General features: G+C 41.3%; 2 protein-coding genes across 6 annotated transcripts; one reads left to right on the plus strand and one right to left on the minus strand.

Moving 5' to 3' along the window:
* Positions 1-7,681: 7,681 nt before the first annotated feature.
* Positions 7,682-47,991, plus strand: LOC115362217 (solute carrier family 41 member 1-like). 4 transcript variants are annotated; one of them, XR_003928477.1, is made up of 14 exons: positions 7,682-7,828; positions 9,045-9,397; positions 18,326-18,433; positions 18,931-19,002; positions 19,684-19,828; positions 21,944-22,090; positions 23,175-23,319; positions 24,469-24,548; positions 27,242-27,376; positions 28,237-28,385; positions 29,693-31,744; positions 41,180-41,185; positions 41,382-41,386; positions 47,980-47,991. XR_003928477.1 is itself a non-coding variant. In XM_030056063.1 (11 exons), exons 2-11 carry the CDS (start codon positions 9,080-9,082, stop codon positions 29,864-29,866), a joined length of 1,473 nt encoding a protein of 490 aa, XP_029911923.1. In that variant the 5' UTR covers positions 7,682-7,832; positions 9,045-9,079; the 3' UTR covers positions 29,867-32,577. The 4 variants fall into 4 exon arrangements, 3 of the variants coding, with proteins under 3 accessions (XP_029911923.1, XP_029911922.1, XP_029911924.1); XM_030056063.1 differs by lacking the exons at positions 41,180-41,185; positions 41,382-41,386; positions 47,980-47,991 and having other exon boundaries at positions 7,682-7,832; positions 29,693-32,577; XM_030056062.1 differs by lacking the exons at positions 41,180-41,185; positions 41,382-41,386; positions 47,980-47,991 and having other exon boundaries at positions 29,693-32,577.
* Positions 35,506-54,561, minus strand: LOC115362218 (carbohydrate sulfotransferase 11-like). Of its 2 annotated transcripts, none has more exons than XM_030056067.1 (5): positions 54,505-54,561; positions 54,001-54,176; positions 39,318-39,400; positions 37,826-37,987; positions 35,506-37,205 (listed from the first exon to the last, which is right to left on the minus strand). In XM_030056067.1, exons 1-5 carry the CDS (start codon positions 54,558-54,560, stop codon positions 36,522-36,524), a joined length of 1,161 nt encoding a protein of 386 aa, XP_029911927.1. In that variant the 5' UTR covers position 54,561; the 3' UTR covers positions 35,506-36,521. The 2 variants fall into 2 exon arrangements, with proteins under 2 accessions (XP_029911927.1, XP_029911926.1); XM_030056066.1 differs by having other exon boundaries at positions 37,826-37,990.
* Positions 54,562-144,179: the final 89,618 nt, after the last annotated feature.

Raw genomic sequence — 144,179 nt, forward strand, 5'->3', positions numbered from 1 at the left:
CAAGTCACAAGCTAGTAATTGTTTCAGTGGATAGTCAGTGGTGCATATGAGAAAACATACACAGAATACTGACTTTGCTCCTTGTTCCTATGGGAGCATGCACATTTTGTTGGTCCATTTATCTCTTACGTGATGAGAACTTCCACACCAAATCCTCTGGTGCCTGGTAGATCATTGGCTATGACACTTCAAGCTGGCCCTTTAGCATGTGCTAACACTTAGCATACTCTGGGTTGTTATATTAGCTCACTTGCGTTATCTCAAATGTGACAAACTGAGAAATTAGCTGCTCTCAACCGAAATTGTATCTAATATTAAATGGTATGCTATTAAATCTTGCAGTTTTGTCATGGAGATTGGTCTAACTGATATGAAATATAGCGAAAAAGCACTGTGGGTCAAATGAATGCATGGCTGCTGACGCGAAATAGTTCCAAAATAAACCCAAAGGCGATATTAAAATATTAAACGAAGGGTTTTCTATAAAGAGATAGCATGGAGCTTATTGTTAAAATGGTGTATGCTGTCACTCAACACTCAACCTGCTATCACTCAACTAATTCATGCTAAATAGTTCTTTTTCACAGCATCCATTTTGACATGAAATAGCAGGGTAAACACAGGTGTAGCTCATGACATGAATTCATTAAGTAGGGTTTATGTTGCGTTGACCTCTATGGAATGGAACCTTAATTAATATTGTAACTAATACCACTGTGCACCCGGCTATTCCATATCAAAATAGCTGCTGTGAAAAAGAGCTATTGTTAGCACGGACTCCCGTAGCCAACAATCCACCAGGGACACACACATTGTTTTGGTGTCTGTGTTCTTACAGCTTAACGGGTGAGTTGACCAATGGGCCACCCTACCAAAACCCCTATGTTCCTTTAATATAGCATGCCCGACTATCATTACCTCTGTCTCTGGACAGAGGGATCACAGTTTACTGCACCGACCACCTCAGGTGCCGTTATATGCTAAAGAAATGTGACTTTGGTTAAATGCTACTTCAGACTGCCACTACTCCTCTCTTTCATCTATAGCACTGCCACACAGTGCTGAGCATCTCTGCAATGCAAAGAAGGCCGTTTTTACCGTGCGTGTGTGTATATGTGTGTTCATATGTGTCAGTGTGTGTGTGTCATGTCTGCATAAAGGCGTTAATGAGGTGCTGAAAATGCCAGGGCTCACACAGTCACGCTGAGCTGTAGCCAAAACACACCACAAAACACACATAGGCATACACACACATACAAAAAAAGTCACAAAAGACGGGAAATGTATAGGAAAACATATGGGAAGGCAATCTTAGTCTTTCCTGGTTTTGATTACAGTAAATGTGAGTTTAAAATAAACAGTGTGGGGCCTGTAAACCAGATTTCCATAACCTCCAGGGGCTTTCCACCTCTGAAAGGAGGGCTTAAGAAATCCATAACTATAACACGGATTGGGTTACTATAAACTTAAATAACGCCACTTCTTAAGTCTTTTACAGCCAGATCATCCTAACAGACCACCATGTAGTTGATATACCACCAAGAGTCAGCACACCTGAGTATCAAGAATCTTTTTTCCTACGACAGCCTTGAAATCTTGGAGAACTGCTGGGCATACATGTCAGCTCTAATACTGTGCATTGAACATTTTGACAAAACCTCTTTATTTTCATTGTGGTAGTTACAAATGTACCAGAGCCTAAACTGTGCAAGTGGAACACAGACGATCCACTGAGGTCTGTTTTTACTTCAGTACATCATGTTACAAGTGGGTGAGTGTTTTGCTGAACATTTGCCTATCTTTAAAAGGCATAAAAAAAAACATAATGAAGACATTGACAGTCTCTTTGTGACGTTATTGTCTCTTCCCTTAACCTGTACCGCCACCTAGTGGTGGCATAAGGTGGCATCACTGTCGTTTACAGGTTTTTCTGAATGTATAAACACTGACAATGATTCTTGAGGCTCTATCTATGAAACAGTCACACTTGTAGCCAATGCATTTACCAACTGTGTTAAATTGAATGCACGTTCACTGCTGTAAACTCAGTTTGTCATTTTATAACACACTTCTAGCAAAATTGGAAACACCTTTACATAAATAATGAGTTCATTTACATTTATGAACATTTGGACAGCAATGGAGGCCAGTGTTGGATAGAGAGGAAGAGGAGTGAGAACTAGAGGAGGACAAGGAGAAAGAAGGAGAAAAGGATGAAGAGGTGAAGAAGTAAGATGAAGTCTTCCTTATGGTCACAAAGCCCACAAAGAGGGCAAGATATAGCTTCATTGTTTCAAATGTTTCTGTTTTTTTCTTCTGTGCTTTTTGTGCTTTTGTCTTACAATAGAAAATTTTGAGGAAAAAAAAAACCTTTTTCCCCTTATTTGCACTGGTAGCCTGTTATGTTCAGAACATACATCCATACTTTACCCATTTGGATACCTGTGCGTGTGTGTTTCTTACAGGTATGACAAAAGTTATTGCAAATTGCTGCCCTGCATACAGAAAAAAAGAAAAGCCCTAAGTGTTATTCATTTCATCTGTCAGCGTGTAGTTGGTGTTTCATGTGCTTATTCAAGTGATGGTGTGTGTGTGTGTACTGGACTGACACAAAAAGAGTTTTGCTAGAATTGTTTGCTTTTGCAAGAGATGTATAATGTTTTGCTGGTTTGAAGTGAGGTTTGGTGGTTTCATGTGTAGTTTTGCAAAAATAGCCGATAGTTTCAAAGATAGTGCCTGAGCAATCACAAAGAAAAACTGTAAATGAAACAGAAGTCAAATGATATGGACTGACTGCAGTGCAGCACTGCGTTTATTTCTTCAGTGACAAATGGAGTCTTCCTCTGTGTCCTTGGGCAGACAGCAGCAGCAGAAAACAGTTTGAAATAGCTGATGGAGGAAGTGTTGGATTCTTGTCCTGGTCCCTGTCTGTTTGACCTCTGAAAAGTCAAAGAGCAAAGAGCAAAGTCAGTGGCTGGACTCTTCTTGATGGAGGTAACCATCAGCTGCAGAGTGGGCCTGATCACTCATACAGTCAGAGAGAAGAACTCCTACCTGATGTGGAGTCGGAGGAGAGTTCAAGCTCCTCGTTGTCAGCTGGGCAGAGGGTCAAGTGTCCTGCTCTGCAGCTTCAGCAGGGGGGACTCCATCCCTGTGGTGGATGTTGTGTCCTCCTCCAGGACAGGCTTCTGTCCTGGACGATTACTCCATAATTGGAGTAATCCGCTAGTTCCATGTAAAAAAAGAAGACAAGCTGTTTTAATTTTTGAAAATGAAACTAAGACCTTTTTTTTACTTTACAGTGATCATGCTGTTACTCTGTGATTCCTGTGACCAGGCCACAGGTTGGTAATCAGTACTTCAGATGTTTCTGCCTGCTTTGGGGGCTCAAATATTGCAGACATTCCCCACGCTGTGGTGGCAATGATGCTCTTCAGCACCTTTGAGCTGAAGCTGTTTAGCTCCTGCACCAGAACATCAGGTTGTAATACTGTCTGATTTTCTCCTGGCTGGAGAGAGCCTTTTCGTCCCAGATGGGGACAGCCAGGGGGCTGAGCTGCAGGGATGGCATGACATAGGAGAGGCTTGGTGGATGCAGCCAAAAGCCCTGCAACACTTTGGGGACAACCTCCATCACCACCTCCTGGGGGCTGAGGAGGCAAGAGCCAGGTGGGAGCCTGCTGCTTCTCCACCAGGCTCTTCGTTATTGCTCCTGCAGCCACCCACTGGATGTGAGGCTCTCTGCAGAATACACTCATTCAAAATAAGTTAAAATACATTTCAGTTTGTCACACAGACATCACCTCATGCTGTCACTGTGTAGCTGAAGTGATCAATGTGATAACAGTGACTGTCAGCCCCTGGTGAATTGAGCTCCATCCAGGCTTCAAATTCAATATCCATCATCTTCATGCAGATGTTCACCTGCCATGTCTGAAAAGTAACTGAGATTCATCATTCAGATTTGAGCTTTTTACAGGATAAATTCATCGCAGGATGAATTCATCAGGTCTTTTATTTTTTGGTGTGAGTCTGACACAAAAAGTGTTTCTTACCTGTGAAAGATAATATTTCTTCTCCCAGCAGATCTACATAGTCTGTTTGTACCCTGGGGCATAGAAAAATTCCTTAAAAGGAAATCAGAAATCCTCAATGGGCCTATAGGTGGCCCTGCCTTCTATGCAGTCCATGGACGTTTCACTGCAGGACAATTCAAAACTGCAACAGTAACTAAAACAAATCAAATCTCCAACAAAACGATCACAACTACAGAGCAGATGGAAGAGCAGCCAAACACGGTTGATCCGTTTAGCACAAATGAAGCAATGAAGTTTGCTGTGTGTTTTCACTGGAGACAGAACGGACCTGTTGTTGACTTGCTGGCAGGAGAACTCAACTACTCATGACACACAGATCCTGTTTGGGTCTGTTGCTCGGGCTGAGATCAGCAGAGGAAATGTCAGGCCAACTTGAGCAACGGAGATCAAGTAGGAATCACAGAGTAAAATCTCTTCACACGACAGCATGTTACTGATGTTTAAAGCTGTGTGTTGACTGGGTCAGTGTGTTGGCAGCTCTAACAGCACCTTGTTAACTGTGATACACTGTGTAACACTTGGCAGGGCAGCATAGGCCAAGTACACACACAAGCAACATTTTGAAGCTGAAGTGCCAAATAAATAAATCAAAAAACAGACTAAACAGTAAATACATACATACATACATACATAAAATACCTCTCTGTAATAGTGGTAATTTAGATTACCTGCCCATGTATCAAGCCCCATATTCCTCTGTCTAACACATTACAGTAATGTTATGTAATGTGATACTGCATTAATCCCTGCAGTGAAATAGTTTGACCTTTCCCTAGCAGGTCAAAGGTCAGAGTCAGCTTGCTCTAGGACACCTAAAAATACACTGATATTTGTCCAAGTCATTATTATGGTGTCCAAACCAGTGTCAGCATTCCAAAACTGTTTCAATAGAGTTTTTTTCAAGTGGAGTTGTACATATTGTTATCCAGCTAAGGTCATTTCTTTTCACTTTACCTCACATTACACCTTGAAAAAACACATGTGCCACACTATTTTTAGGTATCCTAATAAAAAAATAAATAAAAATCCACCCACTGTACCGTCCAAGTTGCTACACTAATGACTCACTATAACAGACTTTAAAGAGGGACAACATCAAACTGTGAAAGCCTTTATATTTTACATCCAAGTGACCATTTCCATCCACATGGTCGAAGGTGCAGCGACTTGGAGAAAATACATGTTATTTATCAATTTATCAAAACAAGCTGGCTGATTTTAACATTTTAAGCATTGTGTAGCCAGTTTGATAAAGGCTTTTTAACTCTTTTTGTAAGAAGAGTTGCCTTGTAAGGTTTTTTCGTGACACATTTGATCATGTTGTGACTCAGTATATTTAGTCATGCACCTATAGATGGCTAAGGCATTCTGTGAGACCAGACCGTGTGACGCATTTATACCCGTTAGATACCACAGCATAAATACAGTGATGGTGTCATACTGCAAGCTGAGAACACACTCCTGTAAAAAGACCTGCATACCTTTCCATGTGTTCGCATTTCACATGTGCAGTGTAGTGGAGATAAAGACCAACAAAAGACCCGGCATAACAGCCAGGCCACAAACCCGAAAGACATTCAGGATAATTGGAAATGAAATTCCACTTTTACTACCACCTCCATTTCTTAGTAGCACTACGCTGCAAAAATATTCATCTTGACAAGCCATTTAGTCTAGCAGGGCTTTAAAATCTTGTTTTCCTTACAAGAACAGGGGGAAAAATCCACTAACAGGGTGGGACGCTTTCACTTGTTTCCAAACCAAATCAATCTGTTTGGATAATGTGCTTTCTCTAAGTAACAGTATCTCATGAGTAGTGGAGCAATCCACATTATTTCAAGATAAAATCATTTCAAAATTCCTGAAACAAATGAAACTGCATTGGACATGAGCAGAATTATCCCACTCCACTGGCAGATGTCTTTACTTCCAACAAAATAAAGATTTTAAGACTGATTTTGTACCTTACTGACTTGTTATGGTGGACACATTTTATAGTGCGCTGCTCAGAATATTTGTTTTAGTCAGATAATTAAGATTATGAGATGCATAAATGATAATGAAACCAATCATTCTTTTTTCTTCTGGTGTGTGAAGCTATGCATAGCCGAAAATGGGTTTGAATGAATCTGGATCCCAGAGCAAAAGATTTAAACAGTTTATTTGAGACTTTCCACTGTATGTTTCTGCCATAGGTGGAGCAGGGAGAGAGCTGTAGTCGCTTGCCGCTGTCACCACTTCCAGAGACAGACGGGGAGAGACAGGAGGGGGGATATCCTTATCTGCCAATAGGATGAAATTCAAGACGGTGTCCCTTACTGCGCACACACTGACACACATAGTGCTCATGCACACCGTCACACACACACACACACACAAGTCCAAATACACACGGGCAAACATGCATGGCATTGCACGTGGGCACGGCATACACACAGCCTACACATAGGCATACATGCTGCATACACACAAACGCCAGTGCAGCACACACACATAGCAGGCATTCACACACACACCTATCAATCACACACACGCACAAACTCTGCCGTCTTCATAGATCAGTTATTCCCAGGAGCAGACGTTCAGCTCAGCTGCACACACGCGTGGCTTTTTGCGAAGCCTGGAGACAAAAGGTAAGGATGAGCCTCAATTACAGAAACTAATCCCCAGAGGTATTGTGTTCTTTATATTCTCTACATGGCAGAAGTTACTTAGTGCATGCTGTCTCAGCGCTGGGGCTGCGTCTTCAGCAAGGCCTGCCTCACACTTTTAATTACTTGTCATGTTAACACAACAACAGCCATGGCAATGTAACATCCAGACCAGCAAGCAAAGTAACTGCTTTGTCTAGGTTACAAAATTAAAATGTAGGTAATGGCTTGCTTTTCATGTCAGCTGCAATTTCACTGAAGAATGCTATCAAATGATGTACAGCTCACTTCTCTACAAACAGTGAGTTTATTCCAACAGGATTTACAGTGCACTTTTATATCATTTCTCAGTTTGACTCCTTGGCTTTAGATGAATGGATAGTATGAGCTGGCCATGCATGTTGGATTACGGTCTTGTTTTCAAACAATAATGAACAGTAGTTCATTCCAGTGACCTGACATGAACTAATGATACACAGTGGCTTCGAAACTGGAGTCCAGGGACCACCCGGGCTGGGAAGAAGAGCTGAATGCAACTATTATTTCACAACTTGTCTTCTAGAAAATTCCTCAGCCTTATCAAACGAGCAATCACTGGTTGAATGAAGATTTTTAAAAAGCCCCTCCATCTATCTATCTAACTATCTATCTATCTGGGTACATCTAGGATCATGTTCCCAAATGCTAAATTCATTAATTAAAAATGATGATCATGAAACACTTTTCTCCACTTTAGAGTATGCCTTCCTTTAGTACCCATCCGCAGTTTAGTGGTAAGACTTCAAATTTAACTCGGAGGTGGGCGGAGCTCGACTCTTCACTTTCACTTCACTCTCACTCTTTACTCCAGTTTGCAACCAATCACCGTGCACGCTGTTGTGTAACCAGTGGTTACCGGGGAAGTGTTATTATGGGGTGTACATATGGCAGCCTCCTGTAGCAGCCATGCCTACATGGCAGTGAAGAAAGAGCCGGAGGTGTTTGCATGTTTACGCTGGAATCGGCTCTGCTGCGCAATTAATGGATCTGCGGAGGAGTCCACACGTCTCGCGAGATTACTGGAACACTGTCGACAAAAAAGTGTGTATGTGTGTGTATGTGTTTTCTGTAGCCTGCTTTTAGTGCTAATGGACTGAGTTGACTGATTTTAACCAGCAGCCAGCACATCCTCCCCGTGTTGTGTACAAGTAGAGGCTTAACCTGGTGGGAGTCAGCATCAGTTTACAGATGAACGACAGCGTTTCCACCGACACTGACTCTCATTGACAACAACTGGAGCACATTTAAAGAAAGTATTATAGACATATCACAATAAAACCATACAGTATGACACAGCGGCTAGCTAAACGTCCAAAACAGTACAGGCGTGCCGCTGGAGATAATAGCTGAATGTGAAATTATGATAAGGCTGCTGTCATAATTAAGCTATGAAGCACCACAAACACACTCTAAACCTATACAGAAATATGATAGAGCTTTCTCATTATGGAAGCTAAACTAGGATAATAATAGTTGAAATTGTAGATTCTCCATCTGCAACAGTTATTAATTTACAGGTAAGGGATATATAAGCAATGGATTCTTTGCTAACAAATTATTATTGTCATTATTTTTTATTATTTCTGTGTGTAAATAACGTTACCAAATGCAACTCCATTTCACTTGTTACATTGTATATTTTTGGGCAAAAGTGCCCCAATACAGCAGTTGACTCAACCAGTCAAGGACAGCACAATATGGACAAAATGTCATACCTCGATATTTATGCCAAATATCTCAGTAGTGATACGATATGACCATGGGTTCAGACTTATTTGAAATTTTAAGTGTAGCAACAGTGACAATTAAGAATTCTCCAAACAAACAAACAAACAAACAAACAAACAAAAACAACAGTAACAACAAAAAACATAATAATGGCAAATGGACATGGAAAATACAGGTAGCTGCTTTAAAATAAAAATTAAAAAATGTAAATCAGACATTTTTTTGCAGCCTCTGCTTGGACACAAAGCTTCAACAATATTTTAAGTGTAAAAACAGTGCAAAATTGAGCAGTTTTCTTAAAATACTATAATAATAGCAAGTGAATATAGAAAATGCAGTTACTTCACACAATATTTTTCTATCAAAACAGACCAATCATTGTCTTGGGCTAATCCTAGCCCTAAATTTGATACCGTCCTTGTCATTGCCTTTTGAGATATTAATATCACGCATGCTCATATCTATATAACAGTATAATGTATCGTTCAGCCCTAACCCTCTCTCTCAATTATTCTGAATAATTGTACAGGTTAAGCCACCGCCCGTCTCACTGACACCACCATCATGCCGACTGAGGATCAGCAGTCACAGCAGCCCCGCCAGAGGAAGAAGAACAAAAAGTCCCGGTCCAAGGGGAAGGGGAAGGGACCCGGTGGGAGTCCCAGTGCACACCTGGGAGGCACTTTAAACGGGCAGGATGACCTTCCCTTACCCCCCGTCCTCCAGCCTCCTCCTAAGAAGCCAGTGGAGGAGAGGCCTAAAGTGTCAGTGGCCAAAGTGGAGGAGGAGTCGTCCATAGCCATCTGCCTCCAGGTGCTCTTCCCCTACCTGCTGGCTGGGATGGGCATGGTGATGGCCGGCATGGTGCTGGACAGCGTACAGGTAGGCTTTGTTGCTGGATTACACATGACTGACTTTGTGCAAATGGGTGCAAATTATGCTTAAATATTAAACAGCTGGGCAAGAAAAAGCGATATATTAGAAAAATAATATTGTTGAGGTGTGACTGTAGAGCCATATAGTGATTGTCTAAGTAAAAGTGAATAGTGTAATAAGGTAGATATGTCTCCAAATGTATGTTACTGTGACACGCTGGATAAATCTCATTCAGTCTCATCTTCAAGCGTTGAAATCTTGTTGTTATTCAAACAAGGTAAAACCAGTGGGATGATATTCCACTTGTTTCCAATGATAATCAATTTGTTTCCTGAATCAAGTGTTATTCTGTGCACTGATTTGCCCTGTTCTGCCTTATTTGAACTTATTTTTACTTGCTCCAAGAAAAATTCTCAAAACAAATGAACCGGTATTGGAAAAAGGTGGGATTATCTCAACCAGATTTTTTTTTTACCTTGTTTACAGCAAGATTTCACACGGAAGATGAGACTCCATACCTTTAAGGAATACTCTACAACGGCAAAACAGCCTTTTTCTGACTTACCCAGGCTGAGACAAGATGTTCAGTACCATTTTCACCTCTGTACATCCCAGTGGTTCGGTTCCTTTGGGTAGCATTTCATGTTAGCTTAGTATAAAGACTTGAAGTTTATGGGAGTCATTAGACATTTGAATTTCATTTGTGTAAATATAGAGAATTGGCTATTCAAAGAATCTACGGTACTACTGGGTGATGCTTGATGCTTTCAATATCAAACCACACATTGACTCCACAGGATGTTTTGGAAAGTTGTTCTCTGCTGAAGACCTCCAATATGTCCGCCAGAGGGAGCATAGTGTTACCTGTGTGTGTGCTGGTTGTGTCTTTGTCCTCTGCCTGTTGTCCCTGGCATTTGGTTTGCAGCCAGCTGGGCTCTAAGCAATCAGACACGCTGCTGTCTGCTTCACGATGAGCTGGAGCATGCTACGTCTCTTCCTCTCTCTTGTCTTCCTGTCCCTCGTCCTCTCTTTTCCTCTCCCTCTCTCTCTCTCCCTCTTTGTCATCGGCCTCTTTCTCCTGTCTCTCCCCCTGTTGCTCATCAGTATTTCCTCCATTCTCTCCCGTCTGATATCTCACCCTCCTGCGTCTGATGCTAGTGGATTAGTCATGAGTTTGGCTCAGCAGTGTGCTCCCAAGCACAGGGGACAGAGAAGGACGCAGAGAACATCAGGAGGGAGATAAAGAATAGATGCAAACAGACTTTTTATTGTAGCCTGTGGTTGTTATGTAAGTCATGGCACAATGTGCGATGCGACAAATGGGACAAATCAGCCTTGCCTCACTGCCTGAGTTGTAGTACATTCTGTAATACATTGCGATGAGGCTGCATCCTATATTTTACACTGTACATGTTTAATCCTGCAGCCTATATTCAAGCCAATCTGTTACATCCAATGATTCATGTCCTACATGTGCTGCCCTCTTTTCGAGTTTGCTGTTTACATCTTTACTTGGTAACTCAGTGTAGCCCAGAGGTTTAACCACATTGAAACAGTGCACAATTATGCAAATTATGTTTCTGATGCCTCTAGATCATTATAATACCCAAGGATTTGGCCCAGGAGGTGTAAATTATGTCTGGGTTGGGGAAATTGTAAACAAAGATGGCCATAATTGGCCAGTCAGCGAGGAGCCCAAGGCTGTAGCACTGTGCAAGTTTGGGACAAAGGAATCTCAATGCTGATGAAAGACAGAAAAGGGAGAGCCAAATTCACCCATTCATTAATGTGCAACTTGAATGACATGTAAGGGATAATCCACAACAAGGTGGTCCTCTATTGAAAAATAATGACATGGAGGCAAAGAACTCCCTGATGTGAGGCTGAGGGGAGTTTTTCTGTGGAGGTCATTAATTTTCAGTAGAACGCCCCTTTCTCAGTTCAGCAGTAACCAACAAAATAATTTAATGCATTACTCAGAATCAAGTAAAATAGCTGTGTAATAGTTACAGCTTACAATGATTATACATTACCCAATAAACAACAGTCATGATTTATAAAAAAATGGAAAAAACTCCCATTGTAGCTTTGTCATGCTGTATAAGTGTGAAATGTTTGATTTATTGCACCTGAATTTGATTTTTGACGCTGACAGCACTGTGGAGAAAAAAAAAACTGAAATGAATTAATGAGACCAGTTAATACAGAAATGAATTGGACACCAAAATCCAATGACAGCCTCACCAAAGAAAATGGCACATAAACATCCAAATACCTCAGTAATAATCATAATAATGGAAATTAATTATAGTAAGGACGGCAGTTGGAAGGCAAGTGTGATTTGTGTGCGCTTCTATATTCCAAAACATGATTTTCTCTGCTATATTGATTTATGGGATCGTGCGACATCAGCAGTGCTTTGAAATTAACGTTTTAGTTCAGGCTGGCTTGGTGAAAAGCAGGGTTCAGTCACATGTGTTTGTTTGGTCTTACACCTGGTACAGCAGAACACGGAGGTACCACAGCCTGTGACAGCAGCACTGTTGAGCAAATATAGCAGGTGGATGGGAGATAGGGACGGAAGGAATGGATCATAAACCGAGAGAGAAAATGAGTCACGATAGAGAGAGAGAGGTTAGAAAGAGAGGGGTTGTGAGAGGGAGGCACGCTGCAACACCTAGCCTGAGGGAGAGAAAAGACAAGAAAGAGACAGGCCACACGGACAGGGAAAGAGGAAAGTGAGAGGTAGACACGCAGCAAGAAATAGCATAAGAGAGAGAGAGAGAGAGAGTCTGACTAGCAGACACTATGCCGGTCATTTCCCTCAATGAGTGTGCATGTCAGGCAGTGCAGACAGCCCTCCCTTTTTCCCTGCTACGTCACAGCAGAGCAGAGCATAGCAGGACTCCCCTGATGCTGAAATGAGACAGAGCACACACAGAGACAGAAAGAGGCACTCCAGCCTGCTGGATGCTGGCTGCTGCATCTTGTCAGTGGACCTTTTAGATCCCTTCCTGCCATGATGGAGCCATTTATATTTTCCTCCGTTGTCAGCTTGACAAAAGGCAGCTGTCTGAATGAAGAGGGAAACAAGACTTCAGGCAAAAGGATCCCGCGGCTTCTAACTCACAGGACCTCATGGACTCTTCATCATTTTTCCTGCTCCCATCAGTGATCCGGCTAACACAGAAATCAAAGGCCTTTGGGGCAAAGCTAACCGGTTGGACCTGCAGCATTTGAAGGGGACACCTCAGTTGGCTTAGTATAACTGTGCCTTTTCACTAGATTAGACCAACTGGATTTCAGAGTGGATCAAGAGGACTGCGGACAAGATTCACTTACTCTAATGGACTCTAAACTCCAAACTAGATTAAAGGACTGGACTGCCTCAGTTGGATTCTGGAGTACATCAAACAGACTAGGCTAAATCTAGAGGACTCTAACCTTGAAGTGTGAACTCTTCGTTGTCAAGCTGGCTATCTTAAACTTGTCTGTGTAGCCAGAGGAGATTAAGAGTCTTCTTACCAACCTTTACTTAAAAGGACAGGTCAGTTAAAGGCAGACAGTCATTTCTAATAATGTCTTGACTTCTGAGTAACCCTGTCCATCTCTGGATGTGATGAAGAGAAGGATTAAGCCTCTTTCGTCTTTGCCTTCAGATGTTTCGACATGATATTTTATGCAGCGTTTGTTCTTGCACTCTTTCACTTGAGGGAAAAGCGATGAGGGAGTTAAAAGAGAGGAATTCTCAGAGGTTAGTTGTGTCAGCCAGCAAGTCAGACCCACAGAGAACATCGTGACCTGTGAATAAGAAATGGTGAGAACGATTATGCGCCCTGCTGGTGCTGACAAATGGACGCCTCATCACCACTGACTCACTCACCACGGGGCCAAGGATATCACACTCAACTGCCCTCGAGTGGATTTCTTGAACTTTGATTTGTTCAGAGAGAAAAATGTGAATTAATCCTAAGTGCACTGGAACAAACAAAAATTGAAAATACAATCTCTTATGTCTTTTATTTCATTAGAGAACTCCTGAATAATTAGCAATAGCTGAACATTCAGACTCCTGATTACATTGTTCAGTTTTCTTCAGAGGTCAGGGGGTTAATATAAGTAGATTGTTTTGCTGGTGACTGGACTAGAATGATTCAAGAGAAACCTGTAATTTCAAATGGATTGGCTTCATAAGCCTTTCAGACTGGATCACTCATGCAAAGCCTTTCAGTTCTTCAAGATGGGCTTAAGTGATTGCTGGAAACATTTGCCCTTGTCCATTTTAAACAGAGGACAAGAACATTGATTGGTTTCCTCTTCACTATTCATCCTTCCCACTTCTCAGTCCTTTGATTGTGAGGCCAGGTCAGGCCAAGTTCATTTTGCTATAACAGAAGCAGTTTTTTTCTTTTTCTTTTTTTTTTTTTTTTGAAATCATCATCTGAACAGTTTGTCCTTAAGCTTGGACTGTGCTCATGGTTACCATGGGCTAACCACATTGTTTAACTAATTCACTGCTCAAGAAGTCCCCCCTGTTCAACATGGTGGTGACTCGTCTGGAGCTGGAGCTGCGCTACCAGGGCAGCAAGTTACGCGGGGTGACCTGGAAGTTGATCCGCTCAGAGTATGGCTTCCTACCAGAGAGCTCCTGGCTCATCGCTGCCCAGGTTATAGTGCCGTACCTGGTGTCAGGACTGGGAATGGTCTCTGCCGGCATCGTGATGGACCTCATACAAGTATGAATACCCAGGGAAAATCATTTGTGGGGTTTTGTGTGGTTAGATGTACTCAGGGTTGAATTGTTGGATAGATGGATGGATGGATGGGTAGATGGATGAGTAAATGGATGAATACACGGGCTGACAGGTGAGTACACAGGTAGACGGCCTGATGGTTGAATGGATCAATGGAGTGTGAGGGAAAAGTTGAGATGGATTTAATAGGGAGGGAGATGGAGGAAGTTTGTCTTCACCTGGTGCTGGGGTTCAGAATGGTCCCAGCTGGCATCATTTGGTATCTGCAAGTATTGATTAGGGTAGACCGACTTTGGCCTTTTTTAAAAATTGAATAACAGCCAGTGCACATCGTCTACCTCTGTCATGATTAAGATTCATATTTGATAGGAGCTACACAAAACAGTCTGAAAACCTGTTGAATAAGTTGTATTTTCCTTTTTGTAAATTATCTAAAGGCAGGGATGTATCACATTGTTTTCTACACTATATTATTTAGTCCATAGGGGTGGTTATCTCACAGTTGAGAGCTTGGTCTGGGTTTCAAAATATTGGATGGATGGATGGATGGAAGCAGAGGAGATATGGGATGAATGCACACGTGGATGCAATATGGAGAGAGATGTTTCTCTAAAGGTAGAAAAACACAAAGACAGAACACATCTGGTGCCTGGAGTAAAGATAGATAGATAGATAGATAGAAATAGTGATGCAGATAGATAGTTTTAGTTTTCAGAGCTGAGTCCCTGCTGGCTGCTGTTTTGTCTCCAACAGATGGAGCCTTGTCTAATGTACAACTTTCTGAGCATTCCAAATCAGATTTAGATGTGGGAGAGAGAGAGGGACGACAGCCTCAGAATACAATTTAACAGTTAATATAATAAGGGAGGGAGGGAGAGAGGGAGGGAGAGGGAGAGAGAGAGAGAATGAAAAAAAATGTTCCTGTCCTTGGTAAGTATTACATACAATCAAAGATTTAAAGCGGGCATGAAATGAAAGAGTGGCTAAGAATATGATAGCCTACGTGATGGTGTTGGTGTTGTTTTTGGCTGGATCTATGTTATGACTCCTAGTGCAGCTAAAAGTGTTCTTATTTGGATCACTTGTAATTAATAAGACAAGATACAACATCTAATTCTAATCAGTACCTGTAACAGTGTTGGGATGAGATTAGGCATGGGTTTTATTTTATATTTTCCAGTAATGATAGTGATTTTAGCCTTAACTCAATATTATATCATCATTATAACAACTATTAGTTTGATATTACTTACTATATGTCCATTCTCATTCTATATCTACTGTATGTTAGTCTAAAAAGAGACAACTCTCTATAACAGTGGTAATGATAATAATACTACTGTACACATTAACCACAATAATTGCAGTAGCACTAATCGCATTTATTTACATGGACTTTCTCAACACAGTGTTGTGGAAGACTTTGCTGCTGCTTACACTACAACATCGGTGTATACCATAACTTCATGTGGGTGAGAGACACACAGTACACTTGCAGATATCTTGGGTTCCAGCCCGTCAGATTCAACCACAGCAGCCCTGCAACAGAAGTGGGCCATGTCCCAAGATAGCTTCCTGATATGACAGCCGTCAGCTAGACCAACCAGTCCACATCTTGAGAGTGCTGACTATAAATAGACATGCACACACACGCACGCACACACACACACACACACACACACACACATATCTATGTATCTATTCATATTCTTCATATATTCTTCATTCTGTCTTCCCATTTATCCCCCTATCCTCCTCTTCCCTCCTGCCTCACCTACTTTTGAACACCCCCTGTCAGAAATAATGTTTTTAGTTAAAAAAGAAAAGAGGAATATTGTGTCCATTATAAAGTAATGATGGCACAAAAAATTTCATGTCCAGTACTCAGAAGTACAAAAGAAGCACAAAAGTTAAAAGCCTGTGCTAGTACATGGCTAAAAATACACCATGTCGCTATTGTTTAGTTTGACAAGAGAGCATGTAACATCAAGTTTGTACAAACAGTGCTACACTTCATTATTGGAGTAAGAGTACCTCTGATAGTACGGAAGAAAGCCTGTGAAAACTTTGGCCTCTCCCAGTGGAGTTTATTCAAACAGTGAGATTATTTCAGAGCAGGTCTGCCTCTCAGAACTGTTTGCATACCCAAACCTGCCATCTCTCCATCCCTCCATCTCCTGTTCACTCCGTCAGCCCTCCCTCCCAGCCCTTCCTATCTCTCTGCCTCTGCTTCCCATCCATCTTGGCGGTGGAGCTGTTCTTTTATACATGTGTCTATTTAAAGATCTCATCCGGCATGGGACCGCCAACTGGAGTTGTAGTGAGAAAATATGCTGTGGACTCTGTGAACTGTCTGTTTCTAAACTCTGTGAACCTATGCAGTATGGCGTGGCGTCTCGCAATGCTCAGGGATGTGGAAGAGAGGAAACTAGGCTAATGGGTTAGTGTAGAATATGTGATGTTCTTATTTAACTGCAAAGGTTGTGGAGGTGCTTGTGATGAAAGGCCAAGTGCCATCAATTAACTGTTGCGTTTAATTTTAGAACTGAGATGTATCGGCTTTCAAAATGTCCCACCACTTAGGCAAACCAGTGTTTTGATGCTTTGCAATCCAAGATCCACTGGCCTTTACTAGTGTGAAGAAAGTTATAGCATTACCATGAACACTACTTCAACCGCTGCCACTACTAATGCTACTGTTGCTACAACTACCATATTGTTACTGTTACTGCTACTGCAAATATTACTTCAGTTGCTAAAACTACTACTAGTACTACTACTACTAAAAAATAATAATAAACTTTATTTGTAGAGTACCTTTCATACATGACATGCAACTCAAAGTGCCTTAAAGAAAACAAAGAATAAGATTATGTCAGGCAGTTAAAACAAGGAAGTCCAACTTAAGAAATAAAAACAGGACAAAGTCATGTAGTGCTTTAAAAATCATGAGGAGTATTCTAACATGGCTTCTATAAGACACAGGAAGCCAGCGTAACTCATGGAAAGCAGGTGTCAAATGCTCCCTCATCAGTCCATAATTGGGACGGCTGTGTATAAAACCGCAGATGTGTTTCCAGGCTTGTTTCCATTTCCATTAGCTATAGTACCGTTACTATGGCTACTAATATTGCCATTATTATCATCACTGTCCTACTACTAGTATTACTACGCCACCAGTAGTACTACTATTATACTACTACTGCTGCTGCTACAAACTGTTACTGCGCCTGTGATATAAAATTTGATATAATGCAATTGTAACTTATGCTTTAATTAAGACAATACAACTGTGACTACTATTACTGCTACTATTACCTCCATTACTATTACTACTATTACTACTATTACCAATAGCCCGCTATTACTACTACAGCTACTACTACTACAGCTACTACTATTACTATTATAACTACCACTACTTTTACTGCTACTTATTACCATTACTGCTGTTACTATCAATATTATTACTTCAATTACCGCCATTACCGCTCCTACTACTACTTTTACTGCTACTACTACCATTTCTACTCTTACTATTACTTTTACAATTAGTACTTCTGTCACCACCACTACTACTAGTACTACTATTACTACTACTACTACTGTTACGACTATTACCACTACTATTACTACCACTACTACTATTAATACTACTGCTACTGCTGCTACTACTACTCTGACTATCACAAACACTATTACTATTACTCCAACTACTACTGTTACTGCTACAACTCCCATTACTACTACTGCCATTATGATCAATAATACTCTTCCATTACTACTACGACTACTACTACTACTATTACTGCTACTACTACTATTACTAATGCTGTTGCTATTGCTATTAGTACTAGTAGTAATACTGTTATTACCACAAGCACTACTACTATTACTGATACAACTGACAGTAGTATTAGTATATTTATTTGGAAAAAAAAAAAAAAAAAACCTCTTCTGGTGATGATTGTATTAGTGCAACTGAGGATGAGGATGGACTCTGCAGGCTCCAGTTATTATATGCATTTGTTGACGATGAGTGTTGACGGTGGCGATGATGGTGATTAATGGCCATAATGTAATTGGGTGTATGCACGTCTGTGTTTCTGCATCTGAATGCTCATGTGCTTCTCTGTGAGACCGTCAGTGCAGTGTGTAATTTCCCTCGTGTGTGTTTCAGCACTGGGAAGTGTTCAAGGTGATCACCGAGGTGTTCATCCTGGTGCCAGCGCTGGTCGGACTCAAAGGCAACCTGGAGATGACACTGGCTGCTCGCCTCTCCACTGCTGTAAGTGGGGCTGCATATCATTACCTCCTGTTACTGGCTCTAACATGACATCTTGTTCAAGTCCTGTGTTTGTTGAATGACAGCCCATTTTATTTATCCAACAGAGCACAATGCCTGTGTAATACCTGTACGTGACTCATTTTTCTAAGCAGAGCCGGATCGTACATAATTCATTTTGTTTTTATAAATTCCCATTATAGATGACAAAGTTTTTCAAATTTCTAATGCACATCAACACCTTTTGTTGCCACAAAAATGTGCACAGCAGCAAAACAGCAAAACTACTAATAGATTTTAATGGGGCCTATTTAATTTATTATTCACTCAGCTCTCCAGACTCACCATATCTCTCCTTGTCTGCCTGAGAAATATTTTTGTTAATGTAGAATGTGATATAACACAATGGTAACTTTTGCTTTAGCTAAGACATCTACAACTAAAGAACTTTTTTCCAATCTAGAGTTTATATGTCTAATGTTGTATCTCTGTGTGTTTAGGCCAACACAGGGCAGATGGATGACCCTGATAAACAGTGGACCATGGTCTGCAGCAACCTGGCACTTATACAGGTAACATGTCTTAACTGTATTGTCTATTGCCCCAATTAATTGTTGGGTTGCAAAAAAGCAAAATTTACAGTATGTGCTAGTCTTCATCAAATGCCTCTGAGTGGATTGTCAGTTTCAGTTCAGTAGTTTGGTGCAAGGAATTTCAAACATGAAAAAGCACACGCTGGCAAAGTCGATTTTCTGTATTGCCGCATCCGCGTCATTTCAGATTTATGGTAAACACGAGGTGCTGACGGGGAAAAACTGTTCCCATCAGCCTGCTAATGGTAATTACAAGTGGGATGTGGGCTTTTGTGCAGGCTTCTGATATAACACAAGCACAGCATAATTAATCTTGAGTTCTGACTCTCCTCCACTCCTGTTGTTTGTTGCTGCTGGAGGGGAAATAAAGGCATGTTTGTCTTAACTTCCTGTTTGCTGGGTATCTGCTTGTTTCTGAATTATTATATTCTGAATAGCTCAAGGAGAGAATTGAGTAAAAGTCACCGTCAATTTTTGTTGTGCTGAAAGTGAAAGAATGCTCAATGTAGGAAATGTTGAAACTGCACTTGTATTTATGTGACAGTTTAACATCAGAAAACATTTGGCACACATCCCTCTCCTCTCTTGCTTTTCTCCTGCTCTTCCTCTCTGTTTTAGTTGAATCTCATAGCAACGTGCTCTGTCTCTGTCCACGTGCAGGTTCAGGCAACAGTCGTGGGCTTCCTGGCGGCTGTGGCAGCAGTGTGTTTGGGGGCGGTTTCTAGAGGAGGAGTTGAACTGGACCAGGCAGCCGTCCTGTGTGCCAGCAGTATCATCACTGCCTTCGTAGCTGCTCTCTCCTTAGGTTAGTAACTTGTGGGCTGCTTTTTGCATCCACACTAGAATTAAACTGACTGTCCACGTGTACTCTTGTGCTTGGATTAGTTATACCATTGGAGATAAGGTCACAATGTCCTTCTTCACACTTTGCCTTTGTCTGGAACCCTTTTGTAACTGAATCTTAGATAACGAAAATGGCCAATAAAAGTGGAAATAGTAAATGGGAATTTGCAGTTTGTGCTCCCAAGATACGACTCCACTTATCCATTATTTGGCTCAATATGTCTAAGTTTTCTTATTTTTTTATATCCTGTCATCTTGTTCTTATTTCATAGCAGGGAACAAAAATTGTGCTGCACAGTCAGTAAAACAGGTGCAAGGCTAGCTCTTTCTGGAAACCAGGCATTATTTTTGTGGATGTAACATCAGGTGGAATCAGTGGAACAGACTGTGGAATCAGTCTACCCATTAACATCAGGAAGCTATGATCACTTTGTAACTGCACATAGCAAAAATGCATCAAATCATGTAAATGCCCCCAAGATGCATGAAAGATCTGGCCACCCAAACAGTCTCTGAGTAAATTGGAGACATATTGAGTCAGACTAGCAAATGCAATGTCAATGCAATGTGTAGTCATTACACATGAACCATCAGTGTGAAATGGCCAAACAGAACCAACCACAGAACATTTGTTCAAACAAATACAATCGAAAACCACCAAGTTCAGCTCCCTGACCCAGCAGAGTTTACATTTTGGGCTGTACATATCTCTATGCCCTTCTCCACAGATAATTGCAGCATGGTCCATAATGTATTATCTTCATTAATGCCCTGAAGTGTGGGCTCTTGTCCCAGTGGGAAATAACTCAGTCAGCTGAGTGCTCTGTGGGAGATGACAGTGCCATCAGGGAGAGCCTTTCTTCCCAATTTAGCTCTCCCCACTGCGTGCCATTTTTCATGTTTCTCAGTAAATTTCTTTTCTGCTGCTTATGTTGCCAAGTTTGCAGTGCTCCATGCCGAATTTCTCCTTTCTTTCTTTTTTTCCATCTTAGAGGGAACAAAGGTTTTAGCCAATCTTTGAGGCTGATGGATATTCCCAAAACTGTCTCTGTACAGAAAGAATGAAGATAGAAAGCCATCATCAGCATGCCATGACGAAGAGACAGCAGTTCTTTAAAGAGCCCATCCTGTTGTCACTTTTTGTCAACACTTATCATCTCTCATATCATCACAGATATTGGTACCAGAAGTGTTTACAGAGTTTTACAGAGTTTACAGAGCACATTGGTAACTTAGAAGTCAAAGCTAATGTGAAAAAATGTGGAGTACTTGATAAAATTACAGTTTGATTCTATTTAATCAATTAAATTCAGCATTAATACCAAATTTGTTCCACATTTAGAGCTTCCTCACATGTAAACTAGGAACAGATGGTACGCCAAAAGTAATAACTAATTCTACTTAGGCCACTTTCATCTCACCATAGCATTCAGGAGGTAACAAGTGGACCCCAAAATCCAATAATATAGTAAACCAGTCATTTTAGCAAATTTATGTGAAGGCCAAATTTTCCCAAGGTGGATTTAAACTATGTGTAGCAGCTTTGAAGTTTCACAGAATAGTTTTTTTTAATATGAATTGGAATGAATTTGAGTAAGTTAGCCTTGACTAATAAGCAGCCAAAGCGTAGTTAATACATATTTATCCAACAGATATTTGGGATCAACACCTACAGTCACAACTGTTCAGGAGGTCAAAATTGGACTGTTTTGGTCCTTTAGTGTTTTGTTATGTAACCTTGTGCCTTTATCAGGGTTACATGAAAACATATTCCATTCTACTTTCAGCTCTCATGAAGGCTGCTAAAAGTCACTGGTTGTTCTGGTTTGGAGAGCATAAATCAGCCTCCAGTTGTCGCAGCACTAAATTCTTCTTTTTCTTCCTTTTTCAAATTCAGACACGAGTTCTAACTTCAAGGTTCAGGTTCAGTAGTTAGCTCTACTAACTATTGAACCATAAGAACAATTTTGTCTTTCTTCCCGTTTCCATATTCCCATCGGTTTGGTATATCCTTTCACCGTAACTCCTCACTCTCTTTGTCTGTTTCTCTCTTTCTTCACTCTGCCTCTCCTTGTAGGCTTGGTGATGATCGGAGTGATAATCGGTTCCCGGAAGGTGGGGATCAACCCCGACAACGTGGCCACGCCCATCGCTGCCAGTCTCGGTGACTTGATCACCCTGTCATTGCTGGCCGGGGTCAGCAGCACGCTCTATGAATACATAGGTATGGGAGTAGCATGTTACAGAGAGTCATGTATCAGTATCCAGAGGAGCATCTGCTGGTAGAGCATGTGCACACTCTGAAATTGTCAGCTGCATTTTGTTACGGAACAGTGCAAAGAGACACAAATGCCAGGCAGCGGCTTTCTTAACAAATCCATTGCAAACTGATTGCAAAGTAACACATTGTGGTAAACAAAAGGCTACACACCCATTCAGATCCACTAGTTGTTATTTCCCTGAGGCCTGAAACCTATTCAGTCCGACTCGTTTCGCTGCCATGCGGACGCACTCTCCAGCAAAATCAAAGTCGAAACAAAAGGCTGTTCATTTTGGAATACTAAAACACTGGTTGCGTAAGTGTTCACACTCTTCAATTTATACCACCGATGCCAGCAGTTGTGCTGTTTGGACAAGTCTCTTGTAATTCAACACATGTGCATTTAACCAGTTTCTCCAGATAACAGCCACATTTGAATGGCTGTATTGCACACGTTCCAGTCCTCTGTCTCTATTGTTTTGTTGCAAAGCGAATAGTGTTTCATTCTGTTCATTCTGCACAACATCAAGTCACACCCATAAAATGAGCTCGGGATTACCCTGAGATTTAGCTGAAATGGAAAGAAAACTAAGGCCCAAAAAGTAGCACATGAACTTTATTAATACTTAAGATGTGTCGTATCCCTTGAGATGACGCTCTTGATATAACACTGTTAAATAATAAGGAGCATTTTGAAGGTTACAGGATGTATGGTGGCTTTATTAAAGCTTTTTGAACTTGTCATGCTGATATCCAGAACACAAGGTGGCAGCAACAGTCAGGTTTACATGTCGAATGCCTTCCCGTGTCTCAGACAGATGACCAGGGCCTATGTGTAGGTGTTCGTTTGAGTGTAAGGGATCACGCCTGGGTGCTTGTCAAGAGTGCATGAATTTTGTCCGTGGCACCTCTCCCCTACGATGTGGCCTTCCTAGCTTAGATAGATTTTGTTCACATTACTGGCCATTTTACTCAGTGATGAGCACTGACAAGAGATGATTGACCAGTTAATCCACCTTTTCCTCACTACTTCATCTCTGTCCCGCAGATGTGTGGTATCTGTCACCCCTGGTGTGTGTGGTCTTCCTGGCTCTGATCCCACTGTGGGTGGTGGTGGCCCGGCAGAGCCCTCAAATCAGGGAGGTTCTCCGCTCGGGATGGCAGCCAGTCATTGTAGCCATGTCCATCAGCAGGTACTCACACACACACACACACACACACACACTCACACACAGAGGGCAGATAAATTTATTTTACCACCCACACAGATCACCTATCATCTCACTAAGTTATATTATAAAAATATTGTACAAGTATCATTGAAAATATTGTACGAGGTGCATCACAAGCAGTAAATCTTTTAATACACACATTGATTGCATGGATTGCATAAGGAAGAAAGGAAGTGAGACACTTGTGAAATTTTTTAACTGTTTGATGAAGGCAGGTGATCGGCTAAAGAGCCAGAAAGCTGTAATCATATTTAAATAAAATCAACATTGGTTACAGTATGTCCATACCCCATCTCACATCTAAGGAGGATTTTTTACGTTGTATTTTTAAAGGAAGGGATATTTTAAAGACATAGCGGTGTCATCACTTGAAGGTAACTCACTTTGGCCAATTGCGAGGAAGCCAACAGTGGTTCCTAAGGCGGATTAGAAGATCTTTCTCAGCTACCTGCAGTCAAACATGGTACAATATTAGTGAGATTCTTTGGTTTCAAGAAAGGAGGAAGCTACCGTTCAAATAAGCCAGAACAATGTCTTCATTACAAATGCGTCACAGGACTGTGCAGAATCTGTACATGTTTTTTAATTGATTAATAAGACCTTTGAGATCTCAACCCGGTTTGGCAGTCTTACAGTGTGCAACCAAAGCAAGCTGGCAAAGATACAGCGAGTAAATTACAGACGAAACACAGAGACAGTTGTCTGAGATGTCCGTGCTCCAGAACAGAGTTAAATCCCGGCAAATTCTGGCCGACCCCTCACATCCCCTAAACTGGGAGCTTGTTAGGCACTATAGAGCGCCTACAGCCTTGAGTTATTTTTCTCAAAAAATTCCCTATTCTGCACAGTGTTGCTGATGAATTCTTAGTGTACATTTTTACCCACTCTAATCTCAGCAGTCAGCACTTGAAGCTCAGTCTTGTCTTGTGTTCATTTGATCGATGTTGGATTGGTGCCGATTTTTGCCCTGTATTGTAGTGGAAGTAGTGGAAGTCTTATCTTATTTTGTCTCGTCTCGTCTCGTCTTAAATCTAAAGTCTTCACCTTACGTTTTAAAACCTGACAAAAGTCAAAAGTTGCTCTGATTCTGGCTTTGTGTCTGATTTCCAGTTTTGGAGGCCTTATACTTGACAAGACTGTGAGTGATCCCAACTTTGAGGGCATGGCCGTCTTTACACCAGTCATCAATGGTAAGCTGAATACTATTTTAGGCTGAACAAGGTTAACAAGAAGTAATAAATCCAGCAGGCAAAAGACAGACTGGGTTTTAAATGAACATTTTAGCCATTTAGTGGACGTTCTTTCCCAGAATGACTAACAGTGAATGCAAAGTTAGAGTATGATTCATTTTCTACATCAAGGAAATGGCAAGCAGCTGAAAACGGTGCAGAGGTCTAGCTTGCTTTTCTTTAAAAACACATTAACAGTGTAGTATAGGCCTATACGGTTATTTATTCTAATGCTTACGGTAGCTTTTTCAACTTCATCATTTGCATTGTTTTAGCCTTTCCTCGTGCCAGGAATGTGCTATTGTCAAGCACCATCAGTTTCAATTTGATTGCTGTGCAGCCCCATTCCAAATATTAACCATTACTGTCATTTTTACACTGACACAACTTACAAACCATGCATAAAATTCAATATAAAACATAACGAGCCAAGTTCGATCGGTTCTTCTGGATGAAACAGCCCTGCTTGTGAACTGAAGGCAGATACAGTGGCCTACACAAAGGAAAGCTTTAACCTCTTGAGCTCCACCAGTCCCATCTGTTGGATGCGTCATTACAAACACGTGCTGTGCAGCTTGGTTCGAACCCACAGAGCTCTGTGTATAAACGTGTAGAAAGTGATGCACAGATATCTGGCTATGTACTATTTGATGAAATGCTGCAGCTAGAAAACAATGGCATCTGGAGTTCCAAAATTTTGCTCAATGCAAGTGTGATAGAGCTTCAGTGATGTGTTGCAACCACCAGATACACAATGTGGATGTGACATTGTTGCACAATATGGATTTATGGATTTACTTACTTTAAAGCTACTTAAGTGGAAATCTAAGTGGTTAATTGGCTAACCTCCATAATTTAAATGGGATTACATGACATAATGAATCCATGGCTTTCAAACATAAGACACTCGTTAAATCACTAGAGATTAGAGGCAACTGAGATGATGAGAAACAGAGGGATGGAGAAAGAGAGAGATTTAGAGAGGTCAAACTTTTGGAATATGTGCACTGATTTTGTAAATTGACCCATGTGAGATCCCTCACAGTTAATTTGACTTTTGATTTGTGTGCAGGTCCTTGTCTCCCTGACTAAGTCACAATCAGGAATCAGAGGGAGAAACTATGAGGCCACAGGAGTGTAATTTTTATTTTCACATATCTGCAGAAATGTTTAGTTTCCCATAGAATGATGAAAATGCATCAAGACGTCCTGAAATGGAATAGAAAAAAGGGGCACATCTTTGGAATATGTGGTCTGGCTGCGAGGCGATGCATGCAGAGAGATCAACTGAGCATAAGAGTTGGAGGAAAGCTGATCTAAACCACTAATGGTGCACATCCAGTGTTTTACTGGCACGGCTGACAAGACGTTGAATAACCATGGTGTTCTATAGAGATGTGTCTCTCTCGCTGTCACTGTTCCTCATTTGTCTTTGTCTCAGTGCCTATCTTCCTTCATCGTCACGTTGCCCCTCTCTCTCTCTCTCTCTCTCTCTCTCTCTCTCTCTCTCTCTCTCTCCTCTCCCTCTCTCTCTCTCTGCTAACTGTTAAATTAGGCAATCTGGTTTGAATTTCCCATTTTCCTCACTGGCTTGCATTAACCAGTTTTATGCTTTTACTTAAGTCTTTTCCATTCCTCAAAAGAACATCTGTAGTGGTTTTGGAGGGACGCACTCGGATAGGTGTTTGATTAAGTGAATTAGGCACAAATATCCTTCGTCGGCACCAAAATTAAAGAGGGCTTTTGAAAAATAGTGGGTTTTGGAGAGCAGTTTTGGCTTTTGCAGAGATTTGGCTTTAAGGAGTGAGTGAAAGGCTCAGCTCACACCAGACTACGACAATTAAACCTTTGATACATCCTGTGCCATCTTGAGAGTGCACCACATGTCAGTCAGCACCATACGCCCTGTGCACGTCTCCAGGGGGAACACACTTAATGGGTTTTACACACACCAGAGTCTCATTTCACCAAAGGGCTGTGCAGCGTCTGACTGATTTACTTTCCATACCTTTTCCACACGTTGCTGCTCTTGTGTCTTCCCATGGTCTTGCGAGGAACTTCTGTCTTTTCCTCTCTTTGTCACATTTTCTTTTCAAATGCCGTGACTGCAGCCTGGGTTTAGCTGTGCCTTGGCCAGTGTTGTTTATAACAGCAGCCCCCACTCTCCGTAGATCCTGGGTGGATCGTGGCTGAGCCAGGCTCGTTTCATAACTTGGCCAAAGCTGTGTGCAGGCGACGACATTGGAAGATTAAGCGTTACTGATTCTAAACAGTGTGTTTACTGTCACTCGTGGAAAAGAACATCCTGTTTCAGTTGCTGCTGGTGACGTGAAAGCCATATCTACCTTGCAAATCAAGGCGACTGCGATGACATAGTCAGATAATTGGTTGTCTGCCATTTGTTTGGAGGGTCTCGGACACAACGAAACCCTGATGTTCTTGGGTCAAATCAAGCCACAAGCAGTGGATTCAAGTGGTGTTGGCTGATCATGATCACGGCTCATCTCAGCCAGACTGGACACCGGGCAATCTATTTGTTTCACTCACTCACTTTCTCACTCGTGCTTGCATGTTCGCCTACTCACTTGCTGTCACACTTGGTTGATTGCTCAGTCAATCAGTCAGTCACGTCTTTGTCCTCCACTCCCGTCTAGGTGTGGGTGGTAATCTGGTGGCCATCCAGGCCAGTCGTCTCTCTACCTACCTGCACTGCTGGAGCATCCCGGGCGTGCTGCCATACAAGATGAGGCAGCACTGGCCCAACCCCTGCATCACCTTCTTCTGCTCAGGTAACGCAAACACACTCCTTCCCAGGTAAAAATTTACTCGCTGGATGCATATCAGAAAGTGAACATCTACATCAAACTTAAGGCAAAGCTTTAAACCCATTGTAACTTATATTGAGTGCAACAGTGGAAGAGGCTTAAATTGCTCTAGATATACAACTTTGTAAGTAACTAATGCAACTAATAATAAGAGAGTCTGTACATTTTCTGCAACCAGAGGATCCAAAATTGATCATGACTGCCTCATGTCCGCATTAGTTGATCTAGAAACAGTAGCTGAGCTTTCAAGCAGCCAATCAGCTAGCAGTTAGCTAACTCTCCTCAGACAGGAGCTCAGCAATGTGTGCTGATCTGAATGCACGGAGACTGTTACAGAATCTGTGAACTCTGAAATGTCCAGTAGCTTCACAAGTATGACATTTAAGGCTGGCATCAAGCTTCAGGTGTTGAATGTGTTACCCCTGACGCCATAAGGTCATTTGTTTCCAGCCAAGGGAATCCATTACTGCTGCATTGTGTTGTGATGAAAGTGGCTGCATGCATTGGATTAATCGTACTTATTTATGAAAACACATGCTATCGACAATGAATAGTATGCTGTTACGCTTTAGGCCAACGCTGCCTAACAGTTTTCACGGATGAAACATATTGTCCGTGGATCAGAGGTGCAACAACAATGCCTGTTGGCCCAGTAAGTTTAATGTCAGTATGTTGGAGTCGAGGGGTCCTTGTGGAGAAGTCTGCAGCAATAAACAGTGCTTTATGGATTAAGTTGATCTTGGCACAAAGCTACAGGCAACATGTTCAGGAACATTCTCTGACTCCCAAAGCAAATGGATGCCTCTCCTTTGCACGTCTCCTAGGGGTGAACTCCAAGTCAGCGCGTGTGTTGCTGCTGCTGGTGGTCCCTGGTCACCTGGTCTTCCTCTACGCCATCTCTCTGCTGCAGGGAGGGGAGGCACCCATCACCATAGCCTTCACCATCTGCTACCTGTTTGCCGCTCTGCTTCAGGTAAAGCATGCACCTGGATACACTGAAACACTGTGGGCATTCACTTACATCCACATCACTACAAAGTATGGGAACAGACAGTTTACCATTATACCAGCCTTGCACTTGCTACACAATTCAAATATAAAATGGCAACCGTATCGCATAAACTCTGTGGCCCTTCAGAATCAGTTGACAGGGACGTTAAATGTACACAGGTTGGTCTTGGTTCATTGGTGCAGAAATGTATAAATAACTTTCACATGGCATGCAGCTCTTTGTGGAAACCTCATCAGAACATACCGGACGACTGACCTGTGTACAGTCTCATAAAACGTGGTTGCTGGGACCTGGAGCATAGCTGTGAAACTACCTGGACCAGCTGTTGGTGTTTCAGCAGCTTGGTGAGAACAGGCTGATTCCAGGCCAGAACCAAAAGTACAGCACACTCGTACAACAAAAAGACCTCTGTGACCTCCTCGACACTGAAGCGATCTGGGCTGCGTTTTGAGAAGAATGTCAGAATCTTTACAGATGCTTGAACATGCTGGTGGGACTGTACTGTCTTCTAACATTACACAAACCTTGGAAATATATGCTGCGACCTTTGATTGCAAGCCAACATTTCTGCCTGGCCAGCTAAAGTCCTCCGTAAACATGGCAACCGTGAAATTCGCATCTGATCAACATGGTGTTGGTTCAAATAAGTCTCACATATCATATCTGTTATACATCATTAGAGTCCAGACCCATTTAGACCTTGAATGAGTTCACTTCCTGAAGCTTCATGGAAAAGCTTTTGAACTGACTCACAACACATTACATGGTTACACAAAGAAGCACACATGCAGAACCACTCCACAGTTCTAAGCAGGTGAGCATTTACATGCTTGCATGAATACGGATGTACCAAGTGCTGGGTTTCAGTTTGTCCCAGAAACATCATTTCAACCGGTCCACAAATATTCAAGTGCTTTCCATCAAGTTTTTTATTCTGATTGGGTAGGACAATGAAATTTAAGACATCTCTAAAATCTTTATAGGTTCCTTGGTATCCTTGGATAGTGCGTGGCTTGCTGCAGAAAGTAAAAGACTTCTATGTCTTACCTTCCTTTACAAAGAGAGAGAAAAAGAAGAGGAAAAGAAGAATTCTAGACAAAATGCCATTATTTCTATTTAACATGGGAAGCTCCTTTCCAGTCTACTGAGGTGCTCATCATCTAAGTTCTGTTGTTCTTGCCTCGATCTTTGGTACTCAGCGTTCCTTACTGTTTACATGAAAATGTTTTGAATCACTGCTTTATGAATAATTTACGCTGTCCTTCCAGGTGGGCATTCTTCTGTACGTGGCGGACCTGATTGTCCGTCTGATGTGGAGGAGGAGTCTGGACCCGGACAACTTCTCCATCCCCTACCTGACCGCCCTGGGAGACCTGCTGGGCACCGGCTTCCTGGCCCTCTGCTTCCGCGGCGTCTCCTTGCTCCACAGCCTGGGTCTCTGAAATCTGCCCCCCCCACACACACACACACACCTCTTACCCTGAACTCTCAGCCAGCCACTGTCTTGTTGCACTGATGTTGTTTGATTTACACAGAAATGCTTTGATTGGACAAAAAAAGCATTTGATTGACCCTTGTCACTGAGCTGGCTTGTACCAAGAAGCCCACCCAGGTGACAAAAAATTCAAAGCTGCTCATTGGTGGAGAGAATTGTCCACCTCTGAGCTGATCTTCAGCAGAGGAATCTGTAGCCACCATGATGCAGTGTGACAGCATACAACCCACTGAATTCTGTATAGTTCCCTAGAAATGTTGATCAGCGGCCATTACTGTGAAACATTTTGGATCGTGTGTGTGATATCTGGTTGGACTTTGGGATAGACAACCAGTGGACTTACCGCAGTCCACATATGGAAACATGTGGACGGGCTATACTATGCATTCATGCCGAAGCTTGGGAAATGTTAAACATCAGCTGGAATCTTCTGTCAAAGTCGTGCCCTTTTAGACTAAACTGGGCGGAAGCTTTCCCACAACCCCACTAACTGGTTTCCATTTTACTTGAATTGATCGTTGTGCGGCGCTTTATGTGCTGAGAGTTTGAAAGTCCCATCAGGCCTATTCACATCATGTCTGTCTGTCAGAAACAAGGCTCTTTTTCTTAAAGTTCCTTCACTCAAGCTGGTATCTTTCAAATGGACGGGATCCATATCCATATCCATATCCACACCCATGTGTCAATGAGAGAATACACGTCTCTAGTGTGGGGACACTGTCTCCAAACTGCAACATGTTATGAAATTAGCAAGTGCAACTAATGCTGCCACACCTGTGAGTGATGGGGTTGGGTTTTTTTTCTGCTATTTCACATCATCGTAGCTGTTGCTCCAGGGTCTAAACAGCCGTGTTCCCAAGCACTTTACTGAGTTTGCAGGACCCAGCGGGATCCTAGTGGGAAAGAGCTGTGCAATTAATTGAAAAAATATGGAAAATGTCCATATTGCAGCTGCAACTGGAGCTGATTGTTGCTGTTTCGCTGTCCGGAGAGACTGCAGAGAGCCTTTCAGAAAGACCACCTAACTAGATATTCCAGCGTTGTGCGGTATACTAGTTTTATTCAAACTGAGCAAATGACAAGCAATAACTAGTTTTTTCCTCCGTCCACATTTGTGTCCAAAGGTATCACAATTTGAAGAGTAGTTTCAGTGTTCTACAAAATATTTACCATGTTTTGTTTTTGTGCTGTCAGCCAGTCTGAGAGATGACACAGATATCTTTCTCAAGTGTGGACGATCTTAACTCTTGAAGAATTGACAGTATTTGGAGACAGTGTTTTTATCATTCACCTTGTGTTTACAACGACTGTGTAGCCTGAGGATCCTGGGTAATCGCTCAGTACTTGATACTAACAGTCCCTTTAACAGAGGGGGTCCATGAAGCCTTACTGTTCTCATTATTAAAGTAGAATATTTCAAGATGCTATCAGAACCATAAAACCTCATCATTACAGCAGCGAGTACATGCACACACTATTCTTGATGCTAATTTATTTCACCTTTTTAGCTATTTGATATTTATTTGGTGTGTGTATCTTCAAATCCAAATTATGAATACCCCAGATTCAGTGCATGAATGAGAAAGTGCAAATATTGATATGAAAAAAGAACTGGAAAACAAACCAAGTACTGTATACTGAAGCATACTTGCTGATATATTCACGTTCCAGCTACAGTATGAAAGCCCCGACTTGAAACGACACCCCAGAGGTCACAAAGTGCACGGCACGGCTGGCACTGACAAATGTAGTCGAGTGTATCGCGGACCATGTCAACTCAATCATTTTGTGACTGCTGGCGAGTTGCACAAATTTTTAGGCTTTCGTCATCTCAAAAAGGGCATCCAATATCCAGAATAACAGTGATACATAAATATGTTAATGTGCATGCAAATGCACTCATGAAATGAACTGGAATGGTCTCGCTAGAAGTGGGACAATCCACACGATCACTGAAAAGATAGTGTCACCAAAATAGGAGGCGTCTGAAAATAACCTTGTCAGTAATTGATCTTTATGTGATGTATGTCAGTATTACTAGTGCTTTGCTAAAAGCTCTTCCTTGTCACACTGTCACACAGTAATTTTTACCCTAGAATCTCACGAAATAAAAAAAAAATATAGACTTGGAGATCGGTTTATTTCACTAGAGCTAATGAGATACTTTCCCATGATGCTATGAGAGTTAGGCCGCAGCTAAGCTTGTCTTGTAACAGCACACCAGTGTGTCTTAAATAGTACATGGTAGAAGAGTGCAAAAGCAGAATACCTGGATGTGAATTTGCACCAGTGTTTTAACAATACATCTAAGATTGTCTTGAACGCAAAAACAGCAACAACTTTGTCGTAAACTAGAACGTCCACCTCTGCAGCCGTGTCAGTGTCGACGAACTAGAAGCTTTATTTGAACTGTCCGTTTTTCATGCTTTGTGTAGGTGAAACGTACTTCAGTGTTAACACTGCCACTTTTTAAGTTTAGGGACTCTGTCAACACACGCTTTAAAACTGCCTTTTCTCCAGTACTGCTGTGTCACCTGAGCTTCCACGCCTGTCATGTCTTGTGTGTGTCGAGATGAATTGTGACAAATGTCTGATGAGTGTTCACGTGTTTTCTGTGGCTCTGGATAGTTCTATTTTAATAAAAACCAACAGTATAATATAATGAAATGAAAATGTTTTTTGGCGTCTTTTCTTTACAAGGTCTAACAATATCTTCAGTGCCATTGTTAGGCCAGCACTTGGGATCTTAAAGTGGGGATAATAAAGTGGTTGACGAAGGACCCTAAAACAGAAAAGGACATGGTGCAAACTGTTTGAAATCAATCGACATGTCTAACATGAGCGATGCAGACGTCAGTCATACAGAAGTCTGACATGTTACACATAGACTGAAAAAAATCCACCAAGATTTTTCTGGAGATGTAGGTCTGGAAAAGTTTCAGAATAGAGAATGTGAAGGAACCCTGCTTGAACTCGACTAAGTTTTGTCTGAGTGAGGGAAAAACAGAGGACACCACACACCGTGTTGCTGTTCAGGAACTGTATTTGGTGAAAGTCAATTCAGGAATAAAAAAAAAAAACAAAAACAAAAAAAACAGCCATCCAACCTTTACATCAGCAAGTGCACATCGGTTACATTCACAGTTTCGTGGTACAAGGAAGCTTGTGCATGAGTAATTCTCACTGATTGCGCTGTGTTCGCTGTCTCATAATGAATCACTGTACCCAGAGACACTTATGACTTATGAGAATAACTATATAGAAACAGATGGAGTGTCTCATCGTTCCTGATCGACATATGTTAGATCCCTTAAAGGAACAAGCTACTCTTTTGTGTTACTTGGTTATTTTCCAGAGAACAAAAGGATGAGAAAATGGAATGGTACAGTTAGTGCAGTATGTCATCGACCCAACAGGGAGAAAAAAGATGGAAGCACGTGATTGGGTTTTGGCAGGTCACAGCTTCTTGTACAATATGGCTTAAATAACATACTGAGACACTGGGAAACATTAAACACAAAAAACCCTGTAATCCATGGTCGCAAACACAGCCAGTTTGAAAAATAAACTGTGGCACAAGGTGGCAGGCTTGATTAAAGGAGAAAGTCACTTATAAAGACACAGCTTTTTACACACTACTCATACTCACATACAAATATTGCACTTTCAAAGCATGCCTAAAGGGATAAATGTGATCTTTTTTTCCCCAAATGGCCCTGCCTGGGAGTAGCCTGGGTTATGTTCAGCGAGTCTATATTTCAAAAGAAAGCTAAGAAACAACTTGCAACTAGAACATGTTGAGTTTTAAAAAAAAAAAAATGGTAATGTGGGTTGCATTTCTGGGCCCACTGGTGGCGCATTTTTCTCACTCTCATGGATAATTAACCAAATGTAGAGGATGTGATTTTGACATGTAATGATATATTACATCCAGATCCAAAGCAGCTAGAATATCAACAGTGTGAGTCCCTCTGAATCAAAGAGCAATGGCTTCTTTGAAGACATGCCACTTTGCCCCAGTATTCCACACTCATACAGGGAGGAATGAATCAGTCTCTTCAGTGAGAGCAGCCTCAACAGACCACAATGCAATGCAGCTACAAGATGTGATTTCTGAGTAATGGGCGCAGCTCTTGTTTTGTCTAGACAAACTATTTCTATGCTATATCTATCACTATTCTCATGGCTTTCTGCACCTACGCATACTGAAGGCAGCAAGTTTGCACCTATTCTGCGAGGGTTGTCAAAGGTATTCTGGGAAATGTAGGAAATCACTCACTGCAGTAAAAGCATATAAAGGTAGGTTGAGGGAAGGTTGATGCACCAGTGAAGGGAAATACCAACTCTTCATCACAAAATGTGACATGAATGATCAGTTGATGGTGCAGAATTGTGGTTGAGTAGCAGTGGGTGGTGCTTCCCTTTATAACAAGTCATTCAGCCACATATTCATAATCCTAACGTCATACTGTTCTTTCAAAATGTACAATATTCTTCCATTGCAGTGAGATAATTCCACTTGACCCTACTGCAGTGTCAGCAGGTTAGCAGGCAGAAGAAGGCGAATCATTCCACTAATATCAAGATAAAAAATTTGAACAAAAAAAGTGAAATTATCTCACATTTAAAGAGATGGTAAACTAATAAATTAACTAGTGGGATTTAATTAACAATTAATTAACAAGTGGGATATTTTCACTTTGCTGGACAGCTGGTCTTATCAGGGTCCAGACAATATTGTTACTCTACAAGTGGAACTAACACCCACCCAGCCCTGCTGGAATAGATCACTGTAGAAAATTACAGTTAGTAAGTAGTTCCTACTTTTGGGAATTCTAAAATCTTTGTCAATAATGAAGATACCACTCAAGAATAATACTAAATAAGAAAATCCACATTTTAGCTGGGTTTACCATCCCTTTCAAGAAAAAAAAAAAAAAATCTGACTTCAATGGGGCGACAATGATTCATTATGTTTATTAATGGTGCAGTGTGCACCATTAATAAACTTCTCTATCCTAAACTCCATACTATTACCATAAATTCCCACCATAAATTCCATGACTTTTGCTGAACAAGGCCCTGCAGTGGCGATGACTGTGGGTGGTTTAACCCCTCATGTGCCTGTGTTCACCCTAACAAGGGAAGCTCTGACCAGGCACAGTGCTGGGCCTGACCCAGCTCTGACCACAGCTATGTGGTTGTTTGTCCAGCCAACCTGCCCAGAGCTAAATACAGACAGCGATAGAGGGGGGATCCAAGCTATTACTGGAATCAGGGAATAACTGGGAGTTTCACTGAAAACTATACATGTAAGGCAGTGTGAACATGTGTCTTCACAAGTTACAAGCGCAGGTGATACTATTTGAGTTGCAATTTGATCAAGCATGTAAAGAGTGTGATATTGCTGCATTCAAGTTTTAGAATTCTGCAGAAGGCTTCAATTTGGCATCAGTTTATGTGCAAAAGCTTAGACAGCATTTGACTTTCCATGCAAGCAAGTATTCCCTCCAAAAGAGAGGAAAATCTTCAACCACTCTTCCATATAAAGTTCATTCATATTCACAAAATCATGAGTCCACAATCTCATAATAAATACTTTAACCTTGACATACATAAATAATGGTCTTACAAAGATATTGTAGGTGCCTAGAGATCATTTGCTGCTTGCTCAGTTTCACAGTCAGCCCATTAACATGTATTCTCGTGCAAGAGAAGAACCTGCTTCTTGTAAGTGTAACTTCTCCTTTATGGCTCATTGGCTTTATGGGGGAAGAAGTCATCACAAAATGTTTGCTGTAGCAGGCACTGAGGGACTTCTAGCAAGGCACATTGCACAAACTCAACCACAATACACACACAGGCCTAACAGAATAGAATTAAAGGGAATTTACCCTGGTTGACTAACATTTGCTCGGAAAGAAATGATGGACAAATTGGCCAAAAAATAAATACTGAATTTGAATCCCTGACATAAATGCACCTTGTGCACACAAAGTGAATGCATGACCTTTAACCAAATTTTGAGGACAACCTGTCATCACTGGAGACATGCATGACATTTGTTCTGCTATGTATGAAAAAAAAATGATCTCACAAATGGGCATTGCAAAGATTTTTCTTGTTCTTTTCACATTGAGAGTAAATCAATTAAGTGATGGTTATTAATGGTTAATTAATTGATGGTTATTATTATTGTCTCCAGCCGTTTTGAGCGATTCCAGTTTTCATTTGACAAAGTTACACATGCACCTTCTTCTGCATATTAGGCAGTGCAGCATGACCTGCCTGTCTTTCCCTCCAACGAAGCAATATGCCACCACTGAGGAAGATCCACGCATTGAATCCTGTAACCCAAGTCATACTGCACAGTTTTCGATGGAAAATCATAGCAAAAGGACAGTGCTCATGATGCAGAGGCCATTCTGGGTGGGGATGGAAACTCTAAAAGCCCACAAGCCCAGGGTGACCAGAAAAGTGCAAAATTAACTTCACTAGCCAAAAACTTAAATGGGCTGTGGATGGAGAAGATATCAAGCCTGCTATTAAATACCCTCAATAAGTTTCATCCCTGGCACGGAAGTCAACCTTTCCCTTCCCCGTCATCGAGTCCTGAGGTAATGTGGTGTGGTGTAATTGAAGAAGAGGAAGTCCATCTTGTACATGTTGAAAAGTTTTTTCTGGTAGAAGGGACTGATGTTCTTAAAGAAGCGTGCTGCCATGTCCTCATCGGTCCGGGTGCTCTTACCCGAGGTTGGAAATTGAACTGTCCCGTCCACTCCGGCTAATCTGAGCACAGCCTGGGCGTCTGGCTCTAGGGTCTCATATTTCCCCACCACATCGTAGTGGATCAGACATGGGTGGCAGAGGGAGTGCACCCGCTCCCAGTGCTCATTGAGAGGTTCCTCTCGTTGAGTCCGAGGGTCAACCAGGTACTGCACAAACTCCTGGAAGGAAACATCGTTGCCTTTCTCCAGCGCCTCAGGGCTCGGGTTGAGCCGGTGTCGGCGGATGATCTTGGTCCCGTAGCGCTTGTGGAAAGCGGTGTTGTAGCTCCGTGTGAACTTGTTCCGGTACGCAGACACAAGGCGCTCGAAGGGCTCCCGCACGAAGATGAATTTGAGGTAGCTGCGGAGGCGCTGGTTGATCTCGGAGACGGAGAACTCGGAGAGCGTGCGGAGGTTACCTGGCACGTGGGCCTCATTGGCAGGGATGGCAAGGGGATCGGTGTAGCGGCCATCGCTAGTTAGCACCATCAAGATACGTTTCCAGTTGGTGCAAGCCACCTGGAAGTGATAAGGAAGTTAAAAGGATGAAGAATTTGTGTTAATTACCAAGTAGATGCATGTTTATAGATACAGAAAATGTAAAAAATATCCTATGGACACAAATACATCCAAACACAACGTTTCTGCAGTATTTTTTGTATATCGGTGTACCTGTATAACCTGCAACAAAATGTCCATCTAATTTTTAGAAAAAAATAATGCATATGTGGATGTAAGAAAAAAATTAAATTAGAACTTTAACATTCCAGATACAGTGAGCAGGCAATGGTTACAAAGAGGCACAAATGAAGGTCCAATGTGGTTTACTCTTTGGAGAGAGAATGAAATAATTTCATAAATGAAATTATTTCATTCTCTCTCCAATACAATTTCATTTATTACAACTATGTCCTTGAGAATTAAAGCACTGTGGATCACTTCATTTGTTTGAAGAGTTTCTCCTTCAAACAATAAAGTTCTTAAAATAATTTCATTTGCATAGTAGTGACATCTCATCCCATGTTTTATGTTAGATAGGACAGAATTTTAAGACTCAGGACAAGATAAAATGACATCTTATGCAGACATTTTTGTGGTATATAACCTCAGCTACACACATGTACGTCATGTTTACCAACCTTAGGGACGTAGCAGTAGATAAGGCTGTGTTTATCGTCCACAATAAGGTGTTTGAGATCCTCGTTGGAAAGCACCCTACGCTTCCTGGTGTGGCTAAGACACGTCTGCTCCAAAAGCTCCCTACGGTCCTGGAGAGACCTCTGCGCTGGCAACAGCTCCAACTGCTGGCAGACATCATGCCATCACCAGGTAAAGTGTGAAGGAATGGAGGAGGGAGAAGAAACAGAAATATTTACTATAAAATGTTGGATGCGAGTTTTGTGGTCAGAACCACTGTGAGTCTAGGGTGAGATGATCGTAAACCCAGGTGCTTCCAAAATTATGCACATGCCTGGTCTTTGTTGAGGAGTAGCTAATGAACACTATCAAGTACAAGTTTTGTGAAAACTACTATAGGGCTAAATCTTTCCAGCATGAGTCCAAATCATATTTACATATATGCAAAATGTGTCATTATAATGATGAAGTGGAAGCAAAGGCAGAGAGAATACTTTAGTATTTTAAAATGAATGGCTTTCATTAGTGGTGCATTGGTGTGTCACAAAAACAAAAAGAGATAAATATTATTGTTAAAGACAACAGACAAAGAGGAAAAGCTTCAGTAGGAGTTGACAAAAGGCTTCAATTTTAACATTGGCATCAGCTGAAAATCTCCTTTTATGATGCCTATCGGCTCTTCTTGCCACATCCTCCTCCTCGGTTTCTATCTATTGGCTCTGGGACTGTGTACTTGTTTATTGAAGCTGACAAAGTTGGCAATCTATACTTTCACTATCCTCCAGGTTGTCGCAGGAGTTTAGTCCAAAAGGCCTGGGACTTGCATGTTAAATCACAGAAATAGCCTTGACTTAATTCTAGAAATCGCACCCAATCAGCCTCACAGAAAAGTAAACAATATATGATGGTCAGATTTTGGGTTATTGTGACCTTCAGAGATAATACCCTGCAGCACAACCTCAAATGAGATGCCAAGAAAGTGTCCCGAAACAATATTTTCTGAGAAAATAAACGTGGGGGTGACGTTAAATTAAATTTGGTGAGTTTTTTTCCTTCCAATGTCAATAATCACTCCAGGAGAAATGTCATGTTTGTGGGTAACATCTGGAAAGAGTACCACCTCAATAAATGGCTGAATCTCAAAACTGGATGAAATGTACCACAGAGTGGGACGAAGCCAACCAAATCTTCACTGCAGTTTTAAAATGGAAAAAGTAAATCCAAAAAAACAGTTTTGAGGAGTGTAGTCTTTAACTAGACATCAGGTCTTAGATATACGATTGTCACTTTTCACAGTAAAACATTTTGGTGGAGCTCTCAGAACGAACAGGTTAAAGCCGGAGGACAAAATACTGATCAGGCTGATCAGAGGTGTAAAACATACTCCTCCTTTCATAAAGGACTGAACGGTTTTCTTCCATTATTCAGGAGTTACTCCGTCATTACAAGGGATGGGAAAAATATGGATTTAGTTATGGTGAGGTGTTTCCTCACCTGGTCTCCATTGTACAGGGCCTGCAGTGGACTTCTCCGACTCTTCCCTGGTCGGCTGCCTCTCTTCACCCCAGCCTCCACAGCTACAGACACAGAGAGAGGGATAGAAAACATATGATAACAGTTACATGCCACATTTTTCTTGATTGTCTGTGAAGCCTTAAGGGAAAAAGACGCAATTTGATGTCAAAAGTACGTTTCAGTTTACATCTTGCGTTTTCATAAGCCAACATGATCTAAAATAAGTAATACCACAGTGAATTTGTTAGTGTAAAAATACTTGTGAACCATCTCATATGTTTTCATAAGCCTATGTGGTGATCACAGAGTGTATTCCATTTAGATGCAGGTTTAAACTACACTCTAAAGATGTCTGTACAGTTATATGGAGGATCAGCATAGCCAACTTTCCTCTCCTCCTCCGGCTCGACTCTGTCATGACGTGATTCCCTCTTAAAAAATTCCTTCCTCCTCTCATTTACAGGTTCCATAGGAACAGCTTGTTCCCTTCAAACCGTCACTGCGCGTTCTCCTCCCTCTTCCACTCTCTCTTTGCTTTAGCTGCCACATCCCTTTTTCGCACACTCTGGTCTTTGATTTCACATTGACACTCTCAGCCAGAGCAATTTAAGCTGAGGACACAGTAAAAGACAGAAAAGACTGTGAAAAGACCCACTTTCACATATATTTTTTTTCATGTTAAATAGTAGGTGCACACATGTGACAACGAGCTGGATTTGGGGAGCACAGTATCACCACATTTACACTGACCAAGTAGGAGGAGTTTGCTCATGAACTGCTATAGAAAGCTTCAACAGGATAAATGGCTATTAATGAACATACTGGCTGTTTTGAGGCTGTTGGCACTTCTTCACTCTGGCTGTGGTCTGGTTCTCTGAATCTTTCTTTTAAGTCAGACACCCCTGTCCATCTACACACATTTGCATGCTGTTTCCCACCCTTTGATTCATACACCTCTCCCATCCAATCACTTCTATCCCTCTGTCTCTTCTCTCCCTTACTTCCTCCTTGGCCCTTTTAGTAGCTATGGCCCTGTTTACAGCTGGAATTAACATGTATCTTGGGTGATTACAAGTGGACAGCTCTAAGGACATCCGTTCACACCTGGCAATAGAACGCATCTCCACGTGTGTCTCAACGGACCACTTGTGACTGGATCTCACTTCCCCGCTCTATATGCAAATAAACACTTTTCAGTTCATTATATCCTTCCCTTGGTGATCATCACAGCTACACCTGCTCCAGTACTGATACTCACAACCCAACTCTCTACAAATGCACTCAAACTGTGGATAAGCTGGATAAAGTACAGAGAAATGGAAAAAGGATGGATCTGAGGTCGATCGCATATTCGATCACAAGCTGTCAATGGGGATGCATTTGAGACACATAATAATGCCAGGTGTGAACGGCAATCTGTCTGTCCATTTTGTGATCAGATCACCTGAGACAGATGGATAGCACCCCAGTTAGTTCTGAAGTAAGTAAGTCAGTAAGTGGTATTCATGTTTCTATGGGTCTTCCCCCCAGTAGTGGGGCGTGAGGCAAAATACAAAGAAATCTAGGTGGGTGCACAACTGCTGGGGTGGAGCAAATAAACTGACCTCAAATAACATCTTTCTCAGAATACTCATCCACAAGAAAATGGAAATAATCCTTTAAGAAATTGATAAGTATTAGGCCACCTGGTTTTGGTTTTTGTGTCAGCTGATGCTGATAGAGTCAAGCTTTCTAAAGGAGAAAACAAAGAATCCTGACCAAGGCAAACAAATGAACTGGGCAGTCTTCTCGTACATGGGGACAGCACATGGGCGTGGTAATGTGTGTAGCATATCATGGAGATTACTGTGAAGAAATCTTTCACAGACAATGCTTCCTTTGCTTTGAATCTGATCATTTACTGTAATTGCCTAAAACATTTAACATTTTTATCTTAAATAACCAAGGAAACTATGGCAATATTGAACAATCTGCATTCAAATCTTCCATTTCCATTCAGCCTTTCATCGTGATTTGCATTAAAATACTTGGATGGGAAGCCAGTTATTGTCTCTGATATCCATTTCTCCTCCCTTTCATCCTCCCCTTCCATCCCCCACTTCCATTCACTCAGCTCTAACCCCTATGCAGGGCTGATGGCAGGTCAGTGTCGGGATCTGCAGCTAATGGCACCGCCAGAGGACAGTGATGTGTTTTGCACATGTGCCAAAAGAATGCATGGGGTTTATGCAAAGGCTTTACATCTAACAAAAAGCTGGGAGAGGAGGAGGAGTAGAGGGTGGGCAGGGCAGAGTGGCAGTTTGGAGAAAGAGAGGAAGAGAGAAAGAGAGAATGTATGTATAGTAGTGTAAAGGAAATTACTTGGAGGAGGGCCTATACAATGATGGCAAAACTCCATGCGATCATATGGAAAGCATATCAGTGAGTAAGCATAATGCTGGTCAAGAGCTGGGTTGTGATCCAGAGTCAGAAATAGAATTGCATGTCTCTGTTTCTTCTCTCTGAGTCCACATCAATCAACTAAATAAGAAGTTTTGAAACCGTTTCATATTGGGACCCAAATTTAGGAAACTACCCTGTCCTGGCCCAAAGCGTTAAACAAAACTCTATATCACAACGTCTTTCTGTGGTTTGAGGAGCCAGAAAACAAAATTTGAACATGTGCAATATGAGAACATACAGTACAGTGGTTACTGTAGGAGTATCTGAGAGAGAAAATCTGAGACAATCGTGCAGTGTCTCTCAGTCCCTCCTCTCTCTGCTTGAGCTCACATGAATCACCGAAATCCTAGACTTCCTCCGGGTACATCTGTGCCACATCATCTGAACATACAACGATACACATCTACTTCTTGAACTATCTGGTGAAGCTTTCTTGGATGTACTGACAAGTTGCATCCTAGGCTTTGTACAAATTCAAATGCCCAAAATAACACAAATGAGGTTGCTTGACATATAAGGAACAATAATTTCTATTTTTTATGTGTAAGGTCTAAAATGTTATTTTACACTTAATAAATGTGCTTAAGAAGTTACAGTGGGTAAATGGCAAAATTAAAGGTAAGTCAAGGAAAAAAGACAAGTTGAGTGCCCTTGTCCAGGGAGTCTAAAACGGGAATTTAGGGTCTTGATGTATGCAAGTAAGAGATTCAGGTTGTGTTGACTGTGATGGATGTGGTGTCTAAGCTCTCATTCAACAGCACTGTTGATGACATCTGAAGCAGTTAAGCCTTTAAGCAACCCAGGACACTTCCTGAGGAAGTTGGAAAGTGGGTCAAGAGACGCCGGTAGAGCCTCTACTTGCATTAATGGTTTATTGTCTGTCTTGAAGCATTAATGCTACACAGTGGAGGGGAATACCAACATCTGGGTTGTTCAACACTTAACATCATGAAAAAAGTGCATTTGAAAAAGGCTAAGGTAAATTACAAATGGGGATTAGCTAGTTTGTCAAGTAAAGTCAATAGAGCTGAGTTAACGGTGAGAAGAATAGTGATATGTGGCATAGACATTCACCTGTAGGTGTTATAGAAATTTCATAGCACTATGACAATTCTGTAAAAAGAACATGATCTAGCTGAGTTTTCGCAGACTACTGTGACTGTGATAGTGCTGTAATGCATCTGGAAACAGCTTCTATGAATCTGTGTGCTTCGGGTTTGGCTCCTTATGATTAGGCTTTGCACTGAAGAAAATGAAAGATTTCATTTCAAAACATTCAACTTAAAATGTGGGACAAGGACTCCACACAGCACAATACCTTCTTTATACTGCTAGGGAAGGCTGGATCTATTGTGATTTCAACATTTTTCAATTTATTGCTCAGCCTTAGGCTACACTTGTCTGTCCAGAAACATCAAATTCTCTCCCTCATGTCCAGTATCAAGGCTGCCAATCCTTCTTCCTAATTACCACTGAACAAACTATCTGATTTTATGAGGCTCTGCTTTCAGCTTCATCTACCTTCATGTGTACTGGTATAACTTTAATCTTGCATAAACATATAAACTAGGAATAATGCCTTCCTAATACTAGACATCACTCAGCATTTATGAAATGGATTAAATAGCTGAAGTTAACAATGGATCAATCCTACACCGACTACACTGACTGTTATATAGAAGCCAGGGTTACTGTAACCTGGCACATAATACTGGGCCAATGTACCACCACTCCTCTAAAAACCCTGAAATATGGAATAATGTAGCGCAATATGCTATATTCATGAATGTGACAATGTATAAAACTGTCTGTAATTCCTAAGCGGTTAATGCCATATTTTTTGTTCAAACCTTTGAATTAAAGCTTAAAGTCTGAAAAAAAAGAAAAAAAAAAAAAAAAAAAAAAAAAAAAAAGCTTAATGTCTGCACTTCAATCACTTCTTGATTACTCCATTTCAAATCTACTGTGGTGGTGTATAAGAGAAAAATTATAAATATTGCGTCACTGTCCAAATACATATGGACCCAACTGTATGCTCTCTGTTTATACATGAAGATGCACATGGAGGCTCTAAATAGCCAAGACTGTACAGGAGACTACTGCTGATGGAAAAAATAAATAAATAAATAAATAAACAAATAAAACAAAATAAAAGAAGCATGAATGGCTTTATTAAGTTCACTGCATCATATTTGGAGATGTGAGTCCACCTCTTATGGAAAGCGCACATTTTGCACATGTTGTCTACTCCATTCAAATGATCAGAAACTATACACCTTTCCTCCTCTTTGTCATGTGCTCACTTATCTCCGTCAACTAACATCCTCTCTGTATCAAGTTAATGCCGCAAACCACTACTTCCTCTCAGACCCAGGAACCAACACTGCAGGCAGTTGAAGAAGAGGCCCCCAGTTGGACTGCACAGCCAGCATGTTGAAACACTATTATCTGCGTCCATCTGGTCTAACAACCTCTGAGGCATGTTAAGAAGTCCTAATGTTGTACTTCATATAAACAAGCTTCCTTTTAGTCTGTATATATTTATCAGTTAGAGAGACAGAGAGACAGCTGGTTAGTCATTTAGTCAAAATGCTTTTTGACTGTGTGTGGGCTCACACAGGGCCCACTCACTTCTTGTTGGTGGTGGTATTTTATCCTTTTTCCCATCAAGGCAAATCTCTGGGGTTACACATCCTCTTATAGAAGCAAATTAAGTCTTTGTGTTAAACAAATCTCTTGCCCTTCTGATCTTGATAAGGGGCAGAGAGGAACAACATTTGACTATTTGCAATAGCAGAAGTTGATAGCGCTTGAATTCAAGCCTTTATGAGGGCCACGTAATGGAAGTTTCCCATACAAACTGAAAGTGAACCGCAGGGGGTTCAAGTGTATTCTAGTCAGTTTCACAACACAGCTGAAAACACCTGATAGGGACAAATGATGACACAAATGACAAGAACATATAGCAGGAAAAGAGGATGAGATCATGCTTTCATTTGAAGGTATCACACCAACAAACATGCTGAGAACCACTTGACTGGCTCTGAGTGCCACAGATGGTGGTGATTAAATGAATAGGACCAGTGAGTTTTAGGATCAGTGTTATTCCAGCTGGCCAGGCAGCTCCTCTTAATTTGGTTAAGATGAATGTCAAAAAAATATTAAGAAGACCTTCCGAATGTTCACGTTAACAGTTACTCAAATAACTTGTAATGGCATATGAGAGGTAATAAAAATGTTGCTTTTCCATAACTAACTTGTCTATGTCTATTCCTTCCAGGTTTGTTAATTTCATTTTACAGCTCCACAGCTGGGCTAGCTCTGGAGAAAACCTGAAAAACACTCCCTTATTCAATGAATTTATTCATTGAATAAGTTTATTCTTTGATTTTTTTGATATTCGAGAAATTCAATGACTAATCAGAAACAAGCAGGGTCTTCTTACTGTTCAAACAAAATAAATTAATTCATTACTAAACCTTGTCCTTAACCCATTTTGTATCTGTGTCCTTTCTCCTGTAGTGCCGATTCTGAATGCAACCCTTGGCCTTTGAAACCCCTTGAAAGCTTCACAATAGGGAAACTAGCAGAACTGACTGCTTACAGCACTGTGCCACAAAGTCTAAATTGAAAAAATAGATGTCATGAGATGAGTTTAGGCTGACCTGATACAAATCTGCACGCTCCTCTAATTCTCTGAGAGCTCTACAAAACTAAAAGCCTCTGGACTGTCATGGTGAGACCAGGCCTCCCTTACTTTGTGAGGCCCTAACAACTTTGGGCTATTACTCACAACTGTACAAACACAGCACACATTAGGGCCAAGATGAAGGGAACTGAAAGAGACACCGTGGCCCCAGTGTGTAATGCTTGTTCACACGACAAGCCATTGTCAGTGCAACTCTGTGGAGTGCCCTTAACATTAGGGCCATTGCACATTTTCCACATTGAAATATTAACTGTAGAGGCAAACATGTCAGCAATACCAATAGTACATTGTTGACTGTTCACTGGGAAATTCCTTCATCACTGACAAGTTGTAGAACACAGATGACAAACCAGTCCAGACACTATCTTGCTACTAGAGCAATCACTGCCTATGCCACTGGCTTTCAATACAAATAGCCTAAGATGAGTGGAAGAGTTTGACCAGATGGCACCAAGTGGCTGCCTCCCCTTTACAACCAAGAAACACCGACACCGTAACATCTTCTTCACTAAACCACAGTATGCCAACCGTTTTTCATTCTGTTTCACATCTTGAGAATCAAGCCTCGAGCTCCTGTCTGTGCAAACAAACTCAATTATACTTTAGCATTTCCTCTGTCCCTAATGTTAGTTGTTTGTAAGAGGGGAACAGCCAGGAGGCAACAGGCTTAACAATTAACGATACAGTGTGCACAGAATAATAAAGAGAAGGCTTTTGATACACCCCTCACACATTCAGAGCATGGCTTTGTTGAGGCAGAACAAACAGCCAGCAGGTGTAGCATGTGGTACACTGAGCTCTCCATAGCACTGCCGGCGTAGAGGAGTGCTCAGAGGCATCGCAGCATCTTTGTTTGTTTGTTCCACAACAGTGGCACTGATGCCTACTTCAGATGATACGTGGCAGCATCTGTGAGTGTGTGTGTGTGTGTGTGTGTATGCCTGCATGCACATAAAGTAGCGCTGATGTTTTCAGAGACCAAGATTACAGTGTCTGTGTGTGTTAATGGGTGAGTGTGCAAGCGTGTTTATGGGTAAGAGAACACAAAGTACTGCGCAAATGACAAAGATCACAGTGTAGAATGTGTGCATGCGTGTGTGTGTGTGTGTGTGTGTGTGTGTGTGTGTGTGTGTGTGTGTGTGTATGTGTGTGTGTGTGTGTGTGTGTGTGTGTGTGTGTGTGTGTGTGTGTGTGTGTGTGTATGTGTGTGAGCGTGCACATGCTCCCAGCTTCTCTGAGTGTGTGTGGGCTGGACCCATCACAGCCTTGATGTTGCCACTTTTGAGAGCTGTGAAGGTTAATCCATCACTGTCAAAACTGGATTCTGCTTTTGAGTGAACTAAGTGTGGAGCATCTGTGGTATCTGGCAGGAATTAATTTCAAAAGCCTGTCATCCATTTGTGGCAGTTGTTTTTTCAGCTCAGATTTGATCATTCATGACAGAACACTCAAAACCTGTAATGGTGGCATGGCTTACAGCAGGAGCTGAATTTCAAACCACGTTTTGAAATGTGTTCATGTGCCTGCAGACAGTTTGTCTGTTCATATGCACATTGTCTCCCATAGGTGGGAACAAGACAGGGAGTGTTTTCCTATCCTCTACTATGATAAATGATGAGAGGCTGTATAGCAAAGGACATGGATGAGTTGGGAAAGGTCCATGCAACAATAAACAGCACAATGTACACTTGTATATAATATATATAATAATGTAAATACACTAACAGCACTCAGAGCAAAAGTGCTCAGCAGAGTCTTGGTTCTCTGGCTGTAGAGAAGTGGCTACCCAACACTGTCATTTCACCTCGACTTTTAGCATCTTATCACGCCATCAAGTGATGGCAACTTGACCAAAATTATATTTTTGTCCATACATAACTTCAGATTTTCAAAGCCACACATGAAAATGGTCAGGCTCACACTGTGATGATTATATATAGTCCACAGACAATCCAGCCACAATGCACATGAAAGTAATGTAAAGAAGAGTGGAGAAACTAATTCTGACACAAATTTAAACCATAAGTGACTCGGTAGAGCACAAACCTCTGCAAAGGTGGGTTTCAACAATGGTGTTGTTACAGGACTCAACCCAATCGGAGGGAAAATGTGGTCTGCTGCCTTGACCAAAGGCCAACCTTTCCAACGGTTTTTGTGATTTATGTGGGTACATTTGGAAACCGTGTATGTCTTTATGTATGTGTTCACTGCTATATACCATGTCCCTCCTTGAAGTGATGGTGGTGTACAAAGATCTGCATATTCTAACCTCTCACCAAATAGCCACTCTGGGTCAACTGGCCCAAAAATTTGATCATCTGTACACAGACCTACAGCCAACCAAGTTTCATCCAAATTAATCTAGTAATTAGTAAAGACAAATAGACAGACAGATAAATGAACAGGGATGATCACATAACCCCCTGCTGGAGGTTTCATCTCTGTGGCGGAGGTAAGAAATACAGTTACAGGAGATGCACATAAGTCAAGTGTGTGATCTCATAAAATGAAATATTAGCAAACAGATCTACAAAAATCAAGATAAAGAGAGGAGAGACTATATGGACATACAATTACTGGCCAATCAGAGGTGGGTAGGGCAGGGTATGCACATTCAGTATGTCAACTTAGTCTCTTCCCTATACAGACAAATGAAACCAAAGCTCACATGTAATACAACCCAAAATTGAGTGGCATCACCTTTTATGTTTTAGTAGCATTCGGCTGATAAGAAAATTTGTTTTCTGTATCCAAAAGCAGAAGCTGAAGACTCGCATAAGCACGCTGACATGAGAACATCAACTATGTTTTCACACAATGTGGATTTGACCTGACTTGTAAAAGCTGACAAGTACACATAGCCCTCCCACGTGTTGAGTAACTGTACATGGCACCACAGATACACACAGACACACACACACACACACACACACACACACACACTATTATGCACACGCAGACACACTATTATGCACACACAGACACTGACCCTGCACTGAAGTTAGATGTGTGGATGCAACCACATAAAGGAGGAACTGGAGACAGAGGCTGGGTTTTCAACTGACTATTTTTATCCAAATTATGATGTTTCAAATTAGAGAGGCTGAATGGAAATTGCTAATGTCGGTAAATTTTCCTCAATATCTCCAAACAGTTGCACTCACTTGAGGCAGACGTTCGTTTCAATCAGTTAAATTTCGTCTTTGTACTGTAGTGACACAAATGCATTTGTTTACTTCTTTTGTGGTGAAGCTAAACAGTCAGTCATTCACTTCAACCCAGCTGAACAGGTTATTTTTTTTGGAAAATTTCCCATTAAATATGTCCAATTAAAATTCACCTACGAGAAGGATGAACCACAGCAAGAGAGACAAAGATGGAGAGGAAAAACCCTACTAATGTCAGTATATAGCAGGATTCCTGAAATCAAATGTCTTTTTATTTGAGGGTTAGTTTATTTGCTTCTTCTTTGATTCCAGGCTGAAGTCAGATGCATGAATGCAACTGCAGGACAGACACTGAAAAAGTTAAAAGAGGAAAGTTGTAGGCCTTCATAACTCCAGTCTGGCCATGTATAGCTTTATGTTAGATCCTAATTCCTGAGTTCTCTGCCCTCATCTTTTCGGAGCTAACCAAATAAAATTCCAAACAAATTAACAGCCTGAGCAATAAAGACGACATGACTTCACTAATGAGTCTTTAATAGCACATTGGGCAGGACGTGTATTTCTTTCCTGAATGCCAAACCCAGTCTACTAGCACAGGAACTTAGACAATGAGATCAGAACTATAATCTGCACTCTGCTTCCTGCCCTGTATTATACAGTAGGCTTAATGGGGAGGTGAGTTCTGGGCTGACAAAATGGGAAACCCTGTAACACACAAAATCCTCGATATTTCATCTGTATTGAATGATTACCTCCAGAAAAATATCTTTGGGATGAGACCCATAATGTTGGTATGGGTTTCTGAAGGCACATTCTGTGAACATCCATACATTTAACAAGATGATTGTCAAGTTCAACTCATTGTACCTAAGGCCATCCACTCATGAAAATCTCGAACTCTGATCGCTATTGAGACACAGTATACATGTCTGCAGGTCCAACCACGAGGAGTGATTAATAGCAGTCGTCAAGAAAATCTACCTCCACTTTTGACAGGTAAACAAACTGTCCAGTGAAGTAGTGAAGTGACTGATGCCGTGTTCCACCACTCCCTGAGCATAAAAAAGTTTGCTTCAAAAGGCAGGTGTGCAGGACATTTTTCACAGTAGACTATATGTTTTTTTTGTGTGTGTGTGGTTGGTTTTATTTTGTTTGTTTGTTTTTATGGCATTCACCTGGTTGTACAGCTGTTTGCACTCAGCAATTTTTCAGACAAAGAAATGAGCAGATAGAAGAGATCACTTAAGGAGAGGCAGCTACTAGAAATATGTCTTCCACTTCTGGGCTCATTATGTTGTTTGGTGGTATATTTTTCTTAGTCCTGCAGATTACACAGCATAATGTAGATGACATCATGTTCAGACATTTCCAGAGCAGCTACGATGGAGTTTGATAGCAGAAAATATTTCAGCTATCAGCACCTCAGAATCAAAGAGCAAGGGCTTCTTTCTTGATCTTCCATGTTCATCAATCATACATGAAGAGAACCACTGCAGAAGACACAGATGTATCACTTTGTCCACGGTTTCCTCAATAGACCTGAATGCAATGCAGCTACAAGGTACTTTACATTGTGAGTAAAGAGGCTTTTGCATAGGACGTGGTGTACACTACACTCTCTATTAGGTTCAGCAGCATCAGCACAAAGGTTCAACTTGCCCTGAAAATGCATCGCTGCATCACAAAAGCTATTGGAAATGATGGGTTTCAGGATCCTGAGTCACACACCAAAATGCTCTTTTGCTCTTACTGCTCTGTCACTACCACTCTGTCCACCTACACGTACAACCCACAGCTGACAGCGAAACATTTAAGCCCATTCTTGGGTAGTTGTCTGGCAGCTGGTAAACACAGGAAATCTGTAGTAGATGCGGTAAAGGTAGCTTTTTCCTGGAATAATGAATAATAATCATGATGATCTAGCCTTGTAAGTGACAACTATAGTTTCCAAATGTGTCTGATATGTCACTGAATAACCAAATCAGGACTGTAAACTTACCTGCAGAGGTTTAAAAGTTATAAATATACATATATCATATTCTGGGTGAATCAGGCTTCATTTTACAAACATTTACCATGATGATGGGTACATGTTGTACACCCAGCCAGTTCCTTTAACTGTACCCTTTTCGCTTCACTGTGATCCACTCAGATCAAAACACAGTATAATAAGTAGGAAATCAAATGGAGAGAAACAGACTGGAATGTCACAGAACTGAACAAATTATTTGGTTTAGGTTTTTAAATCCACTTTGACGTGATACACAGTAATTAAGGAAGCCTTGTGCTTTGTTGACTTCCTGAGAATCAGACCTTTCTAGTGGGGCTCCACCATGCCTTTCATGTGGCCTGCATGGCTAATGGTGGGGCTGTAAAGCAGGCACAACAAGCCTGGGCAGAGCGGACAGTGAGGGGATACATCTAGTTGATGGAAGGGCTTCATGGAAGTAATGAAGTGTCAGTTTTATTTATGATGATCTAACAAGGCAATAAAATAACTTGTGGAACCGAAACCTGTAGTAACATTGCTTTCTTCATCGTCATAAGCAGAAAAAAAAACTATGAGGAATAAGGAGTTTCCTTCTGCTTGTGCTTGTACGTTTAGCACATGTGGTTTGTACATCAAGTGATCATGTAAGGCCTTCCCACCAACAGCCTCACATAAATTTGTTTTAGTGGTATATCAAAAGATGATTTATTACTGTAATTTTGAATTGTTGCACCATGACAGACAGGTGTGTCCTGGACAGAATTCAAGATTGGTGTGATGTTTTGGTTCAATGCAACACAGTCAAGGTCAAGTACAAAATATGTGACTTTAACTGAAATAAAAGTATGACAGTGACTTTCTCACTGGCAATTTTGATTAGCTATTTGTATCTGCTGTTCATTCCTTTCATCATCAGCCCACTTTGCTTCAGATGACAAACGACATCAGGATGATTCAGTCATTCTGATGTGCCTTTACATGTTTGGTCAAAACATGCCACAGCAGCGTAAAGGTTTGGTTTCAACTGAAACTCACCCACAGATCAATGTTCACACCCTCAACTGGTTTGTCTCTCTTCCAAAAAGAGAAACAATATCTTTTGCCAAAACTGATATCTGGCCTCTCCTTGCAGCTCCACTCTCATATACTTTCTCTCTCTCTCTCATACCCCCTACTCGTGTCACGTGCTTTCACTTCAACACACATGTGCTCCTTTCCTTCAGCATAAACTGTGTGTGTCAATCATTCATCTCTACTTCTTTTTCTACCTCTCTCTCTCTGTCACTGTGACCCCTCAGTCCCCTGGGGCCTATCTGTCTTCCTGTGTTCAGAACAGACTCTGAGAGGAGAGGAGAGGAGAGGAGAGGAGAGGAGGAGAGGAGGGTTGAAAAGGCAGAGGAATGCAACAGGGTCTTTAGGAGGGGGGCTTTCAAAACATTCCCCTGTTCACAGTGGGCTTATTCATACTTCAATTCATTCAGACTTTATTGTGTTGCTCTACGGGCCCTCTCCATTACGAGTGCACGTGCACACGCACACGCACATACAACTGCCAGTGTTGCCAATTTTTTTAACAATTGTGCTAGTGCTCCTAGATTTACAAGAACAGCAGGAGTACATATTGGCAGTGAACACATACAATAACCCACATCATGTTGACATGACTACTAAAGATAGGAGTATAAAGAGAGATGAGCTGTAATTATGAAGAGTGCACAATGAAACTATGGTTTGTGAGCCATGTCTGGCTCTTTGCCAAAAGTCATATGGCTTTCGACAGAAACAGCATTTCAAAAAGAGCACAAATTAATACAGCAAAATTTAAATTTACTTCTAAATCTCTCTCTCTCACACACACACAAGACTCGCGAAGATTAGGCAAATAGCCCACTGACATATGACACAGCGACGGCAGTGACACATCTTTTTTAACAGTCGTGAATCATCAGGCTATGTAACCTATTTTAACTCCCAGCACTCACACTTCACATTTTTTTTCTCAATGTGTAAACTCGCCCAAAAAATGCAAAACACGTGCTGGATTTTTTCAAACGCAATCAGAACAAACAATAGGATAAGAAAACGAGCGAGCTGGACAGTGAATGAACTGAGGGATTGAGGGGCACTCCAGAGGCTCTAACCTACCTTCCTCCTCAATTCTTTTATAAGGACCACAGTGGAAATAAGTCACTGACTTTTCTGTGTTATCCTTGTTAGTTTTGCTCTTTCTTTTAAGACCTTCTCTGTGTCTTTTAAAAACTATCGAATAAACTAAACTAAACTGAACTAAAGGCAGTGCAATGGTGGTCAAGCATGCTAGACGGTGAATGGAGAGAGAGCGGAGGAAGCAAAAACAAACGTTTTGCAAAGGCTCTGAATTACAGCAACCGCAAGAAGGTCTTCATGGTACAGGCATAAGTCTGCACAAAAAAAAAAGGCTGATAGGCACAGTAGTTTCCAAGAGTAGCCACAGACTGGCACACACACAAACACAGGACCAAACACACAATCTCCTCAAGGCTGATGCCTGAATGAGCTAAAATGCGCACAGAGCACAATCTGCTACTGTATCATCTGGTTACAAGTCATCCCAAATAAAACACTGACTATAAAATATCCATAAACTCTCACACACCCTAGCATTTTGACCCATGGTAGAACTATAATAGTCCTAACGTTTTCCTGTAATATTCCCAAAGTCACTAATTTTGCTAACCCTAGATCTAGTGTCCCTGCCCATTTTCCAGTACAGTACATTGGTCAGTGTTCAGTATGACATAAGCTTGATTGTGGTTGGTCTATCAACGAGGACACTTATTCTACAAGTGGTTATTATACATCATCAAATAAGATAATGTATGGGTAACTACATATAATATGTGGTCATCATTTATTCCATTCCCTAAGCTTTTAAGCAGTACAAACATGGGACAATACACAGATTTCCATACATTTCTAGCCTTTTGCAAAACGACTTCTGCTATAATGTGCTTTTAAACAGTTATTAAAGGATTACTGTAGTTGTGGGGTTGTGGGGGGTGGGAGGTGATCCCACCACTACTACTACTATTATTATAGAACAAAAATTACTGTAATATTACTAATATAGTTCTACAAGGACTTACAATGGCACTCTACAGTGACTTTCAAGTGACTTTATGGCACTTGAGAGTATGTTTTATCTCTTATGGTATCACTTTAACGTTGCTCTATGGACTTCGTGAGTTTTCACTTTCAGTACCCTTAGCATGCTTTAATGTATTTTTGTCATTTTGTTGTGTTATGGTTCTAAAACACGTATTACTTTAAGGTTACCATGGTTCTTTTTTGGTTAGTCTACGTGTGTGGTCTTACCTGTCTTGGTGATGCTCTGGAAGTAAAGCACGAGGACGAAGAGCGAGCCGAGGCACGTCGCCAGGAACAGGCGTCCTCCTCTGGGCATCTTCATCCTGAAGCCCCGGTCTGCTGGCGGAGCCACCGACCCCTCGTCCCTCCCTCGGTGCGGCTCATACGAGACCGCCAGGCGGATGCTGGAGGATTCACCGACGAATTAGCAACTATTAACAGGAGATGAAAAAAGCCCGCGGTCCTTTCAAGCCGGCAAGATTATACTTGGCAACAATAGGTTACAGAGATGTAACAGTTATGTCTCGTAGGAAGAAAAAGAAAGAAAAAGTTCAATCTAAACTGCCCACGTCGGCTTTACCGGTGTTTTCAGATAATAATAATATGACATGGGTCAGCTTGGGAGAAAAAAAAAACATGATAGAAAGTCATGAAGCCATCACAAACACAAAAGCCCTTGTTTAAGGTTACGTTGTAACGGTTATCCCTCCCCTGTTCGTCTCCATTTGTTACCAAACTGAGTGGCGTGTAAAGTTTGTCGAGGCTTGACAAACTTCTTTCTCAAACATGGACGGGGCACCGTGCCATGACGTCACACCCCCTCTCTCGCCGTTACTTGCGCCGCCTTCAGTTACTGTCGGAAATATGAGCTTTACCACTCAACATACTACTAAATCCAACCTGAGAAAATGTCCATTTTTTGACATATCCACTGTTGCTACATCTTACGTTTATAGGCTGGATAACATGGAAGTGCTATCAGCAATGTGTGACTGTGGCACACTCCATTGTTTTTTGTTGGGACGTGGGAAACGCCTGACCTTTTTTGCATTTAGTGCTGAATGTACAAAAGAGCGCCACCCACCACAAACTTTCCATATAACTACAGCAAACAGTGCTTACGTCCACCAAGTCTTTATGATTAGAATTGCTTGTGATAAAGCTTGCTGGCTGTTTTAAAAAGCTATCCAAATTGTGTGGTCTCATTAATTCACTTTGCCAAGCGTGAGAAAATACTCCACTGTGCCTACAGAGAGGCGAGGCAGGAGTTTGACATACTGGGTGCCTCCAACAAGGGAAAATTAACACTACAGTCTGGGGAAATTGTTTGTTATAAATGCGGCAGTGGTGCCTTGTTAAGTTCTGCACTGCATCTGTGTGACCTATGATTTCGCTGTCTCAGTTGTTCCATGCTATAAATTGTCCCATAAAAAAATCAGATGTAGCATTGTTTTCAAAGCATATATTTTGTCTGCCTTTCACCCACTCACCGTGCATAATGTTAGTTGATTTAAAAATTGTAGTAGCCATATTGTGAATACACTCGAAAGCATTAAAGAAGTGCCTCTTACGCACAATTCTTCTACTCAGCTGGATTTAATTCACCAGCCACGAGACTACTGTGTTAGAGTCATTTTATCATAATTTCTGACCAAAAGCACTAAATGCGCAAAAAGTACTTCGTACACATGTCAGAAGTTTATGAGGAGCACTTGAAGGCAGCACGAGAGTCATCGACATATATTTCAATACAGCTGGTGATCAGTTCTGTGAGGAACAGCATGTTCTGATTGGGACGCAAAAGACTGACAGAAACTGTTATGTTGTAGATCATGTTGGAAGCAAGGTGTCTTATACCACATGCAGAAACTACGTGACACAACTGCAGTAAAACCACATGCAAAAGAAACCTCTAGGTTCATAAACACTTACCAGAAAGAGGTTTGTTGTGACATGAATATGAAAGCATATTTTAACTGGGAACAAACTGACCTTCAGAGCAAAATATAAGTCAAATATTTTTTTGCTGAGGGTCTGTTTTCAATTCCATGTGAAATTCCTGATTGTTCTGAGATTGTTCTGAACAAAACTGCAAGGCAAGGAAAAGGAGTTTGCCTTTGCTGTGTCACTGTTCCAAACTTCATATGGTTACAAAACCAACCCAGTTTTTCCTTGCTTTGTGCACTATGCTCTGAACTAACATTTTTGCAGTTGCATGATGCAGTGAAGACTTATGGATTTTTGACATTTTACATTTTCAGCTGTTTTCATTATGAAAGGGCTGAGGAATCTTCCCCACATCACATATTCTCATGGTTTTCACTAAAAAAGGCAAAACTGGAACTATAGAAAGTTTCCGCCGAGCCGTGACATTATTGTCTAGATCACCGTCCTCACTCAGCAGGAGCCTTGGCTGACTTGACTGCTTGGCATGGACCGTGGGCCGTCAAGGCTCTGTGATGAAGCCACAGTGTTGAAGACAGGGTGTGGTAGTTTTTAGGGAGTTGGCCTCAATAAGCAGTCTTTCCTCTGTCACAGTAGCTGGACACTGTAAGTTATCAGGGCCGTCTCCAGTAACAACACATAGGCCTGCATATGCTTTCCATGCAAGTCCATCACATTTCCCATGCAAAATTCTGGACTTTCCTGAAGTCTCATTTCTTCAGGTGAAAATTACTTCTTTAAACAACAAATATTACATTATTCACAATGACAGTGGCATTATAACAGCTTCACTTTAGAAATAATATGCATACAAATACATGGACACTCTTTTCCTGTAATACTCTTTTATGCAATTCCTGAACTTTGCAAACTGTTGACATTATCAAATTTCATGTTATACATGTTTGCCAGCCTTCCAGGCGGGTACAGATGCCCTATAGTCTGTGTTTCTGTTGTTGTTTTTTTTAATAGTCTTTTTCAGCCCGGGATGAAAATTCCAACATGTATTTATAACATATTTAAACCAAGAACCTCACAGAGAAGTTTATGCAGCCCTGAACTTCATCACTCCTCTTTCCAACTGTCCTCACTTCAGGATTTTCACATTTCAAGTTGATTTCAAACAGTTCAAGCAACAACTAAACAGTTCTAATTCAGCAAAACTTTCAGTGGTGATGTAACTTTGTTATTTAATAGCTTGAGTAATACATAACTGTAACAATTACTACCGCTGTGCTGCAGATGCCGTCATACTGCATCTGTGGCACAGCATCTCCAGCACTGAACTCTGTCACCTATGATGCTCAAACACTGTATCATAGCCAACACCTCCACCCCAGGTCTAATCATAGAAATAACAAGCAAGTATTACTGGGGAGTTGAATGATTCAGGTTGTGTTCACAGGTGGCTGAATATGACTTTTACTGCTTTTCTTGCAATCTTTGCAATCTCATTAGGAAGTGGAGGTGTTTGACCATTTTAAACACTTTACCAATGAGAATGCTGACAAGAGGGCGTGGGAAACCACAGCATTTAGAGTAAACTGGTCATAGCACTTGGTATTAAGATAAGATAAGATAAGATATTCCTTTATTAGTCCCACGGTGGGGAAATTTCACAAGACTCAAGAATAGAGTGTATTAGATAAACTATTTGAAAGAGTGCCATCTGTTGGTGATGTGAAATCTGAGCAACTGACTGAAAAAGAAGGCAATGAATGAAATGAAATAAAATGAAATGAAATGAAATCACAGTAAGGGAATGAATCCAGTGTGGTGATAAACATGTACATGATGACGGCAATGATAAATACAAGCTGATGTAGATACCTTTTCTAAGACAGTGACTGACAATGTGGTTGAATCTGTTGCTAGGGAGAGAGCAGCATGGCAATGCAGTTGTGAAAGGCTCTGCAGTTGGTGATGATGATTAGCCTTGACATGTACCTGCGTTTATCATTTGCACCTGACTAAAATGCAAACTCAAGTGTACCATTTAGGAAAAAATAGGGAAATATAGTGAAAATAGGGGAGCACCTTCTTTTAGTTCTCTCATGCTCCCTGTGCTCCAGACTCAAATATGCAAATGGAAAAGGCAATAGTTCTGCACTCAAAATGAGGCCAAAAAATGTAGACTTGTATCATTACAGTCACTTACTTGTGCAGACTCTACAACATTTTGAATCCTTTTGAGTGTGGAAAAGCCTTTCAGTATGTCTTCGGGTAGGTTTTGTGAACAGGAAACCAATCCCCTGCTCCTCAATTGTGATTTTCCTCAGTCCTGCACCTGTATTAAGTATTATGTGCATGTGCTGGCCATGCAGCCTCAGTATAATTTCAAGCTGTGGTTTCAGTTGTCTGATGGCAGGTCTGCCACTGTCTGCCACAGAGTCTCAGATGTTCAACAAAATGAAGTCATGCTGTACCAATGTACCGAGCCAGTTGTTAATCTCAGGTCTAGTAAAATGTTTTGAATCTAGGACAACTGATTAATACATCGGTGGGAAAAAAAAAAAAGCAAAGATCGGTGAATTGCTTAGAAACTTGGAAAAGGGAGAAAAATGTGGATATAGTTAGTTTCTGTGATTCAGGAGGGCTGAATCTATTTAGCTGTTATTAATAGAAAGTCTCACAATCACAAAATTTGTAGTCTTGCCAAGTTTATTATTGAGGGAATTTTAGAAGTAACCTGCGGGTGGTATCGTGCAGTCGTCCTCTTTTAGCTCATACTTTTAAGAGCTGCAGTCAGCGGTAAACTCTACATTACAATAATTGGCTCTCATGGTTTACTGCATGTAGTGGGTTGGGATAACTGGTCTGGAGTGGACACACTTCCTGTGACCTGGAAGGAGAATGATAGTAAATGAGCATGTTTTAATGTCTATCATTAAAACGTGCCGCAGAGCATAAAGGGACATTTCCTGGGCTTGGACTGAAGTAAAGTTCAATAAAAATGTATGGGAGATTTTGTTTTTAGCCTTGGAAAAGACTTAATCATAAGTCTGTGTTCCAGCCTATAATATACCGACAGTGTAATATCGGTTAAAATCAAACAACTTTTTGTAAATTAGCTGCAGCAGGTCACGTTAGTGAGAAAGGTGCAGAGGACATTTCATACACTGCACTGTCTGCCCAACATGCTCATCTACGTCTGCTCTTGCTTTTATGTGCTGCGCACGCAAGTCCACTGTATTTAACCAGCCCTTAATCACAGTTCCCGTCTCAAAGAGCTTTACAAAGCCCACATTATGAAAACAAGTCAACAGTGACCATGACTGCCCCAAAGATGTTGTGTGGTGTCTGAGACAGTGCTGCTTCAAGTCTGGGAACTTTTTGGCACTGGTGGTTGATGGCGCTGTGGTAGGCCAATCAGTTTCATTTTGCGGATACTGGACATCAATGTGGATGATTCCCTTAAATTTGACCTGGCAGTGTCTGGGGTCTGAGTGTGAGGCATAGGGCCTATTTGGCCTGGTATTTGTATTGTGGTGGGTCAATCAGCTTTATATTCAAAACGCAGGATCCCAAAATCTATCATTGCCCCAAGTTTAATCCAAAATAGGTCAGCAGGTGCTCAGAGATCATGCTTGACAAATGGACTCTCTTATCCCAATCTGTATTCCCTTCCTGATCTTTGATTATGGAGCAAAAGGTTTAAGACCTTTGGTGAGAACAAAGAAAAACCCAGTGAAAACCTCATGGCACGTAGACAATTTTGCCTGCACTTGCATGTTGACTGCATAGTGACCACATGAACATTTTAATCAACATACACTACGTACTTCCGATGCTGAACTTTTCATTGGATGGGTGATGATGACTGAAATGTCAATAAGGGAAACACTCCATTACAAACTGATGTCTCTTGCATTTGGAATACCTTGCAATAAGGAGTGACCGCAAATCCATTACAACAAAGGACATCTCCTAGCGAACCCTGATGTGGCATTGGATCGTTTTTCCGTCCTGTGTGTCTTGCTGATGAGGCTGATTAGTCAGCCTATAGTGGCTGAATTACTGGACCGTGAAAACACTTTTATTGAACCATTACCAGCACCCTGGAAAGCATGAATCATGGTGTGCATACGCGTGTGTGTATGCAGATGTGTTCATTCAGCTGTTAAGGGTGTAGTGGTACATGTTAAGCTCTGCAGTAGAAGGCATTAACCAAACAGCTCCCTGGACACTGGACCGCCTCAGGGACTGTTTCTACAAGAGACGTGCCAAACTAGAAGACAGAACAACATTACATGCCTTAATAGGGTGTTGTACCACCGTGAGCTGCCAGAACACCTTCAATATGCATCTTGGAATACTTTCCTTAAGTGTCTGCAACTCTGTTGGAGAGATGCAACACAAGAAATGACATCATTTGATGTTTTGTTGATGAAAGTGGAAACTGCAGTCTCACGTGGTTAATCAGACTCCCCCAGACTAAATGTTCAGCTGGGCTGAGATATAGTTTTGTTGTTTCTAACCAAACCATTTGTTGACCATTTGTGTGTATGAGGTGAGGAGGGGCGCAGGGCTTGGTCTTGTTCTCAGCTGCTATTGGATGTTGACCCGAACCTTTTTCTACCTTTCTAAAAATATGAAATCTTAATGAATTCTTAATATTGGCTTGTTTTCTCCCCAATAATATCCTCAAAATTCCATGCATTGACCAGCTCATCGTAAATGAGAAAGTTATTTATTGTTATTTTTCCATTTGTAAAAAAAAAAATATACATGGTTTGTTGTCTTTTATGGTGTTGGTCTGAAATAGGACATGATTTACTCTAGTTTAGGCTTGGTTTCAACCTGTGGATTTGGTCTCAGCAGAACCTGGCCTTGGAATACATTTGGACTCAGAAAGGGGGTCTTGACTACTTGACTACTGTTCAGCGACAGGTAGTCTCTATCTCCAAGTCCTTGTCATATTTGAGTGTCCCACATGAACTGACCAGTTCTCCTTTATTCCATCACCTCTATCAATTTTAAAGTCTTTACCTCTTTTTCTTCTTTCTTTTTTCATGTCTCATTTTACCTTCTTCTTCTCCCTCCTGTGGATCCAGCATTATTACTTCCTCATCCTTCATGTCCTGTTTCTCTTCCTCCACAACAATCTTATAACCTTCACCATCTGTGTGTCCCCTCCCTGCTGCCTGAATGATCACTCTGCTCCGCCAAGATCTTGCACACCACTTGATCCATCTCTGTAATTGTGGCCATCGGTCGGTCCTCTGCTGCAGGTTGCAAGCATAAGTTCCTGTGCTGTATTCCTCCTCCTCTGTCTCAAAGCATTCTGGCACTCATGGGGTGTTTCTGAATGACTTTTGAGTCACACTGAGGTATGTTATTGGTGCTGTTATCTAGATTGCCGTTCATGTGGAAACAGAATGAGCTTAGATTCTTGAATTACCTTGATTGCATAGGTGTTTTTAAATTGCTTTAGACAACAACACATACAACAACACAGACAGGTAGATAGATAGAGATTTGGGATTACTAACAGTCATAAATGAAGACTGAATTCCTCACATTGCAACATTTACGAATTTGTTTATACAAAATACAGAAACACTTAGGCAAGCACTGCAACCCATGTCAAGGTTTTGTTATGAGAAGCGCTGGTTTTCACAAGACAAGAAGAGGATTTCTCATACTAGCTATGTGTCCTCACTTCCTTCCTCTAAAAGTAGCAACAATAAAACCTGTGCCCAGCTGCATAAAACATCATAAGTAAAACATTTTCCTTAGCAGTTTGCTTAAGATTCCCTGAGGTAGAATGTGTTACACAAATTTAAGTAATGTATTACAGACATATTCTTAAATAACTAAGAAAGCTCTAAGACACTAAGGCACTAAGACAAGTCCGTTTTCTGTTGCATGTAATGGATATAAGAAAGAAGACTTCAACTGCTACTTAGTACAAAGCATGGCAGAATTGTTTCTCCCCCAGAACAATCACAATGTACTGAACTAGTGGAAATGGAGTGGAAATTAAATTACAGCCTCCACTTTGTGCACACATATGCACTAGGTGTTTTAAAACCAGAACAAAGTTCTGAAATGAGTTAAGACGTAGCCAAGTAGTTAGTTTAGCTGTAGAAGTTATGTTGGCCCTGTGGCAACATAATCAGGACAGTAGACCACAACTTTTTTTATGACTGAATCCATTATTAAATAATTTAAAAAGCAGAAAAAAATGTACTCATGACAATGTGTTTAGTGCAAATGTCTTGGCTTCCAGGGCAAGGAAGGGTCCAGTGGCAGACTGAAGAATGCCCACTGAATGCCCTATCATCATTACCCTGACCTCACACCAAACTGTGGCCAAAACCTAACTGTCTCCAACCTCATGCCTAAACCTAAACATTTATAACTGCACCCTGAATGAGGTGACTGGTGAGACAGGTGGGCATTCCTTGAGGTCTGTATGTCTGCTGCAAGACCAGGGCTGCTATCCGGAGCTAGCCAGAGTTGCTGAACCTCCTCCTGGTCAACCAATCATATCCTTGCATTGACTTGAGTCTTCCATTTCTGGGTATCTAAAACTGCCTGTGGACACTTTTGCTTTTAGAGGAGGGCAACTCACCCTTCCATCTTGATATTTGCATGGCCAAATACAGCAAGGTTGTGGCATTTTGCCTCTGTTTTTTTTTTTTTTTAAATCAAGTGGCATTTGTTCACCAACATTCTGAGGCTGCTACCACAGCAACTATGCCATGTTGTTGCAGAACCTTCAAAAAAAAAAAAAAAAAAAAAAGTAAAAATAGAGGCTTTCATCAATTGCCTGCAGAATCGTCCGTTTTATTTTCCGCAGCAATGTTTTGGTTTTGTTTATGTGCATAAAAGTAATGTTATACATTTAAATTCATTCATTCATTCATTCATTCATCTGTTCATTCATTCATCCATTCATTCAACCTTTATTTGTTTCTTAGAAGATCATTGAGTGCAGGTCCTCATTTCCAATGATGCAGAGATTTCAGATGTTCAGTATATCCAAATATATCAATAGCATTTAACACTAGTTTTAAAGCAACTTTTACACAAAATCATATATATATATATATACAGACATTTATATGTATATGTTTTATGTATATTTTGTTTGCAAATGACTGTATTATTGTTAATAAGGGGGGAAAATCGCTGCAGCACTCTACAAATCCTGCAGTTCCCCAGTTCAACAAACATTACCACAGAAAATAAATATAAAGTCCACCGGCTGGTCCAACATTTGGCATTTAACAGGCGTCTTAAACCAGGAGACGTGCAATAAGTCATCTGCCAAACAACGGACGCCAAATATGACCTCAACACTTTACAGGCCCGTGTTCCTGCAGCAGGAACGCTATGATGCTATCAACTATTAACACTTCATCACAAAATATGTACTTCTCATCGACAAAATAAACGAAGGCAGAGTAACACCTCTAATATACAACTTATACTTGGCTGAAAGACAACCAGAAAATGGTAAACGTTGAAGTGTGCTACTACAGGTGACGAGAGCAATTATTAAAGTCATCTTAAGTTGATTAAACAGCATACATCAGTTTCAATAATAAAACAGGATGCCTGCATGTATAAAGTTTAATTTACTATAAAAACGTTTTAACACCCGTTAGAGTGAAATAAGACCAATATGGCAATAAAAAACACATGAAAATGAAAACAACTGCAGGCCTATCAGAACAGACCTTTGCATGACTGGACTGATTTCTCACTGGAAAAATCAGCACACCATGAAACCGCCACATTTTTAAGACCTTCACAAGTCAATTTAAGATTTAAAATGATATATTTGACTTTAGATCATGTGAACTAAAGCATTTTATGACTTTTTTTCAGGAGCTGCAGTCACAGTGCGAAAGGGATAAAGACAGAAAGCATTGTCTGGAGGGTTAGAATGCTTCTCCTGTCCAATAGTACTCCTTACACTAATTTGAGATGTCAAGATAAGTGTATAGGAGTTTCCATCTGTGCACACACACACATACACACACACACACACACACATCACAGAATCCACGTCACACACTACCCCACGTAGCTTTGATTATCTCTTTCACAGTAATTGCTGTTCTCCAGTGTGGTTAGGTGGTCTTCTGAGGGGGAGTGATCCCTACACAACTAGAGTGCTTCCACATGCTGCGTCCTACCTAGTGGTTTAACACGTCGCCTTTAATGAGAGCCCAAAGCCGGGCCATCATGTTCTGGGTACTTTCTACTATCCCACATCAGTGGTGAGGCACGGGGCTGTCATTAAATCGATCTCATCAAATTTGGGGAGATTACAGTATGCCGAGAGGGCCTGTGATTTCTCCCTGTATCCAGAGTCAACCCTGCTAAATAGAAGCCATGCAGTGAAACACGCCTGCTGACTGTGCCATTACATCCACAGTGACAGTCACAATTACTGTGAACGCAGACCCCATGCGCTTCCAAATGTTTAGAGGATCTCATCTGCAGTGTAGCGCGCCTCCAGTTCATCTAGGATTTTGCTTCTTCTTCCTCCATCCAGCTGGAAGGTAAAGTAGCCCTGAATTTTGCAAATAGGTTGTCTGACCACAGTTCACAACTTGAACGGCTCCCAAAGTATACAGTCTCAAACATGTGGCAGGGCTGGTTTAATCAAGCCATTTAATCTCACATTAAGTCTTAAAGTCATATTTTTCTTGAATCGTGACAAGTCTGTTGATGCTGTGACATATGGTGGACATGAGCTCCATGTGAGTTTGTGTGTGTGTGTGTGTGTGTGTGTGTGTGTGTGTGTGAGGTAAAGTGAGAAACTCCATGGAACGAAGTGCAGCCAAGGCAGGAATGCAGCTGCACCTCGGCCAGCAGGAGGTGCTGCTTATCCCACAGCCACAGTGTGAATGTCAGATGTACTGTATAAGGTCTTCTCAACGTTTACTACCTCAAGGTACCATTTTCTTCTCCCAGAAATTAGTCTAGACTCACCAGATGAATTTTCCCTGAAGCATTTTCTTTTTAATGAAGAAGTACATTTTCTAGGCTGTCATCGAAAATAAGAATTTATTCTCAAAATTAATGAGAAAAAAAAAAAACACAGTTTAACTAGACAAAGGATATTTTTGTATAAAAGGGGGAAAAAAAAACAAAACAATCATTTAGTATAGCATAGTTATTGCTCCAAATTGCTTTAAAATTAATGAGTAACATCATCAACTGTTCTGGCAAATTCATACTTGATATAATGTGGATAATATCAGTAGACAGTTTTGCAAATTTCCTGGGGAACAATAACTCTATCATTATTATTATTCTTTTTCATTATTGTAAAGAAGACGTAAGAAAACGCTCCATTTGACTGTCAGACTCACCTTGCATCTCACTAAATCTGAAACTTCTGCTCACTGAAGCAGAAGTTTCAGCTCCCTCACAGACTACAGCTCCCTGTTTAGCCCTCAGGCTAAATGTAACTATATGCTGATTAAAACTGGCATCCAATGAATGCAAAATAAAATTAAAATTAAAAAAAAAAAAAAAAATCACCACCGAACCATTTAGTAAGAAGGTGAAGAAACAGAATATCCATCGGAAACCTTAAAACGCCATTCCCCAAAATCTTCATTGGCACCAGGAGCTGGCAACACATGTACTGGGATGAAGATTTCTGTAGATTTCGGAAGATTTCTGCAGAGTTTTTGTTTGAGAGGCCAAAGCGACAACACAACAATGATGATGCTGGAAATTTGTGCTGTTTATGGATATATGGTGGATGTAAGTCCTTCCACTCATCCCCCTGTCGTCTGTTAGACTCTGCTTCCACAGAATGATATCATCATAATTCTGGCGTGCTAACAGGAACTTTTGGTGTAAAGCAATTAAACTAGGAAACAATAAAACAGCACCACAACCAAAAGGTAAAACAGGCATCTTTGTGTTTAATTTGTCTTAATGCGCTTTCATGGTTGAATTTTCCTTGAATCTACATCTGCCACTGTTACACAATAACCGTGTTTGCCAGATGACTGCACAATTTAGGTGATTCAAAAGCGGAGGCTGCTGCTCGTTAACAAACGGGCGAAGCCAAACTTGGGTAACGTCTCGGTCCAGAACAACAAGCAGGAACTACATCTGGTCTCGGACCACCTGGTTGTACCCTAAGGATCTGGCAGATCAGTCTGCTCTCACACCTCCATCTGCCATTCTCCACAGATAAACAGCTTACTTCTCTGACTCTTCCTGTTACACAGAATCATGGCAAGGGCCAAGATCAAGAGGAGAGACTGATCAAAGCAGAAGAAATGCGAATAAAGTTCAAAAATCTATGTTTTTAGGAGTTCACTTTCACATATAGTATATTCCATCCATCCGTACATGTTCCATATCTGTTGCATGCATTTGCTCTCAGGGTACCAGTCAGGATGACCCAGGGATGGAGCCTATCCCAGCATGCACTGGGTGGCAGCTAGGGAAAGACCCTGGACAGTTCATGGCAAAACTGTGGTGTATGCCATCCTCATCAAAGTAATAGTTTTTGGCATTTTCATATGATTTTTTTTATTTTTTTTTTTTATTACAATAATGATACATCCAGTTCATGAATACCTTTACATTTGCTCTTGTGAACACTTGGTTTCTGATAGCCCTTTCCTGGAATGAATGCTGTGGCACACAGAAAGTGATGTGTTGCACTTCTGGTTTGTTTGGCACAGACAGAAGAGGAGCTGGATAGCCTGAGCAGAGAGAATGACATTGTGGTACCATACCTGTTTGCCTGACAGGTGATCTCAGGGACATGCAGTGTAGAAACACCACATACCTGAGTGCTTAGCAACAGAGATGGAGACATAAATTCAAATAAATAAATAAAATGAAAAAAAAAGGATCTTGTAGTTTAACATTTTCATGTTCCTCACGGTAGACGAAGGGTTAAGCCCCTGCCTGTAGAGCCACATGTGTGTCCCAACTGTTCTGGGATTGAATAACATCATAGATTTCCCCACTCTGTCTTTCGGCAAGGGGTGGCAAGGTTAAAGAAACTATCCCGCCACTGGAGGGTCTTGTTCAAATCCACAAATCCCATCAAAGTAACCCGACAGACACTGACACTGAATATACTTACATGCTAAATTATTAAAAGCCACTCTGGATGGGAGTGTCAGATGAAAGCCTGACCTGTAAATGCAGCTTCTAGCCTCATCTGTCCCTGTTTAGGGTGACCAGTATGGCTGTCCTGGTCCAGGTCATGGCTCAGGCATGCCATCTGCAGGAGAAAACATGGTCCTCGAGACCTGACATTCTTTTTTCTGCTTTGTTTTTGCACTGCTTTGTTAATAAAATTAGAATACTAATCAGATATGTTTGTTTAACCGCTGCAGCTGACATCCACATGTTAAAGCTGCTCTACAAGAGGGAGCATCAGTTCACTAAACCCTCTTAACCCCATCAAATGGTTTCCAAAAAGGATGTCTCCTGCACAGCCACACTCTTAATTGCTTTCCTCAGGTGCTGGTCAAGTGCAGGAAATCCAAATATGCTTAAGTCAAAAAATCTTGCCTCACACCAAAAAAAGCTCTTGGCCCAATTGATGAATATACAGTTTATTTCTACATAATATCTACATATCTATACAATTTTGTCAGTAAAAACATGGCAAGCAACGTGTTTCACACACTGCTTCAGATGCAAATGCAGTCCATGATAACAATAAGGATACAACAATAAAAACTCACATCAATAATAATAAAAAAAAAAAAAAAGACTGCTGAATGTTTAATAAATTACATAGAAATTATATATTGGACTTCTTTTTTAGACTTAAGAATAAGAAAGGCTGATGATGCAACATGCAAAACAGCTGCTTGCCATGTTTTATTACTTGCAAAATTTACAGAAATAAATAAATAGTATAGTGATCAAGTGGGTCAAGAACTGTGTTGGTGTGTGGCAAGATTTTTTTGACTCGAGTTCCCATTTCAAATTTTCTGCATCTAATAACATGTGCCAGAAGAATTTACAGACACATTAATATCGCCTATTTTCATGAGGGAAATCAAAACATTAACTTGGTGACTGATGAGACAACATGTCAATGATTGTCTTTTCCATAACACTTTTGAAAACACAGTTAAAAGTGCTTTAAAATACGGAAATAAAAATTGCAGACAATGGTGAAAACAATTTAAAGACAGTTACACAACAAATAAAATGTAGGCTCACATCTCAGATAGATAGATAGATAGATAGATGGATAGGACCATATCTCAGCTTGATGAAATATATAGGATCAGATATTGACTCAGATAGACTCAAGGGGCAGCGTCATATCTTGCTGTAGCCAACTTAAGCTCTGTTTACATGCTTGTTAAATATTTATTATGTGTGTAAATCCATGGTAAAGTCAACCGTTTTCTCTCAGCTGATGCTTTCGAATTTCAGTGTTTTTGCATGACATCTACACCGAAATGTTACACTAAACCTCATCTTCACAGAATGAAGCATGTGCTCGCAACCTGTTAACCCCTTTATCATGATCCAAAGCCTGCCAGGAGGGATGCAATCGCAGGTTCAAAGGCACACATGTCAACCACCTGACTAGCCAAGTACCTAAAGAAAAAATATCTTAGTATGGATGAATTACTGACACTAAAAATGAAGCTGGTTTGCTGCTTGCAGGGCCTTTGTGGGCCTTCAGATTCTGACAGAAGGCAGCCTGAGTGAAAGTTAGACGTTCACAGACTCTGTGGTGTAGACTATCTCAAGCACGTACTGGCAAGCCTGGGTCATACAACTACATGCTGGCAAAAACAGTGTGAGAATGACAAAGATAGGAGAGTGAGGCTTCATTTTATATAATTAAGCAAACAACATCTGATGACTTTTGCTAACAGTCCCCTGCAATGAAAGATCATATGCAGTTCATGTGTAACATGTTTTCCAGACTTGGTGACTCCATTTCTCAGCTACAAAGTTGGGAAAAACATGTGAACAAAGGAACATCATGACCCTATGGTCCCTATAGAGGATATATAGGATACATAGAGAGTATAAAAATCATACTGTCAGTGTCCAGAGGTATGATAAATGATATGTGGTTGACGTACACTTCACTGATGTTGTCAGTTTGGTGTCAGTTCTGCACATGAAACAGATTACAAAATCAGCTTTTGACAATATATAATGCAACTTGATCTGTCACAAGCCACTTTCCTACACCACGACAAAGTGAGACTTGCCAAACTCAATTAAAACATGGTTAAAAGCCAGGATGAAAACCACTTTATGTAATCTGAAAGTGAGACCAGATGACAAATCATTCCCCATGGCAGCAAGCAGTAAAATGAACCATGACGATCTTTTGTGTGAAAGCGGATGAAATCGAACATGAATAGGGCCTGGCCACTTCTGTCCGTTGCTGTAATCAAAAGCAGAGACTGTTTACATAAAAGATCCTCCAACTGCAGTGCTGGTCTGAGGCCAGTTTGCCTCATCAGTCCAGTAAAGTTTTTGTAGCCATGCAACCTGGCCGATCACACATAAATAGATGGGTACAAAGCGTCCTCTTCGTGATCACCTCAGCAGCCTCAAATGAAATTCACTTGCTTCAGAGAAACTTTAATTAAGGACATTGTTTCCTTAAAGGATGGCCAATTCTAATTCCTGTGGTGTCAAATACTGCAGTTTTGTCATAGCTCTCATCGTTATGCCAATGCCATAGGCACCCATTAGAAGCCAAAGGCACCCACTGGCATGGTGATGCAGTATAAAGAGTGAGAAAGTCCATAAAAGGAGGTGTTTGGGGTGGATGGCAGGTCTGTGAGCCATCTCCATGCAAGAGATTTGAGTTCAATTCCTGTTTCCATCAAGACCTTCTGTGTGTGACTGAGACTGGGTCAAGTTTGCATTTTGCTGCCTAATCCTAACCTTTCCCTAACCTTAACCAACCTTTATATCTACATAGTCTTTTTTTAGATATCTTAAATTAAGTTTAAACTAGTCAGAATGACATTGTAGATATCTGAAACTGGAGTTATGACTAGTCTTATATTGTTTGTGGATATCTTTAACTGAATTGGGGATATCTGAAATTGAAAGCTCAATATACATGAAAGGCAAAAGTGTCCTAATTTGACCTAGGAAGAATGTCATTATGGGTATCTGAAATGCTCTATTTGACTTGTCAAAACTCAATTACAGATATCTCTAAGTGTCGTTTTGATGATTATAGATATCTTGAATGAAATTCCGACCAGTCACAATGTAATTCTGACGAGTCAAAATTACTTTTTGGTATCTCTAATGTTAATTCCAGATAATCAAGCTTAGCTATTAAATGTTAAAAGGGCTTGCCATGAGCCACGATCAGATAGCCAACTGAATACTACATTCTAGACATCAGGCTCTACTTCTGGTAGCTCACTTTATAAAGGCAACATCATGATTTTCAGTTTCTGCTTATACTGAAACCGAATTGCTTTTCATTATTAATGTTATGTAGACATTCAAAACATTAGGCTTTTCAACATTGGGATGAGGACAATACTGATAAGAGCGCCAAGACTCCAACTGCTTTGCTGATTCAGTGCCTGGTTCACTCAGGCCATAGCAGCTTGAATTTATTATTTGGAATGATTTTTGTTGTAGCTATAAGCTAGTTGCTGTGTGTGTGTGTGTGTGTGTGTGTGTGTGTGTGTGTGTGTGTGTGTGTGTGTGTGCGCCGAAGCCACAAACAGTGATTTCTTTGATGCTGCTATTGTCCCAAAGTGTTCGCAGACAACTGTAATTTTACTGCCAGGCTTTCATATTTGTTATGTGGTTTAATTTGTACCACCAAAGTGTTTGGAAGCACGTCAGTAATACATATCATTCAATTATTTTTTTCCCCCCCAAAAGGGTTGGTGTGTTTTTATGCATGTTTCAAGTATCTTGAAATTACAGCTTTCAGAAATACTTTCATCCCCAAGGGTGTTCTATTGTACATGGGGGGTGCTATTACATTGCAAGCATGCTTCCAACTCACACAAACTCACAAAAAACAAACTGGCGTCCACACCAAATCCAGCAATCAAACATGAAGGTGTGCTGGAGCCCAGAACGGCCAGGTTTATGGATGGCTTGCGACAACAAGCTTCTCCATTCTCCTACTTGATAAGTAACACCATGGAAATACTGCAGCTGATTGGCAACCCTTCAGACTCTTACATTACAAACGTTCCTGTGATATGTTACAAACAAATGTAATCCAACCAACTAAAGTGTACACTAAAATGTCTCTTAGTCTTCTCCAGGCTGCTGACATTCCCAGCTTCACCGCAGGAGGCAGGAGAGCACTAGGGGAAGCAGCTGGCTTGGCCTGTGCATTGAAATCGCATCTGGGCCTGTTATATTTGAATAGGATTTGAAAAGTCTCACACAGTTCTGTTGGGAGAGATGAGCCATGCCGGTGATGTTGAAGTGGTTAAGAGCTCCCACCTCTGGAACCGTTTTTCCTCCTGCTGGCTTGGGAATTGAATCCCCCAGAACCGTCTCCTTTGTCTCTGCAGCCCTCTCAGCTTCCCTGCTGTTCCAGTCATAACAGATGCTGAGCACAGGAACTTCCCACAATCTTTTGGAAACAAGAGCAGGTGCGCCTGGTGCAGGCTTTGGCTCGCTGGTTCTATAGCAAATGTGTTTTGTCTCCAAAGTCTCCAGAATAAAAACATTTATTATTTAAATCTTTAGTGGTTTTAGCTACATTTTAAAGCATAAAATGTGTGTAGCCTATCAGCATTTAAGGTATGTTCTTACTAACAACTGAAACTTACCTTCCTTCACATAGTTGCATAGCTTTGCATAAATATTCCTGAGGTAAATACTGAAATGTTTTGAAGTAAAAACGTTTCAGTAGTTTGAAACTAAATTTGAAACTAAATTCAATTTATCTGAGTGTACCATCATCAAAGCAAGCTGGGTAGTTGCTAAGCTCAGTGATGAATTACTTTTTAATTATGTTTTTCATTTTCCTGATGAGTGCCACCTCTGCTATGTACCATTCCATAAAACTTGCTGATTCTTAATTTTGCCTCATATTTGAACCCGGAAGTGAATTTAAAATGAAAATGAAGAGTCTGGTCACAGATCACACATTTTCAGAGTCTCATGCTTCCATGCTCCCAAAACCAATCTCACACCATTTTCAAATATAGCATTTAAACATTTAAAATCTCACATTCAAAGGGATTCTTCATGAATGGTATTTTCATCAAGTGCTCACCAGGTGGGTGTTTCTGGGGCGGTCTTGAGCAAGACACTGAACCCCCTAACCGCTCCTGATGGGCAGCTTGGCACCTTGAATGGCAGCAGCCATCAGTGTGTGAATCAGTGTGTGAATGGGTGAATGTGAGGCCAGCACTGTAAAGCGCTTTGAGTGATCTGTAGACTAGAAAAGCGCTATAGAAATGCTGTCCATTTACCATTTCACTTGTGAGCTTTCCTGGTAAACTTGAATTCCAAAAACATCAGCCATCTCTGATCCAGTGGAAAAAAACTGGGTCTGAAATAAATAAAAAAAAAATTACAACAGCTAAACAACTATCAAAAGTTCTTTTTAAAAAGCTATATAGTCCAAGCCTCCAGCATCCAATCTTATGCTCAGTACAACCAAAACATGCATATTTTCACTCAAATGTTGCTGCAAAGGCCACACACAGAGGCATGTATGCACAAGTGTCTCCAAGCTTGTCCAGTGAAATGCACACGCTCGTGCACGCAGTGAAGTCCAGCAACCGGAATGACAAAAACAACAGCAAAAACAGAAAGGGGGTGTAATGTCAGTAGCCACAGTCCAGCTGACTGCTGGACACACCTGCAGTATAGGACATGACATGCCCACAGAGAACAACTGACAAGCCTTCTTGCAAACAGGAACTTAGACATGAACATAGAGTCTGATATATACTGACAATGTAATATCTTATATTATTTACTGAATATATTAATTTTTAAATGTAAACTAAGTTGGATAATGCAGCGTTAAGGTTCCTGTGCTCCATGTGTGGCAGACCCAGGTTCCCCTCCGGTGCTCGACAAGCTCAGCCTGCGCTATCTGTAACAGAAGTGTCACTTTGCAAATGAAAACACAAATTGGAGACACTTGTCACAGCTGTAACCGTCCTCAGCTCGCCTCAGCTATTAGCACTATTAGCAACTTGCCACAAGCAATTTGTCACTTTGCTTTCCAGTGCAGTCACAACAACAGGAATTGGGAGAATTAGTTACCTTTTCCCCAAACAAGAAAATGCTGGAAATGAAATTTTAATAATACGGTGTTTAACATAATAGAATGCTGCAGCTCTCCAGTTATGAGATATGCCCAAATTGTTTTTGGAAACAGGATGCATTGGCTGTTTTGCATATGACAACAACTAGGCTAAATCATTTGTGAAGATGGGTCATTTTTTCAAAAGTGTAGCTGCTTCTGTGAATTATTAAAACCTTAGGTCGCTGTTTTGAATCAAGTTATTGCTCTTATTTCTGTGTGCGTCATTTCACACCATTCTGCAACACAGTGAGATGCAACACATAAACACAAACACAGTTTACTAGAGCAGTGTTCATGGGTTGGGCCCCAGAACGGGCCGTGTGCCTTTTCCTGGTGTGTCCACAGGGCAAGTTTCACCATGTTTTCATGAGACTGTCCCAGAGCCAAACAGGGACCTTATTTTTTATTCTGTTTTGAAACAGTGTGTAACTCTGTGGAGTCCTGTGGGAACGACATGAGAAACGAGTTAGGAGCTCTCTGAATATTTCAGAGCTGAGGCTCAAGGCTTCTGTGTTGATAAGTTAAGTTCTCATTATAATACAAATCCAGTCATTTTGTTAAGCGCTGCTCGAGGAACAGCAGGCATGAGCAGTACAACATGTTATTCTACAGTGCTGTACTCAAGAGTGCAGCTGAATGGCATCAAGGTCCAGTGAAGCAGGGAAGTGCCTCTTGAAGACTACAGCACATTAGGAAATATGTTATCAAAACAGTTATATGTTATTATCTCCACATATAGCAGCATGCATAAAGCAGAAAATCAAGGCAGGGATTTACAAATGCATTTTTTCCATACTGTAAAATAGACTATCCAAATAGTAACAATAAGGAATTTATTCTTAAATTGCTTGTTATCAGCTTGTTTTCCTTAAAACAAGAGAAAAAAAAAATCTATTTCAATAGTTAATGCCATTAATTTTCAGTGTATTTTGTGTTTTTAGGAATTCTTGAGATAAAGACTGCATCTTTCACTTTAGAGTAAGATAGAAAATGTTACTTGACTTACAAAATTTCTTTAAACCACTACATTTGTTCTGGAGTAAAAATTTCTCGCCTCTGTACATAGCTTTCAGTTATGTTATGGAAAATAAGATTTTAGGACTCAACACTAGGTTATATGACTTACAGTGTAGTTTTCTGGCTGTATAAAAGCACCTAAAGTGTAAACCGCAAAGACTTGCTTGCAAAGCCAATTTGAAAATTTTGAGTTTTAAGTTTTGATGTCACTGGAGGTCAGATTGAAGTTTGTGTTCCACTGCGCTAATAGACCATTTCCATTCACATGTGATATTTGACTGAGCCGGGCACAGTACAGATAATTTGATGGAGTGTGCATGACCCCCCTCCAGTGTTCCAGAAATAAACTGCAGGAATCATCTGTGAAGCTGAATGGACTATGATGTGAGATGTGTGTCTGTGTGTGTTTAAATGGCGCAGACAGTCACTCCATCTGCATTAATAAAATTTTACTTAATTCAGGAAAAAAGTCCATTTCTATTGGAAACAATTAAATTATTTCACCTACTGATATATATAATTTTAAACTCAACCAGTCACTACAGTAAGACACCCTGACTTGTAAATTTAAAGCTAGCATGTTTTGAGCGGGATACCAGGAAAAAAAGTCATTGATCAGTGTTGCAGAGTCACAGTCAAGAAGAGCTATAGCACTGCAGTACTCATTATCACTGGTTAAGACATACTTAGGATCAGATTACAAGATTTGAATCTAAATACAGCTTTACAGAATGAACTGGAAGGAAAGGAGATAGGACATACAACAGATGTGACAAAGCATATCCTGGGCCAAGAGCCAAAACTAGGCTGACTAGACGTCCGAACAAATTTTAAAATGTTATGAAAAAACTTTATAGTTTTTAGCATTATATGCTGTAATTAAACATCAGATCGGTGATGCTGAATTGACATCAGATTTTTTGAGGGTAAATGCTTGTGAATGGCCGTTTAAAAGGGTATTTAATTCAGTCAGATTCTGGAAAATGTCTGTTGTGTTATGTCAGCAAATTGCAAATGTCTGCGGATTTGTTCCCCAAATTTTGGTCATCTCATTATTTTGAGGACAAAACAGTTTGTTTAATTAGTAGAAATTAATGTATACCTGAGGCCAAAGTCATATCCTACAGGCTAGTGATTACAGGCAGTTGCATCATACTGCTGTAGTCTCCAAAACTAAACCAGCTACGGACATGGAGTGGTAAGGACCACCGGAGACTGATATTAAACAAACTGAACATGTGAGCCCCATCTGCGCACGTTTGTACATCTCAAGTTCACCTTTTCAAACCCTGACTCGCTTTGTCTAGTTCAAGATGATTCAAATGTTCTATGTGCTGGCGTGAGGAACATGGAGACAGCCTTGGGGAAAAGTGCAGCAGGTGTAATCAAAGCCTTCCAGGTCTGAGTAGAATACACCCCTCTAACCTCTGATCAAGACGGTCCCTCTCCAGACATTAGTCTGTCTCTCAGTGAGAAAGCAAAGCTCACATACAAAAACTCCCAGGTCAGGTCAGAGGTGGGTGGAGGCAAATAGGTAGGCAAACAAGCCATCGTGGATCTGTGAAAGCAGGCACCTCTATCTTCAACAATGAAAGCCATGTCCCCTCTTACCAAGCCTATATTGATGTTGTGTGATAGAGTTATAGATCCAGTAAAAGGAACATAATTTGCGATTGGGGCATAGACTGTATAAAAACAAAGACAATAGTGCATTTTGCTTGCCTTTTCAATTATAATGCTGAATAAAATGTGTGCCCTGATCACTTGTTCCTATGGAATGCCTCAAGGTCAGATGGGGTAAAATGAAACTAATGATCTCAGTGGAGACCATGTGGGAGTCACCGCAGCAGCACAGATAATGATACAGTTTTGACTGAGACAACCAGAGAAAACATGATACAGCAAGAATTTAAGTTATCACACAATACGGGGTCTCTACAGCCCAAGGCGAGTTAGATTTAAGACTTTTTAAGACTTTCTTAACGCCACTCATAGCAGAATTTAAGACCAATCTAACAATAACAAAAACTAAAGAAAAAAAAAAAAAAAAACAACACATCAATTATTAGGGTAAGCAGAATTGGGAAAGACTTGGCATCTTTTGGCAGGCTGACTTGGCAGTTTTGTATTTCTCACTCTGCATGTGGGATTCCACTGCCTTAAACCTCATCATGCCAAGTTTTTAAAAATGCACCTCATATACATTGCCTGTAACCTGTTCTGCATGGCATTTGGTGAATTGAATTAAAAAATAGATGTTACACATTATTTTGAGACATTGCAACACAAGAATAAAAATCACAAAATCCTACCTCTCATGTCTTAGCATTTTTAAGACTATTGAAAGCTTGACTCGAGACAATTTAATTCCAGTGAAGGCCTTATTTTTAGATTAAAGCATTTAATGCCCTTTAAGAGTTTTTAAGGATCCACGGGAACCCTGTCAAGACCCTGTTTGGTCCCATACAAAGCCTCCATGTTTTGTATAATTCAAAATATACATACGGTATAGATATGTTTCAAAATACACAAGAAGCATCCAGAAATTAATGGGATATGTAGATGACATTATTTGATCTATAATTTGGGTTTTAACATTAACAGTTCATTTGAAATCATCACTCATACTGATACTTTTGTTTCATTTAAGGCCCACTTTGTTTGACTATTGGGAGTGTTGAGGATGTTTAAATTATAAGGTTCATTTGTAGCCAATCGAAGTGAGAATGAGTGCTCAGTAAAAAAAGGGGAAAAATTAATATATGTTTTATTTTTGCATTTCTCCAACACTGCAGAAGAACCTAAAGTAAAGTGTGGCAACCTTGGGTGAAAATCAAGTTATTGGTCCTGCACAACACAAAAAGAGTCAAAGTGGTTGCTTAGCAACAGGTACGGCGCTCTGTGGCCTTCCTCCAGCAGCAGATGCTGTTGGAGGATGTTTTCCATCGCCTTCATAAGTTGAACTGATTCAGGTTTGTTCTCTTCAAATAATAAAATGGCGCTACTTTAATGACCTCCACTGGGAAATAATTTAGGAGGTCAGAAGTCAGGGTGTGTAGCTGGTGTGGATTCTTGCTCGAGGGCACTTCAGCAGAGAGGATGTTGGCCAATATCGGGCTTGAATATATGTAATCTGTTTGGAGGATGGTCTCTAACCACCACAAGGTCGTCCACCTTCCACCGACGCCTCCAACACATAAAAACATTTAAGCATAAAACATAAAAAGGCAAATAATATGTTCCAAGTTCAATGACAGAGGGGTTGGGGGGGCAGCTGAACTGTCATTTACTCTCAATTTCTGCCCAAATCCAATCTTTAATACTGAATTTCTTAATTAGAGCACACAGACACCCCTCCCCAAACTGTCCCCTAAATATGACTCTGAAACCTACTTCAAATTTTCTGAGGAACCAATTAGATCAAGTGTGCATCTGAGAATGAGATAGGAATATGAGGAGCATTTTATCCATTATGTCTACTTTGTTCCCTTCGCCTCCTGGGGTTTCTGCTTCTGTTCAGAGAGAAAACCAGCCACCAATTGAGTCATCAGTACCTCTGGTGTCCATGTGATGGCGGCATTGCTCCATGTTTGAGACAGCCCGGCATCTCAGGTGAGTCTCTGCTTGACGACACCCTCCTTTTGCAACAGACGCAGAGAACTCGCTCCCCCTTACATCAGTATGGTAATCATGGGAGTTTTCAAACCAGACTACAGGGTTTCATATGTTCCTTTACACCGTGGCTTGAGCACTTAGGCTACTTGATCCTTTGATGTCCCAGAAATAGGCTTGGAAGCAGGTATCATTAGGGTTTGAGAGAGAGAGAGAGAGCCCCTTCTGCCTTCCATCAAAGCGTGTACGCTCCCCTTTGTAATGGAAACACAGTCAATGAGTGTTGCTGCACTGAAGGATTATGGCCACGAGATTTCACGTTTGTAAGGCAAAAATATGAAACACACACAAAGCAGTGCACCCAGAGCAAAGTTTCATCTGCTTGCTGTTAAAAGTGGAACGGAGAGCTCTAATCAACAGAGGGTTAGACGAAGAGGGAAATCGCTACACATTACGTTCCTCTAAGATTTTAGTTTTAATTGGTCCTATCCTACTGTGCAAAAAAGTAGGAGCACATGCTCTTTCCACAAAATTACTAGTTGAATCCAGATGGTCATATATGTGAAGCAGCTTTGAATGGACATTGTAGACATATTTAAGTCTTGAGACCTTGATTTTGCAAAACGGGGGTAGTTGTTACTCTTCATTTCACTGTGCTGTACATGCAGAGAAGCTAATTTCTTATGAAGATCCAGACTCACTGATTCATTTACAGGCGCAGGAAAGTGAGTTTGAACTAGTTCTCTGGATTTCAGTAAACATGATTTCTTAATTAACAAACCAAGAACAAAACCAATCCTAAAGGGGCTGTTTATTGTACATGGTAAGAAAATATAATGAAGTAATTAAAGAAAAGCAATTTGATAGCCACTCTGGATAATTGGACAGCAATAAGAGGGCGACGAGTCAGAAGACAATTAGACGACTGGAGTTTGACATTAAAACGTTTATAAATGACTTCAGCTGTTTGAGTTATAAATTGCAATGCTGCATTTCCATTCGTCTGGAAACATAAGGGTGATCCCCATGCTGTAGACTGTATTTTTGTGCATCTTGGAACTAATCAAGCACTGCATTTGCCACCACAGCAACATTTTCAAGATTCAGGAGCCCCTAGATAACACTAGAGGAAAAAACTATGACAAGGTAGGCTCTGCAAAGTCATCTGTGTTTGTGTGGGCCGGCCTAATTAGGCGTATAAATCTGGTCAAAATCTATGCGGCACTTCTGGCGAGCGGTTTCCAAGCCTCAGCCCAAACACTCAGACAGAGACTTGACATATTCCAGGTTGTACCCCGAGGCGCCGGGGGAGTCTCCCCGACAACGTAATCCTTAATGCTCCAATTCATCAGGACCGGGCACTGTAACGATGACACAATGAAAAGAAAAAAAAAAAAATCCAGGGAGGAGAGAGAGCAAACTTTGGGGTTGTTAAATCTCCAAGCTTATCCATTTGGCATCAAGGTCCTTCTGCTCTCATCTCACATTAGTCCAATCCCTTATCGCTCTCACGGTCCAGACACACTCAGGTCCGGGCAGCACAGGGAACATTGAGTTTTATATAAATCAATACTATGTCCCAAACACTTTGCTGCTCCTGGCACCCCAGGGAGGATTATAAAGCGCTTGGCCAGATCATCTCTGCCCCATCGTTCCTCTCTGAGGTGGGAACTTGGAGCTGCAGAGAAGAATGATTTTTTGGGGGGAGGACACAAAGACAAACAGTGTTGAGTCCTGCAGGGTAACTTGGGGTCAATTCAATTTTCATTATAGTCGATTCTTAACCGCTGGAGAAATTGTTAAGAATGAATGTTGTCATGGAGTTGTTGTTTCTTGAATTGTTTGGTGCCTTTAAAAAAAAAATGGAACCGATAGTGAATTGACTGCAGTGCTTTCCTTCAAGTCCTGCAGTTAGACGAGTTAGGGGCCATTTCAGCTTTAATGTCAATGAACAAAGTGAAACGGTGTTATTGAAATGGCAGTTTAAACTGTTATTCACAAGACTCAAGGCTAACAACTAGTGAGCTTAGGAAGCCTCTCAATTGAACAGGTATTCAGACTTGGGGGAGATGGGAACAGGTTGGATTAGATGGGATAGTCTGTTGCCTAAGCAACTGCTACACTCCACTGTGTTCGAAGAGGTTGCTTTATCTGTGAGGATTACACTCAGTGCAGGGGGAAAAAAAAACTGTTTGCCTCGAGTCAAACAGTTCAGCTCCAAGGCCAAAAGCTATGTCAGTGCCGGGCTAAATCCCTACTTGGTTTAAACAACAAACAAAAGAACAGAATCTGTCAACAGCGTGAGAAAACAAAGTCAACCAAATCAAAGAAAGGGTGACAAGGCAGAGGCAGGAAAGATAAGAAGCGTAAAATGAGGCTGATGTATGCTAAGTCCACTCCAGACAAAATTATCCTGAAACAGCGGCACTGCATACCTAAGCTCTTAGGTGAAAAGCGGTTGGATTATGAATTTTTTTTTTTTTTTTTTTTTTTTTGAGCTGACAAGTGGGAACATTGAAGCCACGTGGGATGTGTCACAATCCCCAAGAGCTCCTCCAGCTTCTTCGCCGGCAAGGTGACGCTTGTTAATATTATTTATTTACATCTTCGTTTCATCATGCAATGCACCTACAGTACATCAGTGGAGCTGCAGCCTGTGTTACGCTCCTGTGGTTTATGATTATGAATTACCATAAGGAGATTATGGAAGTTATGTGATGACAGAGGGATAGAAAGACAGCAAAAACAACCGTCTATCAGGACGAAAAATAAATAAATAAATAAGTAAAAAGAAGAAGGAAAAAAAAAAAAACTCCTTTCATCTTCTCTGGAAGTCACAGGTAAAACTGTGTGTCTTTGAAAAGAGTTTGACATGACCGAATAGTGACTGCACATACACACACACACACGCACGCACACACACACTCAAACACACACACAGGAGCTTGCCTTCCAATGTCATCATGGAGCACAGGGAAACTGACTGACAGATTAGATGACCCGTCACAGCAGATCTGATCACTGGGATTCACTTTCTTGCAGATGACTATAGTTCACCTGATTTTCCAATAAGATTATACTGATTTTTTTGGACTTAATGTTTATTAATTGGACCGAAAATCCCACATTGGCCAACAAATGCTGTTATGATGCAATTTGATCACATGTTTATTTAATAACTGTTTTTTGTTCCAAGCGCAAGAAAGCTTTGCATCACCTCTATAACTAGTTAGGAACGTTTCTTTCTAGGAACCTATTTTTACATAAATTTCGACAATTTAACACGGAAATGTCACATGACTAGCGCAAAATTCCAAGCAGTTCGGCATCACCGGTTTCCATAGTCATCGAGTTTCTTGTCTCTCATCTCTCATTTCTCGTCTCCCGGTCTCCTAAAAGTTATGTTCTCATACAACTAAACTGCATTCTTAATGTTTAGGGGTAAACATATTGTGTTGTGGATTACATTTGTCTCTAATGTATAACAAATGCATTCTAATCAACATATCTTGTATATCATGTTGACCAGCATTTTAGCCATTTACATTCATTTAGCCACCAAAAACGCTTGGTTAAGGTTAGAGAAAGGACAGGTTTAGGCATAAAAACATTTGGTTACTGTAATGTAACATTTGGAGGAAAAAAAAATGCACACCACTATCGCTTTGCACTGGACTTGAACGTGAAATGCTTGATTGAAAGTTAGTTGTTTGACACAAATGCCACCCAACCTACCCCCTAACTTTGAAACTAAGGGATTAGAATGTAATGGAACACAATGTAACCTAACGTTAGCTATCTCACAGCTAGGTAGTGAACTGCAAGTAAGGACTCCCATTCTGCTTAAGGAAGCACTTCAGACTTGTCCAAAAGAAGATAACGCAAAAGGAAGCTTCCAGTGTGATATCAGAGTTTAGCGGGGACAAAAACTACAAAAACTCTGATGCTGGTGACCAAAACGCTGAAGAAACCTGTACAAAGCTTAAAGGGTGGTTGATAGTATAGAGGACTGGTGAAAAAAAACTAGAACTGCCAGGGTTGTGCTTGCCAGACCTCATCCCTAGCATGTTTAATGTTGCCATTAGGAGGCTCTACAATCTTATTTCTGAGAAAAGTCAGTAAGTCAGTTGGTGACATACCAATTTGTAGGCCTTTCGACCCTTGAGGAGGTCTAGCAACAACATATGGCACAGTTTTTTGTTTTTTTGTTTTTGTTTGCATGATAATGTTCAAATGTTAAGCTTGTGGATTTAGAATAAACAAAATACTGATAACTTCATTCATTTCAAGAATATTTGCATTGATGCCATTCATCAAAAAACAGCATCAGTCCAGTGTTATTTCGCAGATTTACCTGAGAAATCTCAAAATAAGATACATAAGCTTGAGACTACATGTGGCAACTACTGAAAACAAGCGTGCAGCGTGGCACATTTTTGCTTTAAGGAATACTTGTGTCTTGAATGTCCGATGAGGAAAGTTTTTAATCCCGTGTCTCGTGGAGAACGAAGGCTCCAAAAACTGCAGGCGTTTTTCTGTTAAAATGGAGCTGCCTGGAAGATTCAACAGACAAATAAATATTCCTCTCCGCGGGTGGACAGCCAGCCTTGTAATGATGTGTTAACCCAAAATGCAAGAGCAGTTTTCTCAATTTCTCATGTTTGTGTTCATTGGACATCAAAACTTTAGATTCAAGACAAACATTTAAAAGTGTTCCATCAATTCTATGAATTATTAGTCTCAGCATGAACCTGAGTAAATTTATCCTTCCTCAGCCGTGCATTTAACATTAGTAAAAAACAGTGGTGTGCCTTCAAACTGCATTGTCCACTAAGATATAGTGGACAATGACTCCGTAGTGCAGATCATTGATATAAACTCTGTGATCATGTACAAAGCACAGTCATATGGATGAAATCTTAACAAAGGGAAGTCAGAGCTCAGAAACATGTCAGTTTCCAGCAGCCACTCTGAGACAGCTGAGTACTCGGCTCTGAAACTCATCTCCTATGCGAGGTGGTGAGTGGCCACCTGAAGCTTAGGGCTGCACAGAGATAAAGAGTTCTGTACATGTGGTAAAGCCTTCTGCTAGACAAAAAAATAGTTATTTTTCTGACTCGTCTAGCTTCAGTTACAAGTCTTATTTGACTAATCTGCTGATGGAGATGGGCACATATTACACACACACACACACACACGCACACCCTCAAACATATCATAAGCCTGGCTCAGAATAAAATGCCACTGCCAGGCTAAATGGATTAGCTTCCGCAGAGGTGATCTCAACATGGGGAGACTGATCTCTCTCTCTCTCTCTCTCTCTCTCTCTCTCTCTCTCTCTCTCTGTGTGTGTGTGTGTGTGTGTGTGTGTGTACGTGTGTGTGTGTGTGTGTGTTCTGGCCATGCCAGAGTTGTGCTGTGGGGAGCAGAGAGGCACTGAGAAGAGCTGCTTGACTCCTGTCATGTCTTCACAGCAGTGGGATGGGTAATGCAGGAGTGACTGGTGTGTGTTGTGTACACAACTCCTCTGTGATTGAATCCACAGGAGAACAAACACACAGCCATGATAGACTCACACAGACATGGACACACACACAGACACACAGACACCCACATGCTTGCATGATTATTTTAAAAACAAAGAAATAAAAAAAAAAAAAAAAAAATCCCTAATGTCAAACTGCATAGTGTGACGCTCCATTAGTATTGTGATTCAGCCTCCACTGAGCTGAGCCCTGCTTGTTGTATTTGTTTAGTTGGTCGGGGTCCCTGTGATCTGGCCACAGCAGCAGGATCTCCATTTACCCATGGTTCCCTGCAGGCTGCCGCATTAGCAGCGAAACTGTTGCTTGCTGTAGGCTGCAAAGGCGACGGAGAAGACTTATTTCATGTGTTTCCTGCATAGTGGATGTGGAAGCACTTCTTCCAGGAAGGCACACACACACACATACACATGACAGAGGCACACTCGCAAAAGAGGACAGCCAAAGGTACAAATACATACACAAAAATAAAAAGGGACAAACTCAGAAAAACTCTAATGAACTGTATTTTAAAGGTACATCAGACAGCTTCACATACTGCTGCCTCCAAATGGACGTCAGAAGTAACTGTCTGAGTTTGAGTTAGCAAATGAAAAAGAACGCCAAAGGATCTGAAGAGTGAGTTCACACTTCCCTGAATGAAATGCTGTTTAGGAGACAGCCCTATTTTTCCACCTTTTGGGGTCCAAATGACTGATAGGGACAATATTCTTGAAATTGTACCATTACTGAGCAAGAACGCTTCAGCCACAGGTCATAAAACGGGCTGCAATATAATCACACAGCCATGATAGACTCTGCATGGTGCCCTGTACGGACAGGAGAGTTTGGATCCATTTGTAGCACAACTAGTCACACCTTAAGTCTTCTGTTAAGGTGGTGCACATGTCTTTCTCTATAGGGATCCTTTCCATAATGTTCTTAGATACATAATAACAATCTGAAAATGTCAGCGGCAAAAACAAGCACTTTTAGTGGACATCATTTTTATAGATTAATAATATAATATTGATGATAAAAACTAGAGTATAATACAAAATATATGTAATGTATAGGAACTCAAGGGGTAGGATCATGTAAGTTTTCAACTTCTTCCTACTCCCTTTTGAACATGTGCTGGCCATCTAGGAAATAACATTGAATTTATTTATTTTTTGGTTTGTTAGTTTTTTTATACAACATGTTCAAAATAAATTAATACAATAAATAAATAATAACAATTTTTTGAGTAAACTTGCCCCATATTATTATATTGAACCTTTTTCATAGCTGTCAGCCTAAGGGTTCTTGCTCAGTACTGGAGCACTTCTGAAAATTTTGTATCTTCAGTCATCTGGACCCCAAAATGTTAGAAATTAGGGCCCAGGTTGAAAAATACAAGGTTTTAAAGGTGTCCTCTGTAAGGATGCAATATGTAATGATTTACTTGCTCAAATGTGCAAATGACAATAACACAGCAGCAAAAGGTTTGATCAATTCCGATCAATGAATTGTTGACGTAATAACTGCTCAGATTTTGAACTTTTGAAACAGCTTGAAATCTTGAGCTGCTTTAAACTTTCCTAACCACACTGGTTAAGCTTCCTTTTGCTGTGGTGTAAAAACATATGTTAAATGAGACGCTATTTATCCTAGAATTCCCATACTTTTGAATCTGTATAGCCAATAGATACAATTACAGATTGTTCCTTTAAGTTGCAAATCATGACTTCCTGTGAGTGGTGTTGGATGACCACACCCAACACCAGAATTTCATTTAGGCACCTAATGCAAAACAGTTAGTGAGAGTGGGATGGTGCTTCCTGGCTTGGGCTGATAAGACGGATATATTTTTTACATAAAACTCCCTCTGTGTGCAGCTTTACGTTGAAACAATAGGCCTCCTGTTTGTGCTTTGATTTCCACACAGTTAGATGTGCAGTGTGCTGTGGTGTCCAGCGGGGTAAATGACTGTAGTGTGTCCCTTGCTGCACCTAAACTCTGCTGTAATGCTGCACAAGCAGCAATCGGAGCAGTTCCAAATACCAGTGGAGTGATACATTGCCTTGCAGTAGTACTCCAGTGCAACTACATCAAATCCTCTGCCCTCTCAGTTTATCAATGTAAAAAACCTCTACAGTGAGTAACTCTCTGAGGCACTATATTTCTCCTGAGAAACTCAATTTCAGGTATTACCTTTATCTCTCTTTATTTTTTTATTTTCTTTGCACTCCTATTCCAGGATGTATCTGCCCATAATCAAGCACTATTATGTGTCTTCGTTCCAACATTCACAGCAAACTACAGAATAATACACCGGATCGATACACTTCTTGATTACAAATTTCTCCCGGGAACTGTGCTCAATAAATATTTGTTAAATTGATCATTAACTTCACGCCAATGTTGCTTATATGCCAGAGGTAGAAAGAAAAATGAGACTCTGTAGAGAGAGGGAGAGAGAGGAGCTTTAGGGAAATAAAAGGGGGGGAAAAAAACAAGGGGAAAGAACAATCCAGACGTGTGAAGTGACTGAGTGTAACGGTAATCTATTTGCTACCACCGCACTGACAGGAGTGGGAGGGCGTTCGATATCATAACAGTGCAGAGGTGGAGCGACAAATCCACCTTTCCTCTGTCCCTGCCATCCATCCACTCATCTGTCTGTCTGTCTGTCCATCCATCAGAAGGCGGAGGGGAGGGGGAATGAGGGGATGGAGGCAGTGGACTGATGCACGTCAGTCAGGGAAGAAAAGGACAGGAGAGGAGAGACGTCAGGCGAGGTAAAGAGCTACAGTGATGGATGGCTGAGGAGAGAGGGTAAGGTGTGAGAGAGGCGCATGGTGAAAAGGGGGGGATGATACGAGGTTGTATGTGTGTTTGTGTGAGTGTCTGTGTGTGTGTGTGTGTGTGTGTGTATCCTTACAAGGATAGAAAGATGCGAGTGATTGTTAAAAGTGAGTATCATTTTGCTGGACTTCACTTTTACAAGGAGGTTTCACCTTTCTATGATACAGTATGCAATTGTATGGTACTTTAGCACCATCTAGTGGTAACCAACATCTGTGTCTGTGCAGAGACTCAGGTGGTCAGGAGGTATAAGGTAAATAGGGTTTCATTTATGATAGCTGGAGGTAATATTTTACTCAGTAACACGTTAGGCTTATAAGGTTTGAATTGTTGAAAGGAGCTAATAGGAGGGCCGCTTTGAGAGACTCTTTGAAGGAGTGCTCTTCACCTAAACCAAGTGCTCTCTGAGGGACTCCAGCCGTGGTTTAGACGATGACAAAATGAGAAGCTGCTGTGCACTTAACTGGAAATGTAAACAGCACACAACATCAATGTGCAATGTGTTTATGCACACGCAATGTAGCTGTATGATGCTTGTTTGATTGGACAGTTAGCTAATGATTGACAGATGGTTGATCTAATCACGTGCAATGTATTTTTTGTAAATGCCCGTTGATGCAACCCCTTTTCCAAACAGTTTGAATCTGACAGTTTGCAGACTTTCATACAGTGAACAATGATAACAACATCACGGTATGGCTATACTTGGATAATCAGGCAAATATTTATTAGCCTATCCATAGGAAACAAGGCAAATATATACGCAGTCAGTGTTAGCCTGTGTTTGGAAGGGGTTTATTACATGTGTATTTTTAAGATTGGAATTAGGTTTCATTTAGGTTTGGGTAAAGGGTAAAGCAGCACTGATGAACTGCCCCAAATCAGATGTTCAGATTCAGACTTCTTTAATTGTCATTGCACACGTGCAACATAATTGTGTTCTAAAATTCCTGAGATTCATTAAAAGAAAAAAATAAATTATAATAGATAACAATACATAAAATTAGCACTATATCCTACAGCACTGAGAGGTAATTGTTTGATGTGAAGGGCTTCAGTATCCCAGGAAATCAGGTGACAAGGCATCAGAGGACCGACCACAGTCTTTGTCACTCTGTGATGCTTTACGCCACAGGGACAAAAGAGGCAAAATGTGTAACAATAGAGAGCCCAGCTTTCTCTAGACAGAGCGCTCACTCACTGCTGTTGAGGAAACAGTTTGGATTTCACTCTTAGTTTTGATTCACCCCTTGCTGTAATTGCACATACCCGACACCAGAATTTCATTTGGGGAAAAAAACACGTCATTCAAAAACAAATTGGCTGCATTCACCATCTGCTTCTTCAGTGCCTGTGGAGGCTGTATTGATGCCGGTTAGCTCACCCTCAGGCTAAATGACAGCTCATCAAAATGAGCGACAAGTGCTGGGGCGGGAACTTGACCAGCCGGGGGGGAGGAGGGCAGGACTTGTAATACACTGAGCTCACACAAACCAAAAGTTGCATATTGTAGCTTTAAGGTTAGGCATGTACTGGAAAGGATCGACTTAAAGGGTTAGGGAGCTGCTGCAGTAATGGAGGGTCCTCACACACATGTAGTGATACAAATGCGTTGGTGTATGAGAGATATGAATGACACTTGAGAGAGAGGAAAGTTGGAAAGAAGGTAGGAGTGAGTTTAGGTGAAGAAAGGGAGAAACAAAGAGTGAAGGGATCTGTTTAAAGGTGCAATGTAGAAAGGCAAGGCTTAACGAAGGACAGAGGGAAGACAGAGGGCAAAGGGTGTTGAATGGTGAAATGTCTGAGGAGAGGTAATGGTCATATTGAAGGGGGAAGGTAAAGTGGAGTTCAAATAGAGACAGAGGGAGACAGAAGGAGAAATGAAGAGAGGGATAAGGGTCAGAACAGAGAGCAACACGGGCTCCACTTTAGTTAAGAGCTGGTGTGGAAGAAAAGAAGTAGTTGAGCCAAAGATAGGGTGAAATAAAGAAAGCAGTTCGCGCACACACACGGAGACGCACACATGCATCCCTCTGTGGTTCTGCGTTTGTCTGTTGGGTCATGCTGACTGAGTGGTGCGGGTGTTATTTACCCATGGTTGTACGGCCCGGTGCTATGCCATGAAAAAAGCAGTGATGGGCTGCTTTCAAAGCGCCTTACCTGCTCTTTCAGCATAGAAAAGTGCACTTAGGAGTCCCTCTGTAATTTTCCATCCCTTTCCTCAGCTCAGGCTGGGTTATATTATGTTGAGCAAAAGCCCCTGTCTCTATCGCTTTCTCCTTTCCTTTGTCCTCCTGTTTCATATGCTAGACTGAAGCTTTGCTTTATTCATAACAAGCCTTGCCTTTAACAAATACTGCAATTTCACTTTAAACTCAGTGTGTTTCGTGATGGTCTTATATTACAAAAGAGTCTGTTCCCACCTTGTGTTAAAATGCATCCCTGCTGATCAGATAGAGCAAAGATACATAAAATCAAGGTGTAAATGCACCCAGGCCGCATTCAAGATCTGATCGTCAAACCACCTCCATAGGTGGTCCGAGACACATTTTGTGACATTAAGAGTAAAGTGGAAATTCAGTCTGTCTCCAGTCAACACGCTAAACTGATAACACAAATGATCATTTACATGTAGAAGCAGCTAGATGTCAGACAGCGCAGATCATGATAGACTTTGTCGGGATGGATTGTCAAGATACGTGTGCATGGAACACAAGAAAGACAAGGCGTTTGCTGTCAGCTTTAAAGGGCAAAATTCTGCACGGGAAATCCAGTTTCCCTTTCACCCCGTATACCAGGGATGCATTATAATGTCATGCATTATAACGGTGAAAATGTAATCCAGCAAAATCTCATCTAGACACAATTAAGATGTGAGACACAATTTAATGCCAGGTGGAAAGGGGTCCAAAGAGCAGCACTTACGCATTAAATGTGTAAATGAGTATCCCCTTGTATCCATATTGATTTATATTGTCTGATTGACCTTTGCCCCACTCAGAGATTCATAGGAACATGAAAACAACATAAGCTCATGGAGCAGTTTTGTTGTTCAGCCCATCTATTCCTTCATCAAGGAGGCAAGAAAATTGCAATATTTTAGAGGAAAAAACAACAACAATGAATTTCAGACATATTAATTGCTTAATTGCTGAGCTTATTTTATCCACCATATTAACATAAGCAATTCCTTGGAAGTATAGTGCTAGCATAGCAGAAAATTGGCCTCGGGCCCCTCCGGGAATTAGAAAGGCAGATTGCATGACGTGGTGGAGGGAGAAGTCTAAGCTAGCGGAACCGACATTTGAAGCTTTTTTCCCTAATTATGATCCTTCTGTGCACTTTTTAGTCCGCTCTCTTTCCTCCAGAACTCTTTTCAAAGCTCATTTCATTCGCTTGGCAAGGATTTGTCATGTGGAAAATGAGCAGCGATGTTTTTTTTTTTTTATTGTTTTTTTTATTTTATTTTATTTTGTCTTTACAATTACAGAACTGAGAATGAGGAACTTATCTGTGACTGCTTTTTTTTGACAGGAAGTTGATGAGAGCGTCAGTGTCTGCTCAGTGCTCTCGTGATGTGTGCATAGGTAGTTAAATCCAACAGGTAATGGAAAGAAAATCAAAGCTTTTAGAAGTTCATGAATTTTATTTTAACATTTACTTAGTGCCAAAGAGCAAAACAGCAAAAAATGCTGTGGAATTTTTTTCATCCTACTATCAGGCATTCCCCAGTGCATGAGCAGGTTAGTGCTTTAGACCCTGAAACATTTACCCTGCACAATACACCTCAGTGGGGAGCGTACAATATTCCCTCAGCTCATGATCTCTTGAACTCTTGATCAAAAGTTTTAATGTCAAAGCAACAAATTAATATCCCGTTATACTTGGTAAATCAGACGTCTAGCCCTAACTTAACATAGAGCTGGGAGAACATACGGCCTAATTAAGACGGTCCAAACTGAGAGGTTGCTTGATATGTTATGACTATTTTTCATTTCGCTCGGTTTGGTTTCACATGACACCTTGGGGCGTAAACCACAGTGATGTGTTTACTTATTTTTGGCCAGAGAGCATGAAAAGTAGGGTACCCATATTTTCAAAGCCTCAAATTAGGATTTTTAAGAGCACTGCATGTTTATGCATGTGCACGTTTATGCACGCGCACGTGTATGTGCTTATGCATGCACCGTAGGCATTTTCATCACAATGGGGGGCAATTATTTCAGCATTTAGCACACCTACTGTGCACACCTTTCAGCACCATGGACAGTGCCCCAGCTGCTGAAAAATTGTTTTGTCTCCCAAAAATCCACCAAAACCCAAAAGTGGATAATAACACGAGTAAACACCAAACACAAGGATTGCACTGGTGTAGTATAACATATGTCTTGATTGTCAGATACCTTCTGAAACCAAACACAAGCTATTTGTCCGTGTGCACAAGTACAGACTGTGACGCATTCTCTGCCAACTGTTTTGACCCCGGCATCATTAGATTCAGCAGAAAACATTTTTTGATGATAACATGTCTGTGCTTGTTTAAACATGTGGCCACAAAGACACCCAGAAAGTGCATGTAGAGCAAGATGTTTCTGAGGGGATCTGCTAGCAAAATCTGTGTTTAACATGACGTCGCTTGCCTCAAAGGGTTTTAAGGTCAAAGGTAGAGGTCAGATTGCTTTGAGTCTGGCACCTTTGGATTCAGCAGAAAACACTGAACGTTTTTGGTTTATAATATGTGTATGTTTGGTTCGATTTGTGGGCATTAATGGCAAAAATCTGGGACAATTTGGTAGTGAATCTTGAAAACTGACATGTTAGTAGTTTACAGAATTTTGGTGACTTGGGACACCTACTTTGAAACCAGAACAATCCCATACAAAACCGGGACATCTGCTCACCATAATGAAAAGAGATTTTTTTTTTTGTCTTTTGTGCCAACATATTAGCCTTTAAATAAAAATAATGAGGACAAAAAAAAACAAAAAAAACAAACAAACAATGAAAGCCTGTTTTTCGGCAGCAGTGTGAGCAAAGGTATGGACGACATGACAGTCATCCTGCTTTTGTCTGTGCATCAAAAGAAGATGAAAGAGAACAGGAAGACTAACGAAACAAAACATGAGAGAGGGATATGACTGATTGATTAGTGATGTTAACAGTCTGTCATGCTGCCATCAGAGCCCGGTGCCAGCGTGGAAGGCTGGAGAGACTACAGGAGTGTGTTTTGTGAGCACAGGCTCAGGCGCATCATAGGGCTAAAGCCACCAGGGTTCGATTCAAACGGACTAAACACAGCAGGTGTGAAAGTGACCTTAGGGACGGGAGGAACATGGGATTAAGGTAATATTGGCAGAATTTGTGCGGATGGTGGAAATCTTTGAAAGTGCTTGACTTTTAATGTGGTATTTTCGATGTTTGAAAAGTGCTTGGATTTTGAATAAAGTGTTTGAAATTGTAATTGCCTTGCTTTCATAGCAAATGGCTGGGTTGGTGACACATTTTGAAACTTGAAACTTTGCTTTGTTTTCCTTTTAATTAGCCTCCGTTGATTAAAATGCTCCCACTGAACATTATTTTGATTGTTTATAGCGCAATAATCATGACTGAAATAATCAAGTGAAGTAATCATTTTGAGGAGCTGTAAACAGCCGAAAGGTGCTGGAAAAGCTTGGAAATACACCTTGAAAATGCCTGAAAAGTGCTTGAATTTGATTTAAGAAAAGGTTTAGGAACACTGTATCAGGTTGACCCCCTTTAGGGAACTTGTGCTGCTTTGCACTTCCATCCCATACAGACAAATACTACTTGTCTTGGTTTGAAAGGGCATTACAGGTTTTTCAGGCCTGTGTAAGGCAACAGTGAATCTCTACAAAGGTGCACACACTGCATTGTACTTCCCAGACTTTCTTCTTCTTTGCTCTTCACATTTATTTATTTGCCACAGTCATTTCTTTTCCTTCATTTTCCTCTAAACATTGCTCATCCATCCAGCATGTAACAATGAATAAAACCTCCTAAACGAGATCACCCACCATGTAATCTCACCAAACAAATGACGAACACCCGCTGCTTTAGCGAAACGATGGCCAAAAACAGCTCCCGCTGTCCATGATGGGGGTTTGTGTGCACAACTAAATACGCCACGCTGATGCCAGGCAAAGCATGGCGAGACTCTCCGCTTTCATTTCCATTTACTCTGCACTGTTTGCTGACTCCGGAGACGCCTGTATTAATGGGAAATAGAAAGTAATGAAACGCTAAGGGAAGAAATAAAATGCTACCCCCCGCTCCTTTCGCTGCCTCCTCTATCTTTCTATACCTGCCGCAAACACGCACATTACCACACCATGCTGCAACGCCAGTCGCTTGTCCATTCTGGCTCATTAGAATGATAAAGGTGTGTGAAAAAACCCTGATCTTTCATTCCCGAAGCTCACTCATGTCAGCACTTTCCCCCGCAGATATTGTTGGGAAAATCTGCCGACATTTCCTTGGCATTTTCTCTCTCCTCTAATATAAGTTGACCTCTCTCACTCCATCTTTACGGCTGTCAAAGGCCGCAATAAGAGCAGCTGTATTACAAGTGATTTTCACTTCAGATTTAGATCTGCCTGCTCTGTCTCTACGACCTGCTATTCTACTCTCTGTCTCTCCTTCTTTATGTATCTCTCTCTCTCTCTCTCCCTGCACCGTTCTTTCTTTTATTTGTTTGTCCCTCTTTGCCTCTCCTCCTATCTCCCTCTGTTTCTTTCTATTTTTCCTCTTTGGCAAGGCCAAGCTAAACATTTGGCTGGTCTGTTAGAGTAATGTGAAGGTTTTGGATGCCATGGCAGTGGTGAAAAGAAAAAAAAAAAAAATGAGTGGAGTACTTGCATCTTTCTCTAAGGAATGATACCATCGCATTTTTGAATATTTGTGTACTGCAGAATGTAATATGTACAGTGGGAGAGGAGACCGTGTCTGTTTGCATTTCAGCGTCAACTGTACCTGTGAGGGGTGCATACACTGCAAATATTGCTATTATTGTGCATGTGGGCGGCTCTGGGTGTGTTTTAAAGTTGATTTTTGTTACTTTTTCTCTTGTTGTGCTGCAAGATGTTTCATTAAAGAACATCAAGAATCTAAAGCCCTCTCTTGATGGAGTTCATATTCCTAGAGGATGTCTGGAAATTGGTATTTATTACCTTCAGACTCCAGGAATTTTATCCCATTCTGAACAAATATGATGGTGATTTTCTGCAGCTAACCTGGTAAAAACTCTGGCAGAAATTACCTACCGTATTTTAGAGTTAACTCTGACGTCCTGGGATCATTTCACATCTGCTGTTTCTTACAATTACCAACTTATGCATCTGGCATATCTATTACAAGAGCCATATAACCAGTGGCAAAGTAGAGTGCCATCGCTGTTGAAGAGAATTTGGTCTATTAATGCGGCGTATCTTTGGATTTCCACACTCCCTCAGGGAATTATTTTACCATCCAGATGAGTGACTGAAATTACTAAAACGCACAGGCTACAAACCTCCTCTGGTAATGGTAATGCTTTGTGGAGAGGGCTAAAGTTTGCCCCTCTCATCCTCCCTCTACCATCCAAACTTTTTCCCTGCCTACACCAGATGACAGACTGTACAAAGGGGCACTGCCATAACTACCTACAACAGTTCCAGAAGGGAGGGGGGGGGGCAGCTTTATCGATCATGTCAGCTCACATTTCTCCCATCTGATATGATGACAATAAAGAATTTACACCGGAAGAGAAAAAAAAAACTGTTTAAGACAGCCAAGTGACCAAAGTTGGCAGAAGCCACGCAGAGAGCGCTGATTGACAAACAGCCCTGGCCTCCGTGTGCAGGCCTTAAGCTGTTAATGCGCCTGATAAATCTTCTGCTCCATTTAAGCTATAGACAGAGAGAGCCTTGCTCCTTGTTAATTGCTGCGCTGACACTTGACTGCTCTAATTTGAGCCCCAAGTTATTTTCTCTTTTGCTCACCTGAAGTCATTTTCTATCCCTGATTAGAACATTAGCCGGTTTGCTACTTTTAACCCGAGGCATCACATACACAGGATTACATGCAGCATGGCAAGCTTCTGCCCCAAATGTTACAACTTTCATGTGCACCTAATGATAATAATACAGCTTTTATCCAGTTACAGTGTTAGAACTCCTTATTTAACATAGTTTGTAACATGTGTTGTAGGCTAAGCCTGTTTTAAAATAGGTCCTGGTTTCCATGGCAAGGCCAAACAGGATTAACAGGGCTGTACCACTGTAGGTCTACACACAGGGAGAAAAAGGTTTTCAGGGGATTTTTAGTTTGGATAGTGTCAGGACTAAAAGGACCCCCTTAGTTATTCATGTGAAAAAAAAAAAAAAAGTTAAATCCATGCACTTTACCAAGCATGGCTATTAAAAAGTTATTTTACAAGCTGGTTTGGAGTATTTCATGTTTTTAAAATGATACCTTATTTGAGCATGGTGCTATAGGGTGCCTTCTCACTTATAAGCCCATTTGCCAAGTCCAAATCAAAATGAAACTGCTTCCTGTGATTTATTTTCACAAATTTAAGCAGACCATGCAAATAGTAACGATAATAAAAATAACAGAAAGAAGAGAGAGAAGAAATAAATGAATGAATGAATGAATGAATGAATATATGAATAAATGAATAGAAATGAATTGCTGGTTGGCACTGGTCAGAAACATAGAGATGGAAAATGTTGACAAACGCTTTGCAAGTGCACATACAAATCACAGAAATCAGCTGAGCATGGAAAAGAGCATAAGGCCGGTGCTGCTGTTATGGTTGGTAATGCTGACACTAATCCTGCTTTGGTTTTCCCATCAAACACATTTAAAAGTTGTTTGTTGCTCTGCAGGAATGCTTGTTAAGGCTTTGGATTGTAAATAATGTGCTGCTCCACTCTTTCCAAAGAAGACTGCAGCTATCAGACATCTGTACGACTGGGGAAACATAGCATGTTTGCCTCACTTCCTGCAGCTGGACAGAATCAGGGTCGAATTTTGAAATTCCCTTGCTTGAAACTCTGCACTGGATTTGGCCAGAAAGACCTAGTGCAAGCAGTGTCAGATGGGTTGTTTTGGTACCCAAGTACAATAACTGGGTTCACACATGCCAAATGAACCACACAAAGTCGGATTCAGCCTGGTCTCGTGGTAGTTTGTGATATACTCGCAAAATTTAATGTCTACGGACACAAATTGTCTATTTTTTGGTGACAGAAAGCCCGACTTCCAAAGTAATGTATTTCAGTTTGTTTCGTGCCTGTAGAAGTTTGTTTTGCTCCTGTACCACGTATCCTGAGGTGGTATGAAGTCCAAAGTAGGAGGAAGGTGGGGTGGTGGTCACTCTGTGTCACTCTGTGTTCGAATCTGAGACGAGAACGGTGTTCATTTTCATAATGTGACCAAGACCGTGCCCAGTTTTGAGTTTCGGTGCCTAAACCCATTTCTGTAACCTTCACAAAGTGTTTTCCCCTTTCCCCTGGAGCTATGGTTTTGTAGGCTAAAGTAACCAGAACGTAGTCCTTTCTGTAAGTGGTTTTAGCCACTTCTGGTAGAGGAAAACTTGTGTTAAATTCAGGTTCATATGCACGAAAAGGCAACTCAAATTTGTGTCCTATGCACACACAAAAAATGGACAATTTGTGTCCATGGACCCGAATCTATACATTACATTTTGTTACTATTGCACAAATTCCCATGAGACAGGGTTCTTGATTCAAACTGACTAAATTCTACAAGTCAAAGCTCCCATAGAGAACCTCTCTAAGAGTAAAGAATAATATTCTGGGATTGTGTACAGTAGAACCCTTTTGATTGTGTAGATTGATGATTATGACTGCCATTCAAACCTCTCAAACAATGTGTTGATTATTTTTTATATGAATCTTATTATCAACAGAGAGGAAATTCCACACCAAGTGATCATCTGTGGTGTCAAACACATATGCTTTGGACAAGATATTCTTTAGAGAAGGTCACAGTGAAGTTGCATATAGGCCTTGATGATAATGAGACCCTTGTTGGAGGACTGGCTGCTCCTGAAGCTCTTTTTAGCAACAGAGGATTTGATTGTACACTAAGGACACCAAACTAACAAACTCGTCCCACGAAATGCAGAACCTGTGACTCCGAGGCAAAACTCAAATCTCATTTGGTATCGTAGCTCAATGGGTGGAGTGCAATATTGCTACAGCACTAACAACACAAGGGGTTCAATTTGCTTTCAAGCCACCCATGCCGAAAATGTATGCGCCCATGATGCTGTATAGCCCTTTGGACAAAAGCACCCATCAAATGGTATGTAATTAGTTTCAACACTGAATCCACTTTTGTCATGAATAGGAAATGATTGAGCATGGAAGACGGGATATGCTGTAGGGGGATTTTTTAATCCTTGAAAGTGAGACGGGGATTGTGCAAAAGGCTGTATAACTTGGCAGTGTTTGTAATATTTCTGTATACTCCGTGTAATGATATTCTGTCATTTGGCTGTACCATAGAATATCAGGATATGGCATGATGAAAGCCTTCACCTGCAGTCCTGTGGGATTACGTTTCTGCTGAGCCTCTCGCTTACTGGTGCACTGTCTCATACCTAAATCCATCAATCTGAGTTTAACATCTGTGATTAATCTCAGCGGAATACACTCCAAAGTTAAACTTATTCGCTGTGACAGATTTACATGCATGAAAACTGGTTCAAACACGACGGGTACGCGTGGTGTGTGATGCAGCTATTTTTGTTTTACATACGGCATGCGACGGTATTTAAAGAGCTCAGCCCGTCTTGTTTGGTCTGCTTCTTTTTGTGTATGTGTGTGTGACTGAAATCATCACAACAAAGCAGAAGGGAAGGAAGACGGGAAAAAAAAAAAAAAAACATCTTTACGCACAACAGAAGTCTGCAGCAGAATCTCCGTGGAAACACATGAAACAATTTTCTCTCTGATTTGTTATTCTGTAAAAAAAAAAAAAAAAAACACACAAACACACACCAAAGAAATCTATCTTAAAATGTATGAATATTAAATCACCAAACCCTGAGCTTGTCACTAGAATGGCATAGTTGTCATCCTGCCCTCACATGTTATAGTGCCTCTGTTCCAGCCTTCAATCCTGCTGAAAGGAGGGGGGGGGATGGGAGTTTGTGCAGTGGGGGGCAGTGGGTTATTAATTTCAAATGAGGGAGACCTCACACACCTCCATTATCGCAGAATTTGTTTTGGTGTTTTAATACTTATACAGTGGTAAATTCAAAATTAATTATGCATGAATTTGATGCATAAATTAAGCGGGTGGGACGTGCTGAAGAAAAAGCGGATGAAAATGGAAATCAGAAGCTATCAAAGGACAATGTCAAAAATCCTCCGCTGTGCACAGAAGATGGGAAAATAAATGTTTATTTTCGGGTCACTGGGGATGTTAATTAGAATAGCGGGATTTTTTTTTTTTTTTTTTTTTTTTTTTTTTTTTTTGTCTTCTTCCCAAGCATGAACGGCACTGGGCTCGGAGCTGGATGCAATTGCCACTGCAAGGCCGTCTCTGATGCATTGTAAATGACGGCTCGTCAACTCAAAGGACATTTTCAATGACAGGTTGCCTGTTCCTCTGAAGATCATATCCTGCCACCTGATGACTCCAAGGAGAACTGATTGTGCTCACCACACACTAACTGGTGTTTACCCCGGCTGGATATACAGAGATTAGGCTATAATAGCACTCTGGTGCATTTACGTCAATGAGGAGACTAATATAATGTACAATCATCCTTCAGTGCTGCAGGACATTATGTTTCATGTTATGCCGCTAAAGGTGAAAATTAGCTGGGAAAAAGACAGACACGTGCACGCAGACATTTGCAGCTGTTAACATTGGTCATAGCCAAAGCTTTCATGCATAGTGAATGATTGGTTGGCTCTGCTTTGCTGTGTGTGTGTGGCCCCAAATGGGTGCTTTATTTCAATCTCCATCAGAAACTCAAATTGCAGCCATAACCCCTCAATGATCATCCGAGGAGAATGTTTCCTCTCTGTTTGTCATCTCCCAAATGTGCACTTTATTTGATAAACCGGTCACAATAGCGTTTTCACCAAACACGGTGGGTCATCAGACGGCGAGTGTTTTCCTCTTATGGCTTTTGTGGTTGTCCGGCACCTGCAAAGTGTTTTTCAGATGTGCAAGAAACCTCTTCTTTTTTCCCGAGGAGGATGGAGTGTGTGTGAGAGTGTGTCGGACTGTAAATATGATTCACTGTGGGGTTCTGATGTGTCTGTGCTGCAGCGGGGTAGCTGTCTGCACACAACAGAAACTGCTGCAAGCACTAGGGTGGGCAAGATGGGCAGATTTTTCTGTTGTCTGTTAAAGAAGAGCCACAAAACTGAAAAAAAAAAAAAAAAGCTTTTCTTTTGCCAGCGATGGAAAGTTAAAGTGCATGGCCGTTCTCTATTGTGTCTCAGCTCAATATCCTCAGCAACATTTATGTGGGTGAATGCAAGCAAGGCCTTTACATGGTTGGTTAGTCCAGTGCTCCTGTTAGGAATGATTTATTGGAGTATAGAGCTTCACTTGGTCTCTTCCTCAGCCCTCTTGCCAGGCCTGTGCATCCACAGCCGATGTCTGCCTCAATAAGTCAAAGTGTTTCGATACACTGGGCTTCTACCAAGTGCTCAATTCAATAATATGGAGCTTGTTGTGCTTGGAGTATGCCTGTCGATTCACCATCTGTTTCATATCTGCCACTCTGTTGCTCCCTAAATGAAGGCATTAAATAGGCTGATTATAGACATTATCTGTAAGTGCCACCCATTGTGACAACAGATGTGAGTCCTTCTAGTGGTGGTGGTGTAAAATGGCCACATCCATGCTGGCTAATATATAAAATGGTGCAGTGTCCTATCAAATAGAGGAGCATTTTCTTTGGAAATTCACTTTACCCTTGCAATCAATCCTGGAATGAAACTCTATGAATAGAGAACAGGTTCCATTCACAATATGCATCGACTAAACAAGTAAGAAATAAAAGTAAAAAAACAAACAAACAGTTATTTTAGCGGCTGAATATTAAGCAGCCTTGGTTTGCCTGGATGAAAACAGAATAGCTGCCATTCTGACTTTCAAAATCAATAAAATCAGCGGGGAAAAAAGAAAACACTCCCCTAGCTGTATCTCCATCCTTTTCATGGGTAAACATCGATTCAAGCCACCTATCCCTTTCCAGACACCTCAAGCTAATTAGGCCCTCAAAGTACAGCAGGAGAGAGGTATCCGACAATTAACTCCACCACTGTGCTCCTATGGCATTTAGTTTTCGCCGTGTTCCATTGTTAGGCATTGACTAAATGCCACATGGCTATCGATTCCCCTCGATCATTAGCATGCCTCTGATTCTCATCTCATAACTCTGGTTATATCATCTTCACGGTCAGAACTCTTGCACTCCTGCCACTCGCTTGGGTAGATGAAATGATAATGTATTAGTGCTGGTGGAATACTAGGTGTCTCTCTCCTATATAGTAGAGAACCTCAATCTACCAGAAGTCAATGAGTCTATTGTACAGTACTTGTATACCAAAATTAACTGGTTGGTTACCGGGTAATTCATTGCAGCCTCTTACTACTAAAAAGAGAACACATTTTCTCAACAATTGCTCTTGGGGGATGGGGCTGGGAAGGGATAGGGTAGAGTGATAGTGTAGCAGGAATTTATTTATATGGCTGCAGGTGCGGTTAGCTCTAGTTTTAATGAAAATGAACCATGAAGCAGGCAATATTGCTTACCAGCTCCTGAGACAAGATAGTACGTGATATTCAGGTACCGTCAGCAAAAGGGTCTTCTGTATGCATCAGGTATTTCTGGGTTATTTTTGCTAAGTTTTTTCTTCAGGCTACCGTTAAAGGTTTGTCTATTCTGGAAAAAAAAAAAAAAAAAAAAAATAGTAAAATGCTGTGTTTGGTGGTACAAACAGAGGCTAAATGGATTATTTTAGTTTCCATCAGGAAAGTGGAAGGAGGCCGAGAAACAAAGAGAGGTGAAGTAAGAGGAAAACCCACTGCAAAGTGCTGCTGCTGGGCTCATATGATTGCTGAGGAGGCGCATTGAAATCGCTAAAGAAACTTACTTAAGATTGAAGAACTGTGTTTGTGGAAGACCTTTTTTTTTTTTTTTTTTCACTAGTACCTATTTTTCCCCACAAATTGTAGCTCAGGCTATGTGGCATATATTACTTGAAAATTATATTCCCCCACCGCGAATTGGATTTTAGGCAACTAAAACTACTTTATGTACACATGTAATAGGGAGCTTTCCCACAGACCTTTTCTACAGCAGCCATTTTGACATGAAATAGCAGGGTAAACACAGGTATTACTAATGACACTGATTAAGGTTTTGTTCTATTTAAGTGTCTTCCCAGTGAGCAATACCAGCACCCTGACTCTGTTAGGCCTAAATGGAAAAGACCCTTAGTTAATGTTATTAGTAACACCTGTGTCTACCCTGCTGCTCATGTCAAAACAGCTGCTGTGAAAAATGTATATTCCGTATGATTTGTCTATGTCTTGTGGCAGTAAATTAAAAGCTGGTTGAGGAGTACACATCTGGGTTGCTCTGTGGAATGTCTTTCAATTTTTAAATGCAAAGAAAAAGCCATGAAAAAAAAAAAACAAAAAAAACAAAACTTTGAGAGTCATGGAATCAAGGCTAATTACCATGCTGTAAATTTAATAATGATATAGTCCCAGTAGTGATTGTTAAATGTGGTTTATGTAACAATCTTGAATTAGACTTCTTGGTTGAAATGTTGAAATTAAAGAATGTGAAAAAGTGTACTGCTACATATTTGCCACATATTGGCACCATGTTTTGGTAACTGATGTCATGCAGGGGATTAGGTATGGAAGTGCCATAGACTTCAATGTAAAAACTCTATTACAGAATTACTATTTCAGTCGTATTGAATCAAATGGCATACAGCTCACGTTTTCTGTAATTTCAAAGCATTTTTTATTAAAAGACTTTGAATGCATTCAACTGTCATGACTTTCATGATATAAGGTAAAATGAATGGAGGTGAATGGCTGAGCATAGCATCCATCTCAGATCTGTTTAGTAGCTGCAGATGTAACACAGCCAGTATAGGTGGCTCAACTGGTTTTAATGCCTGCGTATCAGATCTGACCAGCTGATGGAACAGAGACAGACCACACTACTGGGCGAAGGCAAACACTGGACCTGCTTCCTTGGGGGAGGTCTGTGCTCAACTGAGACATTTTCTAGTTTGAGATCAGCTTGAGTATAACAAACATTTACATGTAGAAGTTCTCTACTGTAGCATGAAGGTTAAGTTTAGTCAGCTAAGCTTGGGTCATGGTTAAAAAAGAGAACTTTTGCTACAAATTACACTCTTTGGTCTGAGTTGGGAGTCAAAACAAGGTCATCAGAATTGAAGGTAAATGTTAACCACCACTCCAGCCACAACACCCGCACTGCACAACTTAAGTGTCAGAATGTTTGCTACTGCTAGTCGTGCCACCTTCATATAATCTTTTTGTGGTGGGAAAACTTACTTCTCTCACTTTTTGTGGTCTGAATATGTACTTGTATTATAAAACATGTGGATTTCCTGAAGTTTCAGCAGATGTAGCTAGAATTTCATATCAGCATGTTAACACAGTTGTAAATGTATTTACTCCTGTGCTGTAGTAACCATGCAATGCACCACTACTAGCACACATAAAAACACAGCCACACACTCTCTTCACATCTCTCTGTGTGTGTGTGTGTGTGTGTGTGTGTGTGTGTGTGTGTGTGTGTTTGTGTACATAGGGTGCACATGCTCTCATTCTCTGTTGCTACCATTACACACACAGATACAGATACACATAAACAGCTCCCAGCCAATTATTCTCCCTTTAATTATTATGTACGCTGCCCTTTATGGTGATTACCGTGACCTTTCCCTCCAGAGCATCTCCTCCATTCTGCCTGTGCCAGCCCACCATCTTGGAGGCTTTTAGCCCCGATGTTTCAGCAGCCAGCTCCCAGTATGCCAGCCCCGTAATCGACCAGGCGAAAGACCGAGACCAATTAAAAGTATTTTACCCAGCACTTAAGGTTGACAGGAGCTGGCGCACTCAACTCGGCAAATGCCATTTTAACAGAAAATTCATGAATGTAATTGTTGGGCTAATGAACCTGATGGCGCGAGTGTTGTAATAGTGGGAGGCATTTCCCTTCAATTCCCAATCATCCCTAACCCCCCCACCTCACCCATAAACCCACTATACACACCCACACACTGACACGTGTAGGCATAAACACGTAGCCATTCCCTTTTTCATTAAACCTGTTAATTTGGCAAATGTGAGAATCAAATTTAACATTGTAATTTTTCTCAGATCCTTAGGTTCACAGGTGTAGATCGCTGTACTTACAATGCCTCGTGCTCCTTCACAACCGTTTAGAGACAAAGGGCCAAAATTGTTTATGATTTAGATGACCGCAACAGAGTGGACAAGAAACGTGCTGGGCTTACACTGCAGCAGTAGCTCACCTTAGTGACAAAGGTCGAAGCACCTGTTTGTAACAGAGTTGGAGAACATAGTTAAACTCTGTCCCATGGTGGAAATACCAAATGCCATATTAGTGTGGTCATCTATCATGCTGCCAGGCAGCAGACAGCTGGGTTCAACAGTGGAAAAGGACTCACCTCAAGAGGTAGTGACAGACCTTGTGAGCATGAATGACTGTCTGTCCTGTCTGTCCTAAATGGTAACACTTATTTCCTAACTTGGAAACAGACATTTCTCTTCAAACAGGTGTTAATATTTTATATAATACTTTATTTTGAATGCGCTAACTCTGGTGTAATCAGTGGAAAGGTCTGTAAGTTTACCGTAAAACAGTATAAATGTGAAAATCTCCCTAATACGTCCTCTACACACAGCACAATGAAAGCACAATTACATTTGTACAGTCTCAGTATATTGTAATATTGCACTCTCGCATGCATATTATGGAGATTTTCTCTATTGTAAAGTGTTACCAAAAAAACATTTTTTTAATCAAAAGCATGATGCATGATGAATAATCTCTACAAAGGGATCAGCTGTGGGTCCAGAGAGCACGTGTTCCCCTTTCTGTTTTTCTGCTCGGCTGTCCTTTGTCCCTTCCTGGGGTTATTACATGGGCCTCCACCAGGCTTTGTTTGGCCTTCCAGAAGGCACCAGTGGGACCTAATGACTTTCATTATCAGATGGGGGAATTTAATTTGAGCTGCACTGCTGTCAGAGATGAGTAGCCCGATATGGAGCCATGCAGGAGAAAATAAAAGAGTGGGTAATTACTCTTCAGAGGGAGGGGTGGCGTTTGTGGGTGAGACGAGCATAGCAGGTCATGACACAGAGACAGAGAGGAAGCAAAAAGAGGCAGGCGGAGACACTGAGAGGAGTTTATGAAAGAAATCAATAGCGACTCGCCACCGTCAGGTTATGAGATTTGAGTTTGGATTTGTTCCCTCATTGTGACCGGAGCCACGGTCCACATTATTATCCACGGACCTGCTAGACTGGTTAGCAAACAAAAAAGGGAAGCCGGGTGAATGCGAGAGGCTGTTTGCAGGCACATGAGAGCGACGCCAGATTAGTAATGTGTGATTAGTAAGCTATTCAGTTGCAGAATTGCTGCCTTCCACCTCTTGACAAACCCACGGCAAACACATGACCCCCAACGCAATAGAAGCCGACGTGACTGGCTCATCTCCGAAATGGAAGGGGAAAATGACTGAAGAAGGAAATGGCAAAAGATGAATGCTCTTAGTATGAATTCATCAACTCCATTTCATTTTCCCCAACAGTTTGACACATACAGGCTTAGAGTGGTTGCACAGATAGTGATCACAGACACACTTTTCCCTATGAGGATGTTTTACTTTGAAATAACTGCAAGCCAGATATTCCCATCATTAACTGGCAATTGATTGAGATGGATACATGCTGTCTTTCATTCAGTTAAAAGTCCTCGCATTATCTCATTCGCCTCACAGGTAGCTCACTTTGGCAGCGGAAAAGTAGCACAACAACACCAACCTTGATGAAGACAAGAGGACCTTTGTAATTGCTGTCTATGTGAGGTGCGCCACAGCCATCTCTGATCCCCGCTTGAGTGTATCCTTCCAACATTTAAAAATTTCCCATCTGGCTGCACAGGTCTTTCCAATAAAAGGATGCCCGCTCTGCTGCAAATCTTCAGTGTCTACTTGCGCTTATTAGCCAAGTATGAGTGGCTGCCAAACAGTGTGGGATAAAGTGAGCTTATAGGCTGGCTGCAGCACATACAGGCAGGCAATGTGAAGGACAGCAAAAATGTTAATGTATGAATTTGCGGCACACTGAAAATGTCATTGTTTAGACGTGGATGTCACTACTGATTCAGCTGATCAAAGTCAGAGAATCATCGTCCACCTACCGATGCTTGAAATCTGCCATTTCTGGTGCACTGTTGTTGCATTGGTCAGTGGTAATATGTATTATCTCAGGTAGAGCAAACTGAACTGCAGATCTAATGAAGTGATATAAAATAATCCATGACAATCAGCACACACCATAATATCTACTTACTAATGTCCCATCAGTTTTGCATGTTCAGGTAACCGGCTTCTGTAAAGCCTCCACAGGTGTTGAAGAACCACTCCAAAGCCCAAACATCACTGAAAAACCCACATCAGGAAATATACAAGATCACAGAGTGCACACAGATTGTGATTATGCATAGTGTGTCCTCTTTATTTAGTGTTATTTCAGCGTCAGAAAGATCCATATGGCAGCCTCAACTCACTTCTTAATATCCTATCCTATTCCATGCATTGCATATGTGTAGTACTCTCTTGTTTCTCCATCTCCAGATGTTCACTTGGTAATATTATCAACATTTATGCGGCCACCAGAGAGCAGCATTGCTATCTGTTTGACAACATTAGGAGGGTTGGACAGGAGACGTTCTCCCACTATCCAAGTTTTCCCTGATGGCTGGGTTTGGGGTTGGTTTGACTGGGGATTGTTGGAAGAAAGAGGAGAGACAGTGACAGGAGGAAGGATAGAGACAAGAACAACAATGACTAATGAATGGGCAGCATAGTGACTCACTGCGGATCTGATGGGAGTCAAAAGATTATAATTGAAATGCCTGATTTAATTTCTGTTACATTCACAATCAGTTAGCACTGAATTTCATTATCAGCGTGTCATACCCTCCGCCAGTATGAAAACTATCACTATCGTCACCATTCTTAAATATTTCAACACACCCTTCCATTTCATGTATTTTTAGCGGTGATACAAAGACATCAGACACTGCTGTAATAAAATCCTCACCTAACGTTAAAATGACACCAAGTGAAGGTTAAACTTTCAGCAAAGTTATGGTGTTCATTTTCACGTGCCATCATGTATTCCAAATATTTCCATAGTGATGCTGTGAGGTTTGTCTGCTGTTGAATGTATGGGGTTTTACATTTCAGCAGGTGCCGAAAATGATACAGCTGCTTGTACGCTGCATCCAATCTCAAAAATGGGTCAGTCAGTCATACACATTTAGCGGGGGGAAATGCATGACATTTTTTTTTTTTTTTTTTTTGCATGCTAAGTGTACGAAATAATGTTGTGTTGCACCCCATTTTGCAAGTCTGCAACCCATCCTCTACATCTCCTCTTCATGCATCCAAAGTGGATGGGATGAAAGCCATCACCTGGATTCACTCAGTCAGTCTTATTTCGTGGAAAGAGTAGGCGACTAATAATTTGCATAGTCAGTCTGCTCAGCCAATTGGCTCGGTGCTTGTGTACTGTATGTCAATAGGAGGAACATGAGTCACCTGCTAAAATTGGGGCTAATTCTCACTTGGACAACTTGAATGAAAACAACCAAAAAAAAAAAAAAAAAAAAAATGACAACATATTTATACCCTCTCTTTAAAACTAACAGCAGTTGGCTGTTAATATCAAGCAATGCCTTTCATAACTTGCTTGCACACCTAGCATGATCTTAATGGTTACTTTGAACTCTGCAGTGTTTCCTCCATTAGTTTGGTTCTTTTGGCCGAGTAAAAACGCTGCCTTCAAATAAGGCATCTCTCCCCACTTCAAAGACGTTGTAGTTTGTCAGAAGGGAGAACTTGATCCAAGCCAACTTCATGAAATGACCACAAAACACGGGTTTATGGGTATAAGAAGACAGACAGACGCTGACATCTGATAACCAGCGGTGCCTCCTGTTTGGCAAGCCTTGAAGAATAAAATGAGGTCAGAACTGATGCTGGGAGTTACTGGGACTGGAATTGGATTTTCTTTGACTCCCCCCTGATTTCAAAATCTCTACTCTGACAGGATGACGGGTTTTCAAATCTCTGTTAATGAACAAAGTGTTTGCGAGTAAGGTGACTTATTCACAAGTCCCAGTTCTCTTATAGTTGGACAGACATGTAAAAATGCAACAAAGGGAAGTTTTCCACTATGGTTTGGCCCAGAGAAAATGAGCTGCTGGTGTGATCTCACCCGTAGGCACAGCCATAGAGCATGACTATGGAGGAGTCTGCCACTCTTTCGTCTCTGCTGTGAGGCATTTTGGAAATGCACTTCCTCCAAATAGCTTGTTTCTGCCAGAATCCGGTTGCTGCACTGAGGGTCACTGTAGATAATGTTGCGAGATAAAATGCTCTCTGTGAATGGAGAAAAGTTGTCATTCTTTGTGCACTGCAAAGTATAATATGACCTTGTTTTGGAGCTGTGTGCAGTGTGTGAAGCAAAGATCAACAGTGCTACAGAGGCAGCACAGAGTCTAAACCAGACATCACGTCAAGCCTTTGACTTTTCCCTTTTTTCTCCCCTCTCCTCCTTGTCTACTTATTCATTCCAATCTCAGTACACCATGTTCCCAGAGAATATTTCACTTGAATATTTTACTACATGCACTCTCTCTCCTGCTCCCTCTCTCTCTCACTCTCTGTCTGCCTGTTATTATATTTATTTATTTCTGAAATAATTTTTCGGCGAATTACAGCAAAATGGCTACAGCTGTAATCAGAGGATAAGTAGCAGCCGACATGGCAGGTGTTTGAGGGGAGATAAGGGGAGAACCATTGTGAGACCGTGCCTCACTTCCATTTAAATGTTTTGGGGCTTCGACTTCCTTGTTTGATTTGTTACCTACAGCTTCCCTGCGGGCTGTCAGGCGCGAGATAGCGAGAGTTTCTCCTTAATGTGGTTTCTTGGGCGACTGTGTTTGTGCCGTCCTTCAGATGTTTGGGGTTAGATTTTGGGCATGGCTGCGCAGCGCGGCTCAGATGAGTGTATGTCAATGACAGAGTTCATTATTAGATTAGAGGGAATCCCGGTTAAATCATGTTTGCCCTCTCAACTTCAAAGGCAGGAGAATTAACAAGCTGATGTGTACATGTGCATGCATGTGCGTGGGTATATGGAACAGACAATGCATGCCTACAGTCATGTATATGCACACAGACTTACACATGATATGCATGCACCAACATAAGCACAACATACACAAAATTAGGTGTGAGCACGCACACACGCACACACACACACACACACACACACACACACACACACACACACACAGTTGTCCTTTCCCAGGAGGCAGTTGTTAATTATATCACTGTGCTGTTCTGTTCCACCGGGTTCTCAGGAGAAGCTAAAGCCAACATGTTCATATTTGATTTTTGGCTCCAGCACTCACAGAGTGAGTTTCCTGTTTCCACCATGCCCTTAGTCCTCCATTATTAAACCAATAAAGAAGCATACAATGGAATGTGTGTGTGTGTGTGTGTGTGTGTGTGTGTGTGTGTGTGTGTGTGTGTGTGTGTGTGTGTTGGGGGGGGGGCGCTTCCTCTCTGTTGGAGCTGTGCCTGTATAGCAGTCTCATTTTTATTAGGTCCCAAGTGACAATGGACGCTAAGAGAAAACATCACAGCCTGCACTGTCCTCTTTGCTCCCTTTCTTCTAAATTAAAGTGATATCTCATTGCTGTACAACAGACTAACTGTCCAGTGGCCAGGAAATTGAGAAGAATGATAGTGATGCCCGTTATCACTGAAAAGACCTGTCAGTTTTGTTTCAAGACATTTTTTTGAGGACGGAGGGCAGAGGTCTTGTAAAGAGTGAATTAACGTATCATTCTGCTCAATCATTCAGCTCAGCACTTGAGCTTCAGCTGGTTACTTAGCAGTTCAAATGAAATAATAGCAGCTGAAGTCCTCCTCTCTCGTCAGAGTTTAGATTAGCTAGCCTGTTGACAGAAGATCCTGAATGTGATGATTATTAAGAAATAAAAGAAGTCATTACCATTACTGATATTTTGACCAGATTTGTGTGTATGGTATTCATGTTTGACAGCTAGTTAATTAAGTGTGTGTGTGTGTGTGTGTGTGTGTGTGTGTGTGTGTGTGTGTGTGTGTGTGTGTGTGTGTGTGTGTGTTGTTTTGCTTTGCTAACTGAGGTACCCAGTCAAAATGATCAAATGTCAAAATGCTCCATAGCAGCTCTGCCTAAAAATCCAATGTAGCAGCAGAGGGATATGAGCAAACCATTTGATCTAAAAAATATGACCTGTGAAGGAATGTTTCAAAATGTAGCATCAGTTGGGATGGAACCAGCGTCACCCAACCGAGAGAGAGTGACAATAAATATGACAAAGTATTGGCCAAACATATCATGCCCCGTTTATCCTCTTCAAAAACAATCTCCCATTCATCAATCAGTCCTCTATAGACAATCCTTAAGGATGACATATCATCATACATAGAAAAATTGATAAGATACTGTAAGAACAGCAAACACAGACACCTTCTCTTTTCCATAGCTAACTTTTCCAACTCTTACATCATCCTTGGAGGTAACTTTAATGTAATATTAATGTCAGATCCATTCTACCACCCTCTTTTAAAACATCATCTACAACATTTAAGACTTACATATGAGACTGTGTCAATGAATGATGTATGGTGGACTCGAATCCAAAACACTGACAACCATTCATGGCCTACTTTTCACCTAGCACAAATCATATTCCCAAATTGACTTTTGTAGACATCGAAAATATTAAATCATTTTTGGAGATGTTTCCCTATCAAATCTTACAGCAAACCTCAGCAATGAAATGCACCGGTTCATCACTCACAAAAATTACAAAAGGCTCCTTCTTTTGGGAAAAAAAAAAAAAAAAAAAAAAAAAAAAATCACCTTGAGCAGATGGTTTTACTGAAGAATATTATCAAGAAATTTGGCCATTATTCTCCCACATTTTCTTCAGCTTTTCCCTAACTGTCTTAACCACCCTGATATACCTATTACTGAAACCAAATAAAGCCTCAACCCAGTGTTCAAGCTACAGACTCTTAAACTTAATCAATACAGACATAAAAATCATTAGCAAAATCCTTTCACTCAGACTGGAAGCTGGATTCCTCAGTTAATCCGCGCAGGCAGGCTTCATTAAAAGGAGACATTCCTCAGAAAACACCCAGAGCCTGTTTAATTTGAGATTCTAATTTCCATCTATCATTTTAACCTAAGACACAGAAAAGCCTTTTTGATAGGGTCAACTGGACATTTGTGATTTCTGTTCTCAAGCATTTCGGCTTTGGGACCCTCTTCAACTTGTGTTTAGCCAAAAAGAGGCACATGGCAAGGATGTCCATTGTCCCCTTTAATCTTTGTTCTTTTCATTGATCCACATGCAACTTCTATAAGAATAATAAACAGCAATATTCGTAGTTAACAGAGAACTTCAGTAAAGCACAAAATCATCTTATATGAAGATGATTTTGCTGTATACTTAACTAAAACCAGAGCTTCAATAGGTAAGGTCCTCAGGCAAAAATCTGTAGATGTTCTGCCAGCTGGTATAAATCAGAATTCTTACTCATCGATATCACAAGTCAGAATGATTGGATTACATCCGCTATTGTCAAACAGACTTCAACTAGCAAATATTTGGGCATTCACACTTCACACCAATTGGATTGGCTTTTCAAGCTTACATGCTTGCTGAAAACCTTTCAAGATGGAGCAAAACTGGCCGCCACTCAGCTATAAAAATGATCTCCTAAAAAGAGCATGTTTTCAGCATTACTGTAGTTTCCTCACCAGGGTATGGTTCAATGAACCACACTATATCATTATCAAATTCTCAAAACCAAAAATCAAGAATAAAATTCGCTCTGTTACAGCAGCTGTGGTCTCATGGAGGGTTGGAGACACCCATCTTTTTCCTCTATTTTCTTTCCACCAACTGCTTATGCTTGATGGTCTATGACCTAAAAGTTGCATTGTAAGAATGAGCAGTGGGAATTTGATCTTTTCATTTGAGATTACCTTGTTTTACCTACAGCACTGATTCATTTGTACAATTCTGTTCATGACTTGTTACTTTCCACCCAGTTGAAGTGGATTTGGACAAATGAAAACAAACACCTAATAAGGTTGGAAATAATACCTACCAAATTCCAACCTCTCCCTGAAAGACTTACTGTTTAGTGACACTGCAATTAAATCAAATCCATATTTCCATAAACCAACAACCGAACCTCTCAGCTTGGTGGCAGGTTAACAAAATCCTCCCCTCTAACACTTTACCATAATCCTCCTATCTGGAGACAAGATAGCAAAACACATGTCAGCAATGTTTTCAAAAAGATGAGCATTTAATGACCTTTGACCAATTATAAGAACAATACAAATTACCTTACAAATACAGGTTTCAATATCTAGAGCTACAGTCAATTAAAAATAGTCTCTATCAGACTATTTTTTTCCAGTCTAAATAAACCACTATCAATCCAAAATTTACAACAACTCTCTCAAATATACAGACTGTCCTCGGTCTGTCTGCTCGGTATATCATCCATTATCGATCTGCTTTACAAGAACTGTCTTGCAATGTCATTCAGACCAATGAAAAAAAAGTTATTTTGCTTAACTGGAAATACATGACCATAAGGAGAGGGGAAATTATTAATTTTGTCAGATATGGTTTCCGCACATAAAACCTTCTCCAGGACAAATTAACACGTCATCTGAACGGCATGTACATACTATAGAAAACAGGTGTTTCAAATCATGGCAATTGACATGGGCCAAGATCTATTTTCTTTGGGATCTTATCCTTCCAACGTGCAAAAACCTACCGTTGAGCTCAAGGACGCAGCAGAGACACACAATAAACCTGGCACCTATTTATTAACTTTTCAGAGCCATAGAGCAGAAACCTGTGCTAATAAACAAACACATCCTATTCATAACAGCCATTTCAAACACAAAAATACATTCCCAGAGTTGAGCCCTCAGATCACACTCCAAACCTCTCACATGGCTCGGACAGCAAATCCTCATTACAGACTGTTGTTTGCTACATCAAAGCAGCCTTTTCAGACTCTTAAGTAAATAACACAATGGAATTGGTATGGGAGCTAAAGGACGAGTAAGAAAAGGAGAGTGCAATATAGCAATTTCAAGAAATACACAATTCCTTACCTATAGAAACTTCAGTGGCAATTATGTTAAATTGACTGCAGGCAGGTGTTTATCATCTGTTGGCTACTATTGAAGATTTAAACTTGTAATTCATTTTCTCGCATGCTGCTTTGTTGGCTGACCTGCATGAGACCATCACAATAATGGAAAGTTTTTTGATTGAACAGTTGATTGATCAGTTGATGCATCCATTCACTGTTGTAAGTATAAAGATGTTTTTGCTGTTAACAAGCTGGATTTTTACCATCAAGAAAAGATGTAATTTTCCGGTATTTGTAGCCCAGCTGTGATCTTGTCTTGGACATTTAAACAAGCACAAACGGCATGGTGTCTAGCTCCACACTGCATTTGCAAATGCGAGTTACCTGAGCCGCTGGCTGGCAATGTCTCACCACAAACACAACACATTCAAATGTCAGGGATCTGATCTGTGCAAAACTAGCATGCAGCCTGCTTGTTTTCCTTTCCTCCCGTTTAATCCTCATTCTTCTGAACTCTGAATGAAGAAACAAAGCTTTGTTTTTAGTTGGCAAGGCTTACTGATCCGGTGCTCCTAATTGACACTCCCAAGATTTGTTAGTCAGAGCGAAGGCAAACATGTCATAAAACTTTCATGATCAAACAATGTTAGCTTTGCTGTCTTGACAGTTTTTGTGAAGAAATTAGGTCTACGCTGTGAGGCCCGGGTTCAAAACTTTGCTGTTATAATTAGTGTTTACAACTTTGCCAATGCAGTGTTAAGGGTGTTAAGTAGATAGTTTATGAGGGGTGTGTGTGTGCATGTGTGCGTGTGTGTGCGTGTGTGTGTGTGTGTGTGTGTGCCTGTGTTTATACAGAGGCAGTCCTCTGTATCTTTAATCCTGTGTCTCTCCAGGATCCCTTGGTCGACACGCCTTATGTCTTTTAACAGAAATGTGTGTTTGTGTCTCTTTTCAGGTAAGTGTGTACGTGTGTGTGTGTGTATGTGGCAGAAAGGAGGTGGGTAGGGGTGTGGGGGGGTCCCTTCTGTGCTAACCCCAAAAAGTCATCTTCACTGAGGCAGCTACTCATGATGAAGGGGAGCCAGATTTTGTTCCACTCTCCCCGTCTATCTCTCTCCTAGATTTTACTCTTCATCTATTCACTCTTACTTATTCTACACCTCTGGCTTTCTTCTTTCTCTCTCTCTCACACTTTGCACCTGCTTCAACTCTTTTTCTCTCCTCCACCATCTGAAAGCTTTGGACTCTTTCATTCCACCGTAGAAGCAACAGTGTTCATCTGAGTGTTCGCACAAAAGTAGATCCATTTCTTTGGGATTACGGGGTGGGAGGGGGAAGCTCTTTAGAAGTGCCTTTGATGCACAACATCACATATGTACCCGCACAGAAAGTTACCTCTTGCTACTGTATACTTCCATCGAAGCTTTCTGGAGTTTTGTGAATAAGCCATCTTTGGCAGAAGGCTATCAAAGCACACGACTTAAATATAGATATTACTATGTGCTGGATTTCACAATCGAGCATGCATTAACAGCAACGACGTGCCCTTTTTTTTTTTTTTTTTTTTTTTTGATAGCAGCTGGAGAAAAAGAGAATGGCAATAAAAAGAGAAAAAGACCGACGGACATACATGAAACACACACAGCCTCTCGGTAACACATATGCTCATGAGGCCGACCTGCACGGGGCTCAACAGTGCAGGAATGTTTCTAATTGGAAAGCCTGCGTTCAGAATTTTAATGATCCAAAAAGCCTTTTAACATTCGCTTGATATTCAACACACCTCTCTCTAGGTGTTACTCAAGCTGCGTTTCAAAAACACTTTCCCTTTTTTTTCGTCTTTTGAAGAAATGATTGTCATTGGGTGGATATTATTCCATCAAAATCACAAAGGAAACATAAAGATCGGCCTGGCTTGAATCCACCTACTGCCGAATAACGAAATGTGGGTGGTTCTTTTTTCCCTTTTTTTTTTTTTTCATTTTAGCACACCTGAATTAAATTAATGAATTATAGTTTCCCTGAATTCAAAAAAATCTAATGTAAGCGCACTGGGGCTCTATGTTATAATTTAATATTTTTAGAAATGATTCAGAATAATAGCCCAGTCAGTCTGGTTCTGGTCGCTGTGGAGCTTTTCTTTCACACTCCACAGTGACCTTGCTCGTGAAAGGTCGCCCCACTCTTTCTTTCTCTGTCTCTCTCGCCCATGAAAAGATGTTTTTCAACTGCATGTTTCTCTAACTTGGCACATCGCCTTTCCCCGCACCCCCACCGCCGCCACCACCTCCACACACTGCTTGCTTTTGGCTGCTTTAAGTGTTTAATTAGTGGCCTTTGTATCATTTTTGAGAGGCATCTGGATGGCACTGAATGCCGGACGAAGGTAATTGATGTGTGGGACGATGCACAGAGAGAGGGCTCACCTAATCTTTAGCTCTCCCCCTCTCCCCTCCTTTCTTCTCCTTCGCAGTGAGTGAAAAGTGGCGTCGTGAAAGGAGGGAAAGAAGAGAGGGGGTAAAAAAAAAAAAAGAGGATGTGACTATAAATTAGCGAGAGAAAAAGAGAGAGCTCACTCAAGTCTCATTTGTTGGAAAGCTTGTACACCTGTCAAGTGTTTGCAATTAGCCGTCAATTACCAGTTGTTGTTGTTTGACCATCTGTCTATAAATGCTACATCTCCCCCATTATTAGAGCAGACAGTGTAGCAGCAGAATGAACTAATTTCACATGCACCGACACACACATACACATAATGCTCTGCTCTTTCTCTCCCCCTCTCCCTTTTCTCTTCGTTTTGACCTCGGCAGGAGTGACAGTTTAACTGGCGTAGATGTTGGTTTAACACACACCGGGGATGTTGCTACGGAGAAGTGATGAGGGAGGGATGAGGAAGGCAGGGAGGGAGGGATGTTCGGGGTCAGGCCTGCCTCCTCTCCAGTTAATTGGCCTAGCTTGTAGCGTGCGCTTGACAGATTGAATTATCAAGCTGCCTCCACGGTCTGCAATCCCCCCGCGGTATCTCCTGGTTGACTATTAATGACCAGCTACAGCAGCCTCCTCTGCTCAGCTCTGCTTTAGTCTTCTCTCTTCTGTTCCCTTCCCCCCTCCTCTCCGTTTATTAAAAACTTCAGCAGCGCCACAGAGAATTTCTCAGCGTCTGCCTGTCTCTGTCCATGGTGCTGAATCTCCTTTCGTCTTCTAAATCCAGACACTTCTCTACAAAAAAAAAAAAAAAAAAACTTGAAAAGCAAACTTTTGAGGCAAAAAAAAAAGTTACACTTCCTTTCTTTGCAATTTGCAACTTCGAACCTTAATTGCCTCTATGTAGCTGACCCCTTCCATTTTGTTCTCCAAGCGGCAAGCAAACTCTTGATGAGAAGGTGCGTCTGAAGCGATGGAGCGGATAATGACAAACAGTGGAAACGAGACGCAGGTTGATCTCCTCTCACTCTGCATTCTATTGTACAGACTCTAATGAAGAATCAGCGAGGGTGAAATAGAAATGGTGGAACCAGCTTGCCAACGTTGCGCAGAGTTCATTAGGGTCCGTGTCCTGAAAGCTGTTATACTGCTCGACTGCGAACACATGCCTTCAACAATGGTTAATTTCAGTATACATTTGCCGCCTGACCAGTTTTATTCATTTTGTTTTATTGTGAAAGATTCTTTTTGCAGTATCTCTGCTTTGTTAGATGGTAAACAGTGGAGCTGGACTCGAACATGGGGTGGCGTTATACTTTAGAGAAGCAGAATTTAAACCACAAGTTGAAATTTATTCCGCTGCCAAAGACCCTTGTGCAAGGCACCGGCTTCTTCTACCTGGGATGGAGTAAATTACTATATTGTGCACATCGAATACAAATTGTCACGTTTTTTTTTTTTTAAGAGACTCACTTTGGCATTTCACTTCTTCTGCTCTCTCCTCAGGCTCCCTGAGGGCGGACAGAGACCTTGCATCTGACTGGGACCTTGTTGTAAAGTCTTTGCCCAACTTGTGGTAAAAGCATGAGTGTCTGAGGTGTTACTGAACAGAGATTACGGTCATTGCTTCCTCAGTTTTGCCTTTAGGTTTTATCTCTGGGGATCCACGGTAAGATCCACGGAGTGGACTTTTTAGTTGTGTTTCTTTTCCGTTAGTGAAACTGGATTGAACTAAACTGATTTAGGGTTGTGGGGAAAACAAACAGACTCTTTGCGAAGTGGACTGAACTCTGAGACTGTGGGATGAGTTACACACACACACACACACACACACATACACACACCAATATTGCTTTGCTTGCTTGGTCTAATACTCCTATTGAAAACTGAATTGAGATGTGGTCTGTTTGTGTTTGCAGTGCTGGTTTTCAATGATGATATGTATGATGTATATGATGTATATTTATTGCTTCTTGCTTTCTTTATTGTTTTGTATATGGTTTGACAAAGCTATGTTTTATTTTCTTTATTATCTTTTATATCATTTTATGATTATTATGTGTCAGAAATGACCCTAATACAAACACACAAAATTCATCCCATTTGCATATTCGGGCAAGTTGAAATTGATCAACTTCAGCAAAAAAATTCATGGCCATATTCATACAAGACTGCGACATGAAAAGTTGCTTCACATTTGGTCTGAACACCTCAAAATGAACAATTAATGCAGACATATGTTACAGGGAACAGTAGAATCATCATACTGGTGTGACTGTATGCATCAAAGTGTTAAATCCAGGATTTATAAAGTGCTTTACAGGAAATTTCAAAATACTGATTTATCAATATGGTTTACATATTGTTTATAGGCCATATTGCCCATCCCTACATACACCATATAAATATTTCTAAAATACATCTAAATTAAATACATACAATGTCCAAGAGACAGAACAAATGATCCATGAAAAAATAATTACTTGTGTGACTACCAACCTTAATCTTAACTTTAGGTGAAAGTGAATTTTCAATCAGGTTCTCCTTGGCCTCTTTGACGTGAAAACATATATTTCTTCATAAACTACCTGGAAAATTGTTTGATGACTATTCTGTGAAGTGGAGGTCATTTCAATACAGAGAGATGCGCTCTGTAATTCATTTCAGATCTCTGTAATTGGCCTTTTTACAGTGATAGCTACTGTAGAACTCTCCTTTCATACATGCATTTATGCACCATTACGCTACCATGAATTAGCACCCCAGAATATTTAATTAACATATCGTATCGCAAAAATGTAGGTTTCCTATTATCAAATTGCTTCTACACACACACACACACGCACACACACGCACACTCACACACACACACACACACACACACACACACACACACACACACACACACACACACACACAACTTCAAAGCCTGAGTTGTATAAACCTGGTTTCATTATAATTTTTGATATGCCTTTTCCTAGATGGCCACCAGAGCTTCCAAACACACACATGTGCACACATACACACACATATTCCCAGGACAGCGAACACACAAATGCACAAACATACATACACGTGCATTTTGTCGTAATCCATCAACCCACTACCAGTCAAAAGTTTGGACACACCTCATTTAATGTTTTTTCTTTATTTTCATGACATTTGCTTTGATTACTGCTTTGCACACTCTTGGCATTCTCTCGATGAGCTTCATGAGGTAGTCACCTGAAATGGTTTTGCAACAGTCTTGAAGGAGTTCTCAGAGATGCTGAGCATCTCTGGGAACTTCGAATAAATTGAATAAGTTTTGAATAAATCCCCAACAGTGTCACCAGCAAAGCACCCCCACATCATCACACCTCCTCCTCCATGCTTCACGGTGGGAACCAGACATGTAGAGACCATCCGTTCACCTTTTCTGCGTTGCACAAAATCACGACGGGTGGAACCAAAGATCTCAAATTTGGACTCATCAGACCAAAGCACAGAGAAACAGTTGTTGGTTCAATAAAACTGAATCAAAGGCAGTATTTACCATCAACAGAGCATCGTCACGTTTGCCAGCAGGATTTTATGGAGATTGAGGGAACCGGAGACCTTATCTGTCTTTTTGTCTTCGGGATCTCACCCGGGGATAGTTTTATTTTCCGTTGACAAAATCCCTTGACAGGTAAAGATTACAGTCAGATAATGCAAGCACAGATTGTGGTGATGTAGATTGTGAAGATTTTCCAGCAAGTGATAATGTAAAAAAGTTATCCTTACAGAGTGGAGCTTATGCTAACTAAGGTTCACCAGTAGTGAGTTCCTGATGCTTTCCTCAAGAGGGTAGATCTAGCAGTTTCCTTAAGACCTCTATGGATCTCAGACTCTGCACATCTAACTAACAGTCTAAAGCTGCGGCTTATAAACTATTTTCTAAGTATCACTGGTCAGTATCCGTGATCAACCAGGATTCGGATTAGCTGTGTCCCAGCGGATGCTACATCCCATGGGAAGGCCACAGCAAACTCTTGCATCAGCTGCTGGCCATTCCTTCCATGGTACGTTCTGCTTTGTGTTCTCAGTCTGAAGGTTGTTACCATTTCCCTTGAGTCTTCCATGTTGCAGAGTGTATTCCTCGGCAGGTTATTCATGGGGAATGGGTCAGAGACATCCTCACCATCCCATATGGGCAATGCCCCATAGGCATGTTCTGTGTAGTAATACCTCATACCCCCTTGTAGATCGGGCTTTGCTGGTTGCCCTGGCATTAGCCGTCCATGCAGTTCTGCAGCCTGGCTCAGTGCATCCTCGCCATGGTCATCCCTATCACTCTCCTCACTTCACCCCTGCAAGGTTTGTTGTCTATGATTCCTGGTGAAAGGAGAGTTAGTACTCTTCCTCGTGGGAACTGAGTGTTAATCCCATCCAGAGGGTCAACCTCCAACAGGAAGGTTATTCCTCTGATTGTTACTCTCTCAGCAGGGAGAATCTCCCATCTGGGTGGTCTTTCTGGTTTATTTGAGTCTGATCTACTGGGCCCATCTGAGCCTGAGTCTCTCCCCTGGTTGCCCCCCTGCTTGTCCAGTTCAAGAGGGGCTTGAACCCCTTGCTTTCTGAGGGAGGAGGTGGGGGGTTAGCTAGAGATCCTTGGTGCGGGCATGACTGCCTCTTGGAGTGGCCTTACTTTCCCTTCCGTGAGGGGCACTACCCAAATTGTTCCAGGGTAGTTATCTTCCCACATGTTCCTCAGGGCAACCTTAATGGCTTCTCCTGTGGAGTACACAAAGACACCGTCCCCAAACTGAGGGAGTAAGAGTGTTCCAGGGAGTAGCTGTGCTTGTGCTGCTGTGGTGACCTTATCTGTCTTTTCGTCCTTGGGTAACACACCGAGGGATAGTTTTATTTTTAAATCCCTTGACAGGTAAAGATTACAGTCAGATAATGCAACTACATATTTTCCAGCAAGTGATAATGTAAAAAAGTTATCCTTACAGAGTGGAGCTTATGCTAACTAAGGTTCACCAGTGGTGAGTTCCTGATGCTTTCCCTCGAGAGGGTAGATCTAGCAGTGTCCTTAAGACCTCTATGGATCTCAGACTCTGCACATCTAACTAACAGTCTAAAGCTGCGGCTTATATACTATTTTCTAAGTATTTCCTATGCCTTAAAGAGGTAATACAACATTTCATTGGTTACAGTCAAAGCTAGCTTACAACAGTTTCCTTATTGGTTGTCATGCTATAGTGCGTCCTTAAAAGGTTTGGTTATAATGCCGTTTAAAAAGTTACGCAAGCTTACTATAAAAGGAATGGGAAGTTAGGAGCTACTCACATTACCAAGTTTGTACTGCACCCAAGCACGTTTGCCCCTAAAATCCGGATTATTTGACCAGTGTGATTGTGCCGTTCCATGCTTGAATACAGTACACTTCCCCCACTCTGGCACGGTTGGAGGGGGTGTGCTCCAGCACGGTATGGGCGCATACACAAGCACATGCACGGTCACACACGCAGCGCACGAATGTGGATGTGACGTAAATCATGCAACTTTCCTCCTGCCTCTGCAAAATAGTTTAATGCACACAGCACGATTACCAGCGAATGGCCGCGTTGCGCAATCAATAATCAACCATGTTGTCTGTATCGCTGTCCATTGTGCTGCTGCAACCGCGTATAAACAAAAGTCGGTTTATAATGAAAGCACGGCAGTCTGTGTGTGCAGCTCACTTGTCAGATCCTGCAGACCTGGTGCCAGCTGGCACCAGCTGGCACCGGCCAGCACTGCACCAGCCGCGGCACCGCACGGTGCGTGGCCACCCCGTGAGTGCAGGCCAGCCAGGGACTGGGGATGGGAGCATTTTTGCTTTAGCACAATACGGAGCAAATGGCCATAATATGAGTAGGCCCTTACAAAGCTCGCATAAGTCATATTTCCTGTTTCTGCTGAACAGATAGTTTTGCTTAACACGGGATGTGGTTAGCTAGTCATGCACATTTTTAATTTTCATTTTCTATAGCAGTCTCTCAACAATGTAAAGACCATAAATTCCAACAAGAAGTGTAAAATTTGTGGTATTGAGTTGGAATGAAGTTGGATAAAAAGGTGCAACACTGGATTGGATAATAATTTATACTGTATGCTTTATAAACAGCCAAATCAAACAGGGTCAATTTGATGAGGGAGGAATACATGTGTAACTCCCTCTGGAAGACAGCAGGAGCTGTTTGGATTCCTTTAAATGGATCTTAAATTATGAAGGCTGGGTATGGATTGGTATTCTCAGAGTGAACTCTTTTTTGTGTTATGAGTTGGCGCACAACATAGGCATAAAGTTTCAAGGTTTTTTTTTTTGTTTTTGTTTTTTTTATATAGCACAATAAATGAAGTGGTATGCTTTTTACAGTCAGAGGTCCACTTAGAATAAACTGAATAAAAATGGAAAAAAAAAAAAAAAAAATTTGTATCCATGCCTGCATGTTTCCTGGTCTGAGACTGAGGCAGGTATAATGGTGGTGATGGTGCTGCCTCCTGCTGTGGCTATAACCAGGCAACCTGCTGGCTTCCTGACAGCACTAGCATTACTGTCTAATCACTGCTCACCATCACAATGCACAAGGCAGACGCACACACACACACACACACACACACACACACTCATACAGATATACATGGTTACACTTGCAGATATGAACAAAATATGCACCGGCGCACACATAAATTGTCACTCACATATACTTACACGCACACACGTGTCTGACAGATTGAATCCATCGGAGGTGAAGGGACTTCTCCCACTCTCTCTCAGATATACGCACTCTACACCTTAGCCAGCAAACAAAAGCGACACACACAGAAAACACACTCACAGCTTGTGTGTGGGCCATTGTGAGTGACATTGAGTGGTAGCGGTGGTTATCTGGGTACGCGTGGTTCGGTGTGTGTCCTCTTAAAATGCCAACCGTGGGCGTCTTACTTCAAGATAAGATATTGAGAGATGTGAAGGCTCGGAGACCAACTTCAGCACGCACTTAGCGCATCAAGATAAATGTGCAGAAAACGGGGAGGACAGAGTGAAGGAAAACAGGAGAGAGACGAGGAGAATAAAGTTTAAGGTAGAGGAAAAGGCAACGAGAGAGAGACAGAGAAAGTGAGTGAGAGAGAGAATCCCATTCCAATTATCTCTCCAGGCCTGTCCCTGTGACAAATGTCAGATAAGACTTTTGCAGTGATAAAACCCACCTGACCCTCAGGACTTTTGACCCTTCTCAGACTCTGTAGCAAGGAGACTCACTTGTTACATCCTCTCTCCTGATAGGCTGCTGAGCCCTAAGGGAAAGTGGGATTTCCTTCTTGGCTGAATTAATTCAATAAAACAAAGCTTATCTTTTGGAACCTCTGTCCATTTCTCTCTTTCTCTTTATGTTATTGGGTTTGAGGTGGCAGATTGGTGTCGCGTTTCAAAAAGCTATCTTTCTAATGCAAGACTTGGAGACAGGTGACACATTGGCAAATATCTGCCCTGTTGAAGTGTCCTTGAGCAAGACACTGAATCCCAACCTGCTCCCAGGGTGCTGTTGTTTTATCAGGCCCACCAGTTCCAGATATGAACCCTTTTTGCCTCCACAACAGCCTGGACTCAACAAGGTTCCAACACGTTCCACAGGGGATCTTGATCCATGCCAGCTTGGTAGCATCATGCAGATTTTTGGCAGCATATTCATGCTGTGAACATCCTGTTCCACTTCGTCCCAAAGGTTTAGGTCTGGCACCATCTTGAGATGATGGAGTATTATCCTGCTGGAAGTTTCCATATAACCCCCCCTGCTGTGTTCCAGTCAAATTTTGCACTGTTTTCTCTCTGAAACATGTAATTAATTTAATTTGATCTGTCATAAAGTTCCATGACTTTGTCCACACAGGGCATCTGTACACATAAAATAAAGTTTGATGATTTTCATCGCATTTAGGGTGTTTTATTTCACTTTTTTACACCCCTGCTGGTCCAGGTCCAAATGGAAAAGGATGGGTGATTATTCATTTCATGTATAAAAATGATTTAATTAGTGTATAAAATACAGTTCAGGCACATGCCCACACTTCCTCTCCCAGAATCCCACATGTATGTATGTTTGAGCACAGACACACACTCACACTCGCACTCACACATATACACACACACACACACACCTCAGTCCCCTTCTTGCCTTCCATAGCAAACCCTGCGGGAACCTATCCCCAGTAGAATTTTTACCCCAGGGGAACCACACCTGTTGGCAGTTCTCAAACACACACACACACACACACACACACACACACACACACACACACAGATAGGCAGACATACACAGACAGACATACATTTTCATTCATTTAGGTTAGCCACGCCCCGTTTCAATGGTTAGAATGGTTCGAATTTCAAAACTTCTATTGTTCACAGGATCTTAAGTTGATAAAAAGATCTAACACAACATTAAGTGATTTTATATGTATTATTCAGAATTTATAATCAGTTACAATATTCCTGCCCGTTTTCATCATTCCATTAATAAATTAACATGCAATGAATACAGCAGTAGGGTTAAAAAAAGGCTAGACAGTGGCCATGAAGGGATGCTGCTGCTCGGAACCAATGTTTAGTTACTGTCTGGTGTTAAAATAATGATCATTTGGCACTAAAGGACCAAACACAAACCAAGGAAACATTCCCAACACCATTATTGTACCTCCATTTGCCTTAACTGTTGACTCTGAGCAAGATGGACCCATGGTTTCATGGTGCATATGTGAAATAGTCACTGCGCCGTCATCGTTTTGTGACACAAATCTGGATTCATTGGGGAGCCCCGGTGGCTCACCGGTAAAGTGCGCACACCAGTACCGGGGTTTGAATCCGACCTCAGGTCCTTTGCTGCACATCATTCCCTCTCTCTCCCCTGCCTTTCCTGTCTATCTCTACTGTGACTGTCAAATAAAGCAGAAATGCCAAAATAAATAAATAAAATAACCTTTAAAAAAAACAAATCTGGATTCATTGAACCAGGAGATAATTTTTACTCTTCAGTCACCCAGTTTTGGTGACTGTGTGCTCCCTTTAACTGATAGGAGTGGATTTCCTCGTTGCCCTCTGCTGCTGTTAAGTAGCCCATCCACTTCAAGGTGCTGATGCCCCTCTGGACACCACTGTAAACTCTAAGCTCTATGTACATTTTCATTGTTTACACTGTGACTGGATCTCAGTTTGTGCACTAAGCAAAGCAGGTAAGTTGGGGTCAAGTGGGAAATGCATGCTGAACATTTCCTTTGCTCCTCTTTTGGTAGACTCTTATCAGTCAACTCCATGCCCATCCCTTTTCAGACATGCTTCAAGATATCTTGTAGACCCCATGAAATGGACTCTAGCTTTCTTGATTTGATGTATTTCTTGTTGAAGCAGGGTGTTTGGGCAGGAAATGGTGAAGGGAAGGATCATTTACCAGTTCAAAACCAATAGGATATCAGTTTGAGAGAGAAACACAATTTTGTTTGAGGAGATAGGTGGATAAGAGAGGATGTTTAAAGATTTGTGAAGGTTTTGTTGGTTGAAATTTTACTTTACACCCACTGGTGCAGGATGATGTCACACTGTTTTACAGGACGTAGAAGTCACATGAGGTCACTTCATGGGGTCTTAAACACATTGGTCCATTTTTATAGGAATAGGCTATCAAATAGTGTTTCTTGTTGACTCCTGGGATGAGGGGCATTCTTGGTATGTTACAGTAAATGCCACGGTGATGACATTTCAAGACATTTCTACAAATGGTGATAATGTTTATACCAACCAGTGATGATGCCTCTACCCAGTGATGATCTTTCATGTTGACATTTCTACCTGCAATGATGAAATTTCCATCCATGCTGATGACATTTCATCCCAAAGAGATGATGTTTTTAACCACAGTTATGACGCTTCTACCTGTGGTGATGACGTATCTACCTTTGGCGACGACATTTCTATCCATAGTGATAATGTCTCTACCCTTGGTGATGAAGTTTCTATCAACAGTGAAGATGGTTCTACCTGTGGTGGTGATGTGTCTGCATGTGGAGATAACATCTCTACCTGCGGTGATGATGTCTTTACCCCGGGTGGTGGTACTTGTACTCAATAATGACATTTCTATTCACGGTGATGACATTTCTACCTGCGATAATGGTGTCTCTACCTGTGAGCGGATACTTTTTCACTGATGCAAACATGCTGTATGGATTGCATTTACTGCATATCAAGATGATTGTGGCTTAGATTTAATCACCTCCTTCTTGTTTTCTCCCTTGTCTCTCTCGCTCTGCAATATTGGAAGAGTACTGTGCAAACCCAAGAAGCCACTGATAGAAACATTTTTATCACAGAGACACTGAACACTTAGAGACATGGCCGGGGGGGGGAAATAAGGTTACTGTAAAGTGTTTTGAATAAACAAAAGCAAAAAAAGACATAGTCCAAAAAAATCCAATTTACCATTAACCTGCATCTCAACACGGTTGGATAAACTTTAAAAGAGTTGGTCCAACTTTGAGCTCTGTGCAGTGATCTGAAATATTTCAAAGGATTTGCTCAAGGTCTGAGAAGTGTTATAAAGCCCAGTTGGACTGGCTTCATACTGTAGGAGGAAGCACATACATAAAAAAAAAGGCAAGTACATACACAAACACTGCAGAAAATATCAAGCTTTTTGCCCGGAATCTCAAAATCATAAGTAAAACATTCTGTCACTGGCATGAGATGATTTCACTTCCAATGCAGTTTTGCTCTGAGAAATAAAGCCAGTTTAGAGATAACAAGGTAGATCACTCCAATAGTATCAAGAAAATGTCAGCTGGCTTAGCTAAATTATTGAAATAAGTTGATTTGCACTGGTGGCCGTGGTTACAATTGTCTTTCCAATGTCTTGACTCTTTCAGATATTTTGGTGATCGAATCCGTCAGATCGGAACTCAGCTGTGTCTGCATCACTATGTCCAGACTCGACACCTAACAGTGACTTGCCTGATCAGATAGTGATCGGATATATTCCAATGTGGATATATTCCACTTTATGTGTTGATAAATTGACCGGATTGTGCCCACATGCTGTGCACACCTCTCTGAGATCCGAACTCAATGTGAGTCAGGCCGCCTCAGCATGTGGTCTGGCTGATCAGATCCAAATGCGAGCACCATCTGGTCTTGGAGCGTCCACACTTGACAGTTTGGATGGCAAAAGTCGCATTGAATTGATGATCTGTGTCAATTCTATGTCAGATTTCTTTCACTTGATTGAAAAAAAAAAAAAAAATTCTGCTACAGAACTAGATTGTTTTCATGGATATTAGGAGGCCACACGTATATGAATATAACCATCACCACACACACATGCACACAAGTGTCTTGGAGGAGTTGAGGGGTCACATGGGGTGGCTCCGCAACTTCTTGACTCCATCAGCTTGAACTTCGGCAGCGGAGGGCAACTGCACTGTCACTTCAAAATGTTATATACAGTCGTTTTACAGTAATTCCTTGCTTCACAAGCCTAGATCTTGTAACGTCCAATCAGCCTACATACTGCACATAACCCTCACACACACACACACACACATACTGACACATCCGGCCAGCCGGGGACCCTGTTCAAAAGTAGGACAGGAGAGTGTGAGGGCCCCTTTCATATTATGCAGACACTTCCCAGAGCCCAGCTCTAGTGTACAGAGCACCCAAGGGACCTTATTACCAGTGACATCGCCAGACTCCACAACTCTACAGCAACACGCAGCCAGAGAGCGAGAGAAAGAGAGAGAGGAAGGGAAGGAGGAGAGAGAGAATGGCCAAAGGGGAGGAAAAAAGAGAGATAAAGTGAACATGGGGGAAAGAGAGAGGAAGGGTGGACATGCAGGCACAAAAAGAGTGAGAGAGAGAGAAGCATGGGAGGAGGAAGGGAAAGATCGAGGAGCAAAAGACAGGAAAAAGAAACAGGAAAGAGAATTGAGAGAGAGATGCAATAGGGTCAGAAAAAGAGAAAATGAAGACATTATTCAAGAGGAAATGGTATTGGGGGGAAAAAACTGATTTCATGAACAACTTTTTTAATTGGCTTGAATTCACCTCTAAAAACTTTGCATGTGTACATTTCCATGCAGTGTTAGTTTAATATGCACTAAACTGCGGCAAAAAATAACCTTGAGTTCTTCATCTCTTTCTCCCAACGCTGTCCTCATGTCATTAAATGAATGGCTGAGACCTTTTGCATGCTTTAATTGATGATAATTTTGATATTTTCTGATATAATTTCCACACCGATCAGCTCGCTTTAATTACAGTGCTTCTTTCAGTTCCCTTCACTGTCATATAATTGGCTTTTTGACACACAAGGCATTCTGGTGTGTGTCCGTGTGTGGGTGTATGTGTTGCTTTGTGTGTGTGCACATGTGTTTATATGCAAATCCATCCATTTATGTAAGAGTGTTTGTGTCCAATTATGTATTTGCGCATGTGTGCGTGTTAGGTCTCTCTGAACATGTCATTAAGTGCCTGCCTAGATCTGAGCATATGCATTTGTGCAAGTGCTTGTATGAATGTCTTTGTGTGTGTGTGTGTGTGTGTGTGTGTGTTCTCATGTGTATCTCTCCAGCAGTGTGTTGTGGTGGCAGCAGCAGTAGTTTTTCCTACAGATAATTGTGTACAGTTGTTGAGACAGTCATTACCATGACAGATGAGCCGGAGCTTGTCGTCGTTTTTCTCTCCTCTCGACGTGCAGATGTCTCCTCTTGATCTCCGTCTGTTGCCTTTTGTCTCCCCGCGCAAAGCGTTTGGCGGCAGCAGCGGATATTCTCCGAGTCAATTAGCTAACGAGCAGCTAACGAGGAGATAAGGCCAATTAAGATAATAGTGATTGTGATGATGGTAATTACAACAATGAGATTGGTGACCCACCAGGTCAGCTTCGGAAGGGAGGAAAAGTAGGCGTGGAGGAAAAAAAGCACGTCTCTCGCTTTGCCTGAAATAACTTTCAGTATAATTGTGGTAACACGCAATTAAGAAAGACACTGAACACTTTCAATCTTTGAAGAACTTGTGCTGTTTGCTGAAAATATGGCATGCACTTTGATGAAAAATCCCTGTATGTCAGATGCGGTTCATGTGCATAAAACGAAAGCTGTCCAATTTCCCAGAAAATGTGCACCAACAAAATCTGTTTGGTTTGAAACAAATCAGACACCTGTTAATTTGCCAAATCGATTCCACGGAAAAGGAGCTGCCAGAGGTTCCTCTTGTGTTCTCAGTTTCCTCTGATTGACAGCAGTGGTATCAGTGTGGAGCTTGTAATGGTGATGGAGGTGCTAAAGTGCCTCAGGAGGGGAGAGGCTAGGAGAGAGAGAGAGAGAGAGAGAGAGAAAGGGTGTGTGTGTGTGTGTGTGTGTGTGTGTGTGTGTGTTGTGTGCAGGAAGGGAATGATCATTACACACTTGTTACCCTCTGGCATCTGGGGAGAAGACTTTCAATACCCTCTGGGGCATACACACACTCACACACACACTCACACACACACACACACACACGCACACGCACGCACACACGCACACACACAGACACAGACACAGACACACACACACACACACACACACACACACACACACACACACAGCCTTTAAAGAAAATAAACTTATTTGTAATGGCCTCATACAAATAATTACAACTTATTTAAAGAACATATTAAACACACACAAAAATGTTTTTATAATATGACTACAAATCCATTACAGTCATGACAGACACACACACACACACACACACACACACACACACACAAATTTGTTATGTCTTCCAACTCCCCTCTAAATTCTCTCCTGCTGTACAAAGAACAGGCTAAATGTCAAAGACCACTCTAGCGTGAAACACAATAGTGAGATGCTCCCTCTTGCTTTTACTGTTATGGAGTTTAATGTTTGAAATTCAGTGTTACATTACTGCCAACTACTGGATCCAGACAGAGTGGCTCTCACTTTAACACCCGTGTAGGGTTGAAAAATGTATCAGCAGCCCTTACTTTTGCAGTCATTCTTATAACTAGGTATTTAGCAGGTGAATACATGGTAAGAATAGTGCAAGAAATCGGTCTGCAACTTTCATGATATTAAATTACCAAGTAATGTCAGCTTTATTTAAACAGGTAAATCAGTCATCCTTTGATTTCCTTCAAAACATTCCAGATTTAAATCTATGGTCATGTGTGATCAGGCAAAATAAATACCTTCACATAAATAACTGAATGCAAAGGCCATATTTTTGTAAGATCTGTATTCACCTTATTGATGAAATAAAAGTCGTACAGTATCAAGGAAGCCCACTGCTCAAAGTCCCTGACAGGGACTGACAGAATCATCTCCCTCTACCTGTTCAATTACAAACTAAAACAAGGGCTCAACTTTGTTTTTGTTTGTTTTGTTTTTTTGTTCATCTTTTATGATGTATAAATCACACCAAAAATGTGGAAAAACTCCAGACCTGATCTCAGGATGTCTATGACCCGCCAGCCAGTTGTTCATGTGCTCATGGGACTGCGTCCTGCCTCTGATGCACCAGATTTATAATCCTGAGCTTGTTCTACAAGAGAAAAAGCCAAAGTGAACCCAGAGCAAACCACAGTATAAGACTCAGTCCACCACAGAGATTATACCAGAGGAACCAGTTGGACCCTCTGGCTGCTGCATGAGATTAGCTCATTTAGCGTCCCACTTTAACTCACAAGCTTGGGATTGAAAGATCTGCACTCAATAAAAAGAACATCAGGAAGAGAAAGTGGCAGCTTGGATTAGCGTCTTTATGAGGTCATCAGCTGTATCCATCTTAATTCCTGTCTTGCAGGAGCACTGCTTTGATGTATTTTCACAACTTATCACTTTGCTCACTATGAGCCTCGTCCGCTCATTGAGTGAAATGATCCATAACAAGCTCAGATCACTCCAGTAAGCTTTACTGTTGCTGCTTGTGTTCATTTTAAATTTTTAGTGGACTTGAAATTTGAACGGGAAAGGGCTGAGCTACTGATACAATTCAAGACGGGCCCACGCAGCTGCCATAACAACATTTCTAATCAAAGTTCAAATGTAGAACATGTAGCAGTCATAAATAAGTTGTAAACATGCTTTTTTCAAATCACCAAAAAAAGACACAAAACTATTTGATTTTATTTGAATTACACATTTATTTATTTATTTATTTATTTATTTAGAGGAAATTACCTTTTGGTGTGATTTTGTGTTAATTTCTTTTATTTCTTTTAACATTAAATATATATTTATAATTATTCTAAATAGTTTCAGAGCAATTTACATTTTTTGCAAATTTTATAGTAATATTGTACTAATTTTCTGTTTTACCATTTTTTTCAGATTTTTTGTAATTGTATTTTTTAAAATAATATTTTGGTATTTTTCAGATATATCAGTTTATTTTCTTGTAGCTTTTGCTATTTGTTGCAAATTTTGGGGGTCAAAGGGTTAAATGCCTTGTTGGGTCTACAAACCACAATATCTGCAATGGACTCAAGTATAATCATGGTGTTAGTGCACAAGAGTACAAGAGGCACACAGACACTTACAGACAAGCCCAGCACTAAATCATAACACACAAGTCCCCAATATCTACACATACATAAAAGTGGCAACACACACAAACTCCTACTCTTTTTCACACTCATTTTTCTAAGATTTCATTTTCTTCGTTAGGGCTACTTTTTATTCCCTTTGTTTTTTATGGACATAATTGTTCTGCCATTCTCCAGCTAACACCAGTGGTAATTAATGGCGGCAGCACAAGTTTGTCACAGTAGGTATTTAGGTCGTGTGAGCAAGAAAAAACAAGTTGTGTTCCTGATTCCATTATGTTTGAGTAACACTCGGCTTTAGTAATGTGGAGGACACGTTCAACAACAACAACAAAAAAAAGAGCGGTTGTCTCACTTTCTTGTCAATTAGCTCAGCAGGATGTAAAGATTTCCAGAAGCGGAAAGTCACATCAGCTCAGCCACATCACAGGTTCCTCAGATGCACGCTTCACATTGACAGGAAACAAATCCAACATGAAATTTACATTGCTTCAAAAGAAAGCACTAGTCGATTTGAACAAGTGAAATGCCATTGCTTACTTACTTATTTATCGACGTATTTGGTGAGATGGCATTGGCAGTTCAGATACAGAGAGGATAGATCATTGCTGTGTGGTTGGAAAAAAAAAAAGAAAAAAAAAAAAAAAACACACCAACATCAACTTGTATTTCCCAAATGTCAGCTTTCCAGTAACACTCTTGTTTTGCATTTTTACATTTTATTGAACAGATGCTGAAATGGCTTCATAAACCTAAGGGGTCATAGATATCTCTCAACTCACAGAAGGCTATGCAATTCTTCAACTTAAGTTTAAAGCGAAAACTGTTATGAGATTTCCACAAGACAGCAGCCCTAAACCAAGATGAAGCAGATTTGATAGATACAAACAGTAACATGACATGCTTGTTGATGAATACTTTAATCAAAAGCACCTTACAGAGCTATGACTGCAGGCTGACTATGGGTGGCCCCACTGGGAGCGTTGGCATCAGGAGCAGACAGTTGAATAAAGACGCAGAAAAGATGCAGAAACATGATGTGCTTGATGAACAAGAACAAAATGACAACATGTTGCGAATGACTTGCTGAGGAGCCAGCAATCAAGCAAAGAAAATATCTCTTAAATTGAACACTGCTCTCCCTTGATATTTTTTATGGTTTAAGAAACTGTTGGAACAAAGAAGCAAGTTTTCAACTCGCACACGCATGCACATCTTCAAATGTGGCTAATTGGACGAGTATCTATGGCAACTCACTTTGCCCTTACATGCACAAAAACATCTCTTTGAGTGCACGGAAAATTAAATATATTGCTGTGATATTGTAATTGACAATCGGGGATAAGACACGTTGCTGCTGTTCTATGTTTCCAGCTGGGTTTTGTTTAGAAGTGTAGAAATTGGCACAAACAATTAGTCTGCTTTGCCCCTACCCACACCTCTAATGTTGTTTTCCTTGCTATTTGAAGGAAACAATATAGCAGCCAAATTAAATTCAAGATGAACGTCGGGCGACAACTATTCTGAGATTGGCGCTGGACCCCGACGCCACATCTACTTTACCACCCTGCGGTGCTAACAATGCTACATTCCCGGTAATAAATTTGATTAGTTATTAGCAGCTGAAGACACAGAATGAATGCAAAAACACTCAAACAATCAACTTTACAAGTCAGGAACATTTGTGAACATTCAAGCGCGGACTCCACAGGCCTGTGCCTAAAGGTTTCTAAATTAGACGAGCGAAGATCCTTTCGATAGAGCGTGGTGGCTCCTGTTTTGTGACATTCAGAGAACACTGGAGACTCGGAGCAATAAAAGGTTGTGTACAATGGCGGTAAAAAGGTTGGGGAAGAGGAGATGTAAGAATCTTTATTCAGGTGAAAGACTTGGTTGTGGCTGTGACCCAACGCCACTTCCCGTCCAATAGACGGATCTGACAAAGGTAAAGTTCAACTCCTCCAGGTGGTGTTTCTCCACAGCGATTATCGCCCGCCACCACGCTCTGATGGCAAAGGCAGATAGACAGCTGTCGTCCGCTGCCTTGTATGTTTACTGCCAATAGTGCTCTTAAAGAGACGCTGTCCTTCAAGGCTCCCGAGGATGGCCCTGACATTTGAAGGGAACATTCGCTCAAAGGTGGAGCCCTTATTGTGATGGCTATTAGAGGAGACAACAACAGCATATTCAATGGCTTCTCCTCCTCAAGTCCTCGAAGTCGGGCGCAATATTCCTCTTCTACCGGCTGTACTTCAATTCTACACCTGATCTTAAGCCATTTATGAACTTTGCCTGGGGAGAGCGGCTTTGTGGAAGAAACACGGGGGAAATAATGTGAGGAAGAGGGAAATGATTTGGTCTGTGCTTTTTTGACTACTGGAAAATGCTGACAGACCAGCAAAAATATAGTCACGTTTTTATGAGGCCCCATGCCTGAGAGGTATGTCTGAGAGGGCTAACAGTGTCAGAGCATAAATTCAGACCGTTATATTTGAGTACTTTTAGGAAGGGTGGTAGTTTTTGCATTTTGTTTGAGATGGAGGCAATCTGAAATAAGATTTATTCCTAATTACTAGATCCTAGGTGCTGTGAAACTCAGCAGAACTCTGCAGATAAAAAAAAAAAAAAAATAGGAAAATGCTTATCCCTGATAAAGTGACCACAGACTTTTGCCCCACAGGTGCCATTAGGTGTCCCCAGATGAATTTCAACGAATTCCCACAAGAGAGGATCAAAAATGACAGCCAAAAGTCACCGCAGAGGGGAGCTACTATTCCAAGAAAAGGCAAATAACAATCATTTACCTTCCGCCTCATACAGCAAAACCTTCCACTCTCCTCACTGTTCCTTAACTCATTTTGGAGCAAATAGACTCTAAAGACAAGCTCTTATCTCATCCTTTAAAACCTCAGTGTAATTGTCCCCCTTCGCTCCAAGACGGGACTTCACACCTCCACCTCCCCATCTTGGTTCTTTTATGTGTCTGAAGTAGTGGTGAATCACACTCAGCCATCTTTTATGTCCCCTTTAATAGACACTCACAGTAATTGCGCCGTTAACTTTGGGGACTTCTGGCACTGATGCTCGTGATTGGAGAAAGAACAAGCCTGTATTTTGGGGATTAGATGAGATTGGATAGTGTGGCTATTAAGATCTCGAAACGACATGCAGACGGAAGATCGGCGTTGTCTATATTATGACATGATACTTTCATCTCACATTGCACATTACACTGTGATTGTTGTGTCCTACACCGTCTCTACCTTTATTTCGTACGCGGCGTCATGCATTTTGCTGCATCATTCCTCTGCCTGCCTCAAGACAAACCGAATAAACCAGTCCAATCTGTCCAGCGACACATAGCTCTCTGCCACAAGCTACGCAGCTGTGCATTTGTTTGTTCGTATCTCTAGTATATCCTAGCCATACAAGCGCTGTCACACATTCTAATAACAGTAAATCCCCTAAGGAACGGATATTGAAAGATTTGGATTGTAAAATGGTCTCATGTAAATTCAGATGAGGCTGCAATTACTGCAGTTTTATCAGGGACTTAATCAATGAATCTAAAAGGATAAAAGAAAACATGAACGCTCCAAAAAGGCATTACAAGGAGTATCATCTGGCATGCAGAGTGCTTAGTGCTTGCATATAGCGCTCCTAGTCCTCCTACTTGACAGTAGCAGGCGCAGACTGCCTGGAATACCAAACAGGCTTTGATTTAAACAGCAAGTTGCTCTAACCCCATGTGAAACAGCCAATCTGCAACCCCCAGAACCCCTGCTTTTCTAGCCCCCATGCTGGGGGTTAAATAGCTCTCACTTGAGGGGCAAAAAGGCAGGACGGACGTGAGTTGAGTCAGAGGGTCCAAAGGGGTTATTGGCGAGGAGCTTGGGGAGGGGAGGGGGGGTTGTGGGTGCCTGCTGGTGGTGGAAGTTGTGAAGGGCTGGTCAAGCACCAGTGGCTGGTTGTCTGGACTGACCCACCACCATGGACCCTCCACCGCAGGCTAATTTCACCCTCCAGTGAGCAGGGGAGCAAAGGGGAGCTGGCTGTCCTCCGAGGCCCACGTCAAGCCCGCTCTTATGGGCTTTGGGATTGACATGGCTCCCTGGGGTGGGAAGGGGGTGGAGGTGATGAAGGAAGGTGGTGGGCCGAGCAGCCGAGGAGCCTGATAGCACGGACAGCTCAATGAGAGCGGCCGGGTCTGTGGAAAAGACGAGTGATAGATACATGGCAATGGGAATCTCTGTTTCAGCGGATGAGAACGTTGATAGTTAAACGGGGAAAGGAATGTCTGTGACTGTGGATTAGAGGGAATGATGGATACATGGGAATGGGATTTTTTTTTTTTCTTTGACCTGACAGGGTTGTCATTCACAGCTGCTTCTCTATCTGAGCGGATGGATGGGCACATACACCACATAGGAATGTCATGGTACTCATCTTCTGACAGGAAATCTGAATTTTTCAACATAGTTACATTCATGTATATGCAATATACTGATGGTGGAGGGTATCAAAATGCGGTGCTCTGATGTGATCCCTACTTTTTTATAGGACCATTCCAGTGATTTTCAATATTTGGCCCATTTATGACAATTTACACACATTTTATATGCAGCAAACCATTTTGCAAATCATGCTGTTTCACAACATCTAATCAAATCCCTCAGTTTTCACATCTGAATTTTTGTCTGACACCCCCACTTAATAGTGTTCTTCTTCTGTGGCAAACGGAGTCATCACAATTCATAAACTGATAATTGGCTGTGCAATGCAGTTTCCCCAGGGACTATTTTCCGGTGGAGGGACCATTTCACTCCGCCAGTTTCAAGTCATCAAAACACAACAGTGCTGCTGCTTTTAGGAATACTAAAGTGGACAAGTTTATAATAATGATGCAATACTGGTGTGAAGAAAGCCTGAAGTTTCTGAAAGTTTAATTTCATATCATAATGTAACACCAATGGCTGGATAAAGTGGAAAAAAGGAAAAATCACATCAGAGTTCTAAATCACCACTGCATTCTTGGGGAAAATATGAGCAGAAACGTTAAGTATATACATTTTGTAGATCTAATGCTAAACATGCAAAATCACTGCTGTGGTCCTTTAAATGTAACGAGAGACTTTTTTTTTTTTTTTTTGTTCTTTTCATTTACGGCCTGTGCGTAAGTCTCACATTCAGCTGTGAATTTGGAAGGTGAGAACATAACACAGCATCACTGTGCTGTGACAGTGCTAAGGTGCCAAACACGGTTGAGTGACATAAAAGCTGTTATGTGTTTTACCCGGGAGCCTAATTCAGCCACAAACCTTTATTATTGGTGTTATTAGCCAAAGTCAGAGAGGCTGTTAGCTGCATCGACCTGTCCATGCGGATCTCGCGTCGTAAATTGGAAATATATCATGTTCATCAGCCGTTCGCGCCATTCATTGTGGCAGCCGCATTTACAGCCATTTCATATTTATAAATAAGACAATTAGGCGGATAACCTTGAGAGGGCTCTTGGCATCCTGTTATTTATGATAGCCTTCTACCGTAATTACACATTGATTGAGTCTCCTGACAAATAGAAGGGTCCACTAAGATGCTCTCTCTCTTGTTCTCTCTCTCTCTCTCCCTCCTTCTACCCCTCTTTCCCCATTATAATGAGTGATAAGTGTTGGGTGCCACTGCTATCTTGTGGTCTTAGATGACCCCTGCAAAGTGAGAAAGAAGGTGGAGCCGGAGAGGGGGCGAGGGATGGGGGCATGGAGAACTGATGACTGGAAATAAGAAAAGGATATTTCATTATCACTTCATATCGTTCATTACGGACACATCGTGACAAGACGGTGGGAGCGAATAAATCCATTACTGTTAACCAACGGCCGGGATTTATTAAAGTCTAGGGAAAATGACCTGGTCACACCCCTCGCTCATAAACTACAACCGGAAAAGATCATTGTAACAGAGAAACTGCAGAGACAAACACGGGTTGGGAGCATGTCATTTTTTATCTAAATTGGACTTTTATTTCTTTCATTGAGTCCAATTGATTTTATTTTTTTTTAGTAATTTATTTCTTGTTATTTTATATGTAGCCCTATTTTTTCTGATTTTGAAGTGATAAATAATAATAATAATAATAACAATAATAATAATAGCATTTAATAATGTTCTCAATAATGTTAATAATGTTTTAATAATTTCAGTCAGACAGACTTCATACAATGGCGTCATACTGAAACAAAGGGATTGGGTATTGTTGTTATTGTTCAGTGTCATTGGGTTATTGCTTTCTTCCTCTGGCTAAGAGATATGACTGGTAGTTTTAATATAAAGGGTTTACCAAATGGACCTGTATAAACATTAATACGGTATGAAAAACTTGTATGTCCAAAAAACATGCTTCCTGGGATTTTATTGTTATGGAACTGGCAAGACCCAGAAAGGAACTTTTGAAAACCACCAGAATCAGCGCTTTGAGGCAAAAAAGAGCCCCCTGCGCGCATCTGCCACTCACTGTTGCTTAGCACCGAGCGAGATCACATATAAATACAGTAGTTTGAGCCCCCAAAGCAAACAAAACTAAAATGACATTCCACTCGGAAGGTCACAGAAGGTCACAGGAAATTTCCGGAAAGTGCCGTGTCCTCCTCTGATATGCAGCCCGGTGACTGTAATGCGGTGTGTCAGCGCAGAGTGGAAGGCCACGGCGCTCTGCGGAGATGTCAACTTGATTCACGCACACAGGCACACACGCACATGCACACAAAACTATGTGCATCCATGTAAATACATGCGAGTATACTTTTATGTACTAGCATGCACACACACACACATATACACAAACACACATACATGCATACACACCCAACTTTCCTATTTCCTTTAGAACATTTTTGCCTGTGGTTAAATGACCCTGTTGTCATTCATCTCCACATCTCTTCCCTTGAGCTTGGAAAGGAGAGAGAGAGGGAGAGAGAGAGGGAGAGAGAGAGAGAGAGAGAGAGAAGATACAAAGAGAAAAAGAAAGTGCCTGAGACTGCAAATCCGTTACAAAGGCGAGTCATTGATTCTGGGATGGGGAATTAATGAAGCCTCGGCCGGATATGACAGTACAGTGTCAGGCTGTGAAGAGTTATGCAGGCCGTCGGGCTCTGGCGGCCATTAGCTTACAGATAGTGAGTGTCTGAGGATGACAAAAGAAGAAGCGGAACAAGTTAAAAAGGCATTCATTTAAAAAAAAAAAAAAAAAAGCCAATTCTCTGGTGCACCGCCAGCGCATCTTTAGGCATCGCTGTCGCTCTTAATGGCACTTTTCACTCAAAGCCGTTCAGAGTCTGCGAGATCCCGCTCTTATCTTACACGAACGCTCACCGGTGTCATTTTTGATGAGTCACAGTTGTGATGAATCAAGTGCAATGATGCGTTTTGGGGTATATGCATGCTTGTTTTCGCCTGGGAATGTGTGTGCATTTGTGTGTGTGTGTGTGCTTTCTGGCCATTTTCAATGTTCCCCTATCTTTATGATTCAGAAGAGATTACATGTCACTGTTATTGCTCTACCAATATTCGGCCTATCCATTAGTTTACCTCAGTCTGCAATCTGTGTGTGCACACATTCAGGGTGTGTATTTGCGCATGAACGTGTGAATGCGTTTATGCGTATGTATGTGCGTGCAGCTGTGTGGACGCGCATGCAACTATGTGCACGTTCACTGGTGGGTGCATGCATGCCAGGATGTGTATGTGTTGGGTGTGAATGTGCAAATGTGTGAACATAAGTGTTTGGGTGTCAGAGCTGGTGTGAGCCTGCCTGTGTGTGTTTTTATGAGCATGCATACGGGTGTGCCTTTATCTTTGCATGTCATATCCAGTTATTGGACAGAGATAAATAATAGCACAAAGCCCAGCGGCAGAACCCGCACACATTAACCAATAGATCTGAAGTGACAAGAGTTGTGGGCAGATTCATCGCAAATACACCCGCGTGACAGTCGGCGGGCCCGTCGGAAAACTCCGACTGGAAAGTTAGCGGGAGACGTCTCGAATGGGAACAAAGTCGCCCGAATGGGTTTGATTTGTTGTGATATTAATGCCAATGTTTCATTTATGCACAGCCTCAAAAACATCCGAGCTGTGGAAAAAGTGCGGCAAATCCAGTTCGGAGCCTCGCGCGGCTCTGCGGCGTCCTCACACCAAAGCTGGCATTTCAGTGACAGGCTGATTTTAAAATCCGCCGGATTCAAGTTGGAGAACGACAATAGATGCGGCGAAACATGTATCATGCTTTGGTTTTTGGCTGCATTATTCTCAAGGGATCTGTTGCCAAGCAGATGATGAAGTCTCCTTTCATATACAGGAAAGGCTTAGCGGCGGAGTGCAGTCCATCCAGCCAGTCAATCATAATTTCCAGATAATATGTCACCCACTTTATCGCTGGAGGATATCTGGTATGATTTAAACTCGGGAGCAATTTAAAGGAAGTTTGCTAACAGTCTAATCTTGGCTGAAATGAAAAATGTCAATATTCATTCCTGTCAAGGAAAAATATGACTCCTGAGATTCCCTGGAGAACAATGAGGAACACGGACACACGCATTTTACACACACACACACACACACACAAATACACCATAACATACATATACACTCAAGCTCTTCCCTCTTGTCTCTCTCATCTCTGTCTCTCTCTCTCTCCCTCTCTGTCACACACACACACACACACACACACACACACACACCTTTTCCACACTACAGAAACCTTTTCAAGCCATGATAGTGGCTCATTGAGGGAAGGTGGCAGCACTGATTATCTAGAGGTATTCCTGTCTGACCTGGATTTGAGGGTTATTAGGGTGGAGTGGTCCGACTGCCTGGCTCCCCTCTCCTACCTCCTTCCTCTCTCTCTCTCTCCCTCTCTCTCTCTCTCTCTCTCTCTCCCCTCTCTCATCGCAAGCCATTAATGCGGAGGCATAGCTGCGCCCGCATCTAAATGTTTCATTATGGCAAGAGTGGAGATACCAATTTCTTTGCCCATCTCTCCTCCTTCTCTTGCGGCGCTCCTCCGCTCCCCCCGACGCTCCCGCCGCCACAGCCTCCACCCCGCACCGAGGGAGGAGAGCAAAGCATGACAAATTGAAATAAATGAGAGAGGAGAAAAGGTGGCACGGGGACGACGCCGATGCTCGGCTCCTCCTCTGGTCAGAACGAGGGGGACGGGGGAGAGAAATAAGAGAGAGAGAGAGAGAGAGAGAGAGAGAGAGACGGAGAAGGAGATGAGGAAAGATGCCAACATCCAAAAAGAAGGAGAGAAAATGGGAGCATGCAGACACAGCCAGATACATCAAGCAAGGTGGGGGGATGGGGGGGATGCAAGAGGGGCTGAATGATGGTGAGACAGAGAGAAAGAGTTTTCCGTCCTAACTTTTATCATTTCACCACCAGCTGTCCTCCCTCAGCGCGCCGTCTCATCCCTCTCTCCCTCTCCTGCTCTCAAAGTAATGAGTGGCAGTAATTGGTAGATCTTACTGACCTTTCTAGCTCTCCTTTTGGCTGTGTGTGCATTTGTGTGTGTGTGTGTGTGTGTGTATTTGTGTGTGTGTGTGTGTGTTCTCCAGGATCTCTGGATATAATGACACTGAGGGTTACATACATAGCCATATTCCTTCTTGTGTTCCCTGACATAAGAAACTGCTCGGAGCAGTGTTTTGGTGTGTGATGTGACAAATTGGGCCGACCCTGTCAGCGCAGGATACAGCCAATAATAGTTTCAAGTCAAGCAGGGCTACTGGTGTCAAAACATCTCTGCTCCGCTCAGCCATGCCAGTCAGATCATACTTATTAGGAGAACTTTTTTACCGATAACTCTGTGTGAGGAATTAGGCTGTGATTTTCACTTTTTTGAAGAGAAGAGAAGAGAAGTTGGTCCCGTGTTGATAAAATATTGAAGGCTTTAAAGCCAGAGGTGTTGGTTTTGCCCCGACAGACGAGTTCCACTGCGATTTCTCATTCCATTCATCCAGAAATACCATCTGATGTCCAGTAAGGGAAGAGAGTGTCTGGTCATTGTATGGATTTGAAAAGCAGTTTTCCCCCTCAGCATCATTTTGCCGAAGAGAAGCAGCATGTTTTTTGAAGCATTTCTTGTTACTGATGCGGTCTTGAGCATGTTTGTTGTGGGCTTAACACCATCTCGTCATTTGATAGTCCCTGCTTTTTTTTTTTTTTTTTTTTTTTTTTGCACTGCAGACATCTAATGTGTTTGGAAGAGGAGCTTTCATTTCTCTGTGAAGTAACAGAAATCTACAGGCGAGTGAGTCAGACAGGGAAGCGCCGAGCCGACTTCAAACCAGACTGGGGAGAGAGAGAGGAACTCGACTTTGATATTCAAATCATATGCGCGCCACGGAGAGATCATCTGGATCAGATTGTAGATATTTGTTTTCATCATTAGATACATTATTGTCTAAACACCATCATACTCAACAAATATGCGCAAGTGAGGTTAATATTTGCCACGCTGTTCAAAGCCCCTTGAGAAAAACATAAAAAAAACATCAAAGCTAAATAATATTCTTTCAAAGCCGCCTATTTTATGGTCAAGATTCTGGCACATCAACCTTGATCAGCTGTTTCTAAAACTAGAAGAATGCCCACAGTAGAGAGCCAGGTGTAGCTCCCATTTTCCAGACTATAGGCTACCCTATGTGCTGAGCAAAACCCAGGAGAGACTGCACAGCCAACTGTATGATGAAACAATTATAAAATAAATTACTGTATGATTCAAGCACGGTGCAATACAGGAAGTTTACTGTAAACCTGTCTCTTGTTCTCGCTGTATGCTTCACTTTGTCACACAAATTATACCAATGTTTGGGAAACTGTGGCCATTTCTGGCTCTTTGCCCCAAGCCACATGATGTTCAAAAGAAACAGCATATCAAAAAGAACACAAATTAAAATCGCAAAATTTAAAATTACCTAAAGGTCTCTCTCTCTCTCTCTCTGTGTGTGTGTGTGTGTGTGTGTGTGTGTGCTAGGAATGTAAAAGGAATGAAGCAAGGGAAGGAGTAAGAACAAACATTTTTCAAATTTTCTGAATTACCACAATTCAGAGGCTATTCATCAGAAAGTCGTAGCTGTGCACAAAAAAATATTAGGCTGATTAGTCCTAGTAGTTTATAAGCTTTGCCGCAGACAGATACACAGACAGACACCAGCCGTTGCATGGTTTTTTCCAGGCTGCCACCTGGTGGAGATAACAACAGATATCTGTACCGACACTGTTTTCAAAACCAAAACAAGCTGGTAGGACGGGCACAGCTTGTCATGTCAGGTGCACATCATGAGATATCACAGTGGATCCAGGCATCCCAGACAAGTTTTCAACACTGAAGTGAATTCTTCTTGTTGTTGTTGATGAGATCAGCATAATCACTCAATTTAGACTGTGGACTAACTGCATTTCCATCAACCCTTTTCACACACATTTTGCCAGAAAAACAATGTGTGTAAAAGTTTACAGGTCCTGTTGCTGTTTGACCTCTGACCTCAGACACAGCTGCTGTCATGGAGGATGGCTATAACGTCAACAGATAGGGGAGAGTGGGGTAAGTAGTGCCAGTTTTTACTTAAAGTGCCTTTAAAGCGATGGGATTACAGTAATGCCTCCAACTAAAATATGCACATATAGTTTAGGATGTTGTGCATCCCTGGGAACAATCACTTTGGATCTTATATAAACTGTTTGAGAAATATAGCTTTCGAAAAAAAAAAAAAAAAGTGGTTTTGTGGCACAACTTGCCCCCGGTGCGGGGGAAATTGTGCCATTAGAGAGAATACACTGGGGTAGATTGTGCCATTGATAATTGAAGTAAGACAGATCATTTTAATCTCATAAATGATAATGCTATATAAAAACAAAACAAATTCAATACAAAATTATTTATTTAACTTTTATTTATTATTTTAACAAGATCACAGGTCACTTTTCTATAACAAGGCCTAGCGCCACATGAACACATACCCAGAACAAAATAAAACTTCCAAAATGAGCACCTGCAAATCATCTTTATCTGAATCTGAATAGTTTTAGTGATCAAAGGTAAGAAGACAATGTACAATAACAATAAAATACAATAAAGTAATATATGGTATATAATCACAAGTTGTTTCACTGGCACAACTTACCCCAGGCCATTTGGCACAAATTACCCCAAGCCCACCATTTTGAAAAAAAAAGTGTCCCCCAGCTGTTTTGAGCTAACATCATGCTAACTGTATAGACTCATGGTGGAGCTTACTAAAGTACTAAAACCTGTGTGAATTGTTCAAACACAGCAATCAAAAAACCTTGATCATGGAAATTTTACTTTGGAGGGCAAAAAAAATGTTTTTTGAACTGAAATGTGCTTACCTCTCAAGCCATGTGTCTCCGTTCTTTGCAGGATGAGTGAAATGGATGCCTCTTCAAAAATATGTGGTCACATGACCAACTTCTTCTATGGTTTTCTAGATAACAGGGGTGGCACCTGCCCTTTGGCACAAATTACCCCACTCTCCCCTACAGGTGGACAGATGAAGAAATCAACACCTTCCTTTTCCTCATATATGCAAAGAATGGAACAACAATATTAGATAGGAAACAGCAACGCAATGCAAGTGCAACTCTGCTGATAGACTCTGTGTATCTTTGCAAACTGGGCACAGTTTGTAGCTAGCAAACAAACTGGCTGCCCATTGCCATGGTCAGATAATGATGACATATGTCATCAATCAGTACCTGTGGGCTACCAATGGGCCATGAGCAGGCGACATGTTATTCATTTGAACAGATGTTATGGAAATGCACCTCAATTCACTTGATTTTTATGTGCATTTCATTATTTGCTTGCAATTAATCCAAATGTTTTATGGAAATGAAGCTAGCTAGCTGTTTGGGACATCCCGATCATCTTCAGACATGCTTGATATTTTGTGTGAGCCAATTAACATTGCCAATTAGACTGCAACAGGATATTACATCACTTTGTTCACTTTGTTTGTTTCTAAACAGACATACAAGCAAACAAATTCAGTGACTATGACCATGCAACTTTTGCGATGGAAACTTTCTCACCTCCAACTCTCTTTGTGAATCCGACTGATACAGCTACGTATGATCCCAGATCCTAGTCATCGCCCACTTCTTGCCGTCTGCACATGTGCATGCAAATAAAAATCCCAGCCAGCAGATCCATAACTGTTGCAAGACCAGAGACTCTGTGGCCTCTTATCACTGAGGCTTTCAGTGTGAGAACTCATGTTACTGAGCCAGCCTACAGTGTGTGTTTTGATGCAGAGTGGGCCTCAGTAGCTTTTTCGCTCTACAAATGTGAGATGGATATTGGCGTTAAAGAGTGTCTTATTGAGTCTTTGAAACGTGAGACAGAGAAGGAAAAGTATTTTTTTGGAAGTACAGCAAGCTGACAGGAATCTGTGTTAACTGGTCATGACCTCACCCTGGATCATCTCAAGTCTGCAACTTTCTTTCCCCCCTGTGTGTGAGTGTGTGTAAGCCCCCAAGATATTGCTGCAAGTCAGAAGTTGAGTTGTTTCTGATAAATAATTGCCTAAAATCCTCACGCTCTTATCATCTTTTTCGAGGAAAGTCGGCTGCGCACTACGCTATATTTTCAGCAAAGCTCCGTTCACGTTCATACTGTACATTTACACCTGTGAATGTGAGCAGCTCAGACAAAGCACCTGGGAGTGCAAGTGCAACTTGACAGTAGCTGCTGAGGGTGGTGAGAGTGTTATTTATTAACTTTTCATTTACACCGTCCATTTTCCCTCCCTCCCTTTCTCTTTCTGTCCACCCACTCCCTCCTTCCTCATCCACTTCCCTCCTTAACATTCTCTTTGCTTCCTCCTGTTACTCATAGTTCTTTCCTCTTTGCCCTCATTATATCACCCCAAGCTCTAGTTCTCTGGAGGATGCATTCATGGATGCATCCTCTATCTATTCTTTCATTCCCCTTTAGCCACCCACACCTGTTCTCCTCTTGCCTGACACAGCCATACCCTGATTTTATTTCTGTTGTTCACTTCAGGAAACAGAGTCTGGGCTGTTAGTTTCAAACCATTTGGAAAAGTGGCGGCAGCAACGGCCGTTTATACAAATACGTAGCAGGTGATGGGACCCACCATCTGTCTATCATTAACCAACTCTTTGTAAACACATTGCGAGCTTGTTAGCATTTTGTTACATGAAATGTACGTGTAAGGCTTCTGTTACCCACTTCAGTGCACTGAGGCTCCTCGCTGTCTTCATCCACACCTGTAGTTCCACAAAGGATGCTGATTGGTCCAACCCTTTTGTAGCTTCCAATCTAAGTCTTCTGTTGGAGTGTGGCCAGATGGTTTCACGAGTCTCAAGAAAATGACCTCGCGAGATCAGTTGTCTTCTCTTTTCCCATCCATATAATGTTGGTCTAATACCCAGTTCCCACACAACAGCCCAGAAATCTCCCCTCCCGTGCACTCCTTCCCCACCATCCTTCCATCCTTATTTTATCCCCCTGCATTTCCTGCATAGCATCTGGGGCCAGTCTCTTCTCTTTGGACTGAAATGCATGAAGACA

The sequence above is a fragment of the Myripristis murdjan genome, chromosome 7 (assembly GCF_902150065.1).
Source record: "Myripristis murdjan chromosome 7, fMyrMur1.1, whole genome shotgun sequence".
NCBI classification, from domain to species: Eukaryota; Metazoa; Chordata; class Actinopteri; order Holocentriformes; family Holocentridae; genus Myripristis; species Myripristis murdjan.

What these genes read in the sequence shown, in the direction of transcription:
- LOC115362217 (XM_030056063.1), top strand. Translation starts at nt 9,080, where the DNA reads ATGCCGACTGAGGATCAGCAGTCACAGCAGCCCCGCCAGAGGAAGAAG. An exon ending in CTGCTCGCCTCTCCACTGCT is followed by an intron (nt 18,434 to 18,930) that starts GTAAGTGGGGCT and finishes CTGTGTGTTTAG; the next exon opens with GCCAACACAGGGCAGATGGA. An exon ending in CACGCTCTATGAATACATAG is followed by an intron (nt 22,091 to 23,174) that starts GTATGGGAGTAG and finishes TCTGTCCCGCAG; the next exon opens with ATGTGTGGTATCTGTCACCC.
- LOC115362218 (XM_030056066.1), bottom strand. Translation starts at nt 54,560, where the DNA reads ATGTTTGAGAAAGAAGTTTGTCAAGCCTCGACAAACTTTACACGCCAC. An exon ending in CCAGAGCATCACCAAGACAG is followed by an intron (nt 39,401 to 54,000) that starts GTAAGACCACAC and finishes CTGTGTCTGTAG; the next exon opens with CTGTGGAGGCTGGGGTGAAG. An exon ending in CCCTGTACAATGGAGACCAG is followed by an intron (nt 37,991 to 39,317) that starts GTGAGGAAACAC and finishes GATGTCTGCCAG; the next exon opens with CAGTTGGAGCTGTTGCCAGC.